A 118,340-nucleotide genomic window follows, 5' to 3' on the forward strand; every position below is an offset into this window, starting at 1 on the left:
CACCTCTTCCCGCCCCAGCTCTGCACACTTCCCCAAGACTTCCCTCCTCCTCCCCGAGCACCTCCCACCCGCAGCTCACTCCTTTCTGCCCCATCCTGCCTTAAGGGCAGTGAGGGGAGGAAGGGTCAGTGAGGAGCGAGTAGCGGGGCAGCCCTGCTCAACACTTGATGGGTGGGGCAGCCACTGAAGAGCTGATGGGGGCGCAGGGCCAGCTTCTGAACAGCTGATTGGTGGCCAGCTCCAGGGCCGCCAGATTAGCAGCTCCATACAGCCCTGGGGGTGCTGAGCACCCATTTTTTTTCTCTTTGGGTGCTTGAGCCCCTGAGCACCCACAGAATCCACATCTATGGGCGGTAGCAAGGTCAATGGAAGAATTCTTCCCTCAACCTAGCAGTGACTAAACTGTGGGTTAGGTCACCAGAACTGCGTCTCTCAGCAGGGGGATTTTTCACACCCGAGCGACATAGCTAAAGCAACCTTAGTTTTAGGTGTAAACCAGGCTTCAGCTTCTTGTGCCTCCTTGCCTCTGCTCTCCTGAGCTGTGCTGTGCAGTCGTTGGCAGTCGACAGGAATCTGGGTCTCAGCTCTACTAACACTTAGTGCTTATTTTGTCCATAGATCTTAAAGCACTTCACAAAGGTGGACAAGTATCATTAATACCAGTTTACAGACAGGAACATTTAGGCAAAGAGACGGTCTTGCCCGAAGTCACACAGTAAGCTACTGTCAGGCTCCTAATTTCCACTGGACCCTGCTGTCCTCTTCTCTTTTCAGAGACTCTCAGAGTCTGATTCCTTCCTATCCCTACCACAGGACATCTCCTATAATCTTCACCTATGTACTTGGCCTCAGGTGTTAATACAGCTCATGGCCAGGCTCTCCCCTCTCATTTTCAGTCACTCACAAATTCCCAGCCACACTGCAAGGCCCCACACAGAGCTTTCAAACAAAAGCCTGTCAAAAAGATCAGCAGCCAGCAATTTTATCTTCAGTCACCCACTACTCTCAACACACAATTGATGCTATTTGCCTGCACAGCTCCTCTGAGCCCTGGGGAACAATTCTCCCAGGAAATTATCTGTGTCAAAGAGTGGGAGTTCTTAAGCACCTTCACACCACTGCCAGCAGCACAAACAGAGCAGAGCAAAGTGAAAGGCAAGGAAAGAAAAGACAGGCCAATAACAAAAGAGAGACAGAGACTTAAGAACACGCGGGTGAGAGAAGCTTCCAACCTGGATCAAGGGTAAATGTGACCCGCAAAAGAAAAAAGATAGGGCTGGTGCCCTTTGATTGCTCCTTTTGTGATGTAGAAAGGAAGTCTGAAAGGTTTTTACTCAATTAAAGTTTTCCCCTGCTTGTTTTTTACATCAGAAATTCAGGGCTTGTCTATTCTATTTATCCTGAAGGACTCTAGGGGTGATTGGAGAACCAGTGAGTTAATTACATCAGAGACACTGTGCAAGTGAAATTTCATCAGCTGAAAAAAAGTCAGATTGTTTAAAACTCGGTGGTTTTTTTGGTGTTTTTTGTTTCTTTTTCGTTAACACCAATTTAACTCGTGTGCCTAAGAAGCACTTGGGAGAAGAGAGATCTTTGCTGAAGATTCAATATCTTTCCCCTTTAGGTAAAGACTGAGAATGTTCCTAATCCACATCTGAGACCTCTATGACTTCTCCAGCAAAACTAGAGAAGAAAACTAGACTTGACATTCCTGATATTTAGAGATACGGGGGAGAGAGAAGACCGTTTTTCCCTTTCTTTGCACAACTCTATCTTTCTTTTCTTTGAATGAAAGCCCCATCCCCATCCTTTGGCACGATACTTCTGGATATGAGGTGAGTTCTTCTACCCTTCCTCATTGCTGTTGACAATATGGGTGGGACACTCTGAAAGGAGGAAAACAAACATTGATACATGATACAAAAGTAACAACTTGCAGCCTATGGACTCTATTAACTGTTGATGGAGGAGGAAAACATGGACGTCAGGAGGACCGAGACAATGTCCTTTTGCTAACAGTAGCATAACCTGGCAGAGTTGCATATGAGGATGGCACTAAAGGAAGGATGTCCCAAGCTATTGGTACAATGTAGTTAGTGACTGAGAGGCTACTTGCCCAGTTTGCCATAAGAGCACTGTCAGATGCGTTGGTTTCTTGCTGACCGAGGAAGGACCCATGTTGCATTTCAAAAGCAGCAAAGCCAAATAGCTGCAGCCAGCAAAGTGTGAGATTTAATTATCGATGCCTGCCCTCCATGAGCTGCCAGAAAGCTTTGTAAGTGTCACTCGGTTAATCCCAAGTAAGAGCTGGCAGCTGCAGGCCACCCGAGTGTGAGAATTTAACTCGTGCCAAGAAGGCTGTTTGTTAATGCAGCAGCCACAAGAGCATGTGTGTCTGGGATACACTGAGGTTTTAGCACCCCCGTGGAGAATACTGCACTTAGCATCCTACTACCTAGAGTACAGGGAGCCTGCAGATATGCTTTCTGTTTAACCCCTGTATATCCCCCACCTCCTCCCGCCATCCGTCCCTAGTGCCGGTCACAGCTGTGCATGACTTGGGACATTGGAGTATTGGGTATCTCTAATTGTACTGCTGTGATGGCTGCCATCTTGGGTGAATCACCGGGGATTGAATCAGATGCCTCCAGAGCTAAAAGCACAAACTGCTACAGCTTGAGCTAAAGAAGCAAGGTTCCCTAGTACAGACTATAACAGACTCACATCCTCTGTGGATTGGGCACAGAGGTGGACCTGTAACACACACACACGAGTGGATTACATTACTCACAATCTTGTGTTAAACCAGATTAGTTAACACAGTACAAACCCCTGGTGTAGACACTTTTATTCTGCTTTAAGACTATTTCAGGGATGGTGCACACACCATCTGTGCATCGATTTATAGCAATATAATTAAATCAGTGCAATCCCTAGCGTGGGTGCAGTTATATCAATATAAAGAAGTTGCTATCAGAATGGCTTGTTGTGGTAAATTTAGTTAAAGATTTGGAACATCTGTTTATCAATATTAACTTTAACTAACCTTTTTTTAAAAGAAGTCTCCCTCTGAAACACCTTGGTGGGATAGGTTTTTGTTCAATCAAGAATACCCCAGAAATACCAGCATCCCATTGCAAACCATGCTGTCTGTAATGCCATGGACTGACGGAAGCTGTGATACCTTTAGTGGGATACAATAGAGGTTGTGCCAACTGAACTGTATCGCTTTTAATTCATGTAAAACCTGTATGTATACCAGCCCGAAATTCAGTTTGTCTTAAATCTGATCCTAATCAACCTAAATTAAACTGAAATTAGCCGGGTTTAAACCAAAATAAGAGTGACCACACACCTTTCTACAGCAACTTAACTAGACCTCTTTAAAATTATACTTACGGCTTAGCTACACTTGCAAGTTAGAGTGCATTAAAGCAGCCCCAGGCGCCCTAACTCCCGACGCATCCACACTGACAAGGCACATAGCGCGCCCGGACTCTGCGGCTGGTAATCCAGCTCCACGAGAATCATAATGCTTGCTGCACCCCGGCTGAAACGCCCGGACGTCAGTGTGAATGAGGTGTTGCATTACTGCGCTGTGATTGGCCTCTGGAAATGTCCCATAATCCCCTGAAGTCAAGTGGCCACTCTTGTCATTGTTTTGGAATCGGCTGTAGGAATCCGGATATCCCCTTTCAAAGCTCCTTTTCTGACAGCCGGCATGCTTATCTGCTCTGGGACAAAGCAACCATTACCGTGGAATGCTGTTGCTGTGAGTGAGTGTGAGAGAGAGAGGCAGGGGGAAAGTGGGGTCTGCTTCTGTCTGAACTTACAAGACGGCATGCTGACACACTCTCAGCCCCCCAAAACACACGGTATCTCCCCCCACATACACACAACACACTCCTTGTCACACTCCACCATCCCCCATTTGAAAAGCATGTTGCAGCCACTTGCACACTGGGACAGCTACCACAATGCACTGCTCTCTGTGGCGTTCAAGAGCTGCTAATGTGGCCATGCTAGTGTGCTTGAATCTGACAGTGTAAACACACAGCAGCGTTTTCCCTGCTGCGGTCTCCAACGGCTGGTTTAACTCCCAGCGCTCTAAATCTGCAAGTGTAGCCATGCCCTTAATGTTAACCCAGTGTAACTCTCTGGTTAGATTAAACCCTTATGCCTTGTTGTAGAGAGGCGGTCTGGCTCCCCACCACCCCAGAGGGGGACGAGCCTCCCTGGACACCAAAGTTTCCGGAGCCAACAAACTCTGCACCTGACCCTCAGAGGTCAAGGCGCAGGACAGGGAGTATAAAAGCCAGAGCTCATTTGAAGCTCAGCCACCGGAGAGACCAGATGCCTGTGGTGTAGCTCCCAGTGGAGAGACCACGGCGATCGGCGGCCAAACGGCGGACTGGCCAGACCAGCCAATGCCTGATGCTAGCCCGAGTCCAGAGATGCTACCAAGCCTACCGCTCGCCCATTACCCTGAGGAACTGCCAAACCAACCGCTCGCCAGCTACCCCGAAGAGCCCATGGTGTGTGACCTTTCGGAGGACACCGTCCGGACCCAGGTACCTCTAGAGGAGGAGGTGGGAAGTAGCCCAGGGGCAGCCCACCCGAGTCTGGCTGCAACACTGCCAGAGCCAATGTCAGGATCCCCACTGACACAGGAGCGGGTCTTCTGCCGCTGTTAGGGCCCCGGGCTGGGACACAATGGAGTGTGAGGGCCTACGTCCGTCCTGCCACCCACCACCCAGGTGGCAGTCTCCCCCTCTCCCCAGCTGCTCAAACCCAGGAGCCTGGGGATTTGCTCTTGAACCTGTTTGCTCAAACCCTGCCTGAGGGCCTGAGCTACTGACTGTTTGTTGTCCCGCCCTGACCCAGGGCCAAGGCTTGGTATTATGGAACTGATTGCTCAGCCCCTGCCAGAGGGCCGGAGCTGCTGACTGTTTGCTGCACAGCCAAGCTAATTCCCCAACACACCTGACCCAAGTAGCGAGGCAGTCTGGCTCCCTGCCGCCCCGGAGGGGGATGAGCCCTTGCCGAACCACACTACACATGGTGGAGAATGGGGGCCCTGATCCCCCGATCCTTTTGAGAAAGGATCTGTGGTGGAGCGTGCCTGAGCGACCACGGATAGGGACAAGCTTATTAAGTTCTTAGCTGAAAGCCAACAACAGCAGCAGGCCACCGCCCAGCTCCAGCAGCAGCAGCAGCTGGTCCAGCAGCTCGGGACCCAACAGCAACAGCTGATTTTGGAGCCGGACACTAGAACCGGGACCACCACCAGCAACGCCTGCAGCAGTTGGCGACTTTTCTGCACCGTCCTGCGGAGCCCCAGCCTGCGGGTGCCACTGGACCACCCAACCTAGCCCCTCCCATCCGGTTGACAAAGATGGGCCCCCACGATGACCCAGAAACTTTTCTGGTAACTTTTGAAAGGGTGGCATTAGTCGTAGGCTGGGCCCAAGACCAATGGCCTACTATTTTGGCCCCATATCTGACCGGGACCGCCCAAACCGTATATCGGGGCCTCTCCACGGACGCAGCTTGGGACTACACCCGGGTAAAGGCAATCTTAGATGCCTTGGACATTAACCCGGAGATCTTCCAACAGCGGTTCCGGAGCTTGGTCTACCCTATAGGGGCCCGATCCCGGATGGTAGCCCAAGAGTTAAGGGAAGCCTACAAGCGGTGGCTACAACCTGAAACGCGATCCCCAGATGAGCTCGTTAAACAGATTATTCTGGAGCAATTCGTCCATATACTCCCATCATGAGGGAGGGCCTGGGTCCTCCGCCATCAGCCTATGACCTTAACTGCTGCCATCACACTGATGGAGGATTTCCTCGCTGCCGAAGAAACAGTGGGACCGATCACTCGAGCTGCCCCACCAGGACCGGGGCGCCCAAACCCAGAGAAAAGGGGGCCACCCGGAGCGAGCCACGAAATCTGTCATGGGGCCTGGAGACCTGACCCCTTACCTGCCGAGGGTCCAACCGAAGCCCTCCCAGGGGCCAGGTGGGAACACTGTCCCGGCCTGGGCGCTCGGATATTGGACCCTGTTTTTCCTGTGGGAAATATGGCCATTTAGAGCGAGACTGCGCCGAGATGGATTGCAGCTTCGGCCAGGTCTGCATGGGAGAAGCCCCCACCCGACGCCCACAAGCCGCCAAGATTACTGTGACAGTGGTTGTCGGGGATTGCCCAACCTTGGCCCTCATTGATTCAGGCTGCGGCCAGACTCTGGTTCGCCAAAACCTAGGCCTCCAGGCTGCCCCACGCCTGGGGACGATCTGTCTACAATGCATTCACGGTGACGTACAAACCTACCCCAGTGCCCAAGTCCGACTGACCATGGATGGGGTCACATGATCGATAGTGGTCAGCCTGGCTCCTCTGCTTGCCTACCTGGTGATCCTGGGGCAGGACTGGCCAAACTTTCCAGAAGTCCTCCACTTCAATGCCGACGAGAGGCCCACCACTACCCCAGTACTGGAAGGGAGCCTCCCTGAGACCCAGTCAGAGGGGGAGGAGGCACCAGACCCGAACGGACCGGAAGAAGAGCCCGAGGACTCCCCTCCAGAAGCTGCTCCTGAACCCCTGCTTCACACTGACTTTTGTCATGACCAATGGGCCGATCCCACCCTCAGTCATGCTTACGAGCAACTAGCCATGGTCGATGGGGCCATAATTGACCCGCACTGGGCGAAGCAGTGGCCACACTTCAAACTGCGACAGGACCGGCTCTATCGGGTAGAACGGGACCCGCACACTGGAGAACACCAGAGCCAACTACTCGTGCCTCGTTGTCACCGGTGGGCAGTAATGGAACTCACTCACGACATCCCTGCTGCCGGGCACTTGGACCATGAGAAGACTCTAGCCCGGATACTGACACGCTTCTTCTGGCCCGGCGTGCATCAGGAAGTAAGGAGCTATTGTAACTCCTGCCCAGAGTGCCAGCCAGCCACACCCTCGCGGACACCCAAGGCCCTGTTGGTCCCCATGCCCATAGTCCTTTGAACGCAGGGCCATGGACCTGGTGGGGCCCCTCCCGAAAAGCACCGCAGGGTTTCAGTATGTGTTGGTCCTACTAGATTATGCTACCCGTTTCCTGGAGGCAGTACCGCTGCGGAGCATCACCGCCCAAACCTTTGCGGGCGAGCTCGTAAAGGTCTTTGCTCATGTAGGCCTGCCACGGGAGATCCTCACTGACCAGGGCACCAACTTTACCTTCCAACTGCTGCGGCAGGTGTGTAGGCTCCTGGGGATCAAGCAGTTGCGCACCTCTATTTACCATCCACAAGCTGACGGTTTGTTTGAATGGTTTAACTGTACTCTAAAAGACATGTTGCGCAAATTTCCCCCAGAAGAACTACGCCAATGGGACCAGCTACTCCCGCCTTTGCTCCTGGCGATCCGGGAGGTGCCCCAGGCCTCTACGAAGTTTTCCCCTTTTGAGTTGTTGTATGGCCACCACCCACGGGGGTGGCTTGACCTGAAGCGCAAAAACTGGGAACAAGCTCCATCACCAACCCAGAGCCTCTTGAAATATGTCCTCCAGCTCCAGGAATGCCTCACTCAGGCCGGGGCGCTCGCCCGGGAAAACTTAAGGGTTGCCCAGGAGGCTCAAGCACAAACCTATAACTGAGACACACAGAGCCACGACTTTAAACCTGGGGACCGGGTCCTGCTTCTCCTGCCCTCGAGCGAGACCAAGCTGGCAGGGCCCCTATGAGGTGGTCCGGAAGGTGGGACCCGCACCTATGAGGTTAACCAACCAGACCAACGTAAGAAAACCTAGCGGTACCATGTCAACCTCCTGAAGCCCTGGCAGGAACGTGAGGGCTTATTAATTAACCCTTACCCGCTGGAGCCAGAACTGGACCCCCATGCCGCCCTAACCCAAGACAACGAGGGGCCCCAGCTCATGGAGACCCTCACGGACGAACAACGCAAGCAAGCCCGGTGCCTCCTACAGGCATTCCCACGAACCTTCACCGGCCAGCCAGGTTACACAACCCTGATTTATCATACCATTCAGACAGAACCTGGGGTAGTGATCCGAGAAACGACCAGGCCCTTGCCACACCGCATGCAGCAGATTGTCGAGGAAGAGGTACAAGCCATGCTAGAGCCAGGCATAATTGAATTCTCACAGGGTGAATGGCGTAGTCCGATAGTGCTAGTACCCAAGCCTGATGGGACGCAGGGCTTCTGCATCGACTTCCGACGCATCAACGCCATTTCCAAATTTGACGCATATCCTATGCCAGGCGTAGATGAGCTGCTTGGCTGGTTAGGGGAGACTTGTTTCCTCACCACACTTGACCTCAGCAAGGGCTACTGGCAGATCCCCCTTGACCCTGCTTCGAGGGAGAAGACCAAGTTTGCCACCTCAGCAGATCTGTATCAATTCACCCAGATGCCCTTCGGCCTCCATGGGGCCCCAGCCACATTTCAGTGGCTGATGGACCGTGTCCTCCAACCCCATTGAGACTATGCGGCCACCTACCTGGACGATGTGGTCATCTACAGCCGCCACTGGGAGGATCATTTGGTATAGGTAGCGGCAGTCCTGAGATCCCTGCGGGCTTCCGGGTTGACAGCCCACCCAAAAAAATGCCACATTGGATGGCAAGAGACTACTTATCTGGACTACACCATAGGGAACGGACAAGTGAAGCCCCTCGTGGGAAAAGTCCAGGCCCTGGCGTCCTGCCTGCCTCCCACCACAAAGCGTCAGGTGCAACAGTTCTTGGGCTTCGCCGGCTATTATCGGTATTTTATTCCCCATTTTGCATCTATCGCGGCTCCTTTGACCAGCCTTTTAACCAAGGACAGCCCTCGGCATGTGGTTTGGACCCCGGAATGCAAAGATGCGTTTCAGGAACTCAAAAAGAGTCTCTGCCGTGAACCGCTCCTCTACAGCCCAAATTTCAACAGAGACATCATCCTCCAAACTGATGCCTCGGAGGTAGGACTGGGCACTGTCATGTCCCAAGAGATTGATGGGGAAGACCATCCGGTCTTATATATCAGCTGGAAATAGTTTCCGCAGGAGAAGAACTATGCGATGGTGGAGAAGGAGGCCCTGGCAGTGAAATGGGCTTGTGATGCCCTACATTACTACCTTCTTGGAGCCCCATTCACCCTAGTCACCGACCATGCCCTGCTTCAGTGGATGAATAAAATGAAAGACAATAATATGAGAATACAGTGGTGGTACCTAGCGCTCCAGCCCTATGCCTTTACAGTTTGCCATAGGGCAGGCAAGGACCACACTAATGCTGACTTCCTGTCCCGCCTGGGAGGTATGGAAGAGTCTGGCCCCGACGAGCGGGAGCCAGACTTAAGGGTGTGTGTGTGTAGCAAGGCGGTCTGAGCTCCCCGCCGCCCCGGAGGCGGATGAGCCTCCCTGGACACCAAAGTGGGCGGAGCCAGCAAGCCCTACGCCCGCCCCTCAGAGGTCAAGGCGCAGGACAGGAAGTATAAAAGCCCAGAGCTCACTTGAAGCTCAGCCACTGGAGAGACCAGTCGCCTGTGGTATAGCTCCCAGTGGAGAGACCACGGCGATTGGCGGCCGAACGGCGGACTGGCCAGACCAGCCAACGCCTGATGCTAACCCGAGCCCAGAGACGCTACCAAGCCTACCGCTCGCCCATTACCCTGAGGAACTGCCAAACCAAACGCTCGCCAGCTACCCCGAGGAGCCCATGCTGTGTGACCCCGTGGAGGACGCCGTCCGGACCCAGGTACCTCTAGAGGGGTTGGTGGGAAGTAGCCCAAGGGCAGCCCACCCGAGTCTGGCTACAACACTGCCAGAGCCAATGTCAGTGTGTTGTGGTCAGGATCCCCACTGACACAGCAGCTGCATTGTCAGGGTCTTCTGCAGCTGCTAGGCCCCTGGGTTGGGACACAGTGGAGTGGGAGGGCCTACATCCCCCCTGCCACCCAACTCGCGGGTGGCAGTCTCCCCCTCTCCCTGGCTGCTCAAAGCCAGGAGTCTGGGAATTTGCTCTTGAACCTGTTTGCTCAGCCCCTGCCTGAGGGCCTGAGCTACTGATTGTTTGTCGCCCCACCCTGACCCAGGGCCTGGGCTTGCTAATATTGAACCTGTTTGCTCAGCCCCTGCCTGAGGGCCTGAGCTACTGACTGTTTGTTGTCCCGCCCTGACCCAGGGCCTGGGCTTGGTATTATTGAACTGGTTGCTCAGCCCCTGCCAGAGGGCCGGAGCTGCTGACTGTTTGCCGCACAGCCAAGCTAATTCCCCGACACACCTGACCCGAGTAGCGAGGCGGTCTGGCTCCCTGCTGCCCCGGAGAGGGACGAACCCCGGCCGAACTCCCCTACACTTGTCTGCACTTAAAAGTTTTGCCATGGCAGCTATGCCAGGATGGGGTGTGATTTTTGTTACCAATGTAACTATGCTGAAAAAAGCTCTAGCAAAGATGCTGTTTTACTGGTTTAAGCATGGTTATATCGGTATAATTCAGGTGTTCTCAATCTGCAGGTCAGGACCCCTCAGGGAGTCGTGAGGTTATTACATTGGGGGGTCGCGAACTGTCAGCCTCCACCCCAAACCCTGCTTTGCCTCCAGCATTTATAATGGTGTTAAATAGATAAAGTATATGTAATTAATAAGGGGGGTCACACTCAGAGGGTTGCTATATGAAAGGGGTCACCAGTACAAAAGTTTGAGAACCACTGATATAACTTGTGTTGGTTCCCTGGGTATAACCACATTGGCAAAACCCTCCTAGTGTAGAGAAGGCCTGAATGTGAAACACTGGCTGTTGGAATCGAACCTCGTGAGCACTTGGGTGTGGGAAAAGAGGATGGGAGAGGGGAGTAGTGGGTGTGGGGGGGAAAGAATAGCAGATTTGGGGAGGAAACATGAGGAGGACAATGGCCATGCAACATGGAGAGGAGAGACATTACAGGAGGAATAATAATCCATCTGAGCTGCCACAGTGATGATGGTGGTATCAGAACCTGAAGAACAAAGAAGAGACACAGCAAAAGAGATCAAAATGTAACACACTGGACACATGATGCCTGTCAATCACAGATCAGACACACTGCATCCTCCTGAGGGAAGAGCGACAAGGAAGATCCAAACCTTTTGATGTAAAGGAGGAAAAATAATGGGGCCTGACCCTCATTTTTAAATTTTTTGAACCTTACTTTTTGTTATTGGGAGGGCACTCCCCCACTGGCACACATTTTTGGCTGCTTTTACATCGAGTGACTGTGGCAAAAAGTCTAGTTCCCCAGAAAAATTATATCCTTGAACGAGTGATACTACTTCTGCTACTACTACTAATATTGCCTTTGAGAGGGTGGTATCTTCAGCTAAAGGCTTCCTAAGGGTATGGCCTTTGGAGATGGCCCTTAGTGCAAGTTGTGAGTGAGCAAGTGAGAAAAGAAGAAAACCAGAGCTACCTCAGAACCCAGGAAGGGCAAAGACCTGAATCTGCTTTCAAATCTACATTCGATAGGACAGTGCCAGGCAGACGCATCTTACCAGTTTATTGCTTGGACACTGCAGTGGTGGGATGGATGGATAGATAGATAGATAAGATAGATTTGTTTGTGTCTGTGCATGAGAGAAAGACAAACTGTGTGTGAGAGAGAAAATGTGTCCTGCTACTGTTTGCTCATGTGACATGCTGGCAGGAAATGAGCTGTTGGTTTCATTAATAGGGTTTCGTCCCCGGTGGGGGAGTTGCTGCTGTCAATAGAATTGGACAGTTTGAAATTGTTTTACAGTCCTTCGATGGGCCGTACGTCAGCCCATTGGCAGGACTCTTGCCAGAATGACCTGAAAGTGCTGCTGACAAGTCTGCCCAGGGTAAATGTGGCACAAACAGCCTCCCGCTCCTCCAAACACGGAGGGAGACTTCAGAAAGGTTTTGCCAAGGTTATAAACCACCTCTATTTATAGCTGTGAACCAGTCTCACATACTAGAATCACAGCAGTGATGTAGTTATTCAACAGGATTCTGTCAGTACACGTACATCAGATTGGCGCATTTAAAAAATTGAAAATACAAGGGCATAATCCTCTCTCAGGCTATCTGACTTACACACACACACACTTACACACACACACACACACACACCAGCGAAAGCTAAAACTCACCAGAGAGGTGGATACACAGAATTTTGAACACACATAACTAACTAAATAGGTGTCAACTCTACATGTTTAATAACCGTCAGTGAAAGAGAGAGGCACAAAAATCCTGGGCAAAAGCAAGAGACAATTCTGTTACAAACAATGCACATTGTTTATAGCTCAGCATCCATGTCTGGAAGCTGAAGCTAGCTGAAGTCAGACTAGAATTAATGTCCTAATTTTTAACAGTGAAGGCAGTTAACCATCGGAACAACTTACCAAGGGTGGTGGATTCTCCATCACTGACCATTTTTAAAGCCACTTTGGAAGTGTTTCTATAAGATATGCCCTAATTCATTGGCTCTCAACCATTCCAGACTACTGTACCCCTTTCAGGAATCTGACTTGTGTTGTAGTCCCCAAGTTTTACCTCACATAAAAACTACTTGCTTACAAAATCAGACATAAAAATACAAGTGTCACAGCCACACTATTACTGAAAAATTGCTTATGTTCTCATTTTTACCATATAATTATAAAATAAATCAATTGGAATATAAATATTGTACTTACATTTCAGTGTATAGCACATAGAGCAGTATAAACAAGTCATGGTATATATGAAGTTTTAGTTTGTACTGACTTCGCTAGTGCTTTTTATGTAGCCTGTTGTACATCTAGGTAAATATCCAGATGAGTTGACGTACCCCATGGCAGACCTCTGCTCTAGTTCAACCACAGCTATTGGACTTAAAGCAGGAATTAATTCACGGACATCCTGTGGCCTGTGTTATCCAGGGGATCAGACAAAACAATCACAGTGGTCCCTTCTGGCCTTAAAAATCAGTGAACAGGAGCCCCATTAGTGGAGGCTGCCCGGGTGCTGTGCTGAATGAGCTCATCACTTAGCCACACTCCCTTCCTGGGCAGCATCACCCTCTGTTTTTGGACTGCTCTGGAGTCTTATGCCACGACTCGCAATTGAAAGGGATGTTGCAGTCAGAATGCCCTGCCCCACCCCCCTGGAGACTTTGCATCAGATTTATACAGGCATTTAAACACTGAAGATGTTCAGAGGTGCCTAATGGAACTTTTAAAAGCACCTTACGTGCTTCTGAAAATCTTTAGGCACCTAAATACCTTTTAAAATCTGGCCCTTTCTGCCACCGTACAGGCTCCCTGGGCCTCAGCATACAGCAGAGAAAGTCTGCCTCGACAGGGTTGTTACCTCTTGTGATTTTGTTGCATCTCATGATATTTGGAGTTATTATTGATGCCCCAGTTGTATGAATCAAGAGACCGCATGAAATCTCAGCTTCCATTTTAAAAAGAAGAGCGAGATTCTAACCATCCTGGTTGCAGAGAAAAGCTGGAAAACATTCAGAGGTTGCACCCCAAACACTCACAAACCAGAAACAAAAAAAAAGAATCCCACTGTGTTATTTTTTTAAAAAATCATGCTTTTGGGGGGAGGAATACATGACTTTTGTAATGGCAATGCTGTAAATGCAGGTTCAATTTAGTTCCCAGCTTCTCAATCGCCCATGTGTGAAAAGGCCCAGTGCCTATTAAAAGGGTCATTTTTGCAGGCCCCTACTGATTAGGCTTTGGAGGTGGTCAGCACAGAAATGTTAGAAGTAACCATTTTAAAATAGTTTCCCCCTCATCTATGAAATCTTCTTACTTTCTGATCTGCTAAAGGTATCCCAGCATCCATCATTCCATGACATTACAAATAACATGGTTTGTAATGTCATTTCTAGGGATATCTGTAATGACCCGAAAACTATGACACGCAACGTGTTTTCAGAGGGAGACTTGTTGTGATGACGCGGTTCTGGTGGGACCCAACTGAGAGTGCCAACTCAGGACAAATTGCTTGAACAGGGCAGTTACAGCCCAAGGCTGGGGTTTTTCCACCTCTAAGGCAAACCAAACGAGCCAGACTAAGAGGACTTCGGTCTCACCCCCCACTGGCTAACCACAAGTCTCACAAGCAATTTCCTTAGACACTCCAGTTTCCCAGTATCACCACCAGTGCCACTCGTTATGGGGACAAATGGTTATGAAAAACAATACCCCAATAAAAGAAAAAAGATTCTCTCGATCCCAAAGGACCAAACCCCAGACCCAGGTCAATATACAAATTAGATCTTACCCACAAATCACACTGTTGCCAATCCTTTAGAATCTAAAATCTAAAGATTTATTGATAAAAGAAAAAAGATAGAGATGAGAGTTAGAATTGGTTACATGGAATCAATTACATATAGTAATGGCAAAGTTCTTGGTTCAGGTTTGTAGCAGTGATAGAATAAACTGCAGGTTCAAATCAAGTCTCTGGAATACATCCCCCGCTGGGATGGGTCATTCAGTCCTTTGTTCAAAGCTTCAGTTTGTAGCAAAGTCCTTCCAGAGGTAAGAATCATAGAATCATAGAATATCAGGGCTGGAAGGGACCTCAAGAGGTCATCTAGTCCAACCCCCTGCTCAAAGCAGGACCAATTCCCAACTAAATCATCCCAGCCAGGGCTTTGTCAAGCCGAGCCTTAAAAACCTCCAAGGAAGGAGACTCCACCACCTCCCTAGGTAACGCATTCCAGTGCTTCACTACCCTCCTAGTGAAATAGTGTTTCCTAATATCCAACCTAGACCTCCCCCACTGCAACTTGAGACCATTGCTCCTTGTTCTGTCATCTGCCACCACTGAGAACAGCCGAGCTCCAGGTAGTTGAAGGCTGCTATCAAATCCCCCCCCTCATTCTTCTCTTATGGAGACTAAAAAATCCCAGTTCCCTCAGCCTCTCCTCATAAGTCATGTGCTCCAGACCCCTAATAATTTTTGTTGCCCTCCGCTGGACTCTTTCCAATTTTTCCACATCCTTCTTGTAGTGTGGGGCCCAAAACTGGACACAGTATTCCAGATGAGGCCTCACCAATGTCGAATAAAGGGGAACGATCACGTTCCTCGATCTGCTGGCAATGCCCCTACTTATACAGCCCAAAATGCCGTTAGCCTTCTTGGCAACAAGAGCACACTGTTGACTCATATCCAGCTTCTTGTCCACTGTGACCCCTAGGTCCTTTTCTGCAGAACTGCTACCTAGCTATTCGGTCCCTAGTCTGTAGCAGTGCATGGGATTCTTCCGTCCTAAGTGCAGGACTCTGCACTTGTCCTTGTTGAACCTCATCAGGTTTTTTTTGGCCCAATCCTCTAATTTGTCTAGGTCCCTCTGTATCCGATCCCTACCCTCTAGCGTATCTACCACGCCTCCTAGTTTAGTGTCATCTGCAAACTTGCTGAGAGTGCAGTCCACACCATCCTCCAGATCATTAATAAAGATATTAAACAAAACCGGCCCCAGGACCGACCCTTGGGGCACTCCGCTTGAAACCGGCTGCCAACTAGACATGGAGCCATTGATCACTACCTGTTGAGCCCAACGATCTAGCCAGCTTTCTATCCACCTTACAGTCCATTCATCCAGCCCATACTTCTTTAACTTGGCGGCAAGAATACTGTGGGAGACTGTATCAAAAGCTTTGCTAAAGTCAAGAAATAACACATCCACTGCTTTCCCCTCATCCACAGAGCCAGTTATCTCATCATAGAAGGCAATTAGGTTAGTCAGGCACGACTTCCCCTTGGTGAATCCATGCTGACTGTTCCTGATCACTTTCCTCTCCTCTAAATGTTTCATAATTGATTCCTTGAGGACCTGCTCCATGATTTTTCCAGGGACTGAGGTGAGGCTGACTGGCCTGTAGTTCCCCGGATCCTCCTTCTTCCCTTTTTTAAAGATGGGCACTACATTAGCCTTTTTCCAGTCATCTGGGACCTCCCCCGATCGCCATGAGTTTTCAAAAATAATGGCTAACGGCTCTGCAATCTCATCCGCCAACTCCTTTAGCACCCTCGGATGCAGCGCATCCGGCCCCATGGACTTGTGCTCGTCCAGTTTTTCTAAATAGTCCTGAACCACTTCTTTCTCCACAGAGGGCTGGTCACCTTCTCCCCATATTGTGCTGCCCAGTGCAGCAGTCTGGGAGCTGACCTTGTTCGTGAAGACAGAGGCAAAAAAAGCATTGAGTACATTAGCTTTTTCCACATCCTCGGTCACTAGGTTGCCTCCCTCATTCAGTAAGGGGCCCACACTTTCCTTGACTTTCTTCTTGTTGCTAACATACCTGAAGAAACCCTTCTTGTTACTCTTAACATCTCTTGCTAGCTGCAACTCCAATTGTGATTTGGCCTTCCTGATTTCACTCCTGCATGCCTGAGCAATACTTTTATACTCGTCCCTGGTCATTTGTCGAATCTTCCACTTCTTGTAAGCTTCTTTTTTGCATTTAAGATCAGCAAGGATTTCACCGTTTAGCCAAGCTGGTCACCTGCCATATTTACTATTCTTTCTACACATCGGGATGGTTTGTTCCTGCAACCGCAATAAGGATTCTTTAAAATACAGCCAGCTCTCCTGGACCCCTTTGTCCTTCATGTTATTCTCCCAGGGGATCCTGCCCATCTGTTCCCTGAGGGAGTCAAAGTCTGCTTTTCTGAAGTCCAGGGTCCGTATTCTGCTGCTCTCCTTTCTTCCTTGTGTCAGGATCCTGAACTCGACCATCTCATGGTCACTGCCTCCCAGGTTCCCATCCACTTTTGCTTCCCCTACTAATTCTTCCCTGTTTGTGAGCAACAGGTCAAGAAAAGCTCTGCCCCTAGTTGGTTCCTCCAGCACTTGCACCAGGAAATTGTCCCCTACACTTTCCAAAAACTTCCTGGATTGTCTGTGCACCGCTGTATTGCTCTCCCAGCAGATATCAGGGTGATTAAAGTCTCCCATGAGAACCAGGGCCTGCGATCTAGCAACTTCTGCTAGTTGCCAGAAGAAAGCCTCATCCACCTCATCCCCCTGGTCTGGTGGTCTATAGCAGACTCCAACCACGACATCACCCTTGTTGCTCACACTTCTCAACTTTATCCAGAGACTCTCAGGTTTTTCTGCAGTTTCATATGGGAGCTCTGAGCAGTCATACTCCTCTCTTACATACAATGCAACTCCCCCACCTTTTCTGCCCTGCCTGTCCTTCCTGAACAGTTTATATCCATCCATGACAGTACTCCAGTCATGTGAGTTATCCCACCAAGTCTCTGTTATTCCAATCACATCATAGTTCCTTGACTGTGCCAGGACTTCCAGTTCTCCCTGCTTGTTTCCCAGGCTTCTTGCATTTGTGTATAGGCACTTAAGATAACTCATTGATCATCCCTCTTTCTCAGCATGAGACAGGAGTCCTCCCCTCTTGCGCTCTCCTGCTTGTGCTTCCTCCCAGCATCCCACTTCCCCACTTACCTCAAGGCTTTGGTCTCCTTCCCCCGGTGAACCTAGTTTAAAGCCCTCCTCACTAGGTTAGCCAGCCTGCTGGCGAAGATGCTCTTCCCTCTCTTCGTTAGGTGGAGCCCGTCTCTGCCTAGCACTCCTCCTTCTTGGAACACCGTCCCATGGTCGAAGAATCCAAAGCCTTCTCTTCGACACCACCTGCGTAGCCATTCGTTGACTTCCAAGATTCGATGGTCTCTACCCAGGCCTTTTCCTTGCACAGGGAGGATGGACGAGAACACCACTTGTGTCTCAAACTCCTTTATCCTTCTTCACAGAGCCACGTAGTCTGCAGTGATCCACTCAAGGTCATTCTTGGCAGTATCATTGGTGCCCACGTGGAGAAGCAGGAAGGGGTAGCGATCCGAGGGCTTGATGAGTCTTGGCAGTCTCTCCGTCACATCGTGTATCCTCGCTCCAGGCAAGCAGCAGACCTCTCGGTTTTCCCAGTCAGGGTGGCAAATAGATGACTCAGTCCCCCTGAGGAGGGAGTCCCCAACCACCACCACCCGCCTCCTCCTCTTGGGAGTGGTGGTCGTGGAACCCCCATCCCTAGGACAATGCATCTTTTGCCTTCCAATCGGTGGAGTCTCCTTCTGCTCCCTTCCCTCAGATGGGTCATCTAGTCCACTCTCCACATTAGTATCTGTAGAGAGAACATGGAAACGATTGCTCACCTGTATCTCCAGGATTGAAGACAAAATGGAGATGAGGCAGCAGCCTTATATAGTCTTTTCCAGGTGTAAGGACAACTCTTTGTTCTTACTGTAGAAAATTACAGCAAAATGGAGCCTGGAGTCACATGGGCCAGTCCCTGCATACTTTGCTGAGTCTGAAGGCATATTTGCCTTCTCTCAATGGGTCCATTGTATAGCTGATGGTCCTTAATGGGCCATCAAGCAGGCTAGGCAGAGCTAATCCCAGCTTGTCTGGGATGTCACCCAGAAGCATAGCATAAGTTTGCCATACAGACAGTATAGAGCCCATATTCATAACTTCAACTACAAAACTGATACACACATATAGACAGCATAATCATAACCAGTAAACCATAACCTTGTCTTAGACACCCCATTTGACCCCCTTTATACAAGATTTGGGTGCCACTACAGGACCTTGGTTGCAACAATGATCTATATGGTCCCAGTTTATGTCAATAACATCACACTTGTATTTTTAAAAATATAATAATAGGTTTGTTAAAGTGCAAATTTGTGTGCTGGATTCTGCCGGCAGCCTGGACAAGGAAGTGTTCAGCATAGATGTGTATGCTTAGCTCACATTTCATTCTTGCTTTGCAGTTCTTTATTAGTTAGGCCTTAAGCACAACTGTAATAAAGGTGATTAAAATAACAACATTGCCTGCCTGGACCACAGAGATCCCATTTCCTCCTCTAAGACTCAGGCCTCATCTACTCTAGAGATATTTGGTGCATCGATCATTATGTGACTTTGAACACCTGTAACGCAGCTCATGTCCACACACAAGAGACAGCAATGGTGCACAGGATGGGGGGAGGGGCAGTCACAGTGTAAATTAGACTTGCTTCCAGCAAATTCCCAAAGTGTACCATTAAAAATAGCTCTTGAATCCCTCCCATTATCTAGATTCACCACAAAATGGGGATATTATTTTTCTGGTTTATTTTTTAAAATTTCATTGATGTGATGTTGATTTTTTTCAAACTTGATAAGAGTAATCTGGAGATGGAGGAGAATAGGGCTGGCTGAGAAATCAGAGAATTTTCTTGGGTTTCACTATTTTTCTGTATGGGTAGGTCTGACTGCAGCCATCTCACCTGCCATCAGCACTCATCTGTCTCTCTAAGAGTCCACCTCACTTTCAAGCAGCTGCTGAATGACTCAGCAAAAAGGGAAAGGAATCCCACAGAGATGTCCCCACCTCCTTGCTTCATAAATACAAATTCCAATGCAAATGCTGTTCCAAAGCACCTTCTGAATACCCTGCCAAGCGCCTGGCATCCACACATGGAGCTCAGAACCCCTTATAAAAAAGAAACCCCTCTCTCTCTCTCTCTCACACACACACACAAACACACACACACACACACACACACACACACTCCTATCTGTGGACATCACAGCTCCTTGGAACAAACCCAGTCCTCTTGGATGTTAGTGTTTATGAGGAAGGACAATCCTCCACCACTCATCTGAGTAACAACTCAAACATGTGCTGTCGTTTCACTCGACTAGCTGCTGTGTCACTTTGAGCTGAGGTTGTGTCAGACCTTGCAAGCTGAGCAGTGTGAGCATGATGAGTGCGCCAATAGGAGCTCTGTTAGGGAGCTCTGTTTATTGGGGTGAACTTCCAGCAAGCATGATTCCAGTTTCCTTCCTTAGCGTCCCCTTCCCAGCTCTGACACCACAGAGCCTTGCCTGTGCCCCTGTTCCCATTCCCCTGCTTAGCAAAACATGATACCAATTCCCCCATCCCCATTCCCTGTTCCCATTCCCCCTTACTTCCTGATTGACTGCAGACTATATAGTAAAACTTGAGTTTTGCTTAGCTATACCTTAACCAATCACTTTATTGAAATTTAACTAATCAATCCTAACATATTGTAACATGGTTATTTAACCAATTATATCCCATTCCCTTAATTGGTTTACACCCAACAAAATTAATTATACAGCAGACAGAAACAATTACAGAACCAGACAGAGATTATACAGACAAACAATAGGGAAGTGGAGACTACAGTGATAGAACAATACAGAAATGAGGATTTCACATCCCAGCTATTGGTAAGTGAGTTCTTGCCAGACAGGATGCTATCAAACTAAGTTTCCTTTTAGATCTTCTAGGCTCTTCCCTTTCTCTGGAGGTAATAAGAATATCAGGACAGGATTGTGTTCCTAACAGCCCAATAGCACCTTATTTCAATGTGACTAGTTTGGAATGTGAGGATGCGACCATACACTTCCCAGTTTATGGCTGGCCTCTGCTGCTTAGCTGAAGGCCTTAGCCTAAGAACCAGGCCTCAGACTGTCACAGTAAGAGAAGGCCCTTACACCGGCAGACAGTGATTTTGATTCTTTCTTCTATACCTCTATAACTAGCTAAGTGATAAGAATACACCTAAATCCTTAAAGTATAGGCCTTTGCAGACAGGCCTGACTATCTATATCCTAACACTCCACCCCTTTTTTTTCTTTTTCTTTTGGGATCCTCCTGCCCAGGTATTCCTGGAAAAGCATAGGACAGATGGCGACACATTTTTTGATAGGGCCAGGCATCAAAGTGGAAGGTGTTGATATTTTATTTGTTCCACTGCCCCTTGTGTAGTACAGTGCCCTGCACCTTCTCTCGTACGGGCATACCACACCTATTTTAATTAGTGTTTCAGACTTTTTATTATAGTGGGCCCGAGAAGGTTGGGTACGGGTTGTTTTGCACACTGCGGAGTGGGGAGAGCTTTGGAATTAGGTAGTATGCCCTGGTTTGATTATTTACAGCAATAAGATTTACAGATTTATTTGTGCACCAAAGTTTAGATAGCAGCATGTAGATGTGTGTAGTTTGGTTAGGGGCTGGTGTAATTGTGCCCCCTAAGTAATATGTACATTTTCAGCAAAACACCTTATACACAGTACACCCAATTGTCCATCTCTTGCCATAGGCCATTGATTTCTGCTCCTCCATAGTCATAGGAGAGGGGCACAGCCAAACATCTTTTTCGATTTACACCATTTTACACACCCCTTTATTGATTTTTAGTGAGCTCCTCCCCTTCTCATTATTTTTATAGGGCTTGTGGAGCCCACCTTAATTGCCATTTTATTTTTAGGCACCATGGTAGCTATTACACAGGTGCTGGCCTTTTAGTTGAACATTTTGCATTCCCATACACATCTCCCCCCTCCCCCTCCCCCCCATCCCGGTCAGCCTTTTGAAGCCATTTCCCACCCATGTTATGCTAGCAACAAGACAAACACTACAAACAAACAACACAAAACATAGATTTATGGTATTTTGGGTTATTTTTTTGGCTGGCGCCAGCATGCTTATAAAGTGTCTGAAAAACAAAAGAAACAATTTCCACCCCCCTAGTGGGGATAGAGTATTACTTAATAATAATACCAATGTTTTTTACAAATTTTCTTGCTAATTGCAGGAAAAACAGAAGAATTACCTTTAGGCTGTTTTTATTTTGTTTTATAGTCAGGCTAGTGAATTAGACTCATAGACTCATAGACTTTAAGGTCAGAAGGGACTATTATGATCATCTGGTCTGACCCCCTGCATGCTGCAGGCCACAAAACTGTCCCTACCCCTTCCCTTGACTCTGCTGTTGAAGTCCCCAAATCCTGTGTTTTAGTGACTTCAATTGGCAGAGAACCCTCCTGCTAGCGATCCCTGCCCCGTGCTGTGGAGGAAGGCGAAAAACCTCCAGGGCCTCAGCCAATCTACCCTGGAGGAAAATTCCTTCCCGACCCCAAATATGGCGATCAGTAAGACCCCGAGCATGTAGGCAAGAGTCTCCAGCCTGACCCCTGTTAGCCATTATACTATTTACCTGCCATTGCTTGATATTCCTTGGCTAATATGTTTTACCATTAAACCATTCCCTCCATAAACTTATCTAACTTGATCTTAAAACCAGACAGGTCCCTCGCCCCCACTGTTTCCCTTGGAAGGCCGTTCCAATATTTCATCCCTCTGACGGTCAGAAACCTTCATCTAATTTCAAGCCTGAACTTCCCCACAGCCAGTTTATATCCATTCGTTCTCATGTCCACATTAGTACTAAGCTGGAATAATTCCTCTCCCTCCCTTGTATTTATCCCTCTGATATATTTAAAGAGAGCAATCATATCCCCCCTCAGCCTTTGTTTTGTCAGACTAAACAACCCGAGCTCCTCTAGTCTCCTTTCATACGACAGGTTTTCCATTCCTCTGATCATCCTAGTGGCCCTTCTCTGCACCCGTTCCAGTTTGAGTTCATCTTTTTTAATCATGGGAGACCAGAACTGCACACAGTACTCCAAATGAGGTCTCACCAGCGCCTTATACAACGGAAGCAGCACCTCCTTATCCCTACTAGATATACTTCGCCTAATGTATCCCAAGACCGCATTGGCTTTTTTCACCGCCACGTCACATTGTCGACTCAGTCATCCTGCTGTCTACAAGGACCCCTAGGTCCTTCTCCTCTTCCGTTACTTCTAACCAATGCGTCCCCAGCTTGTAACTAAAATTGTTGTTAGTCATCCCTAAATGCATCACCTTACACTTTTCACTATTAAATTTCATCCTATTTCTGATACTCCAATTCACAATTGCCCGACTTACTGGTCATTTATGAAATCTATGAGGTGGTGTGCCTTGGTTTTTTCTTTTGTACAACAGACTAGGTTTTTAATAGTTTTTTTGCTGTACCAAGCTTTAAGTTTATTGTTAGGTAATAGCTGAGAGACAGCTTTAGATTTGTTCTTTGCGCACACACACACACACACACACACACCCCTCCCTCCCTCCCTTAGGGTTTCCCTTATTTTTAGGCTTGACTTGTTTTTTTACCTCCCTTTTCTGGAGGGACATAATTTGAGTCTTTTAGTAGCTTGTTTGCTGACCAGATGTATTTATTATTTGCAGGCTTTTTGTGCTGCTACTTATGAGCAGTTTTTTTTTTTTTTTCCCCAGCAACAGTTCCCTCGGAGACAATACTACACCAATGCCCCGGCACAGTGTTTGGGGTGCTATCTTTTGAATGATGCAGCAGAATAGAAAACCTTTTTCAGAGTGCAAGGGCTATACCCCAGGGATCTGGTCCGATTCCAGTTAGGTAATTAGATTCTCTCTCTCCCTGGATTCCCCTTGCAAGATCAGCTGGAAACAATATGCCCCCCTTCATTCTCTGAACCACCGTGCCGTGTGGCTGCATGTTACTGAACACCTGCTGCGCTCCACCTGAGCAGTGGTTCAAGTGGCCCCAGGGTAAAGTTAGCCAAGCACTTTGGCGATCTTTATGTGAATGGTGACTTACAAATTAATGTCAATCTTTCCAATTAGTAATTACGAGTGGGATTTATACTGAACATTTAGTATCTTTGACTTCTGATCCTACACAGATGCAAACTGCCCCATACCAAAAAAACTAGTTGCAAGCTCTATGCAGAATACATTATATTCATCATCTCCAATAAGTAATGAATGTGGCACATGTTCACGGGTTTAAGGGAGACCAAAGAACTTGGAAAATAATAATACAGGGACTGTCAGCAACAAAAGTGCACAGCAAATGTACATATAGAGAGAGAGAGACTGAAAAGATTGGCACTACTAAGTGTCTACACTTAAAACGTTACACTAGTGCAGTTGCAGCACTTCGGCGTAGACACTACAGCGATGGGAGGGGTTCTCCTTTTGCTGTAGGTAATCCATCTCCCTGAGAGGCGGTAGCTAGGTCGACAGAATTCTTCCCTTGACCTAACGCTGTCTACACCAGGGGTTAGGTCAGCTTAACTACGCTGCTCAAGGGTGTGGATTTTTCACACCCCGGAGAGACAGAGCTACACTGACATAACTCTTCAGTGTAGACAAGAGACAAACAAGAAGGGATATGATGGTGAATAAATAGGCCTGGTCTACACTCAGAATGTATACGGGCATAGCTATGTTGGTCTGGTGTGTGAAAAAAACCACACACGCTAGCAAAATAGCAATGCCAGCAAAACCCCCCGTGTAGTCACAGCTATGCTGACAGAAGAGTACTTCTGTTGGCATAGCTAATGTCATTCAGGGAAGGGAGTGTTCCTGCACTGGCAGAACACTAGGGGGCCATGCTGGCAAAGGTTCTGTAGCACAGACATAGCTAAACAATGAAGTTATAGAGAAGGTAAACTGGGCACTCCTTCTTAACCTCTCATAAACAGGAACAAGGGGACATTCAAGAGCAAATTTAAAACTGATAAAAGGAAACACTTTTTACATAATGCATTTTTATCCTATGGAACTCACTACCACAAGATCTAAGGGGTTGAGAGTTTAACGGGTTTCAGAACAAGCTGAGACATTTAGATAATGAGAACAGTCATGGTAACATCATTTATGGATGTAAAAGAGCTTTTTAAAAAAGCTGAGCAGGGATATAAACCTTCATGCTTCAGGAACTAAACCAACCACTAACTCAAGGATTTAAGAAGAAACAAGGGCTTATGAGCAGGTTCTTTCATAACTATCCACAAATCATCTGATGCTGGCCACTGTTAGAGACAGGATACTGGACTGGGTGACCTTGGGTCTGATCCGTATGGCCATTGCTACTTTCTTGCACCATTGAAGTCAATGGAGTAAGATCAAGCCCACAGACAGCTATTCAAAGCATTATATAAACACCACCTGTAAGGATAAGTATTGTTTTCCCATTTTACGGATGGGGGACTGAGGCCATGCCTACTCTACAAAGCCATCACAGTTAGTATATTGCTCAGGCTGTGTGTGTCAGCACTGTGTGCACTCACCAAGAGAGCTTGTGTTGATGCACAGGCCAGTATACCATAGGTAGGTATCCCAATGTGCCATGTGCCACCGTCTGGTGCACCGTCTTTTGGGAAATTTTTTCAATGCATCATGAGATAGAAACAAGTTGCGCAGGGGTGACTAGAAGCAACGGGTCAAGTTACCCTTATGCAATTTTCTCCTTTCCATAATGCCATCCAGATCCCATAATTTGAGCTTTTTTTTTTTTTAATCCAACAAACCCATGTGGTACTTTTTTGCTGTCCGCCATCTCTGACAGAAGCTATGTAGTATTGTCATGACCATGGCAAACACAGGACAAATATCTGCTGATATTTTCAGAGCCACAGAAAGAACCACAAAGGGGGACATGATAATTTCTTCAAATACAGTTTGCTAAGGGACACAGCGAAAAGCAATTCAAGGTTGTTGGTAGCGTTCATGGAGCAGCTGTAGATGGTAGAGCGCTGCTTTGGGGCCCAGAAATGAGCACTGACTAGTGGCATTGCACTGTAATGCAGGTTTGAGATGATGAGCAATGGCCACAGAACTTCTGGATGCAAAAGGTCACATTCCTGGATCTGTGTGCCGTGTTGGCCCCACTCAGGGACACCAGAATGTGAGCTGCACTGACAGTGGAGAAGCGAGTGATGATCACACTCTAGAAGCTTGCAATGCCAGATTGCTACTGGGCAGTGGGAAATCATTCTGGAGCTGGAAAATCCACAATGGGAGCTATTGTCATGCACATGTATAGATGACACACACAGCCCTATATTGGCACTAGCCCACCTTGCCACAGAGCATAGCAAAAAGCCTATTTTTCTATGGTTATGCAAATGTTGATGGATCCCAGGAGATTCTTCATCAATATCAATGTGGGCTGGGCGGGGAAGTTGCTCGATGCCTACATTATTAACAACACAGGACTATTTAGAAAGCTGCAAGCAGGGACATTCTTTATTGACTGGTGGCTTACCAACAGCAACATTGAAATGCCAATAGTGATTCTGTGGAACCCAGCCTACCCCTTGCTCCCCTGCCTCATCAAGTCATACTTTGGCCACCTCACTAGCACCAAGGGAAGATTCAACTACCGGCTCAGCAGGTGCAGAATGACAGATTGATGTGATTTTGGTAGATTGAAGGGATGCTGGCAATGTTTAGTTACTAGATGGGATTTCAGTGAGAAAAATATCTGTGATCCGTGCCTGGAATGGACCACACTGAGAATGCCACACTCAGGGAAGACTGCAAGAAACAGGGCAAACAATCCCCCAAAACTGGTGGTTTATTCTCTAATTAGATTTGCCAAACCAGTAACAAAGTGGTTCTGTAGTACCCACTGGTTAACAAGAAGCTAAACAGTCCCCTTTAGGCACTCCAGCCCTTGGCTTCCATCCAGACAAACTAGTCCAATATAGTGAGTGGTTACTGAAAACCCAGTTCACCACATGTAAGGTTCTACCATTCCCCAAGGATCAGACACTTACCATCAGGTCAATATATATCTCAGGTCTTACCCAATTTTCATGCTGTCAACCAATCTTTAATAAACTAAGAATCAGGGTGGATAAAAATCAATGATTTTTTTTTTAATCTGATTTTGAGGAAAAATGTATCTGAAGATAGTTTTAATTAAGATACATTATAGATCAAAGATATCTCATAATGGAATAGGGATTATAAATTCTAATTCTATAGTATGAGACAATATATTCATGTAATGTTTAAGAAAAGTTTTGTAAAGGAGTTCCAATAGTTCATGGATTAGGGACCCAATCTTATGGGGTTCCACAGGCTTCTGTATAGATTATTTAGGTTCATCTTTCTATCTACCCAATGGGACTCAGTGCTCAATCTAGAAGATACCATCAGAGATGCTTAGTTTTGCAGTTCTCAAACTGTGGATTTGTGTCTCCAGAGGTAACATGCTTGTTAACAGCAAAAATGTTTTAAAATAAATAAATAATATAGAGAGGTGAGAAATAACAGACCTCAATCCTATTGTTCCTCTGAAAATTTGTGTACACAGAGTCAATCCCTTACCTCTGTCTAAAAGTGCAAAGTTTCAAAAAGTTCAACGAATAGAAGATTGTTGGGGGCGGAATAGATCTGGACAAGGAGAAGAAGTCTGGAGATAAATGTGAGAAGCGAGGGACATATGCTTTTTTGTTAAAATATTATATGTTTGCTGTTGAAGGAAACAATCCAGAATACTTAATGTTGTTGTTTTAGTTAAATAAAACAATTTAAATGTCTGTCTAGTGATGTTCTCCTCCTAATACAGCCTGGCAAGAAAATCCTCCAAATATTAACGATTAACCTGTTGAATTGGAAATAGTTCACCTCCCAATGACGTCATAAATATCTGTTTCAATTACCTTTGGTAAATGAAATAACCAAATAATCATTAATTTTCTGATATAGCTGTAAAACTAATCTGAAAAGTTTTCAAAATAAACCACTGTTTAAAAATGTATAGTGTGTACCTTCTAAAAATGAAACCTACATCTATCTCTGAGTTGTGAAGAATATGTATTAAGATTATTGTAGTGAGTCGATGTGGCTCCCTGCCGCCCCAGAAGGGGAAGAGCCCATCCGGAGGCCGGAGTGGGCGGAGCTAGGGAGTTCTGAGCCCGCCGCTCAGAGGGTCAAGCGGCGACCCAGAAGTATAAAACCGGGCCCTCGGAACTCAGTCTGGCCCCAGCAGCCGGAGAGGCCAGACATCTCCAGCCTAGCTCGGGGCTGGGAAACCTCCGCAGCCCAGAGTGACCGCCAGGAGCCGCCGGACCTGCCCTGCGCCCGCTACCCCGAGGAGCCACCGGGCCTGCCCTGCGCCCGCTATCCCGAGGAGCCACCGGGCCTGCCCTGCGCCCGCTATCCCGAGGAGCCACCGGGCCTGCCCTGCGCCCGCTATCCCGAGGAGCCACCGGGCCTGCCTGGCGCCTACTCCCCAGAGGAGCGCCGGGCCTGCCCTGTGCCTCCTATCCGGAGGAGCTCCCAGACTTGCCAAACGATCCCTGGCTGGATGAACCCATGGTCCAGGATCCCCCTGAGACCTACGCCAGCACCCAGGTAGGCCCAGAGGGGGAGTCTGGAAGTAGCCCGGGGGCAGCTGACCCCAGTCTGGCTGCAGCACTGCCAAAGCCGATGTCAGTGTGTTGCGGCCAGGACCCCCACTGACGAAGCAGCGGGTCTTCGGCCGCTACTAGGGCCCCGGGCTGGGACGCAGTGGAGTGGGAGGGCCTGCGTCCCCCTGCCACCCAACCTGTGGGTGGCAGTCTCCCCCTAACCCAGGCCTGTTGAGGCTCAGGCCTATTACTGTGGCTCAGCCCTGCCTGAGGGCCTGAGCTCTGCCTCCACGTTTGTTTCCCTGCCCTGACCTAGGGCCTGGGCTTAAATACTTTATTTACTGTGGCTCAGCCCTGCCTGAGGACCTGAGCTCTGCGCCCACGTTTGTTGCCCCGCCGTGACCTAGGGCCTGGACTTAAATACTTTGTTTACTATGGCTCAACCCTGACTAAGGGTCCGAGCCCTGACCTAATATTGGTTCCCGCCCTGGGCCGGGGTCGGGCTTCCTGTATCTTTCAGAACTGCAAGGGCTGCCGGGTGAGACCCGGCAGCCAGACAAAGCACTCAAGCCCCAGCAGGTAGTGAGTCGGTGTGGCTCCCCGCCACCCTGGAGCGGGTCGAGCCCCGGCCAACTCCTGTACAGTTATAACAACCAACAAGAATGAACTTTTATGTAGAAAAGCATGATTAAATTGAGTCTTCCTGACTAGTGATTTAAATCAATCATGATTTAAATCAATTTGATTTAAATCAAATCCACCCTGCTAAGAACTAATAAATAAAAGAAAAGAATAGAGTTATATATGGAGTGATGGGGCAAGGCCAGATGGCTACAGTAAAGTAGTGAGGAACAGGCATGTTAGCCCCAGGCTAAACAAATCCCTGGTACCATGGTAACCAAATGGCAGTTGCTCCAGGTTAATCAAGACTCCTGGCACCAATTAAGATCCTTCTAGAAGGCAGTGGAGCTAGCTTGATTGATTGGGACTTCTGAAGCCAGTCAAAGACTGGCTGGAACTAGTTAAAAGCCTCCCAGTTAGTCAGTGCGGTGTGGGTGTCAGGACCTATAGGAGGAAGCTGTGCTGTTGGAGGAACGAAGTAGTACGAATCCATATCAGGTGCAAGGAAGGAGGCCCTGAGGTAATTGTGAAGAAGATATTGAGTGGGGTCTGCTGTGGGGAAGTAGCCCAAGGAACTGTACACATCCTATTTCCAAATAGTCAGCTTCCATAGCTGCTAATTTTAGGGTCCCTGGGCTGGAGCCCGGAGTAGAGGGCGGGCTCGGGCTCCCCCCTCCCCTCCCTGATTAATCACTGATTCTGGGAGACAACAGAGACTGTGCGAGAGAGGGTTGTTTCTCCTCACCTTCCTTGTTGGTGTATAATGAAAATGCCTCAGTAGACTGTGACCCTTGCCTCTAGAGAGAGAAGGGCTATGTGGAGGGTGACAGTGAGAGCCTCCGAGGCTAGCAAAATCCATCAGGAAACGCAGGACCCACGGAGTCAAGGATGGAACTTTGTCACAATGGTTAAAAGATCATATACTCACCAATGCTTGGGAAGTCCTTGAATCAGGTTTGTAGCAGTGAAGGAATAGTCTGCTGGTTTGCAAAAGTCCCACTGGTAACTTCCAAAAGATAACGCTGCTAACTTCCTCAGTCCATAGTTCAAAACACTCCTTTCAGTTGTCAATCCAGTCCAGAGAACTGTAGCAGGAAAGAAGCAAAATGGAGATATCTCAGGTGTCTTTCATATTCTCCGCCATGTGCATGGAAATTTACCTATACCAAACAAAGCCCATAGCCCCTGTGTATGGAAAGTTCTGACAAAGAGGGAGTCTGAAGTCACATGTCCACATCAAATGCCCCAATATGTTTTGTTAAATCACAGGGGTGGCCACTGGCTCCTTGTTGTCTGAGACATCCTCAGGAATTGCTATCTGGAGAGTTGATTCTTCTCAGTGGCCCATCAAGCTTGACTAGTCCATTCACAATGGACTGGAGAGACTGGATGTAAACTACCCTGTGGGTGTCACCCCAAGAACAAACACATCTGAGATACAAATACATCACCAATAGTCAGAACGTCAGATACTGTGATGATACATGGATTTAACCAGGATAATCATACTTGACAGACTAACTTATCCATTGATACCTTATATGATGTACTTTGTACAAGATTTGTTGCAATTATATAATAATGGGATCAATAATATTATAAATGATCACCCATCTTTTATACAATGTCACAATATTCCCATGGTTATAGATGCCTATTGTGTCCTGCATAATAGCTGTGAGGCAAAAGGGGGAAAGTTGCTTCCTGTGGGGAGGCTATTGGCTGATTCTGAACAGCCAGGCACAAGGGCCATTACAAGAGCCCAACATGAAGCTGTGCAACTAAGGGAGGCTTTGAATGAGCACTTTAAGGTCATTCACAGCAATGTTCTCTCTTGGAGTGTTCTCTGGTCTGAATATTAGGGTGCTGTTAGGAACTGTCTGGTGTTTGCTGTACTTTTATAAATAGGACTGGGTATTTTAGTGATCCTATGAATTGTGTGGTGCTTGCTGTACGTTTACAAGTACTCTTTGCTTCCTCAAAGGAAATCTGCGCAACACCCTCAAAAGGCTAGCCTGGAAATTAAATTCATACCTTTGCTAGACACTTAAAACCCTGGACTCAACAGGGACACCAGTTTTATGGCTCTTTACAACAATTTGTAACACACCCCACTGCTTGCTAACCTTTAATTGCCTACTTCAAACCCCTTATGCATAACAATGTAACCCTCAATTGCCTACTTCTTTTCAAGTGGCCTCCTACAACTTGCATTACCCCTTTTACTTAACAATCTGTTCCAACTTGTATTTAGCTCAGGTACTCTAATTTCCTTCCCCAAACCTTAAGAACACCTCTATGTAGCTTGAATACTTGTACTTTCCATCAACAGATGATGGTCCAATAAAAGATATTACCTTACCTACCTTGTGTCCAATACAGACCAGGCCTGGCACACAGAAAGGAGAGGTAGCCTCAGAAGAGACCAACAAGAGCATAACTGGCACCTTCATCAAAGCATGGCAGTTAGGATTTTTGGACATTTCACTGCGAGAGCTAAAAGTTTGTGTCAGCTACTAATAAAGCGTGAGCTTGTGAACTCGACCAAACTCAATCTACTCAGTAGCTCGCTGACCCATTGCAGCCAGTGGCACGCCACGCTCTCACGTACTGCAATACGTCTTCTCTGTAGCATCTGGTGCTGGTCACTGGCAGAGACTGGCTCATGGAATAGATGGACCACTGTTCCACTCCAGCCTGCGAATTTCTCTGTTCCTAAAAGGTGGTAGCCCCCCTCCCCCCTGCATTGGATGCAACCAGGCCTTATAATGGAAACTACTGTAGTTCTGAGAATCTGCAGGAGGGGAAAGTACAGTGTCTGCGTTTCATAACCACGCTCACAGCTTCTACAACAGTGGTCACCAATGCTATCAACTCGTCGATCCTGGAGCCTCTGCAGTTGATCGTGATCTCTGACCACTAAAAGTCCAGCAGTGCAGGGAAGGGGGAACTGCGGCCAATGGGAGCTGTGGGGGTGGTGCTTGCAGGCAGGAGTAAGGCACTGATCTACATGCCCCCATCCCAGAGGCCGCAGGGGCGTGCTGGCCACTTCCAGGAGCGGTGTGGGGCCAGGGCAAGCAGGGAGCCTGCCTTAGCCACACTGCACCCCTGACCGGGAGCCACCTGAGGTAAGTGCTGCCCAGCGGGAGCCCACACCCTTCCTGCACCCCAACCCCCTACCCCAGCCCTGAGCCCCTTCCCAGACCCCGCATCCTGTACTCCCTCCTTCATCCCAAAACTCTGCCCCAGCCCGGAGCCCCCTCCTGCACACAAACTCCCTCCCAGAGCTTGCACCCCTCAGCCACTCCTGCACTCCAACCCCAGGCTCAGCCCAGAGCCCCCTCCCACACTCCAACCCCCTCAGCCCAAGCCCTGAGCCTGCACCCCCTCCCAAACCCCAACCCCTTGCCCCAGCCCAGTGAAAGTGAGTGAGGGAGACGAACGAGTGATGGAGGTGGGAGAATTGAGTGAACGGGATGGGCCCTCGGGGAAGGGGTGAGCCTCAGGGAAGGGGTGGAGTCAATCCTGAGTTGCACTTAAATTCAAAAAGTGATCTTGTGCGTAAAAAGGTTGGAGACCACTGTTCTACAGCATGTCACAAGGGAGGGTAACACTGAACAGCCCATGGCTGACTTTGCATGGGAACTGCATCCATTTCTCTGGGGGAATTCCTTTCCTTTCTACATGACTCTCCATGCTGAGGCTTGACAAAACAGAACAGACAGTTCGAAAAATAAATGTCCTCATTTGCAGAAAAGGCTCACAGGGTAGGCAATACAGAATGGTGCTGGTACTCCAAAGCAATTGAGGGTTTAGGATCTATTGGAATTTTTTTTTTTTTTTTTTTTTTTAGTGTTGCAAGAATCGGTCCTGCTGCCCCCTTCTCCCCAGGGTGAATTTCTGCTTCCTTGACAACTGGCACTATGGCAAATGAAGCATAAAATGACAGCAAAATTCAGTAGGAAACCAGTAAAAGGAATTAGTAGAAGGTCACACCTCCTTCCAGTGCCCAAAACAATGAACTGCAGTTTTCTTCATAGGCTGAGGAGAGAAGTCTCATCTATAGGTTGTGTCCTATGGCCAGTGAAGAGTGGCTAATAAAAACTAACTTAAAACTCAACCAATCAGGCATTTCACCTGATTAACCTTAACCTCTCAGATTGTCACTCAGGGGTTTCACCAACAACGGGTATTGAGCCCAGACCTAAGGACTAAAGTCAGCTCTCTACCCATCTCCATCCAGTTCTATCAGCAGGGCATCCAGCTGGGTTACTGAACAGGAGCGCAACTAGCTGGAGATTAAACTCTCCCACTCACCTACCCATTTGCACAGACAAGAACAGTCTGACGAAACACCTTTATTTTTAAGAGTATTGTTCAGTACAAAGTCTTCCAAAATATACACAAGTTATGAAAAACAAGAACAAATATTGCACATGGGGGCATATTCTGTGCATACAAGTGCTGTAAACCAACTTTTAAGGCGGGAACTTACTGCTAACAAACACCCCTCCCCCCCAAACTCCGAAATTAGGGCCCTTTCTCCAGCACTTCTGGAGTAACTGGATGGAAATGAGGCGTAGCCAGCCTCCTGACAGGTGGATCCCTACCAAACAGCCTGCTCTGTCACTGGGTTCCTCACTTCCTATGGTCCCCTCTGACAGCAGAGCCTGGTATTTGTGCTGATGGACCCAGAACTCCCTACATTCAGCAAAGGACAAGTCAAATGTATAGCAATGCCCACTTCTCCCTCTGCTTCCCCTGCCAATGGATTCTTGCCTTCTGCTGCAGAATACTCTGTTAGCTGGATCCTAGGACTTACAGGCTCCACCTTTACAGTAGGAAGAAAGGGGTGTTAACTCTAGTTAGCTAACAGCTGATAACTAACACACGGGAATAGCCTAGTGAACGCAAGCCAGTTGGCAGTTTTCACACGAGCCAGCAGGTCTAGGTAAAGGCTATGGGGAAGGTTAGCTTTTAACTTAACCTGCTAGCTCATGGGAATACCACAGACTTCTTGTCCACACTAGGATTTTACCTTGACTTAGTTCACTCAAGTTAAGAACACACCTTTTTCTCGTGGTGAAGACAAGATCCCAGATGTAACCTCATAACAGATCTCCCATGAACAGATGAGTGTGCAAGGATGCTGGCTGAGGAAAGTTTTTCCAATCCTATAAAAGCCCATCTCCTTTTCTGATTCAGTACTAATGCAGGGGGTGGGGCAGAGGAATTGGGGTGTTAACTCCTTCCAGCACTGCCACAAAGTACATCTGGTCACACACACACACACACACACACACACAAAACCTACAACACTTTTGAAAATTTCACTAAAATTTTAGTTTAGAAGTTGGGCGTGTTTGTGGAGTTGGTTTGGTTTTTAGAAGAACTGTTTTGGTTTGGTGTGGTTTGTTTATTTATTTATTTCATAGAAATGTTGGTGAATTTCTTTAAGCAAAAGTTTGTGGAGTTTGGCTTCGCAGTTTCTCTCTTTTAACCCCCTTTTTCACCTCCTTTCCTCCCTCTTTTCCATTTTCCCAATGGAAAGGAAGGAGGGGAAAAGAAACAAAGGGTGAAAAAGGAAGAAAAGGAAAAATTGAACACTTTTTGGTTTTAATTAAAAAAATTAAAAATTTATTTAAACACAAAAGAGATCATTTTCACGATTTTCATTTCACCCTCTGACTTCTTAAACTGGAACTGCCCGAACGTGAAAGTGGCGAACCAAGGTCTGCCTACTGGTGAGTAGAGGAGAATCATTTCCTTGTTGGTGATATTTCTGTTAATACAACTCCACACACTTAAGCCAACAAGTCTCAGATCAGAATCTGACCCTTGGTCTCTGTGCAAAGATGATCATTTATCCAGTGTTTCCACAGCCTCCTCACCATCAGATCTGAGCACCTCACACACATGAATGAATGTATCCTCCCAACATATCAGGGAGGTTGTAAGTATTATTATCCCTCGTATTTTACAAAATGAAGCACAGAGACTTTAAGTGACTTGCCCCGGGACACAGAAGGAATCTGTGTCACAGCCTGGAAGTGAACTCCAATAGCCTGAGTCTCACTCCAGTGCCTGAGCCACAAAACCAACCTTCTCCTTCTGCCACTTGAATTACTGGAGAGAGATTAAAATACACACTCCCCCTCTAATACTGTACCATACTTTTTCAAGAAAAACCGCTGAAGCCTAAAACTTGGAATTAAAAAACAAAACAAAATTGGCCTAGGCATAATCCTGCGAGCACTTGTGCTCCACTTGCTGGGGGGCGGGGGAGGGAAGAGGTGGTAGTGAAATAACAATAGAGCAGTTATAAGCAATTGAAAAGTTTACTTCTGAGCATGCTCAGTGGGCATCTGCTCAAATTTTAGCAGTCTTATTGCACATTTGCAATTTTTCAGTTTTCCAGGCTGGCCACAGCTGCTGCACTCAGACTGTTGCTAGGGCAAGCTGTACGAGGAACATTGTGTGAGGCAACATTTGTCTTATTGAAACTCATATAGCAACCCTCCAAGTAAAAGCCACATCAGTATTAACACAAGGGAAGGAGAAAATAATGAACACAGGAAACAATTGATCTCATATTTTCAGGCCATTCCACAACTTTCCTGCTATCTGCACTTGGACATTTACACCAGGACAAAGTGGTGTAAAAAGCTCCCATTCTGATGTGGTATCACTTGCCCTGGTATAAATGACGCCACAAAGTGCAGTGTAGCAGGGAAACAGGCCTATCGACGTCTCTATTAATTCTTCTAGACAGCTGCAGGCAATGCAGCTAAGCTTTCTCGTGTGTAATTCCTGGAGCCCCTTTTGCCCCTATGTGCTATGTTTACTCTCGACTAGTATTGTGGGACCTCCCCTGCACTCCAGGCTCTCCCCGAAAGAATCGCCAGCTCTCTGCTAGCCTCATCCTCTTTAGCATGAATTTCACTGGCCCATGTTGATTTGAATTAGTGCAAGTAACCCAGATATCCTTCAGCCTGTTCCATCCTGAGTCTGTCTTGTGGTCTCTCCCTTTCCTCATTAACTAGGATTATGTTAAGTATCCTGTCACTCACCCTTTGAGTGACAGCTGAAGCCAAACAGCTACTCAGCACTGCAGCGTCTTTAGTGTGTGATTGGCTCTCTCTCCCTGGTATGTAGGTGACCTACCTGTGCACTTTCCTTTGTCAGCCTCCTGCTTTTTATGTACTTATAAACCATTTAACTTGTTCCTTTTGCTCACACCCCCTCATTTTGTGCCTTTGCCTTCCTGACTTTACTTCTGAACCTCTCTACTCTTTGCAATTTCCTTTCCCCATTATTTTATATCTACTGTTCCTTCTTTCAGTGTCAGGGCTCTAAAGCGCCTCTGGTGAAGTCACATTGCTCTTTCCCAGGTGCAGAAGGAGAGAGCTGTCCCAGTGGTGTCAAAAGAACTGCTGTCCCAAGTCTGCATAGTTAACTACCTGATAAACTTGGGGAGGGAGAAGGATGTCCCAGAGTCACTGACTAGGATGGCTCTGCCTCAGGTGCGCAGAGGAGAAATGAAAAGTGCATGGTCCCAGATGTGAAGAGAAGCCACCTCAGGAACAAGAGGGGGAATCACTCCAGAATGCAAAGGTGAAATCCTTTCCCATATGCTTTACAAGTGAGTTTCCTTCTCTGTGGTTATGAGCACTTCCTTGGCTGATGGGGATGAGATCCTGTATTCTGCTTTGGAGCTCTCCAATGGTTCAGACACGCTAGCCCGGTGCTTCTTTGGCTGAGGCAAGTCCTCCGCTGGGGAAGTGAGTTGCGTTAGCCTCTGCAGAGAGACAGGCAGACAGAGGGAATCTCTGTTAATTAAACTGGTAAACAAACTGACACCCAATAGCAATCCACAGTAATTGCTGTGGGCAAAGGCATTTCAGAGAGCTAATCCTCTCCACTTTCCATTCCTCTCTCTCTCTCTCTCTCTCACTCACACACACACACACACACACACACACACACACACACACACACACACACACACACACACACACTCACTCACTCACTTTACTTTTCTGATCTTTAGCCAGTTCTCATCCATGATTATTCAACCTCCAGGCTTACAATGTTGCTATTTGTTTACATTTTGGGACACATGTATCACAAGGCGCACTAGAGGTGTATTTATAGGAGGAGGGATGGTTTTCTGTTTAAGGCACAGGAGTGGGAATCAGTACACAGGGTTCTATTCCTGGTTCTGACTCACATCTCCAGTGGCCTCAGACAAGCCCCTTGTGACTTAATTTTTCTGTGGTGCTGAGTAGTCACAACTTCTGCTGTTGAGATATTGATAGTTGTATATATATATAGATGGTTTTGTGATTTCATAGCTATATATAAGTAGCAAATCAAAGGTGCCAGCCTAAGATTATAACTGTGATCTCCCATGGCTGAAGAATGCGTAGCATTGAGATAACCGGATGACCCCCGGAAGGCAAGCCGAAATCCACCCAAGTGCCCCCTCCCCCCCGGATGGAGGGCTAAAGACTCCAAAGAACAAGATAACACTCAGACACTCAGCCATCAGGGAGGTGCCACCTGCTGATTGATAATCACTGCAAACAAACCTCAGCATGATGAAGCAATTCCCATAGACTTGTATAAGGACAACATCCTATAACAGACTCTAAAGACTGAAAACTTTGAATCTGGTTCTGCAACCACCCTCCAGGAGCATCGGATGCGCATCTGACGCGCATCTGACAAGGACTCGGCTCCATCCTCGTGTGCAGGCTACCTGGCCAGTACTCTGCCACGAGCAACCTCTAGGCTCGTAACTATAACAACTCTGCAGAACTTGTATGAATGAGTGTGTGAATGAATAAGGAATGGTAGTGAAATAATATTGAATTGCATATCCTGATTTCTCGCTCTCTCTCTCTGTATTTACAATAAACCTGGCGTTTTGCCTCATCGCTCTTAGAAGATCCTGTTGGTATTATTTTATGAGTGTAACACCGCTGACTTCAGTGGGAGTTGTGGCTCCTCTGAACTCATCCGATTCGAAGGGCTGATAATAAAGAAGTGATGCTCAGTTACAGATCCAGTTCACGTCAATAGAATAATCAGCATCTTCAGTTCTTTGTACCCGTGTCATCAACTGTAATACAGGGTTACTAATACTGCCCTTCTTACGGGGGTCCTGGGAGGCTTTCATTAGAGGCTGTGCCATGCTTTGCGATCATTGGATGGAAAACGCTAGGTAATATTATTATCCCACTGCACACACCTACCCACAGAGCAGTGCCATAGAGAGAGATGCTTTTAGCTATAGATTTCCCCCCCTGCATGTTTCTAGCATTCGTCTCACACCCTATATCCCCCTGAGACCCTGCACTCCCTGGGACTACCACAAAGAAGTGTTTCTCAGTGGTTTTCAGACTCACTGAGCATCAAAACACTTCTCTAACAGACATTTATATTCATAGCTACATGTGTCTTTCTACTCCGACTGTCTGGCTCAGCACACATCACTCATCTGATCACATGCTTACAGACCTTATCACAAACAGGGCTAAGTAATTAACTCATTTATATAACTAATTTTGACACACTCTTTCTGTTTGTGAATTGCCTGCCAACAGATTGTTATTTTCTCTAATTTATTCAAAAATATTCATCCAGTAATTTCTGGTATAGTTCTTGGGCTGTAGCTTGTTTGTGATTCCATGTTTGGAATTTGAGCTGTTTTTAGCTGGTCACATAAGGTAACAATGTTTGTGTTTCCTGATTGGCCCAGTGGAACTCTGGGAGTCAGCTTGCTGGTGTGAATAGTCACAATTACCAATTAGAAATGTGCTTTCCATGAATATACTGCAATAGTCACTTGAAATACAGTATGCTGGTCCTTCGAGCTTTGCTGCCAGTACATGCATTGCTTAAAATATTCATAGGCAGTGAATGAAAGAGGGGCACGAGCACAGTCGGGGAGACGCCGTTTCAAAATCAGAACAAATATTCATTGAGGATTTTTCTTTTTGGGGGGGCGGGGAGAAAGGGGGAGAAGGAGGTGGGCAGATCCCTTCCTGCATTTCTAATCCATGTCCCCAGAAGCTTCTTTATAAAGAGGCAGTTAAAAAGTCCATGGAAGTTATATCTGACATTATATAAAGTGAGAGGTAAACAAAAAATATCTCTTATCTGTAACTTGACTAAATCAGTCACTTGAGCACACTTATAAATTAGCACTAACACATCATAATAAAATATTTGGCACCTACAGGAACTTTTTGGCTGTAGATCTCCAAATGCTTACCAAAGGTAGATAAGTATCATTCCCATATTACAGCTGGGAAAGTTAAGTCACAAAGGCCCCCATCTACCTTTAATATCAGACAGTTTAACATCTTTTAGCTGTGTACGCTGGTTGTGTTGTAGACTAGGTAGCTGAAGTCTTGTCTACACACAAGTTTTACCACTTTACTTCTATCGGTCTCATTAATGCAATAACCACCCCTCCAGTGTGAGGACAGCTATAGTTTCCCCAGGGACTGCACCTTGATGTGGTGCGTATGCTTGTGTGCTCCAGGTACCCTGAAAGCTATGTTGGCAGGTGTAGAACTCCTGGTAGGGTCACCCAAGACAGAAAGGTCAAAGGGTAGGAGCCAAACTAAAGGCAGTCCACGGGTCTTACAAAAATGCTCTCTGTTACAGAAACATCCCGGAGACAAGTTGAATCTGTCACAGATTTGCAAATACAAATAACAACTGTGCATAACCATGATGTGCTGGATGTAAGACAAGATAGGACTGATCAACCAGCAAATCCGGCTGACATTCTGATGCTGGAGAATAAAATACACAGGAAGTTTTTAATGTGAAATGGGGTATCTTCACAGCTAAAAGTAAGTCAAGAATTGGGAGTTGGAATGTTAGATCCCCTGCCCAGCTGATCCCCTTTCCCACAGTTGGCTGGGGTTGGGTAAGAAGCAGATGTGGCAGCAGGTTTTTTGGCTCCATAGAGTCTGTTTGAGCGCCATGACCTTGGACTGGAGCCAGCATCTTATCTTCAGGCTGAGCTGAGAGCTGAGGCGTTGTGTTAACCCGTTCTCTTCTTCCTTCCTCCCCCTTTGGCCTCTCGCAACCTGCAAAGGAATCTTCCACTCCACACTCTCACCTTTAACCCTTCCCAAAATGCCTTGCAATGCTTGCAACAGCATTAGCAACATACAATGCTGATCTGCCTCCGCAGGGGACCCCTTCAGGGAGGGGGCCACTGGGTTGTGACAAGAGCACAGGTAGACTGACACAAGTTATCAGAGAAATGAAAATCCTTGTCCTAAGTATACTTGGACTGACTGAGATGAGGTGGACTGGACCCATCTAATTATCATTGGAAGGCATGGTTGAAGAGAAGATGATAAACATTGGGAAGCTTAAGTTTAGTAAGGAAGCTACTACAGCACTGAAGGAATGGGTACCTGCACAATCAAGAATACTGACCGCTCGCTTTATAACAAACCAAGCAAAAGTCACACTTGTTCAGTGTTATGCACCTAATGAATGATTGCAATGAACAAGGCAAAGATTGGTTCTATGAAAGGTTGCAGAGCGTCCTTGGCAAGATCAATAAATATGATATTGTTATCTCTATGGGAGATCTAAATACACATGTTGGCGATGATAATACTGGATCTGAGCACATTATGGGCAGAAATGGTATATGAGAACAGACTGACAATGGAAAATGTTTTTATAATTCTGTGTCCGATGCAATCTATGCATTTTCACACAAGGAAAGACAAACTGACGTGGAGATGAAATGGTGGCTTCACCCAGAAACAGCTTGATCATGTTGCCTTTAGTAGGTGCTAGAGAAGATCACAGTTGAACACCAGGCTGTATAGTAGTGCTAGTATTAAAAGTGATCATCATCTTCTTATTGGGACAATCAAAATAAAACCAAAAAAAATAACAACACTCAAGGCAGAAGGTATGTGTGATACTAGAAAGTTAGTAGATCCAACAGTGAAGGCACATTTCAAGATGCAATTTAGCAATAGATTTGAAGAGTTAAAGACACAGAGGGATGACAGAAAAACAATGGGAGTTTTTCAAAGAAGCAAGTGAAGATGCATCCAGGACTACCATGTGGGATGAGACTATCTAAGAAAGAAGAATGGCTCCAACCAAATACATGGAAGCTAGTTGAATAGAGGAAAGAATTAAAGAAGAGAAAGCAACAAGAATTAAAGAAGAGACAGCAGTAAAAGAACTATTCTGCAACAAGAATATGCAGACAGAGACAAGGAAGTTAAAAGATTAGCCAGAAGAGATCATAGAGAATGGATGAACAATAAAGCAAGAGACACTGCGGAGGCACATAGGAGAGAGGATTCTACGAAGTTTTCTCTAGTATCTAAACAACTGACATCACAATGCTCTAACCTTTGTAGAATTGTGTAGAAAAGCTCAAGACTGTACGATTTCAACCACAAAGGATGGACAGAGTGCCTGTTGGATGGTACATTTCCAGGCTGTTCTAAACCAGCCAGAACCATTAACACATACTGAGAAATGTGAAGACATAGCGGTCTTATCTATATCACTAGAAGTAATTGCCTTGGAGGAAGGAATTAAGAGTACATCTATACTTACCTCCGGGTTTGGCCGTAAGCAATCGATCTTCTGGGATCGATTTATCGCGTCTTGTCTAGACGCGATAATTCAATCCCGGAAGTGCTCGCCGTCGACACCAGTACTCCTGCTCCGCGAGAGGAGTACGTGGAGTCGACGGGGGAGCTTGCCTGCCGCGTGTGGACCCGTGGTAAGTACCTTGTAGTTTGAACTAAGGTACTTCGACTTCTGCTACGTTATTCACGTGGCTGAAGTTGCGTATCTTAGTTCGAACTGGGGGGTTAGTGTGGACCAGCCCTAAGGCTATAAACCAGCTGAAGAGAGTTAAAGCACCAGGCTAGGATAAAACAAATGCTGAAATGTTAAATGCTGGGGAGGAAGAGTTGGTCAATTACATGTGCAGGCAGTTGAAGAGTGGTCTGGAGAAGGGACACCCGTCCAAAGATTGGAGAAGAGGTGTTATCTTCAAAATCCCTGAAAAGGTAGAACAACTTATTTGTGATAAGTAGAGAAGGGTGATACTCCTAGCTGTACCTGGGAAAGTGTTTTGTATTATCATTTTGAATGGGATGAAAACTGCTATTGATAGAGTACTCAGGGAAGAACAGGCTGGATTTCAATCTGGTAGGTCATATTCGGAACAGATTTTCACCTTGACAAGACTCATTGAGAAAGTTGCATCACGTGGGTCAGCAGACTGAGGACTCAGTGATTCATAGATGCCAAGGGCAGAAGGGACAATTGTAATCATCTAGTCTGACTTCTTACCTGTATAACACAGGCCATAGAACTTACATTTTAGAAAAACATCCAACCTGGAATTAAAAATGGTCAATGATGGAGAATCCACCAGGACCTTTGTGGTCAGACAGAGACTGATAAGGTGGTTTGGCCATACCATCAGGTTACCCGTAGCAGAAGCACAAGGTATGTCTTAAATTGGATTCTTCCTGGGGGAGGAAAAGAAGGCATGAAGGACAATGAATGACTTATTGCAGGATGACTGAAAATGATGTTGCCATCATGGAGACTAGATATTATTGAGTCAAACATCTTGCTCTGGACAGACAGCAGTGGGGAAAATGGGTTGCTTCATGAGCCACTAGGCTCAGGAGATTCCACAGCTGAAAGCTAAGAACAGTTCCACTAGTATAAAAGTGCTTATACCAGTCTAGCTTATTCCAGGGTGGGAAGGGGATTAAGGTATACCCACAAAAGGCACCTTTATACCAATATAACTGCATCCACATTAAGGGTTGTACCAGTATAACCGTTCCAGTTAGTCAATACTAGAAGGCACGTCTCCTGACTCCCAGTGCTGTTTCCAATCCAGGAGGCTGCATTCCTTGACTGTCTTCTCTGCCTTCCTCCCTTTCCCATTTGCTCAAGGCTTTTCTCCCCTTCTCCTCTGAATGGGGCTTTGCCTTGTAACTCATTAGGCACCTGAGGTTGGCACTAATCAGCACTGCCACACAGCCAGTCACTTCTAATTAAGTTAGAGTTCCTAGCCAGGAAATAAGAGCCTCGTGGACACAGATTCACCTTCCCTGAAGTGACAGAGCTGGAAAGGACATTGTGAGCCCAGTTTTCCCCCTGATGCAATAGTACTGCAGGGTTCTCCTCTCCACTCATCTCATGTAGCGAAATTTGAATAACTCCCCCCAGCTCCCCAGAGTTACATTCCATCCTCCCCAATTCATTTACATTTCCATCAGCCTGAGCTGTCATTCAAACAGAGACAAACAGGGGGAGAGCTGCAGTGGCACAGGAGCCAGCAAACAGAGCTGTAAACAGGGGAATTTGAGTGGGAGTTTGCAGGGGGAGTTTGGGGCAAGACTAAGAGAGGCAGGCAGAGGATCAGACAGGCTAGCGAAAGGAGTGTGCAGTGTTCTAGCAGTGTTTTGGTGCTTGTTGGGGGTTTCTTTTGCTGTAGGTGGTGATGTTTTGGTTTGGTTTGTGTTTCGGAGGTTTACAGGATTTAGGTGAGAAAGCTATGACAGAAAGAGAGGCAGCAGTGGAGGTGACCCAAGCAATGGAAGACACAATGAAGATGACCGGATGTGGAAACTGAGGCATGTACATGATCCTGGAGGGGGTACCTGATAAGAGTTTCATTTGCATGAAGTGCCGCCTGATAGAGCTGATGGAAGAAAAGATCTGAGGATTGGAGATGCAGGTGGAAACTCCGGTTGAGTTTAGAAGGGGGGGTCGAGCGGATGATGGAGGAAAGACATGAGGAGTCTGAATGGAAAAGCTCAGACTTGCAGATGGAAACAGGACCAAAGAACTCTGAGGGGAGACTGCTGGGTGAGGAAAGTGGACAGTGGAAGCATGTGACTAAGAGAACCAGGCAAAGGAAAAGACGGGCTAGTGAAGGAGAAATAGAGCTCAGGAACAAGTTTGCGGAGTTGCAAAATGATGAAGAAGGGGCACAGCAGGTGGCCGCTGAAGGTGAGAAGGCAAGGAAGAAGAGAAGAGCAGCTAGTCCTATAAGAATAAGGAAAGAGTTAATGGAGATAACAACACCTAACATGAGCCCTAGGAAGATACAGGATGGGTTGCGGAGGATTGCAATGGTGAATAGGAATCGAGAGGACTTGCAGCCAGAAGGAACAGGGGATAGACTGGAGAATCGCACCGTCACCAGGAAAGGCAGGTCTACGTGATTGGAGACTCCTTACTGAGAAGAATAGACAGCCTGTAACCAGAGCTGACCTAGAGAACAGAAGGGTGTGCTGTCTGCCGGGTGCTAAGATACGGGATGTGGACCTCAGGCTGAAGAGGATCCTAACGGGAGCGGGAAAGAATCCGCTGATTGTCCTTCATGTGGGAACAAATGATACAGCTAGATTCTCACTGGAACGTATCAAGGGAGACTATGCCAGGCTGGGGAAGATGCTTAAGGAAATCGAGGCTCGGGTGATCTTCAGTGGGATTCTGCCTGTTCCTAGAGAAGGGCAACAAAGGTGTGACAAAATTATGATGATCAACAGATGGCTCAGGCCGTGGTGCTATAAGGAGGGCTTTGGGATGTATGGCCACTGGGAGGCATTCATGGACAGGACTGTTCTCTCGGGATGGACTTCACCTGAGTAGGGAGGGAAATAGACTTCTAGGATGGAGGCTGGCACAACTGATTAAGAGAGCTTTAAACTAGGAACTGGGAGGAGATGTCCAGGTAATCTCCACGCCGGATTTTAACATTGAGAGGGAAGAAAATGAAGAAAGAAAAGGATACAGCCATGGGTAGGAGAATGGACATACGGAGGAAGGGTAGTGTAGATACCATTCTAATAGGTGTTACTGGTGGTAGAATGTGTGGGCCTAATCGGGTAAAGAATGTGAGCGAAGCCAAACATCAAGAATTAAAAAAACAACAAGGAGTCTGGTGGCACCTTAAAGACTAACGGATTTATTTGGGCATAAGCTTTCGTGAGTAAAAACCTCACTTCTTCGGATGCATAGAGTGAAAGCTACAGATGCAGGCATTATATACAGACACATGGAAAACAGGGAGTTACTTCACAAGTCTGAAGTAACTCCCTGTTTTCCATGTGTCTGTATATAATGCCTGCATCTGTAGCTTTCACTCTATGCATCCGAAGAAGTGAGGTTTTTACTCACGAAAGCTTATGCCCAAATAAATCCGTTAGTCTTTAAGGTGCCACCAGACTCCTTGTTGTTTTTGTAGATACAGACTAACACGGCTACCCCCTGATACTTGACAATCAAGAATTAAGATGTTTGTACACCAACGCAAGGAGCCTAGGTAACAAAATGGAGGAACGAGAGTTACTGGTGCAGGAAGTGAAACCGGATATTATACGGATAACAGAAATATGGTGGAATAGTAGTCATGGCTGGAGTACAGGTATTGAAGGGTATGTGCTTTTTAGGAAAGACAGAAATAAAGGCAAAGGTGGTGGAGTATATCAGTGATGAGGTAGACTGTAAAGAAATAAGAAGGGATGGAATGGATAAGACAGAGTCTGTCTGGGCAAAAATCACATTGAGGAAGAAAGCTACTAGAGCCTCCAGAGAGAGTGCTTGGGGTGTGCTATAGACCACTGGGATCTGATTTAGATATGGATAGAGACCTTTTTAATGTTTTTAATGAAGTAAATACTAATGGGAATTGTGTGATCACAGCAGACTTTAACTTCTCAGATATAGACTGGAGGACAAGTGCTAGTAATAATAATAGGGCTCAGATTTTCCTCGATGCGATAGCTGATGGATTCCTTCACCAAGTAGTTGCTGAACCAACAAGAGGGGATGCCATTTTAAATTTGGTTTTGGTGAGTAGTGAGGACCTCATAGAAGAAATGGTTGTAGGGGACAACCTTGGTTCGAGCAATCATGAGCTAATTCAATTTAAACTAAATGGAAGGATAAACAAAAATAGATCTGTGACTAGGGTTTTTGATTTCAAAAGGGCTAACTTTAAAAAATTAAGGAAATTAGTTAGGGAAGTGGATTGGACTGAAGAACTTGGGGATCTAAAGGCAGAGGAGGCCTGGAATTACTTCAAGTCAAAGTTGCAGAAACTATCAGAACCCTGCATCCCAAGAAAGAGAAAACAATTCATAGGCAGGAGTTGTAGACCAAACTGGATGTGCAAGCATCTCAGAGAGGTGATTAAGAAAAAGCAGAAAGCCTACAAGGAGTGGAAGATGGGAGTGATCAGCAAGGAAAGCTATGTTATTGAGGTCAGAACAGGTAGGGATCAAGTGAGAAAGGCCAAAAGCCATGTAAAGTTGGACCTTGAAAAGGGAATTAAAACCAATAGTAAAAGGTTCTATAGCCATATAAATAAGAAGAAAACAAAGAAAGAAGAAGTGGGACTGCTAAACACTGAGTATGGAGTGGAGGTTAAGGATAATGGCCCAATATCTAAAAAAATACTTTGCATCAGTCTTTAATGAGGCTAATGAGGAGCTTAGGGATAACGGTAGGATGACAAATGGAAATGAGGATATGGAGGTAGATATTACCACATCCGAGGTAGAAGCCAAACTCGAACAGCTTAATAGGACTAAATCTGGGGGCCCTGATAATCTTCATCCAAGAATATTAAAGGAACTGGCATATGAAATTGAAAACCCATTAGCAAGAATTTTTAATGAATCTGTAATCTCTGGGGTTGTACCATATGACTGGAGAATTGCTAACATAGTTCCTATCTTTAAGAAAGGGGAAAAAAGTGATCCGGGCAACTACAGGCCCGTTAGTTTGACATCTGTAGTATGCAAGGTCTTATAAAAAAATTTGAAGGAGAAAGTAGTTAAGGACATTGAGGTCAATGGTAATTGGGACAAATTACAACATGGTTTTACAAAAGGTAGATCGTGCCAAACCAACCTGATCTCCTTCTTTGAGAAGGTAACAGATTTTTTAGACAAAGGAAACACAGTGGATCTAATTTACCTGGATTTCAGTAAGGCATTTGATACGGTTCCACATGGGGAATTATTAGCTAAATTGGAAAAGATGGGGATCAATATGAAAATTGAAAGGTGGATAAGGACCTGGTTAAAGGGGAGACTACAACGAGTCGTACTGAAAGGTGAACTGTCAGGCTGGAGGGAGGTTACTAGTGGAGTTCCTCAGGGATCGGTTTGGGGACCAATCTTATTTAATCTTTTTATTAGCCTAACCAAAAGAAGTCTGAGGGGAAATATGATTGCTCTCTACAAATATATCAGAGAAATAAATACCAGGGAGACAGAGGAATTATTTAAGCTCAGTACCAATGTGGACACAAGAACAAATGGATATAAACTGGCCATCAGGAAGTTTAGACTTGAAATTAGATGAAGGTTTCTAACCATCAGAGGAATGAAGTTCTGGAACAGCCTCCCAAGGGGAGTAGGGGGGGCAAAAGACATATCTGGCTTCAAGACTAAGCTTGATAAGCTTATGGAGGGGGTGGTATAATGAGATTCGTCTTTGACTATTAGCAGTAAATATGCCCAATGGCCTGTGATGGGATGTTAGATGGGGTGGGATCTGAGTTACTACAGAGAATTCTTTCCTGGGTGTCTGGCTGGTGAGTCTTGCCCACGTGCTCAGGGTTTAGCTGATCCCCATATTTGGGGTCGGGAAGGAATTTTCCTCCAGGGCAGATTGACAGAGGCCCTGGGGGGTTTTCGCCTTCCTCTGCAGCGTGGGGCACGGGTCACTTGCTGGAAGATTCTCTGCACCTTGAAGTCCAGGAATTGATGGAGTATAGCGTTGCCTCAGTCAAACTCCCTTTTCCATTGAAACTCTTTGCACAAGAGAGTGGGAGGGGTAGAGATAGATGCTGCTATGACAGCTCTGTGCCACACTGGGGGAATCCTCCACAAGCCGGATAAGTCAGCATTATGGTTGCCTTGCATCATCATAGTCGTGCATATCGGTTGCACATATAACTGTGAATCTGGCCCGCTCCAGGAAGGCCGATAAGACCCATTCTCACCACATTACAACACTCAGCTAGAGAATCAAAGGGCTGACAGGAAAAGGGATGCATTGGAAAGAACTGACAGATATGGTCAAATGCCTATAGAGGAGAGGTAGATGATAGGAGACATTTCTATTTGGTCACCTCATTGATTCACTATATTCTTTTTGAAGCACTTCCAAACAGTTCGGGCCAGATTCTCCATTTCCCTGCATCTCATGTCATCATTTTACACTAGTGCAAATTGCTCCCATTCTAACTTATGCCAACTTTACACAGATGTAACCAACGAACATGGTGCCAGGCCTCAGTGAACCACGCCCTCCTCTATGTCTATCCCTTTAAAGAAATGCTACTCACTGAATTGTCTGAATGACATTCACGATCGTGAAAACTGCTGTACTGACAGTGCCACAGGACAGCATGGGCAGCATAAGGACTATCTTCATCCCCACTGTCCCATTCATGTGTCTCAAATGTGATCCACAGTGACTACGTCTGGGAGCAGGAGGGTACTTTATTTCCCACACCGCTATTCATCCGTGGCCTCTCTTCTAAGCCTCTTAGAGGTTCAATTAGGGCCAGTTGCCAAGATGGTTTCATACTAGTACAGTAGAACCTCAGTGTTACGGACATCAAAGTTATGAACTGACTGGTCAACCACACACCTCATTTGGAACTGGAAGTATGCAACCAGGCAGAAGCAGAGACAAAAAAACCCAAAACCCAAATACAGTGCAGTTCTGTGCTAAATGTAAACTACTAAAAAAATAAAGGGAAAGCAGCATTCTTCTTCTGCACAGTAAAGTTTCAAAGCTGTATTAAGTCAATGTTCAATTCTAATCTTTTGAAAGAACAACCATAATATTTTGTTCAGAGTTAGAAATGTTTCAGAGTTACGAACAACCTCCATTCCCAAGGGTTCATAACTCTGAGGTTCTATTGTACTGGATGGAGACCATCTATTCCTTTCACACAAGCCAATGGGAAGCACTCACACAGTCTTTAGTCACTGATGACCTGGGCTGGATTTGAATCTGGGACCTAGAAGTTCTGGACCTTCTTTTACCTTCTTTAGTGATCCCCTGGTTTTCAGCAGGATGAAAATGACGTAGAGTGGAATGCAGATCATGGAAGAGAGAGCCATCAACCAGCCCAGAGCGTAGCCCCACGGAGGGTACACATACCAGTTGTTGTATTTTAGGGGGGTGTACTTGATCAGTGAAAATAGGAAAGTCGCCTGAGGAATGAAGAACATAAAATCAGAATAGCAGGTGGGTACATGGTGAGTCAGAAACAGGTGGTGAGAGACGGTTCCTGACAAGGGATGTATAAGTAGTAGAAGATTTGTGATCTCCTTAACTAGTTATATCCTTGTTCCTAAGTGTTTGGGAGTTGGAAATAGTGTCATGGGTATGTACACTGCTGTTACTTACCAGCCTTAACTGAGTTTTGAAACATTTTTTTGGTTTTGGAATTTTCCCTCCCCCCTGTGCAGTTTTCCATTCACCAACCCCCCCCTCCCCTGAACCTTTGGGATGTGAGTCTCTGTGCTCTTCTACCTCCTATCCCCCACCTTTCCAGCCCCTACCCAAATCCTTACCTCGCCTTGCCCTCTCCAACATGGATCCCCTAAACCGCCAGGAAATTCCCTCTCTCTCCAATGTATGTGTAGGAGGAAGGTCCTTATTTGTAAGCTCTCTGTAGTCAGGGTGCAGAAACTCTGGAGCAGCCAATCAGGGGCTGCAGTTTGGGCACCTTCTCTGGTGACTCCTGGCTTAGTCATGCCTCTGACAGGACTGACTTTTGAGCTCTGAGAACAACCATGAGGCACCCAAGGCCCTCTCTGAAAATACTCATTGAAAGATGCTCTCTCAGCCAGCACCCAGCCCTATAGAGCACTCAAACCAGTGAGCTCTCAGCAACTCATGCATGACCAAGCAGCAGCTCTGAAAACTCCCTGATTGTTTTCAACTCCCATTGGAGCCCTTAGGTGGCAGCTCCAACAGCTATTTGTGCCTATCCAAGCTGTTGAAGATTTTGGCCATAGTTGCCTGATCCTGATCCCATTGAGGTCAATGGCAAAGAAATGTCATGACGTTCACGGGAGCAGGATTAAGCCCATACCATCTGCTGAAATCAATGGAAACAGAACTGGGCACGAGACAAAAATAGTTAATATCTTTCCTTAATTATAAACTGTTTTCTTCAAACATAGTCAGTGGGTGCATTTTCAAGGTGATTTGACTTTATGGAAAGGAAGGTGCAGGAACAAGATGTTTTTGAGTAGCGGGAGTCATAGAAATGTAGACAGAAGAGAACATTTCAGAACGAGATAATTCTTTAATGGGCTGAAATTCAAAAATGATTTGATCAGTTCCCTTCGGGCTTTGCAGATACATTCTCCTTTGCCTGCAGAATAAATATGCCAATTTTCAGGCTAAATGAAATTTCCAGACCTAAGACAAGGCTTTACAATGGAAATTGATTCCAGCTTCAACTACAGAGAAGCTACTGCTCCTCCACAGCAATTCTATAAACAATAGTGCCCCCTCGAATTCTCCTCTTCACTCAGATTCTAGAGTCCCTGTACAAACATGCCTCACCATAGTTTGTACCTACCAGGCAAACACCAGGGGTGACAACCTGCCAGCACATCTTAATCAGCGGCGACGGCCGATAACCAATCATGTCCTCAATGTTGTCATAGAAACGGTCCGCACCTTGACCACCAGAGGAAAGGACAGAGAAAGACAGAGGTAAGGGGGGTGACAATTTTTGTTCTTCAGAAATTACTCATGCCAAGTCCAGGTTTAGTTATGCTTTACTAAAATGGAAGCTCTAATTCCATAGAGCAGGGATGTATTTGGTCCTCCAGGTGTTCAGAATTTCTGGAATTCAGGCTACTTATTTAGTTGCCTAAATATGGAGATAGGTGTAGGGGCATTATTTGCTATGGGGCAAGAGGGGCAGTTGTCCCTTGTTAGACCTTGGTTTTCACCCTCACCCATGCTCCATTAGGAATTCCACTTTTTGCCCTCCCCTTCTCTCCTCCTCCCTTCTCTTCTCCTTGGGATGTAGTCATCAGGAAAGCAAATTTTGCCTGCCTGAATTTTTCTGAAATGACCCCTATGGCTAGGTGTCTCACTTTAGGCACCCCCTCTTAACAATTTGGGCCTAAAAGAACTCCTTAACCTAGCTGAACCCCCTCCCCCTCAGAATAAACCTGTGGGTATACACAGGCTTTGTAATGTGCCCCGTAGGTCAACAAGAGACCGTTTTGTTAGATTAACTGTGTGGCTGTGGATGAAGGGGCTCTCTGAAGAATACTCTGCCCTAGTAACCAGACGGATACATCTGGGGCTTTCAGCTTAATTGTCCTAGCTGGTTTCTAGGGCTGGTCCAATATTTTCCCCCAAAATGTTTTTTTAAGGCAAATTGGGTTTTTGACAAAGCAAAATTTTCCATGACGTGTCAACTTTCCATAGAAAATTTTGACCTTTTTTGTTTAAGATCTGAAAACTTGGAAATCAAAACTTTTTGCTGAAATAAAAAAAAAATTCAATTTGCAAATGTTGACATGGTGCTTAATGGGAGTTGAAGTGGATGGCTCATGCCCTCATTGTCTGTGGCTGGGTTCCCCAGCTGTATTACATCTTCCGTGGTGCACCACATCCATGTGATTCCCATGATGCACTGCAGTGGCTCAGTAAAGAGGGGAGATTGGGGCATATCAAGGGATAGATAGTCTGGCCAGGGAGCCCACTGTCCACCCCTAGAGGAATTTGGACATGAGGCACCAGAAAACTCCAATGAGGCAGCATTTCTGAATTGCTGATTTTGGCCAAAAATATTCAGTGTGGTGGGTTTCTTTTTTCTCCTGAAAAGTTGAAAATTTCCATACGGAGGGAAAAGCTTTTTTTGGACCAGCTTTACTGATATCACTTTCCAGGTTCAAACAGGACCATGGAATAGTCTGTGTGACATTGCACAATCTTTCCACAGGAACACATTGTGATGTTAAATACAGCCTGGGCAAATTCATCCCTGGTGTAAATCTGCTGAAGTCAATAGAGTATCATGAACATAACAGAAGAACGGCCATACTGGGTCAGACCAAAGTTCCATCTAGTCCAGTATCCTGTCTTCTGACAGTGGCCAATGCCATGTGACACAGAGGAACGAACAGAACAGGTAATCATCAAGTGGATCCATCCCGTCACCCATTCCCAGCTTCTGGCAAACAGAGGCTAGGGACACCTTCCCTGCACATCCTGGCTAATAGCCACTGATGGATCTATCTTCCATGAATTGATCTAGTTCTTTTTTGAACCCTGTTATAGTCTTGGCCCTCGCAACGTCTTCTGGCAAACAGTTCCACTCGCTGTGCATTGTGTGAAGAAAAACTTTCATCCTGGATTTCTCTACAGGATCAAGTGGAAGGGAAATCCTGGATGACTGGAGAAAGAGCTCTTTTTCAAATGCAAATATACCAAACAATAGCAAGGAGAACACAGAAGACACCTCTGCACAGGAATCCATATTCTACTAATTATATTTAGTAGTAGTATCGTTAATGTTTCCTTTTCCAAATGTATTCCAGATAAACACCATTTTCTGTGGTTCCAATGTGCCGATTGCAAGCAGTGGATGATGTAGTGGTACACCTTGGGACCTGACATGAATGGATTCGGAGTGCCCTTGAACACGAGTTTTGCATGATCTACCTTTCACAAGCAGATGACAAAGTAATCAGGCTGAAGAATTTATCAGTTTACCCAGTCACCATTGCTTTCTAGCTAAGAAGAAGCTGGAGGCACAGCATGTGTTGCCCTTTCTCCCCAGTACAGATTTGGAAGGATTATATGCATTATGGGAGGGAATGCCCTAAAGATCTCCCCAGAGCGATCTTCGCTGGAAGGAACAGACGTGTCTGCTTTTATCCTGCGCATCCTAAGAGTTGCCAGACTGGAACAAAGCAATAGTCCATGAACCCCAATATCTCCTCTGCAAGTGACCAGTGTTGGATGTTTTAGAAGACATAAAAAACCCATTGACAGTTCCCCTAATTTTGCAAACCTATATCCAGAGGGGAAGTTTCTTTCTGAACCCAGCAGGTGATCTGTTTACGCCCTGAAGCATCAGGATGCAGAGCCCTTATAATGTTTTCTCTAGCCTATAAGAACCACAGATGCTGTTCAAGTTCAAATGTGTCTAATCCGTTTTTGAAGTTATTAAATTTTGGTTTTCTCAAGACTATCCAGCAATGGTGAGTTCCTCAGGTTAATTATACAATGCATTAAGGAAAAAAAAGATTTCCTTCAATCCATTTTAAATTCCTTGCTCTCTGTCTCTCCTTCTTCTTGTATTATGAGAAAAGATTAAAAGGTGCAATTGGTCTACTCATATAATAACTACCATCCTCAGTTTGATTGCCCTTCTTTCTCTATTTTGAGATGAACTCACCAAAGCCGAAAGCAGAATTCAACTATACAACCCATTCATAGGGTAGCATAATCATCATTTGCAGTCCTATAGAACCTTTCATTTGAGGATCTCAAAGCACTTTAGAAACGTAGATATTATTGTCCCTATTCTACCGAGGAGCAAGCTGAGGCCCAGAGAAGCCAAATAACTTGTCCAAGATCTGCCCAGCTAAGCAATAGGAAAGCCCAGAATGGAAACCACGGCCCAAATCCTTAGCTGATGCACACTGGCATAGCTCCAGTTGAGGATCTGGCCCAAGTTCTTCAGACTCTCTGTTCTCTGAGCTATCCACTGAACAGCCATGTTGTCTGTTTTATTCTCTCTTTTCTTAATGCAGCCTCAATCACATCTTCAACTAGTACCACACACTGAGCAGACATCTTCACTGACATGACCATAGTGATGCCTAGATCTCTTTTCTGAGAGGATGAAACAAATTCAGAAGCCATCAGTGCAGGTGTGTATTTTAAATTATTCCTCCCAGCATGCATTTCTTTGCACTTGTCTACACTGGAATTCATCAGCCATGGTGTTGGTTCATTTCAAAAGTGGCTCAAAAGGTCATTTCAGTTCAGGATGGGAAAGAAGGGAGCGGGGGAGTAGAAGTGTGAGCTACCGGGACTTGGGAGTCTGCAGATTAAATTATAAGCAATCTGCACAGTAGGCAGAGACATAGCTCTGAAATGTCACATGCAAATGTTGAACAAGAATAGATCATAGTGGACAGGGAAGCTGCTAAAGTGGATGCTTGCCTCAGATAACCAGTCCCTGTTATTCCAAAGCAGAAGGCAGAGCTGAGGAGAAGACTCCAGGATGGACAAGAAGCCGCTGGGGAAGCTGAACAACATCACAAAGAGTAAGAGGCCTCTCGGTTTGAGAAGATCAGGTTGACACTTAACAACCTTCCATGGAACAAAAACATGGGCTCTAAGGAAAGTGATGAAGAATGAAGCAGAGAGACGGTGCGTGGTGCATGTATGAGTGGGAAGAAACCAAGGGACAGTTTACTGACCATGAAAATGCTATAGTCATAGGCAAGAGTGAGCTGTGTCATGAGGTGGGAGAACTGGAAACCAGCACAAGGCACGGGCAAAGACAATTCATCGGAGGTGAACAAATGGAAAGACCCTGGCAGTCTCCAGTGCAAACCTTATGTGGTAATATTTAGACCAGAATAAAGTCCCCAGAGGCCTTCACCATGCCTGAAATAGAGGGAGACTGATGAGGAGGCATTAGAGACATGAGTTTGCAAAGTATAACCAGAGAGAAGCTGAAATATGGCAGTCTGGCAAAGAGGCAGCAGAGCCCTCTAAGCAACGCACCCATTGGATGGCAGGGAAAGCACAAGTACCAGTTCAGCAGGCTGAAGCTGCAGAAGGGAAAGGAAAGCAGAAGGGTGAGTGGAGGCATGAGAGGGGAAGGAAAGAGCACCAGTCAGGGATCATGTTATGAAGGAGAAGAGGCGATGGCAAAGATTGGTTGTCCAGGAATCCACACTGAAGATGGGAGGAGGGACAAAAAAAGTGTAATTCATTTTTATCTGTTAATTACATTGCTGTGGCACCCAATCAGGATCATGGCTTCATTCTGCTGGGTGTTGCACAAACACACAGGAAGACACCGAGTCCCTGCCCTGCGAGTTTACAATGGCGCACACAATCACAATGGCAGCAGAGCTCCTGAAACACAGCACCCCAGGGAGGCAGGAAGAACTCTAACGCCTCTCGATGGGCTTGGTGCAGCTGGGGCTAGGGCACAGCACAGCCCCCTGTAGCTCCTCAGTCCTAGACTTGTGCAAACACAGGGCCTGTTCCTGGCATAAATTAGACAAGTCTGGTGGATTCTCTACTAGACACTAACTACTAATGGTCCCAAGGGGGTGTTGTGGCAGTGCAGGGGCGGCTCTAGGCACCAGCAAAGCAAGCACTTGCTTGGGGCAGCCAATTTGCAGGGGCAGCAGGGATCCAGCCTGGGAGCTGAGAACCAACAGGGGGCCCTGGGAGCTGTAGTTTCTTGGTTAGCTCCCTGCCAATAGAGCCAGCCCTGGAGCAGAGAAAGAACTACATTTCCCAGCATTCCCTTGGCCACTACCAACAGGAAAGAGGGGGAGGGAGTGAGGAAGCTGAGACCTCATGCTGCAGCTTGCTTTGAATGGAGAGCTGCACTGTGAGTAGGGATCCCATATTTTAACATTCAAAAAATAGGACACTCCACGGGGAGGGAGGGTAGCCCCACCCTGCCACCATCCACTCCCTCTGACTGCCCCCCACAGAAACCCCAACCCATCCAACCCCCCTGCTCCCTGTCCCCTGATCACCCCCTCCTGGGACCTCTGCCCCAACTGCCCCCCAGGATCCCACCTCTATCTAAGCCCCACTGGTCCTTGTCCCCTGATTGCCCCCTCCCGGGACCCCACCCCCTATCTAAGCCTCCCTTCTCCTTGTCCCCAACTGCCCCCTCCTGAGACCCCCCGCAACTTCCTCCCTAGAACCTCACCCCCTACCTGTCCCCTGACAAACCCCTGGGACTCCCATGCCTATCCAACTGCTGTCTGTCCCCTGACTGCCCCCCTCCGAACCCCCGACCCATCCAACCCCCCCTTCTCCCTGCCCCCGACTGCCCCCCCTGAACCTTCGCCCCATCCAACCCCCCCCCTGCTCCCTGTCCCTTGACTGCCCCCATGGAACCCCCTACCCCTTCTCCAACCCCCCATCCTCCTTACCATGCCACTCAGACCAGCGTGTCTGGCTTCGTGCAGCGCCAGACACGCTGCTGCATACATGCTGCTGTGCTCCCCTGCAGAGCCACAGCGCCCCCCCCCCCCCCCGTCCCCAGCAGCTGCCTTCCAGATTTGAACACCTCAAAATTCAGGAGTGCTCAAGCTCAGTTTGGGCAGCTGTTACTTCATTTCTCCCAAATCAAATATACTGATCCACTGTAACTTGCTGTAGAAAAAGTAGGATAAAATTGAGCAAGAAATGCTTCCCAGTGGTTATTAGTACTGGAATTGCTATTTTCAACAGCCATTGCCTTTTTGTTTGTTTGTTTAAAAGGAAGACAGTGATATTGCATTGGGAAATTCCCCATAGAAAGAAAGAGTGGAACAAAAGAATAATAAAGGCACCTCAACTTTTCCTCATTTATGTAGGGCAGTCTTATAATATGCATCCAGATATCCTACAATCACAGAAGCTGAAAATTGTTCCCCTTTACTGCAGTTCTGTAACCTTATGGGAACCAATCCTGTCTGTGTTCTGTGCACATCTAAAATTCCTGCTGAGTGACCTGCCCTGGGAGCGAGTTACCAGTGACCCAGGGCTGCGGCGGAAGGAGGGTGCAGGTGGGGGGGTGAGCCCAGGGCTGGGGCAGCAGGGGGGGTGCGGGTGGGGGGGTGAGAGCCCAGGGCTGCGGCGAAAGGAGGGTGCGGGTGGGGGGGGTGAGAGCCCAGGGCTGGGGCAGCAGGGGGGTGCGGGTGGGAGGGGGAGAGCCCAGGGCTGGGGCAGCAGGGGGGTGTGGGTCGGGGGGGGAGAGCCCAGGGCTAGGGCAGCAGGGGGGTGCGGCGAGAAGCCCAGGGCTGGGCCGGGGGGCAGCCAACATTTTTTTTGCTTGGGGCGGCAAAAAACCTAGAGCCAGCCCTGTGTGGCAGCCAGGGGTCACTGGGGCTATGCTCCCTTCCTCCGGCCTTATCTCCTGCACAGACTACGGGAAGAGAGGTTGGCATAAAGTCACTACAGCAACTACCCTTCCTGAGGTTCTCCTATGCAGCTTGAATCCTCCAGTGGCTGGCTTCACTGCTTGCCAAAGGAGCAGTGTAAGGTATCCCAGGTGCAGTCACAATAGAGAAACAATGGCTTCTCTCCAAACTCAGTCTGACAGCTCTGCCTCAGCTTCCCTTTGGAAGGTTCTCTCCACAATCATAGGAGCTAGAAACCTCTTCTCCTCCCCACCCACCCGTCCAAGAGAGCTTAATTCCTGCAGGAACGGATTATGGGCTTATCTTCATTGCAAAGTTTCACTCAAGTTATAACTCGAGTGTTGCTGCTTAGAGATCAGACATTTCCAGGCCTGCGGTCTAATACTGAGCCGTGCTGAGCACCCACATCCCTCCTTGACTTTAGTGAGAGCTGCAGGCAGTCAGCACCTCTTAGAATCATATCTGACTAGGAGCACAGGATTGATCAGACCAGGTGGATCATTATGTCCGGTATCTGATGGTCAGTGCTAGTGCTCCAGAGAAAGGGATAACCCATGCAGTTAGCCAGAGGAGTAATGCTCCATGAGGATGGCGAGGGGGATCCCTTGTTCTTCGTAAATCTTTATATGCAGGAAGGAGCCCAGAGCTGTCGTAGCTGGACACACATTACAGAAATTAGTGAAAGAGTCCCATAAAGGGAGCTACTCTCCTCCCTCCCTCTTATGAAAAAGGGAACAGATCCTGGGGCCCAATCCCTGTGTGACTCTGTATCTCCACCAGGAGAAGGTCTGTTTGAGGGATGCATCCTAAAGGTGAAGCTCCTCAGGTGATCTTGTGGAAGAAAACCTGGGCTGTGTTTAAATTCTAGGGGGGAGGATTCCATTCATTCTATGGCAATGAGATTTCATTCCCCCTATTGCAAGGCTTCTCAAACACTGCCAGGGCGTGGACCACATTTACAGACAGACGGCCTCCTGAGCATCACACCACCCTGTTCACAATTGCACAGGCCACATCCCTTCCCAACTGTGATCATATAACACGCTGGTGACAACCTTACTAGCAATGAAGTCAGGGCACTCTTAGCAGTCTGTAATGGGACATAGCAGCTGGGAATGAAGAAGAAAGCCAGACCTGTTGGGAGCCGCTATCCTGCCGAGTGTTAGCATGCTGCGTATTCACAGAATCATAGATATGTGGGGCAGGAAGGGACCTCAAGAGGGCATCGAGTCCAGCCCCTGCTCAGAGGCAGAACCAAGTGAACCTAGACCATCCCTGACAGGTGTTTGTCTAACCTGTTCTTAAAAACCTCCAGTGATGGGGATTCCACAACCTCCCTTGGAAGCCTGTTCCAGTGCTTAACTACTATTTATAGTTAGAAAGTTTTTCCTCATATCTAACCTAAATCTCCCTTATTTTACATTAAGCCAATTACGTCTTGTCCGACCTTCAGGGGATCTGGAGAACAATTGATCTCCGACTTCTTTAGAACAGCACTTAATATATTTGAAGACTGTTCTCAGCTCCCTCCCACCCCTGCCCTGTCTTCTTTTCTTAAGACTAAACATGCCCATGTTTTTTTTTTTTTTTAACATTTCCTCATAGGTCAGGTCAGGACAATACATGTTGTGATTGTAATGGCTTTACTCTAATTTGTACTTGCTGGCTTCATTTCTAAGAGTGTTGAAATGGAGTCAACAGAAAAAAATGGGGGAGTTGGTTTAAAAAAAAAAAGTGACTAATGCCAGTTAATGGGTTTTCCCTGCTGGGTCGGCAGCACCGATTCTCTGGCCTACACTGCAAAGTACTACAGCAGTGGTGCTAACACAAACACTCATTCCAAGCTTCCCTATTGCCAGGGATTATGATGCCATCCACCACTAGGTGGCTTCCTCCTGTCAGCAAGGCATTGTTACAAGGATTTGAGATTTCAGGTGCACAGCTTTAGTCCTGTAAACAGAGCAGGCTGAGTCAAACCCACTGATGGCATTTGCCAAAGGGGAAGCACTAATGTAATTTTTTCCCAGCTCTGAAAACCGAGCGTAGAATAAGTTGATAAGTTTTTGGAGCTCTGGATTTGAAGGCTGATGCCCCAATAACATGCTGCAGGGAGCATTCTCCAAACAACAGTGTACACACTGGGATTAACTGTTCCAGAAGAGAGCTCACATAGGCCTGGTCTACACTACGAGTTTAGGTCGACTTTAGCAGCGTTAAATCGAATTAAGTCTGGACATGTCCACACGACGAAGCCCTTTTTTTCGACTTAAAGTGCCCTTTTTTTCGACGTTATTGGCCTCCGGGAGCTATCTCACAGTGCTTCATTGTGACCGCTCTGGACAGCACTCTCAACTCAGATGCACTGACCAGGTAGACAGGAAAAGCCCCATGAACTTTTGAATTTCATTTCCTGTTTGCCCAGCGTGGAGATCACAGGTAACCACGCAGAGCTCATCAGCACAGGTAACCATGATGGAGTCCCAGGATCGCAAAAGAGCTCCAGCATGGACAGAACGGGAGGTACGGGATCTGCTCGCCATATGGGGAGACGAATCAGTGCTAGCTGAATTCCGTAGCAGTAAACAAAATGGCAAAATATTAGAAAAAGTCTCAAAGGCCATGAAGGACAGAGGCCATAACAGGGATGCACAGTAGTGCCGCGTGAAAATTAAGGAGCTAAGGCAAGCCTACCACAAAGCCAGAGAGGCAAAAGGAAGGTCTGGGGCAGAGCCGCAACATGCCGCTTCTAGGCGGAGCTGCACGCCATTCTAGGAGGTGCAACCACAACTACCCCAACCATGTGCTTTGACTCCATCAATGGAGAAAGACGCAACAGAGAAGTGGGTTTGGGGTACGCGGAAGATGATGATGATGAAGACAATGAAGATAGCTCACAGCAAGGAAGCGGAGAAACCGGTTTCCCCAACAGCCAGGATCTGTTTATCACCCTGGATCTGGAACCAGTAACCCCCGAACTCACCCAAGGCGTGCTCCCAGATCTTGAGGGCACACAAGACCCCTCTGGTGAGTGTACCTTTGTAAATATTACACATGGTTTAAAAGCAAGCGTGTTTAATGATTAATGATTAATTTGCCCTGGCAATCGCGACCAGTACATCTACTGGAAAAGTCTGTTAACGTGTATGGGGATGGAGCGGAAATCCTCCAGGGACATCTCCAGAAAGCTCTCCTTCATGTACTCCCAAAGCCTTTGCAAAAGGTTTCTGGGGAGGGCTGCCTTATCCCATCCGCCATGGTAGGACACTTTACCATGCCAGGCCAATAGCACATAGTCTGGAATCATTGCATAACAAAGCATGGCAGCTTATGGTCCCGGTGTTTGCTGGCATGCAGACAACATCCATTCCTTATCTCTGTTTGTTATCCTCAGGAGAGTGATATCATTCACGGTCACCTGGTTGAAATGGGGTGATTTTATTAAGGGGGCATTCAGAGGTCCCCATTCCTGCTCTGCTGAACAGAAATTTTCCCTGCTGTTAGCCACGTGGTGGGGGGGAGGGGTGAAGTGATCATCCCAGAGAATTGGGTGTGGGGACAGGGAGGGGGGTTAGTTGGATTTGTGCTGCATGTTAACCCGGAAACCGCAGCCCCTCCTTTTACATTGCAAACCCATTTTAAATGGCCAACCCAACGGGTGCTTGGTATGGGAAGTGAGGGCGCTGCTGTTTGAAACCATTGCCACATGTTATGAAGGTTAAAAAAGCCAAAAGACTGTGGCTTACCATGGCTGCCAGCAAGCTGAATTCTGTTGCCTGGCACTGCGTGAGTGATCTCTCACACCAAACGGGCAGGCCCTCAATATAAGAGGAAAAATGCGACCTTGTAACGAAAGCACATGTGCTGTGTAACGTGAACAGCAAAATTTAACGTGAAAGAGTGTACCCATTGTTCTCTAAAATGTGTCTTTTTTAACCACCTCTCCCTTCTCCTCCACCAGCTGCAAATGTTTCTCCTTCGCAGAGGCTAGCGAAGATTAGAAGGAGAAAACGGCGGACTCAGGATGATATGTTCACAGAGCTCCGGATGTCCTCCCACACTGAAAGAGCACAGCAGAATGTGTGGAGGCAGTCAATGTCAGAGTGCAAAAAAGCACAATATGAAGGAGAGGAGAGGTGGCGGGATGAGTCGTGGGCTGAACAGAGCAAGTGGCAGGCTGAAGATGATAGGTGGCATCAGCTTGCAGACAGAAGGCAAGAGTCGATGCTCCGGCTGCTGGAGCATCAAACTGATATCCTCCAGCGTATGGTTGAGCTGCAGGAAAGGCAGCAGGAGCAGAGACCGCCGCTACAGCCCCTGTGTAACCAACAGCCCTCCTCCCCAAGTCCCATTGCCTCCTCACCCAGACGCCCAAGAACACGGTGGGGGGGCCTCCGGCCACCCAGTGACTCCACCCCAGATGATTGCCCGAGAATCGGAAGGCTGGCCTTTAATAAGTGTTAAAGTTTTAAACTGCAGTGTGTCCTTTTCCTTCCCTCCTCCCCCACCCATCCCGGCAATTACCTTGGCAATTATCCCCCTAGTTGTGTGATGAATTAATAAAGAATGCATGAATGAGAAGTAACAATGACTTTATTGCCTCTGCAAGCAGTGCTTGAAGGGGAGAGGGGAGGGTGGGGTGGTTGGTTTACAGGGAAGTAGAGTGAACTGGGGGGGCGGGACGGAGGGTTCATCAAGGAGAAACAAACAGCAGTTTCACACCGTAGCCTGGCCAGTCACAAAACTGGTTTTCAAAGCTTCTCTGATGCACACCGTGCCCTGCTGTACTCTTCTAACCGCCCTGGTGTCTGGCTGCGTGTAATCAGCGGCCAGGCGATTTGCCTCAATCTCCCACCCCGCCATAAATGTCTCCCCCTTACTCTCACAGATATTGTGGAGCGCACAGCAAGCAGCAATTACAATGGGGATATTCTTTTCGCTGAGGTCTATCTGAGTCAGTAAGCTGCGCCAGCGCGCTTTTAAACGTCCAAATGCACATTCCACCACCATTCGGCACTTGCTCAGCCTATAGTTGAACAGATCTTGACTACTGTCCAGGCTGCCTGTGTACGGCTTCATTAGCCATGGCATTAAGGGGTAGGCTGGGTCCCCAAGGCTAACTAGAGGCATTTCAACATCCCCAACGGTTATTTTCTGGTCCAGGAAGAAAGTCCCTTCCTCCAGCTTTCGAAACAGACCAGAGTGCCTGAAGACGCGAGCATCATGTACCTTTCCCGGCCATCCCATGTTGATGTTGGTGAAACGTCCCTTGTGATCCACCAGGGCTTGCAGCAGCATTGAAAAGTACCCCTTGCAGTTTATGTACTCGGTGGCTTGGTGCTCCGGTGCCAAGATAGGGATATGGGTTCCGTCTGTCGCCCCACCACAGTTTGGGAATCCCATTGCAGCAAAGCCATCCGCTATGACCTGCACGTTTCCCAGAGTCACTACCCTTGATATCAGCAGGTCTTTGATTGCGCTGGCAACTTGGATCACAGCAGCCCCCGCAGTAGATTTGCCCACTCCAAATTGATTCCGGACTGACCGGTAGCTGTCTGGCGTTGCAAGCTTCCACAGGGCTATCGCCACTCGCTTCTCAACTGTGAGGGCTGCTCTCATCCTGGTATTCTGGAGCTTCAGGGCAGGCGAAAGCAAGTCACAAAGTTCCATGGAAGTGCCCTTACACATGCAAAAGTTTCGCAGCCACAGGGAATCGTCCCACACCTGCAACACGATGCGGTCCCACCAGTCTGTGCTTGTTTCCCGGGCCCAGAATCGGCATTCCATGCCATGAACCTGCCCCAATAACACCATGATTTGCACATTGCTGGGGCCCGTACCTTGTGTGAGGGCTGTGTCCATGTCAATTTCCTCATCACTCTCGTCGCCGCGCTGCAGTCGCCTCATCGGCTGGTCCTGGTTTTGCTTTGGCATGTCCTGGTTCTGCATATACTCCAGGACAATGTGCGTGGTGTTCATAGTGCTCATAATTGCCGTGGTGATCTGAGCGGGCTCCATGATCCCAGTGCTATGGCGTCTGGTCTGAAAAAAGGCGCGAAACTGACGGAGGGAGGGAGGGGCGACTGACGACATGGCGTACAGGTACAGGGAATTAAAATCAACAAAAGTGGCTGTGCATCAGGGAGAAACACAAACAACTGTCACACAGAATGGCCCCCCCAAAAGTTGAACTCAAAACCCTGGGTTTAGCAGGCCGTTGATTTCTCGGAGGGAGGGGGAAGCAAATGAATACATCTATTTTTTACATCTTAAGCTGGCAGCAGACGGTGCAGCATGACTGATAGCCCTCAGCATCTTCTGGGTGCTTGGCAGAAGATACTGTATTACGATTGCTAGCCATCATCGTCAAGACGGTTCAATAGGACTGCCGGCAGGACTGAGTCTCCAGGAGACAAAGCATGTCTGCCCAGGTGCCTCTGATTGAACTGGAATATGATGACGACGGATATCAATCTTAATACACCATCCACTACCAAAAGGCAAGGAACTGCTGCTGTGTAGCAATGCAGCCCCATGTCTGCCAGCACCCAGATCGCCAATGAAGGCCACCAGTCATACTGCACCGTCTACTGCCAAAAGGCAATTAGCTGCTGCTGTGTAGCAATGCAGTACCACGTCTGCCGGCACCCAGATGACATATGGTGACGCTGAGCTGAGCTGAGCGGGCTCCATGCTTGCCGTGGTATGTTGTCTGCACAGGTAACCCAGGTAAAAAGGTGCGAATCGATTGTTTGCCGTTGCTCTGACGGCGGGGGAGGGGCCTGACGACATGTACCCATAACCCCCAGCGACACTGTTTTGCATGATCAGGCATTGGGATCTCAACCCAGAATTCCAAGGGGCGGCGGAGACTGTGAGAACTGTGGGATAGCTACCCACAGTGCAACGCTCCGGAAGTCGATGCTAGCCTCAGTACTGTGGATGCGGTCTGCCGACTTAATGCACTTAGAGCATTTTATGTGGGGACACACACAATCGACTGTATAAAACTGATATCTATAAAAACGGCTTCTGTAAATTCGACCTAATTTCATAGTGTAGACATACCCATACAGTCCTCTTGCTGCATCAGAGCTGAGATTGAAACCATGAGGACTGTTTTAGATAACCAGAGCAGATAAGAGCTGAGGTGATGGCCTAAGGCAGCATTTTGGGTGGTCCTGCAAGGAATCCATGCTCTGGTTTTTGTATTTGTATAAATCTCTCACACACAGACACATGCACACACAGAGGGAGCAGGCACAAGCTTTTGGCAACCTTGTTCCTCTTCAAATCATTGGGAGTTTTCTATTGATTTCACTGGGCGCTAGATCAGACCTTTAATTTCATTTGTAACTGTGGCCAGACACTATGCAAATGAGTTTTATGCATGCTAATTCACAGTGTGTATGTATATGGAATTTCAGGTTAAATAAATTGTCAGGATTAAATTAACAGAAAGACAGAGGGAGATCGCATGACAGGTCAGCCATAAAACGGCAGCCAGTGTCACTCCTACATGGAGAATCCTCTTCTGCTCTAAATGAGTGTAGTCTGTGTCAGCCAGAAAGGGCTAGAGGTCCACTGGCAGAACGGCACAGTGTGTGGGAGACAGAACCTATGCCTGAATGAGCAGGAAGACTGAATTCACGTCTCTTCCTGGGAAAATCCCTTTCAAAGCAGAGATAAGAATGATTCCTACATTAAGTGTATGGGGACTGAGGAATCCCATGGGTTAACAGATTAAATGGGAAGCACGAGGCACTTCTGCTTTTCCATGGGGCTGACACGGCTATTCCCATCCCTCCCATAGCAGCCTGGGTCCTTGTGTTCCACTTACCATACACCCAGCCAACACAGATGACTTCAAAAATGGCCAGGAACAGTAGGCACGTACCGCTGGCAGCATAATAATCAAACAGCTGGAAGATGTACATTCCACCCTGTGTCAAGCAGAGAAAGGGGAGACGTGGAGGGCTCAGCAGAAGGGTATGTGCAAGAGAAAATGGAATTTGGACAAATACAAAACAAGGCTGAGGGACGGGGAACTGCACACAGAGCAAAGGTGCATAGGAGGAGGGATCTCTCTCTAGGCCTGTCCACACTAGGAAATTATACTAGGTATCACCATGCACCAAAATGATGGTCAGGCATGGAGCCAGGATGATGTTTCACAATCATTTCATAGCATGACTTCAGTGTCCACAGAGAACAGGGATTTGGGTTTTTTTTAAACGCTGCTATAGATCATTCTCCCTGGCAAGTTTCTCGCACTGTTTCTGAATGTGGTCCTTGGCTATGTTGAGCTTTGGGCATAAGCCATAAAGTTTAGATCTAGGTATGAACTAACCTGAAGTTCAGTATGTTTAGATGTCGGGTTTCTAGTTCAAGCCCATCTCTTAATGTTGCAAGGGTCCCAAGCATAGTTGGAAGCCCTATGGAAGCAACGGCCTTTGGCTCTCTATTGTGCAATGATAGTACAATTCACTGAGCATTTGTTCTACTCTCAGGAGAGCTATTTGTACAATCTGACTCTCTCTTGTGTTCTCACAACTGGTCTTGACAAGAAAATAGCACCTCCAAGAAAAGAAAAAAGTGGAGCAGATACATTGGAAAATTATTCAACCCCTTGAATGGCCACAGAGACAGAAGAAAAGCTTTCCTATTAATCCCACCAAACACTGAGGCAGCTTTGTGCAGTGTTTAGATTATCCCGCAGTGATGGGCAATGTGTAAAAGCCCCAGGGAAGTTAGATACGTCCTGAAGTCCTGATGCAGTTTTCACCCAGTCCTTACTCAGGCAAAACTCCTATTGCCTTCTGCGGGAATTCTCCCAAGTAAAATCTCAGCAAGGACCTCTGACTTTTCAGATGACTGCAGGAATGCCATCTAAGAGAGGCTGTATCAGATAGCAAGATCCTGCTGTCTCCAGAGTGTGGGGAGCAGCTATCAATGACTTCTTTCCTCTAAATCAGTGGTTCTCAACCAGGGGTACACATACCTTAGGGATACTCCAAGGTTTTCCAGGGGGTACATCAACTCATCTCGATATTTGCCTAGTTTTACAACAGGCTACATAAAAAGCACTAGTGAAGTCAGTACAAACTAAAATTTCATACAGACAAAGACTGGCAGCATTCACATCTCACGTGTAGCTCCTCTACTTTGACCTGAGAGCCATCAGGACTGGAGTTTGGATATAAAGTTCCTTTCAGGTGGCCCTTCCCTGGTGCTAGGTTCAGGGATAGGCAACCTATGGCACGCGTGTCAAAGGCGGCACGCAAGCTGATTTTCAGTGGCATTCACACTGCCTGGCTTCTGGTCTGGGGGGCTCTGCATTTTAATTTAATTTTAAATGAAGCTTCTTAAACATTTTAAAAACCTTATTTACTTTACATACAACAATAGTTTAGTTATATATGATAGACTTATAGAAAGAGACCTTCTAAAAACGTTAAATTGTATTATTGGCACGCAAAACCTTAAATTAGAGTGAATACATGAAGACTCGGGACACCACTTCTGAAAGGTTCCTGACCCCTGTGCTAGGTTATCTCTGAGACATACCCCAGAGGAAGCTCAGCTATACAGTACGACAACATCTCAACTGGCACTATATAAGAAAGAAGAACTACTGGTTCTGATATGCACCAGCTAATAAACTAAGCTAAAGAGAGAGAGAATAATTAACAGTGTGAAATACAAACTTGCTGCAGATAATACTGCTCCAAACAAGTCCATATCCCTCTCCCCCACCATGTACTTCCCTTCTTACCTCAGTGACTAGCATCAGGCCAAGCAGGTAGCATATGACTGCAACGGCGAGGATCAGCAGCTCCCGGTGCCCTTTCTTCTGGAGAACTTCTGGGTACATGTCGACAATGGCCGTCACCAGGCTCTCAACACAGACAAACTGCAGAAGAATTCATGTCAAGAAACCAAGGACCTAATGTCTCTCTTTCCCTACCCATCCTCTTTCCCACTTCCATTCTTCCACTCAGTTAGTGTCTCTCCTTTTTCCTACACCTAAAGCATGAACTGCTTGGAAACAAGGAGGTATAGCTGCATCTGAGTCCCAAAGGAAGTGGAGTTAGCACTGGTGTAACATCAGGAATTGAGCACCCTGGAGGAGTGACTGGAACCACATCTGGAACTGAGTGAGATTATCACAAGCCTTGCATCTGGAGTAGGGAGGATGTTCAGGTACAACAGAAATGACACACGGAACATGGAGACAATAAGGGAATTGCACCTCACCACAAAGGATTATCAAGAAATAAATTGTGCTTCACAAGGAACCACTGGGGGGGAGGGATAGCTCAGTGGTTTGAGCATTGGCCTGCTAAACCCAGGGTTGTGAGTTCAATCCTTGAGGGGGCCACTTGGGAATCTGGGGCAAAATCAGTACTTGGTCCTGCTAGTGAAGGCAGGGGGCTGGACTTGATGACCTTTCAAGGTCCCTTCCAGTTCTAGGAGATGGGATATCTCCATTATTATATTATATAAAAGAAGTTACTGCCAGGAAGCAGCTACTCTGGAGCCAGGAGATAATGAGGGTACTGCAGGTCACAAGTCACACCTGGAATCAAGAACACTCGTAGTACAGTTGGAGCTGCCATCAAACTACAGTTACAGATGGGGATTGTCACAATACAAAGGGAGTCCTAGTGAACTTAGAGGAGATTGACACAAAATGTGAAGTGAAGTACCTGGTTCATGAGGGACGACTGTTAGCCCCTAAGGGCAGACTTGGTGGGAAGGACAAAGAAGTGTGGCTGCTGGTTGTCACTGGATTGTCAGAGACTTATGCTGGAAGGTACAGATGCTGCAGGTCACTGTTAAGGAGTAACACCTAACACCAGATGACTGCTGGGATGTACTGGCCAGCTCTAAGTATTATCATTCTGAAGTAGTAACATGGATGTGTGACAGGTGTTCCAGGTGGCTGAGAGACACATCACCATTTCCCACCCACAAGTTATGATCTACATGAGGCTCTCAAACATGTGACAGACAACCCTCCTCTTTCCCGCTAACTCCAAGGTATTTACTTTACCTGGCTGTCCAGTCCCAGGAAGATCAGCATAAGGAAGAATAGGCAGGACCAGAGCGGAGACACAGGCATCATCGTTACAGCCTTTGGATACGCAATGAATGCTAGGCCCGGACCTGCCAATCAGATAGCTGAGTAAGGATGAGGTTTCCCCAACAACACGACCCAGCAACACAGAGACCAGTTTGATGTGCTGTTTAAAAAAACTTAACCTGCCAAGACCTCACTTCCTCAGAATGTATCGTGGAATGGTCACTGACACTCGGGATAATAGCTGCTGACATGGGCTGAGTGGCTGGTTTTGAAAAGAAGAATCAGGGATTTCAAAACAACAGGGAATGCAACTCTGCTTGTGGACAGTGGCACTAAGTGCATCAGGATAGCAGAGAATAAAACAGTGGTTCTGGATGACAGGGCCTCTGAGTCCACAGAATAGGCAGAGGCTGTTCTGGGCAATTACACTAGCAATTACAGAGGATGTAGGATTGGTTCAAGGTAGCACCACTGCTAACCTCATGGGTTGGCTTCATATTCAAAGGTGTCAATTCCTAAAAAGTCCATGCATGCTTTAAGTTTTCCTTTTGGCCCTGCCACATTTAGAAAGCACCTACCTGACTCGGCCACTTCTGAAATGGGCACGCCCTGTTCTTGTGCCATGAAGCCCAGCACAGAGAAGATAGCAAAGCCGGCCACAAAGCTGGTGGCACTATTCAGGAAACATAGCATGAAGCAGTCCCTGTTGGGGAAGAACCAAAGAGAGAGAGAGAGAGAGAGAGAGACGGCATTGTTTTCCTCTGCAAATTTACCACTTTGGGCAATTGCTTTGTGCTCAACTTTCTGAATGGGACATGAATCCATGCACTTGCTTACACTAACACTAGCCTGAGACTCCTCCAGAGGCCAGCAGCCCAAAACAGAACTTGGCAGCCTACAGCCTTGACCCATGGCACTACAAGAACTATGTGATTATACTTGGCAATAAAAATGATGGAGGGCTGCTACCATATATTGTAATCAGGATGCCCCAGTGAAGTCACTAGGGACTTGGCACAACAAGGGGCAACAGGAATCACCATATGAGGGTAGAGCAATGGAACAAATATTGAGAGAAAAAGGATCCTTAAATAACAAGGGACCTGATCCAAAGCCCTCTGAAACCAATAGAAAGACTCCCATTGACCTGAACGGGCTGGGGATCAGGCCTGAGAGGAAAAGGGAACTAGAAGCAATAAGCACTGGATGAAAAAGAACCTGTCATGCCAGACAAACCTTTCTGTTGCTCTTTCTGATCGAATTAAAACACACACAGGGTGCACTAAAGGGGCTGGGATTTTAATAAGGCATTTGATGCCATGGGGCAGATTCTCCTCTTCTTTAGACCACTGGGAATCTGGCATAATTCCCCCGAGATCAGACCCAGGTAACTGAACTGAATTTCGCCACATGCATTACTAAATCTTATTTCCACATCATATAACATTTTACAATACCCATATCAACTCAACAATGGCACCTCCAGGACTCCCGTGCCCCCTCTCCCTGCCCAGATGGAAGAGTGCCACCGGCAGAGCCACCAAAGGCATTTCTTGTAGCCCCTGGGTTTTCCTGGGCAGTCTCCTACCCAGTCGCTGAGCCCTACTTAGCTTGCAAGAGCTGACAAGAGCACAGGACAAAATGGCATGGGCCCCACAGGTGATTTCGAGGCAGTGAGTGCCACAGCTCCAACTACATTCTGCTCAGCTGCCCACATGGCCGTCAGCTGGATGTGAGAGGGAGAGAGAGGCACAGGCTGCTCCTACCTGTAACAGTTGTTATTGTATTTGTTGTAGCTGCCCAAGGCTGTCAGGCACCCCTGGCAGATCGCATAAGAGAAGAAGATCTGAGTGCCTGCATCCATCCACACCTAGAACAGAAAAGGACAGTGATTTCCAGCCACGGCTAAGGAAATAAATGGTAAAGTCCTGTCAGGGTACACACACTTCAGAGCAGCAGTCTGTCAGACATGGAGAAATCCACATCAGGCAGAGAAGGGAAGAATCCATACAGGGTGTGACATGTCTCTGGATTGATTGTCCCAGCTTGGAGGACTAGGGTGAAGAGTCCACCATGAAAAGGGAGGATTTTCCTTCTGGACCCCAATGGCTTCTCTCAAATAATCCAAGGAAGAATGGATCTGAGTGGGGAAGGGAGAGTGATTTTTAAGCCCTCAGATAGGGGCAGTCAATAGGCAGACCGTGGGCCAAATCTGGACTGCCAGACACTTTCGAACGGACCACAAAATCTTTGTATTTGCTTATCATCATTATTGTTATTGAGGTGTGAAAATATTTCTTGGAGTCTGGACCTGGACTATACCTTGACCAAGAAATTTGGACCTTGACAAAAAATAATTGACTATCCCTGCCCTAGGGTGTCAGTTGCATAATCTGTCCTTCACCAGCTACCCTGATGGAGGGCATATTCCAAGAGGGCTGTCATCATCGTTCCTCCGAGGCAGTGATTCAGGGGGCTAGATCAATCCCAAACACCATTCATTTTTTCTAAGCTAAAGTGCCCGGAGAATGTACAGAGAGGGTGCATGGGGATGTGGCATGGTATAAAGACCGTGCCAGCACAAGTTGGAGATCACTTAGCTGCTTGGGAGTGAAAAAAACATGAGTATCTCACAAAGCCATTCCAAACAAGTGCCAATAAAACCTTTATATGACACCACACCACCTGGTATTCCCTACACATGAGGGTGGAGGAAGATCAGGACAACGGGAGCAGCCAGGAGATGTTGGGTTCATAGTATCTCATCACCACTATTAACTCATCCCAGCACCCATCCAGAGCAGCAGAGTTTGTTGTTTATTTCAGCCTTTAGCCACTGGCTACTCCTCCACTTCACTGTATTGATAGCACTTTCTCTCACACAGCGTGATGCTAGTATACAGAGCCACAAAGATGGGCTGCAGTGCTCAGAATCTTCCACACAGCCAGGGAAGGATATTAGTAGCAAGTTAACAGCCAGGAAGGAACACCTTGTCCAGTATCCTTGCTGTCCCCTAAACGGTGCCCAGCAGGCTTCCAAGTGGCTGCAAAGTGGCAGGCCTTCAAATACCCGCAGCCAGCCACTGCTGTTTGAATTAACTGAGATCCCTCATGGATCCAGACCTACAGATTCACCCAGGAACCTCCCCCACACCATTATAATCAAGGTCCAACCTTCTCCACAACAAGCTGGACTCAAATTCTGCAGCAAGGTGTCTGGCTCCTGCAGCTCTCCCACGTGGCAGATCAGAAATTCCATATCAACGTCATTTAGATTAGAAAATGGAGGCTTTTAATGAATTAACTGAACACTAATAAGACACTCAGCCCCTGTGTTGTTTATTTTCATATTAAAATTCCATTTAAGTTAAGCTGTCTCCATGTTTTCAGCATGTCACCAATTTTTGTGTTGACAAGACATAACTGCATCTGAAAGTCATTGGGGGAAGCTGGAGGTGTAAGCAGCTGGGTAGGGAGCAATTGGGTCTTTTGACATCCGGGAAGATGTGGGAGACAGTTTGAGATTGTGGGAAAAGCACATTAGATGATTGCTTCTGCTACAGTAATCAGCAGTGAAATAATTAACGTTTTAATACCCTCCGTTAGGTCTCAGAATTAACACCCCATTGGGATGCAGGGAACAATAGTTTGGAGATCTGCAAACTCAGGGAACTAACACTGAATGCAAGTTGCACAGTTTCAAGCTTCCCACCCACCCCCACCCCATACGGGATAAGGGCTAGAAACATAATGTTTTTTAAATTAAAGCCGAGATTCTGGAGCACAATTCTGCAAGAAGGTGATTTCACAGAAAATGCCAGAAATGCCGAATCTCAGAATAAAGGGGCTCCTGTTTACAAAAACTGACCATTTGTAGCTCCAATAGTTACCTACGCACCTACTGCAGTTTGTCTTATACTAGGAAGCTCGTCTCCCTGAGGAAGCTCCAGCCTCTTCCAAGAAAAGCTCAAGCTGGCCCAGAGAGCATGAAGCGAGAGGGTTTTTTCTCCTTTTGTTCAACATCATTTCACTTAAGGCTCAACAAAACCATCTGTCGTACACTGAATATTTCATAGATGCTTCTGCATTTGCCAAGTCCCTAAATGGCAATGACCTAACACATCCATATGTTTAAAATACCCTGACAAAAAGGCTATAGTTGGGCTGGGCTGAGATTCCCCCATCAACCCTTTTAAAGAGGCCGCAGTATTTTGTCGGTCTCTTAGGGGAGGGAAGTCCAACCTGATCTAGATAGCAGCCAATTAAGGCCTGATCCTGTGAGGTGCTGAACCCCTGCTTTTCCCATCACCACTTTGTTGGAGTCTCTTCACACCTCACAGTATCAGGCTGTATTCACTCACCTGTGCGTCTGCAAGCCTGGAAATGTCTGGCTTCAGGTAGAACATGATCCCCTCAGCAGCACCAGGCAGGGTGACCCCTCGAATCAGCAAGACAAAAAGCATCACATAGGGAAATGTGGCAGTGAAGTAAACAACCTGGAAGCAGAGAGAAGGATAAAAAGGGGATGTTGTCACCCTATAGATCAGGCCTGCACAACTCGTAAAGCGGCGATGGCCATATTACTCCAAAGAAAACAGCTGAGGGCCGAAACCCCCCAAGCGCTGCCAACCCCCCCTCCCCAACGCCCCCTCCCCCCGAAACACAACACCCCCCCGGCACCACACACCACACGGAAACAACCCCCCCAGCACTGCCGAAACACTACCCCCCCCAGCGCCACCTGCCCCGCGGGAAACAAACCCTCCTTCCCCAGTGCCACCCCACCGAAACAGCAGTATTGAACCTCGGTAATTTGTTATAGCAGGCTCCTAAGGTAGTATAATTAAGGTAAAAGAAAAATGTCTTTTTGATAGAAGTAGAAGAAGATCTTCCCCCCACTTTGTAATCAATTGCCCTGTTGAATGAATGAGGTGTGAATGAGGAAGGCATGGAAGGCAGGCACCTCCAGACAGCTACAACTCTTGGAGAGGGCAGGGCCGGCTCTAGGATTTTTGCCACCCCAAGCAAAAAATTTTTTGGCTGACCCGCCTTTTTTTTCGTGCCCCTCTGCCCCCGGCCCCGCCCCAACTCCACTCCTTCCGAACCCCTTCTCCAAATCCCCAGCCCCGCCTCCTCCTCCGGCATGCCGCATTTCCCCCCCACCATTGCTTCCTGCAGGCCCCCCGCGACCTCCCGCCCTAGCTCACCTCCGCTCCGCCTGCTCCCACGGGTGTGCTGCCACTCTGCTTCTCCCCCCTCCCTCTCAGACGAGGGAGGGCGGAGAAGTGGAGCAGCGGCGCGTTCAGGGGAGCAAGCGGAGCAGAGGTGAGCTAGAGTGGGGGGGCGCAGGAAGTAACGGGGGGTAGAGGAACCGCTCCCCGCTCCAGCTCACCTCTGCTCCACAACCGCCGCCTCCCACGAGCGCCCTGCTGCTCGGCTTGTCCTCCCTCCCAGCCTTGCTGCGTGAAACAGCTGTTTCGCGTGCGGCAAGCCTGGGAGGGAAGGGGGAGAAGCGGCGTGGCGGCGGCGCGCTCAGGGGAGCAAGCGGAGGCGAGCTGGGGCGGCGGGGGCACTTTTTCCCCATGCCTCGGAGTTGGCGCCTATGATGGCCGGCGCCAAAATGCGGCCCCTAGAAATATGCCGCCCCAAGCACCTGCTTGTTTTGCTGGTGCCTGGAGCTGGCCCTGGGAGAGGGGATAGGAGCCAGACCAGATCAGTAGAACAGGTCAGCCACCGATTCACCGCTTGTCTCCTCAGCCCCCCTCCCCTGGCTCACCTATTCACTCCCAGCCTGCTCGCCTACTCAGCCCCCCCCCCTACACCCACCGCTTGCCTACTCACCCCCCTGCGGGCTGCACAGTGAGGCCACCTACTCAACCCCCGCGGGCCGCACAGTGAGCCCATGCGGGCTGCATGTTGTGCAGGCCTGCTATAGATTATACATCCAAAGCAAATCCCCTAACTCTATTATTAACAACACCTGAGTCTTTAAATCCCCAAAGCCTCTGCTTTCACTGAATTCTAATTAAAGGTCATGAAAATATTTCTATTCATGGCCAAGATTTCCAAAAGTGAGCAGTGAATTTGAGGAGGACAAGGCAGCAATTTGAGACACCCAGCAGAGGCCTGATTTTCAAAGCGTGATTGTTCACCACACTGAAAAATTCAGCCTCTTTAAGGCATCTCAGCTTGAATCTGAAAGCCCCCAAAATCTTGACATATTTTTGAAAGCCTTGACCACAGTTTTGTAAAGCCCTCCTGTCCTCTCTTTTGTGTGGGAAATGAAATGCATTGGTTTAGGGAATGGTTTGAGCAGAATGAATCATTCGTCAAGCCCATTTTTCTGCTTATGCAATTGAATATCAGTGAGCAAGCTGCAATTTCCCTAAATGTATTCATTATTCAGATTCACTCAAATAATATCCTTTGAATCTTTGTTCACACTATTGATTGATCGCAAATATTCAAACATCAAACTGTGTTATTTGACTGTGATTGGTCAAATAAGTCAGATCGTACTGTTTCTGTTCCCTGATTGGAGGAGCACACAAGCACTGCTGGTACTGAAATTTGTCTCTGAAATTCACTTTTTGTGAACATTTATGCTAGTAAACCAGATTTATTTGAAGTATGAGGAAAGTAAACACAAAAGGAAAACACAAAGGTGGCCAAAGTGAACTGGTTTTAAAAACCACTCATTCAGACTTTTCATATGAATTATTCTCCCAGCTCTAGGATCTAGTACCGGGCCTTTTAGTATCGACTATTAAAAATTAACTTTCAGTCAAGAGTTGACTTCCCATTGACTACAAAGTTCTGTAGTTGATCTCTGAAAATAATCTTACACCACTGCAAATATTAAACCAAGGTATGTTCTTCTTAAGAGATTCTGTGATCTCTCTACTGCTTGTTCATAATATGTCAAAGCACAACTTTTTCTGACGGTAAGAAACAGAGCAGAACAGTTAAATTACTTGACAGCATCCCATCAGATGAGTAGATTTTAAGGCAGAAAGGACCATTATGATCATCTAATCTGACCTCATGGGTAGCACAGTCCATAGAATTTCACACAGCAATTCATTTATTAAGCCCATAACTTCTGACTGAGCTTCAACATTTATTGTAGAAAAACATCTAGGCTTGATTTAAAGACTTGGAATGATGGAGAATCCACCACATTCCTAGGTAAATTGCTCCTATGGTTAATTACTCTCACTGTTAAACATTTGCACCTTATTTCTAGCCTGAATTGGTCAAACTTCAGCTGCCAACTGTGGGACTTTGCTAGATTAAGGAGCAATCTACTGTCAGAAATATTCTGCCCATGTAAATACTTATGACTGATCAAGTCACCTCTTAACATTCTCTTTGTTAAGATAAATAGATTGAACTTTCTTTAGTCTCTCACTGCCAGTTGATATGGTTGGAAAAATTTTGATCAAACTATTTTTGCCCATCAAAATATGCAGATTTGTCAAAACCAAAACTTTTCATGGAACACGTTCAGTTTCCACAAATCGTTACTCAAAATGTTTTGTATATAAAGTTTCAAAATTGCCAACATGACAAATTCTGGCTTACCAGTTCAAAACAATTTTAGGTTTAGAAAACTAAACTAATGGAAGTAAAAAAACAAAGTTGAAAACTTGTAACAGAAATGAAACATTGCAAAATAATTGACCCAAATTGAATTTATTTATTTATTTGTTTATTTTTATTTTCAGTTTGTGAAAATTTTTAATATTTTGACCTTTTGTCCTGATTCAGAATGGGAAACAGTTTTTGAAATCTCAAAAGTTTCCACAGGACAGGAAAACCGTTTCCAGGTTGGCTTTAACTGTAAGACAGATTTTCCAGGCATCCGATCATTCTTGTAGCTCTTCTAAATCCTTTCCAATTTTTCAACATCATTTTAAAGTATCTTTTTAAATCCGCATGTTTACACTTCAGTATTTGATTGTTTTCTGAAGTGCAAAGAGAGAAGAGTGGGGAGGAGACATGGATTTTAATTGAGTCCCCTGTGTCTCCACACATATGCAGCAAGCAGGAGAGAGCAACTCAGTACATTTCCATTAAAGGCAAAGAGTCTTACAGGCTCCACACATTCCCATCTGAGAGTTGAGCCAAGGAGCACAGTGTTAAAAAGGTTGTAAATATGGGAGATGAAGACAGCCCTGTGGACTCAGCAGCTCACTGACGCAGAACTAAAGAGATGTGTCTATTGTGAAGGATGCGTCCCAATACCTGTACCAGGAAAAGGTGAGAGTGATGGAAGCTTCATGGATGGAGAGAGAGCAAATAGTGGGAAACATCTTTTATGGAAGAAGGGGATTGAAGAAACTGGCCACTCACCCCTCAGCGATTGTCACAGGTCCTCTAGAAATGTGCAAGACCAACCCTGAGTAGTATAACCCACCCTCACCGCTACTCAGGGGGTTATACTTCAGCCTTGCACCATTGAAGCCTGAGTGGCTTCTTTAAGCCTCCCAAGTGAAATATGTTATGCTCATCCAATCCAGGAATAGAAACAATAACCTGTGACTTATGCAATCACAACCAGCCAGCCCAGCTCAAATTTTCAGGATCGAGTGTGGAATGCTCACAGCAGCGCCCTGTTTGTGAGCAATCCATTGGGTTAAAGAAAAAAAGACAGAAAACCCCCAAACTGAGCAATTACAAATAATGAGGAAGTGGGAGGTAACCGCGATGAACCCCTAAGGAGATTATTTCTAGTGGGATAGTCACTCTGCTCTGGTGTTTAATTATTATTGGTGATTGGAGATTTGACACTAAAACAGGTTAATGGTGCAAAAGCCACCAGACCACATGGGGACTGTGCATCACCAGCAACTGGATGATTGTGTGTTGCTAATGGTGAAGCAGCGTCTTTCACAAGGTTTCCCCCATTACAGTGGACCATGCTGGGCTAGGACTTCACCATTTCTTCTAAGATCTTTCCCTTGTCTCCCCTCTGTTGACTGACTTTCTTTGCTCTTCTCATAATGGACTAAATTCAGACCCAGCGTAAGCAGCTGTGACTTCAATGCAGTTGCTCCCACCCGTGCCAATCAGAGTATGGCCCTATGTCTTGTGTGTTCCCTGCCTCCTTTATTCTCTCTCTGTATCCTGGAGAAGGCTAGGAAGGGGGAAAGAGAGATAATGGCAGCTAGGAGGAGGTTTAGGGACTAAGGGGACAGAGTTTGCTCTTACTTTGCCTGTGGACTTGACTCCTTTCCAGATGCAGAAGTAGCAGATGACCCAGGCGAGCAGGAGGCAGACAGCCAGCTCCCAGCGCACAGTGCCCAGATTGTGAATACCGTCTGTGAGCCCCAGGGCTCGCTTCCTGCCAGTGCAGGAGGAGAGAGAAAGGTTAACATCCCAGACTTGACTGTTCCAGCAGCCCCCCGCCCAGAGTTTTCATACACATCCCATAGCGCAGCTGCCCAATCTCCCCCATCACTCCTGCTTCCAGTCACCCTAGCCCTGACAGCAATACTGTATTCTTGGTCACCACAATGCCTTAGGTGTCTCTGGGATCCCCTCGCAGCCTGGCCCCTGCAGTTCCACCTCACCCTTTAGTCAGCCTGGGCTCTCCAACTCTCCCAAAGCCCTCAATAGCCCCACTGCAGCCCCCAACCATTCACAGCACAGTCACTCCTGATCTCATATCACTGCCATCCCTTTGGCTGCCTCGCAGGCCACACTCCATCAGCAGCCTCCCCTGCACTCCCTGATATCATCAATGGCTCCTAATCACCTGCTGGCTACTTTCTTTCCTCCAACCAACCCATGTTCTATGGCTCTCCAGGAACCCTTATGGTTATGGCCCTCATTTATCCCTACAGGTTCCCAGGCTCCCTAAGGCTATGTCTACACGATGAGCGGGGGGCAGAGGGGAGTCCCACTTCACCCAGCCATACACACCCTCACACTCACCTGAGTTAGCACTCTGACAATAGCAGTGTAGTAGTGGTAGCATGGGCAGGGGTGGCTTGTGCTAGCAGTCCCCACTACGTACCCATGGAGATCAGGAGGTTTGTACTCAGGGCATCTAGCACGGTGCTGTCTCTGCCCATGCTACCATGGCTACACTACTATTTCTACTCTTTTAAGCATGCTAGTTCAGATGAGAGCTGGCATCAGTATATCTACAAGAGCTGGGACCACACAGCCCCGTTCATAGTGTAGACATAGCGTAACAGGGACCATGTGAGAACTGACCACCATGTCCAGACAGTTCCCCTGCAGCCTCTCACTACCCTAATATCTATGACAACTCTATGTCCTCCCGGCCAAACACCTCCTCACCCCAGAACTCTAGGGGCTCCCTCGTAGCCGGCAATGTTGTACTGAAATCACAATGGTTTTTGTAGCTATTGGTGGATGGGCCCAGGGCACAGGAGCCTGACACTGAAGTTCCAACTCTTCCTCTGGCTCATCCTGTGGCATTCGACAAGTCACTTCACCAATGGGGAAGCTGAGACACAGCAAAGAAAAACCCGCAGCTGGCCCGTGCCAGCTGACCCAGGCTCGTGGGGGTTGGGCTGTGGGGCTGTTTCACTGCAATGTAGATTCCTGAGCTCGGGCTGGAGCCCAGAATCAGGGACCCTCCCACCCGGCAGGGTTCTAGAACCCAGGCTCCAGCCCAAGCCTAGACGTCTACACGGCAATCAAACAGACCCGCAAGCCCGAGTTGCCTGGCACAGGCCAACCATGAGTGTCTAGTTGCTGTATAGACATATCCAGACAGGCTAAGTGGGATAATGGATACTGATCACCTTTGCAATGCACTTTGAAAGCGATGGATGAAAACGTGCTATTGTGATTGAGCCCCTGATTCCCACTTGCTTCCCGTGACTTCCCTAGATTGGGCGGGGGCACGGCTGTGAGTGCGAGTCCTTAGAATTACAACTTCCATATTGTTCACGCCTCCTGAGGGCCAGTGCTGGATGATTTCCTACAGTGTATTCTGCAGCATTTCTCCTTTCTGGACTCCTCCCGGGTGCTACGTCTGTTTGCCCTCTGGGTGGTTTCACGGGGTGCATTAGGTACCCAGCAGTAAAGAATCACAGAAAAAGTTGCTTTCCTCGAACACTGAACAAGGAACTCAATTAGAATAAGGGGGAAAGCTATATTGTCTCTTCCTGCTTCACCGCAGAGCTTCTTTGCAGAATCTCTTCCAGCCCTCTCCCACCTGGCCTCCTACTCTAGATAGATCATCACACTTGGTGTGCGTACATGCGTGCCCGCTGGGTGTCTGTCAGGGCGGCCCTGCCAACGTGTGTTCAGGCCCGGTGTATCCACAACCTGCGGGTGCTGAGTGCATCTGCCATGTCAGAAAGAATGTGCCCGTGTGCGTATGTGCATGCGTTCTCATTAAGGGTCAATGTCTGACCTCTGGGGCTGTGTGGTGCATGGGGTGAGACAGCGCGTGTCTTGGGAGTGCCCATGTGCCCATGGATTTCTGTCAGTCAGTGTGCCCAGTCAGTATGCAAGTTTGCATGTGCGGTGAGTGTGCTCATGTGCCCCATGATGTGTGATGTGCCATAGGTCTGGGCTCCGAGATGTGGCACTTGCACATCTTTTTTGGCCTTACAGAGACTCCATTTGGAGTATTCACACTGCTGTGACCGCTTGAGGAGAGAAGAGTGTGAAACCGGGGTACGTACTCCCAGAATTCAGTAACTGGGGAGGTGGCATTAGCAGGCGCTGTCCAGTTCTCCACGTTAGAGTGATTCAGAAAGTCCACGCAGCGATCTACAAAGGAGAAAGCAAGTCGGTGAGCCTGGAGAATTCTCATGTTTCTCAGCATTTGTGCTCTCTCCTGCCTCCAACCTGTTCACTCCACCTGCACACAAACACTTCACGCTGCCCTGTAAAACATCACTCTCCCCCGACCCCTGCCAGAATCCTAGTCCAGGAACAGCCAGAGGGATGGGGGAAGTGGAGGCTCCCTACTGAATAGAACCCAGATGGCTGTGGAATGCAGGGTACTGTGGGGCAGCGACTACGGTTACCCAGGCTGGGAAGTTACTTAATGTTAAGAGATCGCTCAGAGAGGAATTTCCCTGGCTTTCCCCACAAATAAATCTCTGCTTGTGGAGCTGAGAGAGTCGGATCCCCCTTTGGGGAAGGCAGTGACTCCTGTCAGGGGTATGGCCAGGGAAGGACTGTGAGTCGACTGAACGTGGAGAGGGGAACTTTCATAGATCCACAGATTCCACGGCCAGAAGGGACCACTGCGACCAGCCAGTCTGGCCTCCTGGATGACACAGGCCATAGACCTTCCCCAAAATAATCCCCAGAGCAAATCTTTCAGAAAAAAACATCCAACCTTGATTTCAGACTTTAAGAGTTTTGCCAGGAAAGCTTCTTTTACTCAGGGAATAAGGGGGGGGGGGGGAGTGAGCTGGAATAAGCTATACTGGAAAAAGCCACAATTTTGCCAGTATAAGCTGCAACCACACGAGATGTGCTTTACCTGTACAGTACATGGTGCAGCTATCTCGACAGTGCACTCCTAGCAGAGACCTGGCCTGAGAGAGCCAAGGACTCAAACAGTTCTCTGCTGTGACAGAGGCTGGCCCAGATGCTTGAGGGTCTGAGGTGCAGTGAGCGGGTTGTGCTGTACCCCGTCACACTAGATAAGGGCAATGCCAGCTCCAGTGAAAAGCTCCTTCCATGGCTTAGAGTGGGGTGAGGACTCCAGACTAAAGCTGGTCTGAAAATGGGCTTTTTTTGCTGCTGAAAATTTTGAATTTCCCGTGAAAAATCGAAAACCAAAACATCTTGATTAGAAATGCTGCCATAGAGTTGTAGTTTGGATGTCGCATGCTCCCGCTATGAGCTGAGTTCCCTGGTCAGACTACCTAACCCATGATGCACCATGGTCTCTCCTCATGGTGTCAGGAGGCTATTGCATCCTGCCATGGTGCATCATGGGAGAAGTAGTCTAGCTGGGGAGCCCAGGCTATAGAGAAGAATGGGCACATGAGCAAGGCTGGATTTCCCATTAGGCACAGTAGGCATGTGATTAGGGGCACCTAAAATTTTTTTGTCACTCCCAGGTCCCAGCAGGGGCGGGGCCAGAGTCGGCTGAGCGAGAGAACTGCCCCATGCAGCCCTCCTGGATCGCTCCTTGCTCAGCCCAGCAGACACAGCCACCTCCCAGTGGGGCTGGTGAGTGCAGATGGGGGGCAAAGCAGGTCTCTGGGGGGGGTTGTGGAGAGGCTCTGGGTAGTGGGGGGTTTGTGGAGGGGCGCTGGGCAGTGAGGGGTGCAGGAGGTATGAGTGTGTTGGGGCAGTGCGGGGTCTGTGGTGGAGGGGGTTGGGTGGCGGGATGCCTAAAAGTAAAAGTGGCAGTACCCACACTGCCCACAATGGTTAGGAGCTCCGAGCCATTGTGGGGGTACCCCACAGTTTTTGTCTGCCGCCAGGCAGTGGAGACCCCCTGGAGCTACCAGCCAGAGGCGGATAAGGGGTTTGTGGGGCTCTGGGCCAGAGCAAGTGGGGGACACTCCCCACCCCTTACACCTGCAGTCCCTCCCCCCAATCCTGCTGGGGAAATGGGGTCAGAGCACAGGGGCTTGCTCTGCATCCCCCCCCCCCCGCCCTGCTACTCCTGCTGGGGAAAGGGGTCAGTGTGCAGGGGGCTTCTCTCACTCCCCATCAAGAGCGCCGGGTGGGTGGGGTAAGTGGGGTAAGCCAAGTACACCCTGACCCAGCTCCCGGGCAGGAGCGCCATGGCGGCCAGCAAAATAGGTCAGGACACCAGAGTGCCCATTTTTCCAGGGACCCCCCAGTTGACTAGGACCCCTGGGCATCAGCCCCATTAGCCCAGTGGCTACTCTGCCACAGCTCCCAACTGCTGCCAGTGGCTGGGGATCACCCCACAGCTCCCGGATGCTGCCTGGCTACGGGGGCCCCAGATCTCTGAGCTGCCACAAATGGTGGGGGGACCCTGCTGCTCCTGGCTGCCGTGGGGGGAGAGCCCCCCTGATCCCAGCCTCCATAGGCAGTGGGGGGCCTCGGAGCGCCAAGTCACGGGTGGCAGGAGACTTTGGAGCTCTGAGCCCCTGTGGGGGAGGGGGCAGAGCTCGGAGCCAGGAGGCCCCACAGCTGCCCAGACACCATGGAAGGTGTGCGGACTCTTTCTAGGGGCATGCAAGGTGAAAATCCAGCCCTGCACATGAGAAAACCAAACAACACCCATTTGGCCCACAACTGCATTTCGAAATCAAAATATTTTAGTTTTCAGCTGAATATTTCAATGAAAATTCAAAATTTTCCACATAAAGCAAATAGTGCAAAGAAAAATGTGTTTAATAAATACCCAATTTTCTGTCAAAAAGCAGTTTTGATGGAAAGTTTTCAAACCCAGATCCTCTTTCCAGAAGCAGACTAGCTGAAGTTGTACCTGAGTTCCAAGGATTATTACAGGTGGCCCAGGGAAGCACAGCAGTAAAGGAGCTGAACAGGTAGAAGATAGCCCAAGATAGGATGACGATGTAGTAGATATTCAGATAGGATTCGATGACTTGTGAGGCGTATCCAATTCCTAAGAGGGAAAGTGACAGGGGTTAGGAAATGGACTCCCAGGCGAGCCCCAAATATATCAGACTTTCGCTTCAAATAGTGCCATAGGCCATCCCACTGAAATTGCGGGCAGGGCAGATTAATGAGCAATTTGGTTCACCAAAGAATCCTGTAAGACTCAGGTTGAGGGTGGGAGATCCAGATGTGGTGCATCACGGTGGAGAAATCAGAAATAAAAAGGGTTTTCACTGCTAATTATATCCCACGCCCAAAGAATGGGGCCAGAGCAAAAGCATAGGGTCAGGAAGGTGGTGGAATCTCCATCCTTATTGGTTATTAAAGCCCAGCTTGACAAAGCCCTGGCTGGGATGATTTAGTTGGGGTTGGTCCTGCTTTGAGCAGGGGGTTGGACTAGATGACCTCCTGAGGTCAATTCCAACCCTAATCTTCTATGATTCTAGGCGGGAGCTTCTAATCCTGGTTCTGCCAATATCAGCAAATGCCAATCTGAGCAAATCACTTAATCGTTCTGTGCCTCAGTTTCCTCATCTGTAAAATGCGGATCATAAAACTTCAGGATAGTTGTGAAGTTAATTCTCTGTGGTTTTACAGTAGAGCTGTCCAGAAAACAAGAATTCCATTTCACAAAAAAAGTCCAGGATTTATCATTTGTTTTTGTTCTGCTTCAGAACAAGAACTAGACCTTTTGAAATTTTTCACACAAAAACCATGAGACCCAGAAATTCCATCATGGACCCGAGAAACCCATTCATTGACTCACCTTCAAAGAGAGGGCAGATCTTCCTCCATGCGGTGATCCCTCCCTGGCTGGTGTACTGTCCTAGCGCTGTCTCCAGGAAGAACACTGGGATCCCACAGGTGAAGAGGAAGATGAGGTAGGGGATAAAGAAAGCACCTGCAGAGAGAGAGAGAGAGAGAGAGAGAGTGAGAGTGGGTAGCAAATGGAGGAATCTTTACTACTCGACATTATCATAATCACCCATTACCAGTTACACTAAAAAGCGAGATGTACCATCAAGGCTCAGGTAAACACCCTTGAATGTAAATGCCTATCTGAACTAAATGGACCTGGTGGGCCTGCAAAACTGTGCAGATCTTGCAAGAGAACAGCCTCTCGGATTTCTTCTTCTTGTCCTGGAAATACCACAAGCACTCCCGTCCTCATGCTATTTCAGCACTTCTGCTGGTCCTGGCCAAAACCTGGAAGAGCAGAATGGCAAGAAGACAAAAAAAAGCCACAGAAAATAAACGTTGACTACACTTTTCAGCCCTTAAAACCAGTTTGAGCAAAGGTTTGGGAAGGTCACAGGAAATCTTATTGTATCCAAACTGGATCCTCCTTACCCAGCAGTCACAGGACAGCTCTCTCCAGTTGCTTCTAATCTGCTGCCAGGATCTTGGTTTAGTCCCAGCCTTTCCTTCTCCCATCTCCTAATTTGCCTTTCCAAAGAGAGCAGCTGGATTCCACACTTCAGAACCCACCCAGGGCCAGCTCCAGGCAGCAGCCTAGCAAGCAGGTGCCTGGGGTGACCAATGAAGCAGGGGGCGGCACGTCCGGCCCTTTCGGCAGCAATTCGGTGGCGGGGCCATCACTCCCTTTGGGAGCAAAGGACCTGCCGCCAAATTCCCACCGTAGAATGAAGCGGCGGTAGAGCTGCCGCCGTGATCGCAGCTTTTTTTTTTTTTTTTGCACTGCTTGGGGCGGCAAAAATGCTAGAGCCGGCCCTGAACCCACCCACCCCAGTGTAACGGCAGACATAAGGCAGGCAAATGCCATTCTCCTCCTGGTTGAAACAACAGCCCTCAGGGCCTCATCAGACACAAGGAATAAAAGATAAGTGAATATATTCCCATCCTTTGCCCCAGTCCTCTGATAAAAAAAACAGATGTTTGGAAGAAAGATTTGGGCTCCTTCTCTCAAAAGCAAATCTGGTTCTTCTTAGATCTGTTTCTCCCTTGCCAGAATCAGTCATGCAGACCCACATTCCTTCCCATGAAGGATAATTAACAATTGGGTCTAAATAAAGAACATTTCTCCTTGTTCTTATGCCAATAATGTTAAAATAAAGAGCAACATCAAAATGTTCCCTAAACACGGATGTATTATAGTTGCAGGGGACATAGGGCCAGCAGACCCTTCACATCTAGACGGGATCAGTCCAAGTTCATGAAGTAGGAAACATAGATCCTGTACGTATTCAGCTAAAGGCAGCTGCTCCTTTCACAGCCACATAAAAGACCTTCAGTCAGAGTTCTTCTGAGACAACAGTATTATCCAGTATTGATTAGATGAATCCTTAGGGAGATCCCATACCCTGTTTTCTGATTCTGATCGTCCTAGTGGCTGATCAATGTAATCAATAATCATTTACAAGAGTGCCACCTTACATTTATAAAGCTTCTTTCCATTCTGAAGTTCCCAAAGTACTAGCCAGGATACCAGGGTTAACATATATTTTTGCAAAAAATGACATGGAAGCTTTCATGACTGTACAAGTGGTCAGTCGACCCCCCAATACAGTTCTGAGCCATTGGTTCTCAACGGGAAGAGTGCTTTGTATTATAACATGAAAACCACTTTCTGCAGCATCTTGAATTTTCTGTGGTAGTCTCCCAGCCACGTTTTGCCCAGACCTAGCTGTGGTCAGTTTGAGAGATCTATAAACCAAAGTCCAACCATTTTTATAAACAAACTGGTGATGTTCAGTTATCTCCCCCTCACTCTGTTTCATTTTATGGTCACTAGAAAATCTCATTTTTAACCATGTAAAAGATCTTACTGCAGTTTTACTGGAATAAGGAAGTAAGCAAGTCACACAAGAAGCAGCAGTGAAGGGGAATGGACTCTTTCTGTGGGAATAGGTTTCAGAGTGGAAGCCGCGTTAGTCTGTATCAGCAAAAAGAACGAGACGTACTTGTGACACCTTAGAGACTAACACATTTATTTGAGCATAAGCTTATCTGATGAAGTGGGTTTTAGCCCACGAAATCTTATGCTCAAATAAATTTCTTAGTCTCTAAGGTGCCACAAGTACTCCTCATTCTTTTTTCTGTGGGAATGTTTCCCCTGGCCAGGGGTTGGCTACTTATAGCTCTATTACTGGGGAAGAGGTAGAGGTGTCCTTTCCTTTCTCATCCTCACAGGCACACCCTCCTGAAGCTCCTCAAATTCAGCTTTACCCCCAGGACAAGTGCCTTCCCTTTAACTTTGAAAATCTGCTGACCTTACTCAGCTTTAGAATTCATTGGGGACAACACACCTCTGTTTGGATAGTGTTTTTCCTGATCCCTGATTACCAGAAATACCAAAGTACTGGGAGAAAGGCTACAATCATGGGCCAGTCAGGCCTGAAGGATGAGTTTAGTGGGGACAGGAGCATCACCTGGGTCACAAAACATACAGAATAGGGAGGCAGTTGTCCAGGTGCCCTTGAGGAGAAACCCAGGCCCTGAAGGAGATCATGGAATCATAGAATATCAGGGTTGGAAGGGACCTCAGGAGGTCATCTAGTCCAACACCCTGCTCAAAGCTGGACAAATCCCAACTAAATCATCCCAACCAGGGCTTTGTCAAGCCTAACCTTAAAAACCTCTAAGGAAGGAGATTCCACCACCTCCCTAGGTAACCCATTCCAGTGCTTCACCACCCACCTAGTGAAAAAGTTTTTCCTACTATCCAACCTAAACCTCCCCCACTGCAACTTGAGACCATTACTCCTTGTTCTGTCATCTGGTACCACTGAGAAAAGTCTAGATCTATCCTCTTTGGAACCCCCTTTCAGGTAGTTGAAAGCAGCTATCAAATCCCCCATCATTCTTCTCTTCTGCACACTAAATAATCCCAGTTCCCTCAGCCTCTCCTCATAAGTCATGTGCTCCAGCCCCCTAATCATTTTTGTTGCCCTCCGCTGGACTCTTTCCAATTTTTCCACATTCTTCTTGTAGTGTGGGACCCAAAACTGGACACACTACTCCAGATGAGGCCTCACCAATGTCGAATAGAGGGGAATGATCACGTCCCTTGATTAGCTGGCATTGCCCCTACTTATACAGCCCAAAATGCCATTAGCCTTCTTGGCAACAAGGGCACACAGTTGACTTATATCCAGCTTCTCGTCCACTGTAACCCCTACGTCCTTTTCTGCAGAACTGCTGCCCAGCTGTTCAGTCCCTAGTATGTAGCAATGCATGGGATTCTTCTATCCTAAGTGCAGGACTCTGCACTTGTCCTTGTTAATAAAAGCAAAAAAGTGTTTTCCCCGACAGAAGATCAGCTGTGATCAGAAAGCGCTTGGGAATAGCTGGGAGGAGGGGGAATGCATGGGTCCTGGGAAGGAAGGGTTCCAGGGACTGTTGGGTGGGGGAACTGACAGAGTGGGTTCCCCGGTGGATGGAGCCCCCAAAGGTTCTGATAATTCAGCTGTGTTTTAGATAAGCATCTCACCTGTTGCCTGCCTCTACAAATGGCAAAACTAAAGGTTCATCCATTATTAAAACAGGCAGCCTACTGAAAGCTGGATTGCTCCTCTCCATCTGGCAGAGCTACTCTGAGCATCCACCTCGCTGTGTGATTGCTTCACTGGAGGTACAGGGGGTGGGCGTGGGCATGGTCTCTATGTATGGGCATGTATATATGAACAGATGAAAGTGTCTGCTCTGGTGCTCATATTCTTGGGCCAACATCTCACACAGCCTGGGCTTTTATGGACTTACCACCTCCATTTTTGTAACAAAGATAAGGGAATCTCCACACATTGCCCAGGCCGATGATCTCCCCAGCCACAGAGAGCATAAACTCCATTTTATTACTCCACTGGCCTCTTGGCTCTATTTCCAGCTTCTCCTTTTCGAGCAGCACCATGTCCCCATTGGGCTCAGCCTCCACAGCTGCTTTACTCTCTGTGGTCCAATGCAGCAAGGGAAACTGGGAGGGAAAATAGAGCACAGACAGTAAGAAGCTGTTACAGGACACACAGGAGTAGTATATCCCTCGATTGTATTCATCACCATGCATTTTTGACAGGTTTCCATGCCCCATTTGGGGCTTTTGTCCCGCCTTCCCACCCCTTTTCCATTGGCACCAAAGTTTGGCACTGTCGGCCATTTTGAAAAATTTTTGTATGTGTGTTTGAATACAGGAAGTGTTGTGTGTGTTTGAGCTTGGATACATTGAGAGAAAATGGTTGAAAGACTAGAGTGAGAGAGTTTAAAGATGAAAAAAGAAAGTTTGGGTAAGGCTTAGAGAAAAAAAGGAAATTTAAAAGAAGAGAGGTAAGTTATTCAAGAAAAGAGAGATGATGGTAAAGGCCTAGTTTGGTATGCTATTAAAGAATAGAAAATTTTGAGATAAATGTAAAAGGTGTGGGTGGGTTAAGAAAAAAGTTAAATAATATTGAAAAGTAGGGTTAAAAAGGGAATGTACTAAGGCAAAGCCTGTTTAGTAAGCACATGGTAAAAAGTGGCTAAAAAAGCATTCAATACCAGTGTAGGTTTAAAAAAAAAAAAAAGAGGTCCGAGAGAAAAAGAGAAAGAACAGGGCAAGAAAAGGGAAAAGAAAGCCCCCTTTGCAAAAGGCAAAGATAGAGAGCACATGGTTGAATCAGAGAGAGACAGAATCTTTACCTTTCCTGTCTTTCTGTAGAATAAGGCAACTACGCAGTTCAGAAACTTTCAGATTTGTTATCAGCGCCTTTGTATCGGACCAATCAGAGTTTCTTCTACAGCAGCGTCATAGAATTCATTTTCCTGAACCAATCCTATAGTCCCAAGATTTTAAACAAGAGCCAACTCCCTTCTCTCCTCCCTCCCCTCCTTTCTCCCCCTCCCTTGTAACTGTCTTATTCTTATCTAAAGAAACAGACCCTCAGCATTTTTTTTGCCACGTAGCTCTTACATAGGGGTTTTTATAAAAGTTAAAACCATAAGCTTTTAGTAACAAACAATTTTCCCCCTAGGTTTTAAACTAACGGGGGTTATTTTTTTAATAAAAACAATGTGAAGCTGCAGCAAAGCTCCTGTTAGCAAAACAGTATCTGTGAGTCAGTGAGAAGAAGGAGTTTGCTTCTTCACCTGCTTTTTAACAAACACAAGTAAAAGTTACATTAAGTTTTGCAAAGGTATAATTACTTGAAAAGAGAAATCTATCCGAAGACACATCCCTTTTGCATGTGTTTCAATAAAAAATCGTGCAGAAGCACCCCAGGTTTAAAACCACAGGTTTTTAGTGACAGACAGTTTATATTTTCCTTATTTTGTAAAACACTGGATCAGAGAGAAGAAGTTTGTCGTTGTTCCCCTCCCACCACCACCCCTTTTTAACAAATAGAGGTGAAAGTTTTGGAAAGGAATAAGCACTTGGAAAGACAAGCCTATCTGAAGACACATTCCTTTGGTATAGGTGTTTTAATAACAGGTGAGTTTGCAGAAACAGTCCAGGGTTAAAAACAGAAAGCTTGTTTATAAAAGTAATGTATAGTCATAAAAAGTTTTTCCCTAGGTTCTAGACTAAGGTGGTTATTTTTTAATGAGCCCAATATGAAACAACAGGCTTTCAGCAAAGCCATTGTTAGCAAAAACAGCCTCTGTGATCAGAGATAAGAAGGCCAGAACATAACAAGCAAGCCCTAGGCCTGCTTTTAAAACAAAATTGTACCAAAGACTTGTTAAACTAAACCTTTTCTTTTTGTTATGTAATGAAGGCATCGTTTTGTAAGTAATCTTATTTACAAGGTAAAATAAAAAAAGAAATTACCTTAGGGTTAAAGCCACAGCCGGCTAGTTTATAAAAGCCATTTGTTAACAAATAGAGGTGAACGTTTTGCAAAGGCCTTGCTAAACACTTGAAAAGACAAACCTATATGAAGACACAGCCCTTTATTTAACACTTTTGTATGTGTTATAATAAAAAAAGCATGCAAAAGCACCCCAGGGTTAAACCCTGACTAAGAAAGGGATAAGAGTGGGAGGGATAGCTTGGTGGTTTGAGCATTAGCCTGCTAACCCAGGGTGGTGAGTTTAATCCTTGAAGGGGCCACTTTGGGATCTGGGCCAGAAATCAGTACTTGGTCCTGCTAGTGAAGGCAGGGGACTGGACTCAATGACCTTTCAGGGTACCTTCCAGTTCTATGATATAGGTATATCTCCATATTTATTTATAAGAAAAAGTTTTCCCCCAAGGTTTTTAGAAAGAACAACTTGAAACAGCCTTTTGAAGGTAGTGGACTAGAAAAGAAGATCCCTTTGAAAAACAAGACTATCTGAAGGCACATTCCTTTATTTAACCCCTTTGGCATAAGTGTTTTAATAAAATGTAAGCCTGAAAAATTAGTTCAGGGTTATAAAAGTAATGTATAGTGATAAAGTTTTAGACTAGCACTGGTCATTTTTTAGTAAGCACAATTTGAAACAGCAGCAAAGCCACTGTTAGCAAAAGGAGCCTCTTTGATCTGAGAGAAGAAGGCCAGAACATAACAAGAAAGCCCTAGGCCTGCTTTTAAAACAAAATTATACCAAAAACTTGTACTAAAAAGAATAGTAACTTTAACTGTAAATAAGCTTACTATATAAAATAAAAGCTTTATGAAAGTTATAACATGTATTTTATTCCATTTACTGACTGTAAAAGACAAAAACCACCACTTTGTGACTGCATGAAGCTTAGAGATAGCCTATCTGAAGAATACCCTCACCCCTTGACTCCCTCCCCCATACGTTTAACACTTGCTAAACATGCAGTGTTTTATTATATAAAGGTTTTTAACATTTAACATGAAAATACAGAATTGACTGAGATGTAACATAACATGACCTTTTTAGAGGATATTTTGTATGCAGTGAGGGCTATTTGAAGCATTTAAAGAGAGGAGCTCCTCCTTACTTAGGGAGGGAGGGCTCATGGTATTCTTAGCCAATAGTTTAGGGCTGCCATTTTAAGGAGGAGCTCCTCTGTTTAAACGGGTCTGCACCTCGAAGGCCCTGGCCAACACCGGCAGTCAAGCTTCTCATGAAGAGACGTTATATGGTCGCTGCTATGGGACCTGAAGAAACAAACACACCGTTGTGGCAAACAGTGTTTGAGAGGGGTCATGGGAGCAGGGAGACAGGGATAGCTAACGATGTCAGTACCCGCAGGAACAACGCGGTGGAAAAACATGAGGCCAGACCGCTGGGCCATGATTTGTTTGAGACTCCGGCCCCCAGCCAGGAGGAATCAAATGAAGGTCTGTACGGAGACAAGGCACAGGTACGTTGTATGTCAGAACATTCAAAGGGATGGTTTGGCACTGACCGATGCTCAGTTGGCTAGAGCCTTTTGGATCAAGCCTGCACGGAGACATATTTCAGTTGTTGTTTGTTGTTTTTAAAAACTGCATGCAAAAGGGGTCTCTTGATACATGGTGTAAAAGGGTTTAAAACCATGTTATGAAAAAGTACAAAGATGCCTTACACACATTTCTTACTGTCAATTTTTCAGCTGAGCGATGGTTCTTCAGAGGACTTGGAGGTTTTGGACACCGACAGCTCCGAAGAACCAAGCGGTTTGGGCCTGATCTGTTTTTGCCCAGACACAAAACCAGATGCTCCACAGAATGCCAAAACAGCAAGGGACGCTTATTCTATAGGCCTGTACTATCTAAAGTTGAGGGAGAAATTCGGTATTAAGCCGGTGCGAATTCATAACCGTAAAACCGGGATGCGTGCAATTGTGCAAGCGGCTGTGCACAGAATCATCAAGCACTGCCGGAGAGAAAAACAAAATGAGGATTATCCTGGGTGCGCCATAGATGGCCCAAGTCAGAGGCATTATGCCTGCATGTACTGGTCTTTAAATGATGTGAATTGTAAAACTAAAGAAATTAGAGGTAGTTTGTGTATGGAGAGTGTGTTAAATATCATCATCATGCTGGGATACATACTGCAGTGCCTCTGTTTAACCCAGGAACATTTAGCTCTAGGGGCAGAATTGGTGCACAAAGTGACAGAGGCCGAGGACCCAAATAGCGTTTTGAATGAAATCATCAAACTGACAGATAAATATTTAATGCAAAATGTTGAACGTCTTCTTCATTCAGCAAATTACAAAATCTTGCTAAGAAAAAACAGAGCATGTTTTGGGAACAAAATGGGGTGTGTTGTAAAATAAAATGTCAGTTAAAAATAACTGTGTAAAGAGTGTTTTTATGGAGTTCAAGGGGTGTGCGGTTTGTCAAAAGGGCAGTAGGTTGCCCCGTGTAGTATACGCATAGGTTATAGTTTGTCAACAACAACAAAAGGTATATGAACAGCCTGATCCTCTAACAAAGGCCCACCCACCTCACCCAGCCCTGGTGTTTGTGCATGAGGGTTATAGGCTCCCTATGGACCGTTGCAAAGCAGTCCCAGAACCCCTCTTAAATCATACCATCTTCCGCTTCAGCTGTACCTTTTCATTTTCCACCCCAAGGCCCTCTGCATTAGGACTTAATCATAGCCCCTCTCATTTCAACAATGTCTCAGGTCTCTCGTCTACTGTTTCATATTTAATGCTGTACATCAGGGGTCGGCAATGTTCGGCACGCAGCTCGCCAGGGTAAGCACCCTAGCGGGCCGGGCCAGTTTATTTACCTGCTGACGCGGCAGGTTCGGCTGATCACAGCCCCCACTCACCGCGGTTCGCCGTCCCAGGCCAATGGGGGCGGCGGGAAGCCGCGGCCAGCACATCCCTCGGCCCACGTCGCTTCCTGCCACCCCCATTGGCCCGGGACAGCGAACCACGGCCAGTGGGGGCTGCGATCGGCCAAACCTGCCGCATCAGCAGGTAAATAAACTGGCCCAGCCCGCCAGGGTGCTTACCCTGGCGAGCCACGTGCCGAACGTTGCCGACCCCTGCTGTACATCATCTAGGGTTACAGTTTGCATAAAAGTGTTTTATAAAAACAAACAAAATATATTCTCTAGGGGGCTTAGACAAGATAATGATCAACAAAATAGTAATTACTGCTTTGCAGACCTTGCTACAAAGTATCTTTAAGCTTGTTTTTGTTAATATTTCTGATAGGCCATAAGATGGGGGAGATAATACCTCATAAAGTGGGAAAGTGCTTCCGAATAATAAATGCTTGCCCATGCTAAAGCATAACGACTAACACAGACAGACTGCCTACAAAACCGTTTCACTAAAAGAGTTATCAACATGCCCCCTAAAACTCAGGTCAGCTTTCTTACCCCCAGGGCCTAACCTCTGTGGCTCTGGGTTTTTTTTTTTTTTTTTGTCCTTGGTTTAAATTTAATAAAAAAACAAGAAGAAAAAAAAGGGGGGGGGGAGTGTGTGTGTGTGGAGAGCAGAGGTGAGGAAGGCTCCATATCTCTGGTAAAAAAAAAAACCAACAGCTTGCTTTTTTTACATACGCTATTTTTTCTTGTGTTTTTTGTATAAATCCAAACTTTAAAAAGCAATCTTGTTTTTTTTGTTTTTTTTTTTTATTAAAACACATATGTAAACTCCCCTCAATTGCCAGTTTTCATATTCTTACCCAGTTGTTGTTTTGGTACTTTAAAAACACTATTTTTAAAAGGACAGGCTAGTATCTTAAGCCTTTTTAGTTCACTAAACTTCTACAAAATATCCCTAAGTGGGGCCTTGTTTTGTTCCAGCTCAGTCAATACTGCTTTTTTATAATAAACTTTAAAAAAAAACAACATAATGCTTCAAATAGGCCTCACTGCATACAGAATATCCTTTAAAAAGGTCATGCTTTGTTGCATCTCAGTCAATTCTGTATTTTCATGTTAAATGTTAAAAAACCTTTATATAATAAAACACTGCATGTTTAGCAAGTGTTAAAAGTATGGGGGGGAAGAGTCAAGGGGAGAGGGTATTCTTCAGATAGGCTATCTCTAATAGGGTTACCATTCGTCCGGATTTACCCGGACATGTCCTCCTTTTGTATGCTAAAAATAGCGTCCGGGGGGAATTTGTAAAGCACTCACAATGTCCGGGATTTCCCCCTCCCCCGGCAGAGCGAGCGGCTGGGAGGGCTGCAGGAAAGTCCCGGGCTGGACTCCGGAGCAGCTTCCTCCTCCCACCCCCCCCTCCCTGCATTCTGAGCCGGCCGGCAGCTCCTCCTCCTGCAGCCCGCTCCAGCAGCCCTGTGCAGGGCCAGGGACCGGGTTTTGTGTTGTGCTGGGGAGCTCAGCCATGTGTCCGGCTGGCACAGAGCCCAACACCCTGTTCTGAGCAGCAGGGTAAGGGGGGGCAGGAGAAGGGACAGGGAGGTTCTGGATGGGGCAGTCAAGAAACGGGTGGGGGCTTTTGGAGGGGAGTGGAGAAAGTTTTGGGCAGTCAGGGTACAGGTAGGGGGTAGGGTCCTGGAGGGCAGTTGGGGGGGGTCTTAGGAGGGGGCAGTTAGGGGACAAGGAACAGGGAGTCTTAGGTAGGGGGTGGGGTTCTGGAGGGCAGTTAGGAGCAGGGGTCCCAGGAGGGGGCAGTCAGGGGACAAGGAGCGGGGGGTAGGGGGCTGGGAGTTCTGGGGGGGAGCTGTCAGGGGGCAGGAGTGGGGAGAGGGATCGGAGCAGTCAGGGGACAGGGAGCAGAGGGGTTTAGATGGGTTGGGAGTTCTGGGGGGGCTGTCAGGGGGCAGGAGTGTGGAGAGGGATCGGAGCAGTCAGGGGACAGGGAGCAGAGGGGTTTAGATGGGTTGGGAGTTCTGGGGGGGGCTGTCAGGGGGTGGGGAGTGGTTGGATGGGGCGTGGGAGTCCCAGGGGTCTGTCTGGGGTTGGGGGTGTGGATAAGGGCTGGGGCAGTCAGGGGACAAGAGGCAAGGAGGCTTAGATAGGGAGTGGAGTCCCGGGGGGCAGTTAGGGGCAGGGGTCCCAGGAGGGGGCAGTCAGGGGACAAGGAACGGGGGGAGGGTTGGGGGTTCTGGGAGGGCGGGAAGTGGGAGGGGCAGGGGCGGGGCTAGGGCGGGGCTCCTCCCGTCCTCTTTTTTGCTTGTTGAAATATGGTAACCCTATCTCTAAGCTTCATGCAGTCACAAAGCAGTGGTTTTTGTCTTTTACAATCAGTAAATGGAATAAAATGTGTTATAACTTTCATAAAGTATCTTTCAATGCAATCTCACCATTTGTTAAAACTTTAACAGCATTTAAAAAGGAAAATCAGTCTGTGTAAAAAAACCAAGCAAACTGAAGGAGTGACCCCTAGAGCCTTGGTAAGGCAGCCGATAGCGCATGGAGCACTGGCTAGCCTAATTAGTCTTATCTGTTTTTAAAATGTAGAGAAAGCTCCAGCTCCAGCCTGTGTTGTATTATTTTAATAAAATCTATGGACCCAAAACAAACACAGGAGCTTGTACCGGTGTCTCAGCACACGGGCTGCAAACATTTAAAACCAAAAACATTCTGATAATGCAACAAAATAAATTCATACTTAAATCTAAAAGCCCTAGGAAAATAACAGCTTACTATAACTTTCACATGAATTTGTTAAAAAGTGGGGAGGAAAATAAATTTCTCTCTAATCCACTGGATTACAGAATAAGGGGAATATGAACTAGCTGTTACTAAGGTTCTGTGGTTTTCACTCTGGGGTGTTTTCTGCATGCTCATTTTTTTTAATTGAAACACGCTTGTAAAAATGTTAAATAAAGGGCTCTGTCTTCATATAGGCTTGTCTTTTAAAGTGTTTATTTCTTTACAAAACTTAATATAATAATTTTCACTTGTATTTGTTTAGGGTTACCATATTTTGAGTGTCCAAAAAGAGGACACTCCATGGGGCCCCGCCCCAACTCCACCCCTTCCCCAAAGTCCCCACTCCAACTCCGCCCCCTCCCCTGCTTCCCGCAAACATTTGATTCGCGGGAAGCCTGAAGCAGGCAGCAGGTAAGCTGGGGCGGGGGGGGGAGGAGGCGCAGCCCAGTCTGGCTCCCCCAACCGAGCGGCTCCCTCTGGCGGCCGGCCCCGGCCCCGGCGTCTCCAGCCTGGCTCGGCTCGGGCCCTGGGGTGCCGGCCCCGTGCCAGCCCCCAGCCCAGCACTGCCGGCCCCCGGCCCAGCACCCCCTGCGCCGGCCCAGCACTGCCAGCCCCGGCCCGGGCCCGGCCCCGGCCCCCAGCCCAGCACTGCCAGCCCCGGCCCGCCTCGGCCCCCGGCCCAGCACTCCTGGCCCCCGGGCCAGCACCCCCGGCCCCGCACCCCTGGCCCCGCACCGCCGGGCCCAGCCCAGCCCCACACCCCGGGCCGGCCCCCGGCCGAGCACCCCTGGCACCAGCCCAGCCCCCGCCCCAGCACCCAGTGACACCGGCCCCTCCCTATTTTCCCGTACATGTTCGGCTTTTGGGGATTTCCCCCCGGACGGGGATTTGAGGCCCAAAAAGCCGGACATGTCCGGGAAAATCCGGACGTATGGTAACCCTAATTTGTTAAAAAGCAGGCAAAGAAGCAGCCTTTTTATCTCTAATCTACTGGTTTACAGAGGCTGTTTTTGCTGACAGCTGCTTTGCTGCAAAAGCCTGCTGTTTCAAACTGTCCTTACTAAAAGAAATGACCAGCGCGAGCCTAAAACCTAGAGGAAAACTTTTTTTATCACTAAACATTACTTTTATAAACAGGTTTTCTGTGTTTTTAACCCTGGATTGTTTCTGCATTTTATTGAAACACTTATGCCAATTGGGCTAAATAAAAAAAAGTGTCTTCAGGCAGCCTGTTTTTCAAAGGGGTCTTCTTTTCTAATCCACTATCTTCAAAAGGCTGTTTCAAATGGTTCTCACTAAAAACCTTGGGGGAAAACTTTTTCTTAGTAAGGGTTTTGTGGGTTTTGGTCTGGGGTGCTTCTGCCTGCTCTATTTCATTGAAATATATGCAAAAGGAATGTGTCTTCAGATAGATTTGTTTTTTCATGTGTTTATTTAATAAGTTAAAAAGAGAGGGGTTTAGACATTATTTAAAAAAAACACATTTTAAAATGGTTTATAGTATGTGTTGGTCAGCTTTTGTTATAGGGTCCTGGTTGTTTAGATAAGAGCAGGGACCCTTTTCCTGAAAAAAAAAAAAAAAACGTGAAGGGCCTCTGGCTACATACTTTAGCTTTTTTAAATTTTTATTCTAAAAAGTTTTTATTTTATATAGTAAGCTTATTTACAGTTAAAGTTACTATTCTTTTTAGTACAAGTCTTTGGTACAATTTTGTTTTAAAAGCAGGCCTAGGGCTTTCTTGTTATGTTCTGGCCTTCTTCTCTCTAATCACAGAAGCTCCTTTTGCTAACAGTGGCTTTGCTGCTGTTTTAAATTGTGCTTACTAAAAAATGACCAGTGCTAGTCTAAAACTTTGTCACTATACATTACTTTTATAACCCTGAACTAATTTTTCAGGCTTACATTTTATTAAAACAGTTATGCCAAAGGGGTTAAATAAAGGAATGTGTCTTCAGATAGTCTTGTTTTTCAAAGGGGTCTTCTTTTCTAGTCCACTACCTTCAAAAGGCTGTTTCAAGTTGTTCTTACTAAAGACCTTGGGGGGAAACTTTTTCTTATAAATAAATATGGAGATATACCTATATCATAGAACTGGAAGGGACCCTGAAAGGTCATCAAGTCCAGCACCCTGCCTTCACTAGCAGGACCAAGTACTGATTTCTGCCCCAGATCCCAAAGTGGCCCCCTCAAGGATTAAACTCACCACCCTGGGTTTAGCAGGCCAATGCTCAAACCACCAAGCTATCCCTCCCACTCTTATCCTTTTCTTAGTCAGGGTTTAACCCTGGGGTGCTTTTGCATGCTTTTTTTTCTTACAACACATACAAAAGTGTTAAATAAAAGGCTGTGTCTTCATATAGGTTTGTCTTTTCAAGTGTTTATCAAGGCCTTTGCAAACTTTCACCTCTATTTGTTAACAAATGGCTTTTATAAACTAGCCGGCTGTGGCTTTAACCCTAAGGTAATTTCTTTTTTTATTTTACCTTGTAAATAAGATTACTTACAAAGCGATGCCTTCGTTACATAACAAAATGTTTAGTTTAACAAGTCTTTGGTACAATTTTGTTTTAAAAGCAGGCCTAGGGCTTTCTTGTTATGTTCTGGCCTTCTTATCTCTGACCACAGAGGCTGTTTTTGCTAACAATGGCTTTGCTGAAAGCCTGTTGTTTCATATTGGGCTTATTAAAAAATAACCACCTTAGTCTTGTGAAACTAGAATGAATTATATTGTAAAAATAGAATGGATTAAAGAAATGCTGTATGTACCTTTAAGCAGAAATAAGGAATGTTGAAATACAGGTGTCAGGAAAAGAAACATTAAGGCATAAACAAGGGGTCGGCAACCTACGGCACGCGTGCCAAAGATGGCACGCAAGCCAATTCTGAGTGGCACGCAGCTCCCTACCGCGGTCCCGGCCCCCAGCCCCACTCAGCGCCCCCGCCCACCGCTCTCCCCTGCGGGGGCAGGAGGCAGCAGCAGCTGGTTCTGCAGCAGCCAAGCTTCCCCCCTCCCCTGCTTCTTCTCCCAGCGTGGTGCTTTCCTGCCCCTCCTCCTCTCCTTCCCTGGCCAATCAGCTGATGGCCCTAGCGAGGGGGAGGGGGAAGAGCAGCAGCGTGCACACAGCTCTGTAGAGGAGGCAGAGAGAGGTAGGGACAGAGCCTGGGGGAAGGGGGTGGAACAGGGCATATCCCTTCCAGCCCCCTGCCATGAGCCGCTCAGGGCAGGGGGTTGGGAGCAACCCCATGAGCCGAGCACCCCAGCCTTCTGCCCTGCACCCCCCCACCCCAACACACACCCAGCCTTCTGCTCTGCACCCCCAGAGCCCCATCCCTCTGCCCTGAACCCCCCACGCACACCCAGCCCTCTGCCCTGCACCCCCCACACCCCTCAGCCCTCTGCCCTGCACAGCCCCAGCCCTCTGCCCTAAACCCCCCAACACACACCTAGCCTTCTACCCTGCACCCCCACAGCCCCAGCCCTCTGCCCTAAACCCCCCAACACACACCTAGCCTTCTGCCCTGCACCCCCACAGCCCCATCTCTCTGCCCTGCACCCCACACACACCCAGCCTTGTTACCTGAACCCCCCACACCCCAACACACACCCGGCCTTCTGCCCTGCACCCCCACAGCCCTCTGACCTGACCCTTGAACCCCCCACACCCTCAGCCTTCTGCCCTGCATCCCACACACACCTCCAGCCCTCTACCCTGACCCTTGAAGCCCCCCACGCACAGCCTTCTGCCCTGCACCCCTCCCACACCCCCAGCCCACTGCCCTGACCCTTAAACCCCCCCCACACCCAGCCTTCTGCCCTGATCCCTGAACACCCACACACACACCCCAGCCTTCTGCCCTGAACCCCCAGCCCTCTGCCCTGACCCCTGAAATACCCCCCGCCCCCCAGGTCTGGGGTCCCAGCCATAGGCCCTGCTCAGCCCACTGCCGGCCTAGATGAACAGAACCCCAGGCTGGCAGCGAGCTGAGCAGGCTGGTGGCGTAAGATCAGCATTTAAATTTAATTTTAAATGACGCATCTTAAACATTTTGAAAACCTTGTTTACTTTACATACAATAGTTTAGTTATATAATATAGACTTATAGAAAGAGACCTTCTAAAAACGTTAAACTGTATTACTGGCACGCGAAACCTTAAATTAGAGTGAATAAATGAAGACTCGGCACACCACTTCTGAAAGGTTGCCTACCCCTGGCATGAACAATGAGTCCACTTAAGCTAATGGTGGAACATTAAATGGAGATCGGTAAAAGTTAGTAAGGAAATTAAATATGTATGTCTAGCCTCAGGTAAACGTTTCAGTTCTGCTTTCTTTGTCCTCTTGTTAAGTTCGCGCCCTTTTTATCTGTATAAAATAAGGTAGTGTGGGTCTTGCATGGTGCTCACATTATCTGGGTGTATTAGCAGAGCGCTGTGCTAATAAACAGAGTGGTCTAACAAATTGTGAGACCTGAATCGGACTTTGACTATTTGGAGGTTCCACCGAGATGGCAACCATCTTCACTGGGTCCGTGTGATTCCTGACCGTTTTTGTAGGACGACCGTGGCAGCTGGCACCTGGGCATCTGGGCCGGGCGGTCCTCCATCTGAACGGAAAGGCGCACGACCACAGTGAAGTCTACGCCATCGAACCTATTGGTTCCCACTCTGTTCTGGTAGGGATCCCGGGATCTGACATCAGGAATCTGATCAGATAATTATTTCTGTGTTTTGTCCAGACTGAGAACTGTCCTGTCTCTGTGTCTATCCGTCCTCCCTGTGGAGTGTTTGAGTCTGGGTGCCGTCTCCGTTCAGGGATCGGCCGACCAAGGGGTTCCTGTCCCTGTGGTCTGAGTGAGTGAAATCTGCACAATCGCAGCCGCACTGCACCTTGGGTAAAACCCTTGGTGTGAAAGCAAGGGCGATTGAGGCAGTAGCCTGTGGGCTCCTTTTGTGTGTTGCACCAGGCATCACTCTGACTAACCTGAATTTCCTTCTTGTGTGATTGGTGTGTGTAAAGTCCTCCTGTATGGATAATCAGACATCTAAGTCGGGACAGTTCCCTAAAGGAACGCCAGCTCATTTTATGTATTTTAGGAAGGGTCCGGACTCCTGTAAATTTCTGGAAAAATGGTCTAGGTTAACTCAGGGGGATCCCAAAACTCAGTGGCCACCATTAGGATCATGGGACAAAGACCAAGTGGACGTCTTAAAAGACAAACTCGGCCAACCTAAAACTAAATTGGCCAGAGGAGAGATTGATTGTTTCATGCAGTGGTGGGAAGAGGCAAATCGTAGGTGGACAGAATCGAAACTTGTCTCTCTCAAAGCTTCAAATGATAAGTTAAAAGCTTTATTGAAAGCCTCCTCTCCCACCACCAGACCAAATGCTCCCCTTTACCCTGTTCTCCGAGCAGACTCAGATCTATCCCAACCCCCTTCATACTCCCATCTCAAGTGGAAGAGGACGAAGAAAACCCCTTGTTAAAGTCTGGGGACGACGATGAGGAAGACGCATTAATTGGCTTGGCAGCCTTGTGTCGGAACAATAGATGATCACCAGCCTCCCCAGTTCAGGAACAATTCTCAGAGGTCACCAGTTCAGACCAGTTCGGACTGTCCAATGCCGCCCAGGCCCATTCCTCTGGTACCGCTCAGGCCTGTCAAGAAAAATGCCTTGTTTCCCCGAAACGCTCCAGTCTGCCTGACTCCTCTGCTTTTTCTTATACATGCAAAGATAGCCTGGATAAGGATTGGGCCCGTTGCTTGCGCTCTAGCTCTAAAACTGTCCAGGCTCCCCTCCGAATCCTACGTACTGGGGGCCAAGAAGGGGGTCTGGCAAATTAGAGTGGCGCTCACTGACAGGCCAATTTGCTGCTGTGAACCATTTTTCATGTTCGCTAGGGGTTACAAGTAGCTTACACAGCTGCAGGAGGTCTGCCTCAGAGGGTTCATAGGTATCGCATACTAACAAAAATTCCTCTGCGAATTTGGTAGGATTTTCCAGGGACTTTGGAAAGCCTCTTACAATTGAATGGAGCTCTATGCGAGTCCAGGGTTTATGGCTCCAAGTAGGACCCCCTTCTTGGCCCCCAGTACGCAGGATTCGGAGGGGAGCCTGGACAGTTTTAGAGCTAGAGTGCAAGCAACGGGCAGTAATTCCCCAGTCCTCTCTGAGTGATTCTGTGGCCTCCCTGCTGTCTGAAATTCCCCTTTCCACTCCAGTCCCATTACCCATTGATCCCGTCCCTTGAACACCTAATTTCACAGGTCCCATCCTCTCTGTGGCCAACTCACCCATCTGAAGTGGGCCGCTTAAATACTGACCCCGTCTGCATTACTGTTGACTCCTCCAAACCCCTGTCTCGCCTGTCTCAATACCTTTTAAATCCTGAAACAGAGGCTGGCATTGCTCTGGTCATGACCGCCCTGCGGGAACAAGGCATTATTGTCACCTGCTCCAGCCCCTGTAACACTCCTATCCTCCCAGTTTGAAAAGCTGATGGTAAATCATGGCGGTTTGTTCAGGATTTTCAAGCCATTAACTGCATTGTTATACCCGCCTTTCCTGTTGTCCCTAACCCAGCAATGATTCTGGCTTCTATCCCACCAGGTGCAACTCATTTTACTGTTGTTGATTTGTGCTCAGCTTTCTTTTCTGTATCGGTTCACCCTGACTCCCAGTATCTTTTTGCCTTTTCTTACAAGGGGCAGCAGTACACATGGACCACGCTCCCTCAGGGGTATACTGAAAACCCATCCTGTTGATGTAGTACATCGCGGCTGTATTGTCCTTCAGGACCTGCATCACCCTGCCCTTCAGGTAGGGCAAGAATGCCTGGCAGGCCAGGCAAACCACTTTGAGCTCCCTCACATTGATATGAAGGGCCAGATCACTGTGAAGCCAGCGGCCCTGGGTGTTGAGCTCACCCAGTTGGGCTCCCCAGCCCAGGTCTGACGCGTCTGAAACCAAGGTAAGCGACGGAGATAGGGACACAAAGGGAACCCTCTGCAACACCAACTCCCGATCCAGCCTCCAGTCCAAGGACAAAAGGACATGGCTCGGCACCGTGATCACTCGGAGAAGGGATTGATGCTCCCGAAAATCATTTGGCGAGCTAGCTCTAGAAAGTCCCACCACCACCTGGTCTGGGGACAATAAAGAAGACTGGACTGCCAGTGGGGGTACTGGGGTCTCAACCGCCGTCGGAGAAAGAGGCTTTGGGGTGAGCTCAGGTTCATCTGTCCTGACCTCAGAACGACCTTTCGGTACCGGGTCCAGTGCCGGTGGGGCTGCCACCCACTGTTCTGTGGCAGCCACCGAGGAGTGATGTGAAGGAGGCATCGTCACGCCCTGTACGCACCACCTGCTCCAATACTGCCACTGCGCTTGCCACTGGCCATGCTGCTATTGCGGTGCTGCCGACGAGGGAGCGGGCTCCTGTGCCCAGCCACATTGATGAGACCGTGGTGATGGGCTGAACTGGCCCTCCGTACCAGAGGAACCACCTTCCAGTGACCAGGGAGGAGCCGTCAACGCCTGAGTTTGTTTGCTGGTTGTGCCTACCGGTGACCATTACGTGGGCGTAACTGAACAGTAACTGCAGCGTGGAGAGGGGAACTGGTGCCAGGATGGGGAACGTTCCCACCATGCCAGTGATCAGGATCGACGCCTAGAGTACAACTGTCGAGACAGTGAACGGTGGTGGGAAAAGTAAAGAGAGTGTCGGCCCCATGCCGGAAAGTAGCGTCGCAGGGATCTGGAAGCTCGCCTGGGCGACCAGCGACACGATTGGGATCTGCCTCGGGACTCCTGACACAGCAGCCAAGATCGACACCTTCTGTCCTGCGACCAACTTTGGTCCCGTGTTCCCTGAGGGGTCTTAACGGTGGGTTTGCCCTCTTGGGGAGCCTGAGCCGGGTCCTGCAGCACCAGGGTAGTCAGCGGAGCAGATGGAGACCTGGGCGATCTCTATGCCGTGGGAGCCTGAGCTGACGAAGGTGCAAGCAGGAGTGCGGGTCCTATACCACTCCCAAGAGTCAGTGATGGACCTTTCAGGGGGCTGGGCACCCCAGTCGGGGAGAGACAAGGCTCTGGAGCAGTCTGGTGGGCAGGTCCAAGTCCCTTGATAGATGACCCCTGGCCTTCTTGCTCAGTGCCGGGGAGCACTTCCTGGTCTTCTTCTTCGGCACTGGTGATGGTGAACGGTGCCGGGAGGAGTCGGGTGCTGGTGGTGCGCTGTGCACAGAGGCCAAGGCACTTGGTGCGACCTGTCCAGATGGCTTGGAAGCTGGGTGGAGGGCGGACTCCATCAGGAGAGCCCTGAGGAGGACGTCCCGCTTCTTCTGGGTGCAGGGTCGAAAGTTTTTGCAGATCCAGCACTGCTCCTTAACACATGACTCCCCCAGGCACTTAAGGCAGCTGCTGTGGGGGTCACTCACAGGCATAGGCCTCCTGCAGTCCGAGCAGGACTTGAATCCAGGAGACCAGGGCATGCCCTGCCTAGGGCAAAGTCCCACTGGGACCCTAACTACAGCCAGCACTACAGGTACCACTAAGGCAAAAATCTTTGGTTTGGTTCCAACTGAAACAATGTTTTCCCCTGCTGAAATGGAAAAAAAAAAAAAAAGAGTTTCAGCTTGAAATTATTTGGAGGAGGGAGTTCATTTCAGGTGATTTCCAGGTGCTCTTTATCCTTTTTTGGTGTGTTTTTTATTTAGCTAAACTTCTAAAAGAAATAGCCTCTTAAAATGAAAAGTCAAATACAAAACATTTCAAAATGGTCAAAATGTTTCATTTTGAAACAAAAAGTTGAACCATTTCATTTTGAAATGGCAAAAGAACAGTTTTGATTTGTTCAAAAATTTTCCATTTCTTTTTTTTTTGGCCAAAACTATTTGCCAAATTTGACCCAATTTCATGAATAGTTTCAGTGTCCCCCACAAATGCATTTTTCAGCAAATTTACTATTTGCTGAAAAAAATTTCATCCAGCTCTACAAATAATGACCAGCTAAGCATGACTTCTCTCTTCCTACAGTACGTCCTAAATTGCATTTAACATCATATTCATTAAAAAGTATTAGAGAACACTCACGTGATGCATTTCCTCAGCATACACGTGGTCTTTGTGATTGGCTAATGAGTTTAAACCTAGCCGAAACCTACATGAATGGGTCCCATTAACATCAACACCTTCACATTGGTAGCTGATATTTGAGAGTGGTAAAGAAAAGTCAGAGCTAAGGCAGAAAGCCATGATTCAGCTGAAGGTGCCATCTTAACTTATGCACAGAAGAATGCCCAGGAGGAGGAGGGCAGGGCTGTCCTTAGGCATACATAGCATATGCAGCTGTGTAGGGCACCTGAACATTTGGGGCACCGCCAGACCATAGGCGCCGACTTCTCATCTTGCAGGGGGATGCTCGACCCACCCCTTCTGCTCCAGGTCCCGCCCCAACTCCACCCCTTCCCTCAAGCACCCGCCCCGCCTCTTCCTGTCCCTGCTCCACCCCGTCCCCCAAGCATGCCCCATCCCCACTCTTCTCCCTCCCTTCCAGAGCTTGAACACTGCAAATCAGCTTTTCACGGTACTCCGGAAGCACTGGGAGGGAGGGAGAGGAGTTGGTAAGCGCGGGGCCGCCCACGCGAGAGAGGCGTGGATGGAGAGGGGGAGCTTGGCGCCCGTGTGTGCTCTGCACCCACTAAATTTTCCCTGTGGCAGCTCTGGCGCCAGAACACTCACCCACAGAGTCCGGACCTATGACCAGGACAGCAGATAAGAGCAGGTCGGCTCCTGCACACCCAGCGTGTGCTGCAGTCTCCTTACTAGGCAGAAGGCAGGGGCCGTATTCACAGAGCTGAATGTGCCGGCGCGGCACATTCTGTGTGAAGGAGGAGGTACGGGGGTCAGGTCTCTGCAGGGAACTGTGACTCTCCGCCGGGCAGCTCGGTAGCCTCTTTGCTCCCTTGTCCCTCCCTGCCGCCCCCCCCCCCCCCCCCCGGGCTGCGACTCCGGGTTGCCTTTCGGTGTGTGTTAGCAATGGCGGGGGGGTTCTTCTGGGGGTCCACGGGCGGGGATGGTGGCTGTGCCCCAAGTCGGGCATAGAGGCACCAGTTTAATAATACTGTATAGGGCCCCATAAATCCTAAGGATGGCCCCAGGGGCAGGGAGATCCTTCCATGATTTACGTTAAGTGCAGATTTCTAGAAGGAGATTCACCTGCAATGGGAAAAGTGTCAGCTAATGAATTATCCCAGTGAAATCCTAGTCATGGCTAAAGCTCATTTGTGGAACCATGAAACAGACTTTGCCCAGAGTCCTGGTCTCTCAGCACCAGAGACGGGTCCAAGTTGCAAAGCGAGGATCAGGAATCAGCTCTGGGGTTTCCACCATTGCCAACCCCAGGGGCCCAAAAATCAGGAGTCCGGCCAAGGCAAACACTCGTGATATTAGCATAAAAAACATGAGTTTTTAAAAATACATTTGGGGATTTTTTGTATTTACTTTTTGGTTTGTGAGTCTTTAGGGTGCACTCAGGTCACATTTTCAAGCTTTTCTCCACAACTATGAGAATTAGAGAATTATGTGAGAATTAAGCTCGCTCTTTCTTTCTCTCCCTCTTAGTTATGTATTTATTTTTTACAATCACAAGGCCTCCAGCGGCAGTCAGAAAACAACAAATATCATGAGACTCATGAGAAAATCATGGGGGGTTAGAAAACGTGTCATGGTTCAGCCCACTAGAGACAGGCCTGAGCCAGAAAGCTCAGACCTACAGCTGGATCCCAACATCCCCAAAGGTAAGAGAGGCTCTGGTGAGGGGCCCTCTCCACTCTGTACCTACTTTCTGAGCCAGATCAAGCCCTGGTGTAAGTTCTTGCTTACAGCAAGGCTGAATTTCACCCAGGGTCTTCATTATCCCGGCAAGACTAATTATAGAGCACAGTGAAACTGGATAACTATGAACTTCATTATTTTTTTTTTTTTTTTGGCTGCTCTAACGGGTGACGTCTTAATAGTGTGTTAACCTGGTAATGCTACAAACATCAATCATTCTCCATGCATTTTAATGGTGAAATGCACACCCAGGGTGAAGATGAAACAGAATTTTGCTTGGAGAGGGAAGGGAGGTGGGAAATGGGCAGGGGAAGAGGGGAAGCTGACACAGTACTGTACAGTAGAGAACATTATCATCACTGTGTCTTGTTTGCGTCTGCAGGTTGCACAATGCAAATAAAATGATCTGATAAACCCTAACTCTCTGTACATAATAGGCCCAGGGCAAAGAAAGGAGCAGACAGCTGAGAAGGCAACTTTTATCTAAGTTTCATAACAAAGCTCTCAGTACTTGGGATAATGCATCTTTTCGCTACATTTCAAACAAATAAAGAAATCACAGCATAAGTTGTGGGGCAATGTGCTTTCTCCTATGGGCATGCATAGCAAAGCAAGGACTGTGTTCACTTCTGCAACTGACTGGAGGCTAAAAGGCCCCATCCTGACCTGCTCTCTTTGACAACAGTATGCAAAACCGTCATTGACTTAAATGCAAATAGGACTGGGGCCTGAGCAAAGCAGTTGATTCTGTCTTTTCTAAGAGAGATTGTAGCAACAAGAGTAAAAGCATGGGTGGTAGAAGAGCTTAAGAGAATTTTACCCTACCGTAGAATTCTTTAGGATGGCTTAAAAAAACCCTTCATGTGGCTCTCACTCCCTGTTGAATTCTAGAGTAATCTAGAATTTCTGTAGACGTCTATTAAGGGCTTGATCCTGCAAGGTATTGAGTGCAGCACTTAAGCATATGCTTAACTTTAAGCTTGTGAGCGTTCCCATGGTTTATGTGCTATGCTGGATCGGGGCTCATATGTCTAGCAACATATAGGATCCAGCCCCACATTTCTATAGAACAGTGCTGCCTAGTGGACAGAGCACTAGACTGGGACCCAGGAGACCTGGTTTCCACTCCAGGCCATTGACCTGCTGGGGGAACTTGGGTAAGTCACTTCCTGCCCTGTACCTCAGTTTCCCCATCTGTGAAATGTGGATAATGACACTGACCTCCTTTGTAAAGTGTTTTGAGATCAGCTGGTGAAGAATACTATATAAAATCTAGGTATTATTATTAGGCTTACAATGCAAATGTTCAATTATCACCTTACGATATGGGATAGAGATGTTAGACTTGAGATTGATGCCTGCAGGAACTTACAAGCATTCAATACAGCCAAAACACATTTTTATTAATCTAACACCAATTCGACCAATAGTAATAGCCAGGTTAGCCAGACTGGTTCCACCTATGGATTTGTCAGTGTTCCACTGAGGCATGGGGTCCTTAGCATACGCTGGCACCTGATTGGCCAGCATCACAAGGGCAACAACAATGGGGAGAGATACTGGGGGAAGGAAATCCATATAAGGAAATATTAAAAACCAGGATTATTTAGAGCTGGCTGACACTCAGATTTTGCACCACTAGTACTGTATTGGTTTAGAAAGAGGTATAATTAAAGCAGTACAAAAGTGCCTCTACTGGTATTGTTTATGCCTGTAAATTTACAGGAAAGCTATAGCAATGGAAGTGTCTTTGTACCCATATAATGACATCCACATTAGGGGGTTGTACTGCTTTAACTATATCTGTTCCTAAAGCAACGTATTACGAGCAGTACCAAACTGTGTGCAGACCAGCTTCCAGTGTAGGAAGGAGAATGGCAAAGAGGATGGAGATGGGGATGGGGAGGAAGGAAGAGCATGTGCTCAACATACCTATTTACCCTGGCCTACAAGACAGCACTCAAAATTAAAGAGCTGCTCATTTGAAACTGAAAAGGGGAATTTTTTTTTCTTTTACTCCTCTTATACTCGTGATACTTGCTGCTGCAGGGGATTTTCAAGGTGTATGCTCAGTGAGATTCATGGAGGCCAGTGGCAGGAATGAGAAGTTGACCAATGGACCAGATGCTGCTCTCATAGGCCTGGTCTACACTACGGGTTTAGGTCGACTTTAGCACCGTTAAATCGAATTAAGCCTGGACATGTCCACACGACGAAGCCCTCTCTTTCGACTTAAAGGGTCCTTTAAACCGGTTTCTTTACACCACCTCCGACGAGGGGATTAGCGATAAAACTGGCCTTTGCGGGTCGGAATTGGGATAGTGTGGATGGAATTCGACGTTATTGGCCTCCGGGAGCTATCCCACAGTGCTTCATTGTGACCGCTCTGGACAGCACTCTCAACTCAGATGCACTGACCAGGTAGACAGGAAAAGACCCGCGAATGTTTGAATTTCATTTCCTGTTTGCTCAGCGTGGAGAGCACAGGTGACCACGCAGAGCTCATCAGCACAGGTAACCGTGATGGAGTCCCAGGATCGCAAAAGAGCTCCAGCATGGACCGAACGGGAGGTACGGGATCTGCTCGCCATATGGGGAGATGAAGCAGTGATAGCTGAACTCCGTAGCAGTAAAAGAAATGGCAAAGTATTAGAAAAGATCTCCAAGGCCATGAAGGACCGAGGCCATAACAGGGACACACAGCAGTGCCGCGTGAAAATTAAGGAACTACGGCAAGCTTACCACAAAGCCAGAGAAGCAAACGGAAGGTCCGGGGCAGAGCCGCAAACTTGCCGCTACTACGCGGAGCTGCATGCGATCCTAGGGGGTGCAGCCACCACTACCCCAACCGTGTGCTATGACTCTCTCACTGGAGAAACACACAGGGAAGACGGTTCAGGGAACGAGGAAGATGAGGATGGAGGTACTGTAGGTAGCTCACAGCAGCAAGGAAGCGGAGAAACCGGTTTCCCCAACAGCCAGGATATGTTTGTGACCCTGGACCTGGAACCAGTAACCCCCGAACTCACCCAAGACCCTCAGGGCACACAGGAGACCTCTGGTGAGTGTACCTTTGTAAATATTTGTAAACATTACACATGGTTTAAAAGCAAGCGTGTTTAATGATTAATTTGCCCTGGCAATCGCGGCCAGTACATCTACTGGAAAAGTCTGTTAACGTGTATGGGGATGGAGCGGAAATCCTCCAGGGACATCTCCAGAAAGCTCTCCTTTATGTACTCCCAAAGCGTTTGCAAAAGGTTTCTGGGGAGGGCTGCCTTATCCCATACGCCATGGTAGGACACTTTACCACGCCAGGCCAGTAGCACGTAGTCTGGAATCATTGCATAACAAAGCATGGCAGCGTATGGTCCCGGTGTTTGCTGGCATGCAGACAATATCCATTCCTTATCTCTCTTTGTTATCCTCAGGAGAGTGATATCATTCACGGTCACCTGGTTGAAATGGGGTGATTTTATTAAGGGGACATTCAGAGGCGCCCGTTCCTGCTCTTCTGAACAGAAATGTTCCCCGCTGTTAACCACGCGGTGGAGGGGAGGGGTGAAGTGATCATCCCAGAGAATCGTGTGTGTGTGTGGGGGGGGTGGTTTACTTGTGTTTGTGCCGCATGTTAACCGGGAAACCGCAGCCCCTCCTTTTACATTGAAAACCCATTTTAAATGGACAACCCAATTCATCCTTGATATGGGAAATGCGCTGCTGTTTGCAACCTTTCCCGCATGTTAAGAAGGTTAAAAAAGCCAAAACACTGTGGCCTACCATGGCTGCCTGCAAGCCGAAATATGCGACCTTGTAATGAAAGAGTGTACCCATCGTTCTCTAAAATGTGTCTTTTTTAACCACCTCTCCCTTCTCCTCCACCAGCTGCAAATGTTTCTCCTTCGCAGAGGCTAGTGAACATTAGAAAGAGAAAACGTAGGACGAGGGACGATATGTTCACGGAGCTGCAGATGTCCTCCCACGCTGATAGAGCACAGCAGAATGCGTGGAGGCAGTCAATGTCGGACATGAGAAAAGCACAATATGAACGAGAGGAGAGGTGGCGGGCTGAATGGCAGGATGAAAAGAGCAAGTGGCGGGCTGAAGACGATAGGTGGCGTCAGCTTGCAGACAGACGGCAAGAGTCAATGCTCCGTCTGCTGGAGCATCAAACTGATATGCTCGAGCGTATGGTTGAGCTGCAGGAAAGGCAGCAGGAGCAGAGACCGCCGCTACAGCCCCTGTGTAACCAACAGCCCTCCTCCCCAAGTTCCATAGCCTCCTCACCAAGACGCCCAAGAACACGGTGGGGGGGCCTCCGTCCACCTAGTCACTCCACCCCAGATGATCGCCCAAGCATCAGAAGGCTGGCCTTCAATAAGAGTTAAAGTTTTAAAATGCAGTGTGTCCTTTTCCATCCCTCCTCCCCCACCCATCCCAGGCTACCTTGGCAATTATCCCCCTACTTCTGTGAGGAACTAATAAAGAATGCATGAATGTGAAAAAACAATGACTTTATTGCCTCTGCAAGCGGTGCTCGAATTGGGGAGGGGAGGGTGGGGTGGGGTGGTTGGTTTACAGGGAAGTAGAGTGAACCGGGTCGGGGAGGGGGGGTTTGGAGGGTTCATCAAGGAGAAACAAACAGAAGTTTCACACAGTAGCCTGGCCAGTCACAAAACTCGTTTTCAAAGCTTCTCTGATGCGCACCGCACCCTGCTGTGCTCCTCTAACCGCCCTGGCGTCTGGCTGCGCGTAATCAGCGGCCAGGCGAGTTGCCTCAACCTCCCACCCCGCCATAAAGGTCTCCCCCTTACTCTCACAGATATTGTGGAGCGCACAGCAAGCAGCAATAACAATGGGGATATTCTTTTCGCTGAGGTCTGAGCGAGTCAGTAAGCTGCACCAGCGCACTTTTAAACGTTCAAATGCACATTCCACCGCCATTCGGCACTTGCTCAGCCTGTAGTTGAACAGGTCCTGACTCCTGTCCAGGCTGCCTGTGTACGGCTTCATGAGCCATGGCATTAAGGGGTAGGCTGGGTCCCCAAGGATCACGATAGGCATTTCAACATCCCCAACGGTTACTTTCTGGTCCGGGAAGAAAGTCCCTTCCTCCAGCTTTCGAAACAGAGCAGAGTTCCTGAAGACGCGAGCATCATGTACCTTTCCCGGCCATCCCACGTTGATGTTGGTGAAATGTCCCTTGTGATCCACCAGGGCTTGCAGCAGCATTGAAAAGTACCCCTTGCGGTTTACATAGTCGGTGGCTTGGTGCTCCGGTGACAAGATAGGGATATGGGTTCCGTCTATGGCCCCGCCACAGTTAGGGAATCCCATTTCAGCAAAACCATCCACTATTGACTGCACGTTGCCCAGAGTCACTACCCTTGATATCACCAGGTCTTTCATTGCCCTGGCAACTTGGATCACAGCAGCCCCCACCATAGATTTGCCCACTCCAAATTGATTCCCGACTGACCGGTAGCTCTCTGGCGTTGCAAGCTCCCACAGGGCTATCGCCACTCGCTTCTCAACTGTGAGGGCTGCTCTCATCTTGGTATCCTGGCGTTTCAGGGCAGGGGAAAGCAAGTCACAAAGTTCCATGAAAGTGCCCTTACGCATGCGAAAGTTTCGCAGCCACTGGGAATCGTCCCATACCTGCAGCACGATGCGGTCCCACCAGTCTGTGCTTGTTTCCCGGGCCCAGAATCGGCGTTCCACGGCATGAACCTGCCCCAGTGACACCATGATTTCCACATTGCTGGGGCCTGTGCCTTGTGAGAGGTCTATGTCCATGTCAATTTCCTCATCACTCTCTTCGCCGCGCTGCCATCGCCTCCTCGGCTGGTCCGGGTTTCGCCTTGGCATGTCCTGGCTCTGCATATACTCCAGGACAATGCGCGTGGTGTTCATAGTGCTCATAATTGCCGCGGTGATCTGAGCGGGCTCCATGATCCCAGTGCTAGCTATGGCGCCTGGTCAGAAAAAAGGCGCGAAACTAGTATCTGATGGACCAGGAGAAGGAGGGAGGGCGGGAGGGAGGAAGGGCCGAGTGACGACATGGCATACAGGTACAGGAACAGGGAATTAAAATCAAGAAAGGTGGCTGTGCATCAGGGAGAAACACAAACAACTGTCACACAGAATGGTCCCCCCAAAGATTAAACTGAAAACCCTGGGCTTAGCAGGCCGTTGATTTCACGGAGGAAGGGGAAGCAAATGAATACAGAACAAATCTATTTTTTACATCTTAAGCTGGCAGCCGACGGTGCAGCATGAGTGATAGCCTCTCCAGTATGATGATGACGGATACCAGTCATAATATACCACGTCTGCCAGCCACACGTCCGCCAGCACCCAGCATCGCCCTCGGCCTCTTCTGCGTGCTTAGCAGACAATACTGGGCAATTGGAAGAAAATAGTATACTACGATTGGTACCCATCATCATGGAAACAGTAGCATGTCTGCCCAGTTGGCCATGATTGACAGCCACTCCAGTACGACGACGATGGGTACCAATCATAATATACCATCGCTTACCAAAGGGCAAGGGGCTGGTGCAATGCAGCACTACGGCTGCCAGCCCCACGGCTATCACTCATGCTACACCGTCTACCGCCAAAAGGCAGTTAGCAGCTGCTGCTGTGTAGCAATGCAGTCCCACGTCTGCCGGCACCCAGAGGACATATGGTGACGGTGAGCTCAGCTGAGCTGAGCGGGCTCCATGCTTGCCGTGGTATGTTGTCTGCACAGGTAACCCAGGTAAAAAGGCGCGAATCTATTGTCTGCCGTTGCTGTGACGGGGGGGAGGGGCCTGACGACATGTACCCAGAACCGCCCGCGACACTGTTTTGCATCATCCGGGCATTGGGATCTCAACCCAGAATTGCAAGGGGCGGCGGAGACTGCAGGAACTGTGGGATAGCTACCCATAGTGCAATGCTCCGGAAGTCGACGCTAGCCTCGTACTGTGGACGCGGTCCGCCGACTAGAGCACCTAGAGCATTTTATGTGGGGACACACACAATCGGCTGTATACAACCGATTTCAATAAAACCGGCTTCTATAAATTCGAACTAATTTCGTAGTGTAGACATACCCATAGTCACCAGTGTTAAACAGAGTAACTCTACTGAAATCAGTTTAGTGGTTCTGGATTTACACACGTGTGGGTGAGATCAAAATCTGACTCTGCATCAGCAAACACAGTAACTAGGATTTTAATTACAAGGATTATTGATCCTCACGCTTCAGGGAACAAGCACCCTGCTGAGTTCAGAAAGGAACTTCTTCTGCCCGGCCCCTTTTGCTTCATTATTGCACACTGGTCAGGCAAGGTTCACATTGTATCTACTGTACAGAGAGAGAGCCAGATTCTGCTCTCACATAGACCAGGGTAAATCAGGAGGAACTGGTGAAGTCACCAGCATTACAGTGGTGTAAGCAAGAGCAGAATCAGCTCCCTCTGCCTTTGTATTAAAGAAAGTAACTGCTTTAATCCAAGTAAGTTAAAGAAACAATTACTGCTCAACTCCCAGGCTGGTTCTACCTGCTACCAGAGAACAAAGAGCTCCCAGCACATTCCAAAGTAACAGGGAGCTGCACCTCACAGAAACACCCCGGCTCACATTCTTCCAGGTACACGTCACACAAATACCCCTGAGCAACATACATTGCGCTGGCATAAGCGCCTGTGTGCACAGCACTATGTTAGTGGGAGATGCTTTCCCACCAACATAGCTACTGCCGCTTGTTAGGTGGTTTTATTATGTCAATGGGAGAGCTCTCTCCTGTCGGCATAGAGCAGCCACATGAGACATCTTACAGCAGCACAGCTGTAGCAGTACAGCTGTGCCGCTGTAAGCTTGCTAGTGTAGACATGGAGACTTCAAGAGAAACAAGAAGGTGAATAGCAAGAACCTTACCTCCCAGAGCTGGAATAAATATATACTTGTGACTCACCAGCCACTCAATTCCAGACCCCATCCCAAATATACCAGGATGGGAGAGGAAGGCCAATGAGTGACAATGGGGAGAGGACTCCTGCCTGGAACCACAACCACCTGGCTGCTTTGCACTGATCCAGGCCAGCATCTAACACGGGGCTGCACAGATAGGTGCTTAAACTAGGCGTAATGGTGGTGCTGCCGCACTCCCTGGCTTGAAGTGGTGTTCATCAGATACAATGTTTACAGTTTGATTCAATGGCTCTCAGCACCCCCCCACTATACACATTGTTGAATGGGTTCTTAAAGCCTGGCTGGGGATTAGAGGAACTATCCTGCCAAGACAGAGATGGGCCCAAACCAAAATTTCCCAGATCCCAACACGTCTGCACTTTGGAGTATTGGAAATCTGGATCTGAATTTTGCCGCTGAAGCCGATCTCCTCTTCCGAAGTCTCACATGTGAAGCCACTGCTTTGGGGGGAGCCTCAGAGCCTCAGAGGTCACTGGTGGCTAAAGGAGCCAGTGCTCCAGTTCTGTAAAATGAGACCAGTGACTCCTAAAGTTTTTTAGCAAGGTTCAGGGGAGACCTAGTCTCCAAGATAGGGTCACAGGGATAGCACCTTGGTGTGGGGGAGCCCGCCTCTGAATCTGGGCCAAAAGGTGTGCTTGATAGGTGGTGCCAGAGCCGCTGGTTCCATACTGTTCTAGACACGTTTCTACCAAACCCTCCGAAACTTGCCTGTGCTTTATGGAGTCTAATCTCTCCTGAGGCTACAGAGCAGGACACACATGGTCAGAGCCAGCCCTATGTCCTGTGAGGCCCTGTGCAAAGGTTGTTAGGGGCAGTGTGGGCAAGGAAGAATTAGGCAAGATTTTCATAAGCCAGGGAAAGGGTTTGCCAGCTAGAGGAAGAATTGGGTCCCTGTCTTATTCCTTTACACCTAGCAAATATATTAGCCTATGCAAGTGCACACTTAGCAGCCACCGAGGGTCACCCCTGCTCTCTACAGCTGAAACGGTGCTCTAGGGGCCTTCTGCAGGACTCCTGGCACCTCAGGCAGTGTCCCTGGACAGTCCGGGCAATACATCCAGCAGTACAGAGTGAGCACTGCCTGCTGTCTCCAGGAAGTCATTAACCTTGTCACTCTAACCACAGCGAGTGCACTGACCCTGAACTCCTGGTCAGGTGCAGCGCTGTCAGGAGCTGCCTTCCCTGCTGACAGACAGTCCCATCTTCTGTTGGCAGGTAGGACAGACATACTGCGAGAACAGAGCAGCTATGCTCTCAGTCTCTGTGGGTCCCACGACTGGAACAGAAGAGGGTCCTACAGGCCACGACAGAGGAGCATTGGCAGAGATGTGTGTGGCCCAGGACTGGAATATCAAGGGGTCAGACAGTCGCAGTTGGCGGAGCTACATAGGGGAAGCCAGCATGGCACTTGTCGAAGCTGTGCTGAGCTCTGCCAAGGTTACAGCTCCATTCACTCTCACAAAGCACTGAAATTCCCTCCCAAGTACAGACGCACACAAACCAACAGCAGCTTTCATTTGCAAGCTTTCCCCCAGATCATCTCTGTAGCCTGCACCCAGCCATCAGGTTCGGACTGTGTCCCTGCCAGTTCAGGGAAATCTGGCTGTTACATCCAAGGTTATGCTAAAGTCCAAAGCTTACTCATCCGGTGTCAGCAGCTGCTGACTGGAGAATTGGAGCAAAGATATTTCCAATGGGATTGGCAGTGACCATCAAGGACTACACTGAAAACTCTGCTCTTCAAAGGAGATATGGAATATCTTTCATGAACTTTTATATGACCTGTTGCATGTACACTCATCCAACAGACCTGTGCGAACATAGTGATCCACACGAATGTTCATGTGTGCGTAGATGTGTACTTGCAGACAGACTGGCATACAGGCACAGACACACAGACCAGTGACCTCCACAACCACGCCACCTATAAATGGGAGCAACTCCTATGAAGTCTCTGGAGTTGGACCAGCTGAGGATCTGGCCCACAGATATGCCTGTTGGTGCATAGGCGTGTTACTTGACCACTCTCACCAGTGCGCAGACAAAACTCCTTCTTCCTAAAGACATCTTAGCTCCAAACATTCTCTCTCACTCTCAGCAAGGGATTCACAATTAGAGCTTGGCACATTTTTTCAGGTGAAGAGTTTTTCTGATGAACACTATTCAGTCAACCTGGAACTATTCCTGAACCTAATACAAATTTGCTGAATAGTTTCAGCCAGAGAGAAATTTCCAGGCTAGATTCACAAAACAGCCAGAGGAGGCAGAGGTTGGGGACTTTATAGCTTTTAGTCCAGTGCACTCAGCAGGGATGTGGAGACCTAGGTCTGAATTCCTGCTCTGGAGCAGGGACTTAAACCCATGGGTCCCCCAAGTTCTGGAACAGGGATTTCACCCCAGCTCTGCCCTAACCAGGGGACTCTTAGCTCTTCTGGGGTGGGGCTCTCTCTCCATCTCTCCTGTTGAAATTGTTGTGCTTTGTATAAAATACTTGAATAGTCATTGGGCCGGAGAGTGAGACACAACTCGATAGTCTGGAGATTAAGGCACTCCCCTGGAATGTGGCAGATCCAACTTCAAGTCCCCATGCCAATGAACATTTAATGCCCTAAACACCGGTCTAAGACTATGTCTACACCAGCAGTTTTGTCAATAAAATTTTTGTCAGTCAGGGGGGTGAAAAGACACATCCCCGACCAACATAAGTTACAGTGACAGAAGCATCAGCATGGACAGTGCTATTTTGGTGGGAGAGATTCTCCCACCAACATACCTAATGCCACTTATGGGGGGTGGTTTAATTGTGCCAAGTGGAGAGCTCTCTTCCGTCAGCATAGAGCAGCTACACAGGAGACCTTACAGCAGCGCACCGGCATTGGTACAGCTGTGCCGCAGTAAGGTCTCTAATGTAGACATGGCCTAAAAGTTACAAGGGGGCCACCACCTTGATTCAACCCAGCACAGACTTCTTCAACTCACTGATATTTTTCATAATGTTCAGATCCGGGTCAACAAAAACCAATATTTTTTCCAGTACCAGCAAACCAAAAAAAAGTGCAGTTCTTCACACTACCCTATTCACAGCGCTTCCCCCGCCCCTACACAAAATCCTTGGATCAGGACATTCCCCAGCAAACACACACCCCAGGAACCAGTAAAGTTCTTTTCACAGAGCAGCAGCCTGCAGGCGCCCAAGTACATGTCAGGACACTGTTCTCCCCGGGCAGATGGTGTTTGAAGAGAAGGAATTACTATACTTTGCTTACACCAAATGAAATTCCTGCAGCCTGTCCCACTGAGTCCTCCCTCCCACTCCCCATACACGCTCTCAACCCATCCCTGCTTTACAACCCCGTCACTGCCTGCTCCCCTCAGTGCGTGTCCTTCTCACAGCCCATAACTGTCTCTGCCCATCCTTTTTGCTACCTGGCCCATGCACTCCCTAACCATAATGGTACCTATTGCCTGTCCCTCTCACAGCCCTGTGCTCTCCACCCCACTAGCAATCCCTCGGTGCCCATTCCCTTTGCTATCCATCCACCTCTCTGCCAATCTCTCTAGCATCCCTTGCTGCCAAGTCCCCTCACACCCATTTCCCCCTCTGGAAATCAATAAGGAAAGTTCCCTTCAGTTGGTCCCTCAAAATGAATTCCTTTACTTTCTTCAGGTCCCTCTTCCTAGCCTAACAGCAGTGGGGGCTTCTCCCTCTCACAGACTCCTTTGCCCGCCCATCAAAATACTCCATGCACCCCTGGACTCCAGTAAGCTGTTCTGTTGAAATGTCCATGAAGCCTGCAGGGTCACTGCCTAAGCGACAGTAAGCGGCTGTGGAGTTCCCTATGGCCCCAGCACAGGCAGCATGACGTATAGACTCAGACAGATACATGGACAGAACAATTACCCAGCTCACCTGAATCCACCTCAAGTCTCCACAGGCAACGCAGTACTGTCCCACTGAGTCACTGGGTGGCCAACAGGCAACTCATTATATGCAAGAACAGGCAAGTCAAGGTGCCTACAACTCTAGGAGAAAGGGGATTGGGGAAAAGATCCCTCCCTCTCTCCTCCTTCTCCCCTCCCTCTCTCCCCCCTCCATCAGATCTCCCTGTTAAATTATTATCAAGTTCATTTGTGGGTGGAGTGAGAGAGAGGGGGAGTGTGTGTGAGGAATGGAAATTTCTCTTCACCTCCTTTCCAATACTTTCCTCTCCAGACCTTTAACCGTAATAGGAAGCACTGGCAGAGAGAAAACATGGGAAATAGAGGCCAGGCCAGGCAGAACTAAGGCCAGAAGTTTGCAGGCAGCAGTTACAACATTCAGTGGATCTAATCCAAGTCCCATTACGCTCACTGGAACGAAGCAAGCTCTCCTCTCACACACAGTTTGATAAAGCCTAACCAGACTGCCTCACACTCCCAGCTCTTTAAACTGTGGAATCCTCTTACAGCGCCCTGGGACATGGAATGAATTGTCTCAAACTCCACCAGGAATGATTATGCTAAACCTGTTTCAGTGC

General features: G+C 47.7%; 2 protein-coding genes across 4 annotated transcripts; one reads left to right on the forward strand and one right to left on the reverse strand.

Moving 5' to 3' along the window:
* Positions 1–29,683: 29,683 nt before the first annotated feature.
* SLC6A12 (solute carrier family 6 member 12) lies at positions 29,684–117,799 on the reverse strand. Of its 3 annotated transcripts, XR_008445679.1 has the most exons (16): positions 117,734–117,799; positions 87,268–87,478; positions 83,315–83,449; positions 82,415–82,555; positions 79,668–79,755; positions 77,209–77,341; positions 72,357–72,491; positions 69,762–69,865; positions 68,574–68,698; positions 67,966–68,078; positions 66,685–66,822; positions 64,750–64,852; positions 50,354–50,454; positions 48,801–48,971; positions 36,147–36,484; positions 29,684–29,771 (listed from the first exon to the last, which is right to left on the reverse strand). XR_008445679.1 is itself a non-coding variant. In XM_054034902.1 (15 exons), the coding sequence occupies exons 2-15, from the start codon at positions 87,413–87,415 to the stop codon at positions 36,323–36,325; spliced, it is 1,797 nt and encodes a 598-aa protein (XP_053890877.1). In that variant the 5' UTR covers positions 87,416–87,478; positions 117,734–117,799; the 3' UTR covers positions 33,029–36,322. The 3 variants fall into 3 exon arrangements, 2 of the variants coding, with proteins under 2 accessions (XP_053890877.1, XP_053890889.1); XM_054034902.1 differs by lacking the exon at positions 29,684–29,771 and having other exon boundaries at positions 33,029–36,484; XM_054034914.1 differs by lacking the exons at positions 29,684–29,771; positions 117,734–117,799 and adding an exon at positions 89,306–89,345 and having other exon boundaries at positions 33,029–36,484.
* LOC128840651 (uncharacterized) lies at positions 108,292–110,258 on the forward strand. Its single transcript, XM_054034927.1, has 2 exons — positions 108,292–108,904; positions 109,729–110,258. The coding sequence occupies exons 1-2, from the start codon at positions 108,367–108,369 to the stop codon at positions 110,229–110,231; spliced, it is 1,041 nt and encodes a 346-aa protein (XP_053890902.1). The 5' UTR covers positions 108,292–108,366; the 3' UTR covers positions 110,232–110,258.
* Positions 117,800–118,340: the final 541 nt, after the last annotated feature.

Source organism: Malaclemys terrapin, chromosome 1, assembly GCF_027887155.1.
Source record: "Malaclemys terrapin pileata isolate rMalTer1 chromosome 1, rMalTer1.hap1, whole genome shotgun sequence".
NCBI classification, from domain to species: Eukaryota; Metazoa; Chordata; order Testudines; family Emydidae; genus Malaclemys; species Malaclemys terrapin.

Bases quoted from the DNA above. Each gene is read 5' to 3' on its own strand.
- SLC6A12 (XM_054034902.1), bottom strand. From the start codon at position 87,415: ATGGTGCTGCTCGAAAAGGAGAAGCTGGAAATAGAGCCAAGAGGCCAG. The intron at 83,450-87,267 runs GTAAGTCCATAA...CTCTCTCTGCAG, and splicing joins TTGTTACAAAAATGGAGGTG to GTGCTTTCTTTATCCCCTAC. The intron at 72,492-77,208 runs GTAAGAGCAAAC...CTCTGCTTCCAG, and splicing joins GAGTCAAGTCCACAGGCAAA to GTTGTTTACTTCACTGCCAC.
- LOC128840651 (XM_054034927.1), top strand. From the start codon at position 108,367: ATGGAGTCCCAGGATCGCAAAAGAGCTCCAGCATGGACCGAACGGGAG. The intron at 108,905-109,728 runs GTGAGTGTACCT...CTCCTCCACCAG, and splicing joins GGGCACACAGGAGACCTCTG to CTGCAAATGTTTCTCCTTCG.